Source organism: Microcebus murinus, chromosome 5, assembly GCF_040939455.1.
Source record: "Microcebus murinus isolate Inina chromosome 5, M.murinus_Inina_mat1.0, whole genome shotgun sequence".
Classification (NCBI taxonomy): Eukaryota; Metazoa; Chordata; class Mammalia; order Primates; family Cheirogaleidae; genus Microcebus; species Microcebus murinus.
Window position 1 is genome coordinate 100,530,548 of NC_134108.1, and position 118,788 is coordinate 100,649,335.

The following is a 118,788-nucleotide window of genomic DNA, read 5'->3' on the forward strand; positions in this document are numbered from 1 at the left end:
TTCATCTCTGCATCCTACTGCATATTCACCGAGGAGACAGATGCATGAAGATGAGCACTCCCTTGCGTTCCCAGCCCTACAGCCACTGACCTTGACCTCCTTCTCTTATTACAATGGAAGAAGTGTCCCCTCCATATGGCTATAGCCTATCTCTCTACTTTGTACTGATTTCCATCTCTGCAAATACTTAAAAACTTTGCTTCTGCAATAATCCTCTCATTCTCTTGCTTTATTAGTTTCTCCTCTGCACTAGATCACTCATATCTGCATACAAACAAGCCTTAATGTTGCTTTTCTTTTCTTTTTTTTTTTTTTTTTTGAGACAGAGTCTCACTTTGTTGCCCATGCTAGAGTGAGTGCCGTGGCGTCAGCCTGGCTCACAGCAACCTCAATCTCCGGGGCTCAGCGATCCTACTGCCTCAGCCTCCCGAGTAGCTGGGACTACAGGCATGCGCCACCATGCCCGGCTCATTTTTTGTATATATATTTTTAGTTGGTCAATTAATTTATTTCTATTTTTTTGGTAGAGACGGGGTCTCGCTCAGGCTGGTTTCGAACTCCTGACCTTGAGCAATCCGCCCGCCTCGGCCTCCCAAAGTGCTAGGATTACAAGCGTGAGCCACCACGCCCGGCTGATGTTGCTTTTCTTAAAAATAAATAAATGTACTCTGGAGAGCCCACAGTCCCTTCCGGCCTCTACTATATTTGTTCTGCTTCTCTTCCCTGCAAAATTCCTCCAGCGTTGTCTATACGTTCTGTCTCCACCTTCTTGCCTCCCCTCCTCTCTCACTCCAAGTGGGCTTTCCTTCCCACCATCCCAGTGAAACTACTCCCACCTTGCCCGATCCATTGGTTAGGTCTCCACTCTCTTTTTGCTCAGCGCTCAGCAGCACTAGACATGACCGGCCACTCCCTCCTTCTTGAATATGGTCTTCTCAAGCCTTTGGTGTGACCACACTCTTTCCAGTTTTCCTCTTGGCCCTGACTGCCCTCTCCTGCAAGCATCTCCTACTCCAGCCCCTCAGGAAGCAGCCCAGGACCTGATCCTCCTCCCTTCTCCTCCGTCCCGCTCTTCTTCTAGATGGTTGTTTTCTCACGTAGGACCGCCAATGTGCTCGTGACCCCCAAATCTTGCCTGTGTGCGCCAGACTTTCCCATCCAGCATCAAGTGACATGGCCACATAGATGTCTAATTTGAAACTTAACATGTTCAAAGCAAACTGTTTATTTCCCTGCCGCAGACCTGCTGCTTCCCCGGGCTTTCCCAGCTCAGGGAATGGCACCACCACCTATCCCACTGCTCAGGACTTAGAAATTAGTCTTTTCCTCTATCCCTGCATCCCATCCACAAAGAGCCTGAACCTAACCACTTCTTCTTGTCTCCACTGCTGCAATCCTGTCCATCACCTCTCTCCTGGATGTCAACAACATCCTAACAGGCTTTCCTGCTTCCCCTCTTGTCCCCAGAGTCCATTTTCCCTCAATAGAAAGATGCTTCAAAAGCATAAATCAGATCATGTCATTGCCCTGCTTAGAATCCTCTAATGAAACACTTTATCTGTAAATATATATTCCCTCTATCTCTGTCCTCTATAAAAATCTAGGAACAATGACCAACCCAGTAGTAATAAGTATCCCTGGCACATAGATTGTAGCTGTGAAATACCATTTCCCACTAAAAGTAGCCAGGACTTAGTAAATAGCTGCTTCCATGTCTGGGGCAAGAAACGGACAAAACGGGCCCAAAATATCTTGTCATAACGGAAACTATCAAAGACTACTAGAGTCACGTCGAAAGGACTCAGAAGCCAAATCAAAAAGGTTCCCACGGACCAAAGATGGGGCAGTTGAAGCTTTAATGGAGATAGCGCTGTGATTGCAATGGACTGAAACCATCAAATATGCTGAAATCCATGAGTTCACAATGATACTGAAAATATGATAGTAGCTCACCTTTGAAGGGTGGTAGGAAACAAATTCATTATCTTCAACACTGATAATTAAACAGGAAAAATTAAGCATTTAGCTTTTTCTACATTAACCATTTCATTGCTTAACAAATAATAGATTGGGGGAGCATCTCTTCATAAAAAGACTCCAACTAATAAATGAAAAAGAGATGATAGAATTAGAATATCACCATGCTACAACCTCCAGTGGATTAGCAGGCATAGGCATTATGGTATCAGCGGCTGCTAAAATTACAGCAAGACAGACAACCAAACATTAATGTACCCTCTGATGAAAGACCATCTGTCGTCTTGCCAAAGGGATCCAAATTTGTGTCTAATCAAATCTCTACATCCAGATGCTAATTTGCATGAAATAGAGAAGGCAGAGGAACATGACGAATGTGACCGGAATGCTGAATATGCAGTCAGCAAAAACTTAGACTGTGGAAAACTCTACAAGTCAAACCTCCCTGGTTCTGCATTGTAAGGAAAAAAAGAGGATGAAAAGGGAACCTATAATTCAAAAGACTTAAAACACAAAGTCAATTTTTTTAAAAAACTGTGTACAACGATAATGTCTAAGGATGTCCATTTGGGTGATGTACTATAAGGAAATGCAAAGCAGTGATTCCTATGAAAGTCAGGGTAGTGGTCACCTTTGGGAGAAGGAAGGTGGTTGGGGTTGGGGCAGAGTCCATGGAGGGCTCCTGGGGGGATGCAAAGTCCTATTTCATGGCCTGGGTAGTGGATACAAGAATGTTTGCCTTCTAATAATTTTTTTTTTTTTTTGAGACAGAGTCTCACTTTGTTGCCCAGGCTAGAGTGAGTGCCGTGGCGTCAGCCTAGCTCACAGCAACCTCAAACTCCTGGGCTCAAGCGATCCTCCTGCCTCAGCCTCCCAAGTAGCTGGGACTACAGGCATGCGCCACCATGCCCGGCTAATTTTTTCTATGTATATTAGTTGGCCAATTAATTTCTTTTTTATTTATAGTAGAGACGGGGTCTCGCTCTTGCTCAGGCTGGTGGTTTCAAATTCCTGACCTTGAGCATCCACCCGCCTCGGCCTCCCAGAGTGCTAGGATTACAGGTGTGAGCCACGGCGCCCGGCCTACCTTCTAATAATTAATCCATATATTTGTTTTGCTTGATTTTCTACATCTTTGTTTTATTGTATGATTTTTTTAAGTTAAAACAACAACAATAACAAAAAAAACACCTCTAATGCAGGATTTGGCAAACTTTTTTTAAAGGGCCTGACAGTAAGTATTTTAGGTTTTGCAGGCCAAGAGGCAAAATCGAGAACGTTATGTAGGTATTTATATAACCATTTAAAGTGTGGGGTGTTTTGTTTTATTTTGTAGACAGGGTCTTGCTCTGTCGCCCAGGCTGGAGTACAGTGGTGTGCTCAGAGCTCACTGCAACCTTGAACTCCTGGGCTCAAGTGATCCTCCTCCTGCCTCAGGCTCCTGAGTAGTTGGGACTACAGGCCCGAGCCACTAGGTCCAGCTAAAATTTTTTTTAATTGTTATTATTTGTAGAGACGGGGGTCTTACACTCCTGACCTCAATTGATCCTCCCTCCTCGGCCTCCCAAAGTGCTGGGATTACAGGCGTGAGCCACTGCGCGGGTGCCACCACTACAGTATTTAAAAATGAATGCATAAGGATAAAACGCCTAGCGTTGTGACCCTCCAGGGTCCACTCATCCTTGAATTCCTCATCCTGGGCGGCTCCCACCCGGCCATAGGCGCGCCCGGATGCCTTCGCCAGGTTCCCACGAGCGCCGCTCCCTTCCCGCGCTGGCCCGCAACAACCTCCGCGTCGCTAAGCAACAGGCGGACGCAACCGCCACCCTCTCCCACCCAAGACGCCGGGAGGGGGGGAGGGGGGGTGTCAGCGAGCACGCATGCGCACCGCCAGCCCCCGGCCCCACCCAGGGCTCCGGGCGAGCGCCGCTCCTAGGAGAAAGGGAGGCATTTAAGGGCACCCAGCCCTGGGCGTTGGCAAAAGAACGATTCCTAACGCCTGTGTCCAGTCTCTCCTCCAAGTTCTCTACTACATCCCAGTCACTCAAGCTGTGGTCTAGCGGACTAGCAGCGGCGACAGCATCACCCGGGAGCCTGCTAGAAATGCACACAATTTCGACCCCACCTCAGACCTGCAGAGCCACTGTCTGCATTTTGAACAAGAACCCAGGAGATCCCTATACATATCAACCTTTGACAGGCGTTGGTTGCTTTCACAACCCACATGAGGCAATGCCACAAATAAATACATCAAACCAGGAACGCCCCTTGTAGGTAGGGTGAATTTTTAACTTAGACGCCAAAAGAGAACCTTTATGATGTATAAAGAGGAAATTCCCACCGCTGAGTTCCCTAAGTTCAGTAAGGGTGAAAATTCCTTCCTGTCTTCTCTGACCATCAGTTCAGGACAGAATGCATCATTGACCTCTAGTTCCTGCTCTCAAAGCCGACGGGGGAACCAGAAAAGACAATTTCCACTCCCAGAATAAAAGTGTTCCTTCTTTCAAACAAGGTGAAAAAGGGGTCCCAAAGAATGGGTGCCTTGGACCTGCCAAGACAAGTAGGTCAACTGGCAACATAAAGGAAATCCCAGTTCCAGGGAAGACAGAGCAGCCCTGTCTTTAACAACAGTGTGAGTGCTCGGTGCTCGCATAACCCGGCTGAATAGCTCCGGGAAAACAGACCCCATTTGCATTTGAAACGCCAAAATGAAATTCCTACAACTCCTAAGGCAGTGGATCAGTGCTCCTGAGAGAATTTCACAGGTCAGTAACTTCCCTGTCTGGTGAGTTGTCTCCACCTCCATCTATCTTGGGAAGCTGCAGAACTTAAATTTAACTTCCTCAGCAGATGACAGTGGCAGACCAGAATAGACACATCCCAGTCCTACAAGAACCACTTTGGTTCACTGGGAAACACTAAACAAAAGAGATTGACTCACCAAAGAACATCACTTGGGGTTTTTTTTGTTTGTTTTGCTTTGTTTTTAATTAGCCAGTCAAATTTACCAGTGGGGGGTTGTGTGCCAACTTTAGTGACACTAATGTTAATAAATTCTGATAGCCCACTACCATCTATTTATTTTTATTTTTTTGAGCTTTTATTTTTTCTAGCTTTGTTGCCCAGGCTAGACTGAGTGCCGTGGTGTCAGCCTAGCTCACAGCAACCTCAAGCTCCTGGGCTCAAGCAATCCTGCTGCCTCAGCCTCCCGAGTAGCTAGGATTACAGGCATGCACCACCATGCCTGGCTAATTTTTTCTATATATATATTAGTTGGCCAATTAATTTCTTTCTATTTATAGTAGAGATGGGGTCTCGCTCTTGCTCAGGCTGGTTTCGAACTCCTGACCTGAAGCAATTGCCCCCCTTGGCCTCCCAGGGGCCTCCCAATCCCTGCTAGGATTACAGGCGTGAGCCACTGCACCCGGCCCAGAACATACATTTAAAGAAAAGAAAATGATCATTTTTTTTTTATTTTTTTTTTCTTTTATTTTACATATAGACCTTGGAGAATGAAAAAATGATCATTTTTTTAATGGCAAGGACAAAATAATAAGATGGAAGGAAAACATACTTCAGACAGAAAACAACTAAAATTTTTTTTCTAAAAATCCACAGTACATGATACAACACATATGAACCCTGACATTATGTTAAGTGAAAGAAGCTAGTCACAAAGGACCACATATTATAAGATTCCATTTATATGAAATGACCAGAATATGCAACTCTGTAGAGACAGAAAATAGATTAGTGGTGGCCTGGGGCTAGAAGGGATGAGGGCATTGGGGGTTAATGGCTAAAGGATTCCAGGTTTCTTTTGGAGATAAGGAAAATGTTCTAAAAGTTATTGTGGTGATGGATGCATACCTTTATGAATATACTAAAAACCATACAAAGTATAAAATTGTGTACTTTAAATGTGTGAATTATATGGTATGTAAATTATATTTCAATAAAGCTGTTTTTTAAAAATCCATGGCTCCACACGAGATCCACATTAGTCTAAAACATGGAGTTCCTGCACAAAGACTCTCTGGGCAAAATGTGAAAAAAAGTTGATGTCAGTACTGGGTAGAGGCCCTGCTAGGTTTATATAGCAACAGACTCCCTTCTCAGTTTGGGAAAGAATTTCACAGTCTTGTCTCAAGATCATCAGTCTCACAGAAATCCCCATCTGGCTGTAGGTTCCTGTTCCAGAAACACTGGAAAAACCAGAAAAGCCAAAACAGGCAAAACACACTTTCAAAACAACACCTTTAATCTGTGTGGGCAAGGGGAGAAACAAGGCGTCATTGGACAGACATTAATAGACTCTGTCAGAATAGGAAGTTGAGAATTTACCACTGCCAAAGGAACGCAAGTCCAAAGTAGACCACACATTCCCCAAAGAAATCATGTTTCAAAAGTGCTCAAATAACATAACATCCAAAGATTGGTGGCTAAAAGAGACCACCTGGATGGCTAAGGCCTTCTCAGTGGCCACACTGACCTCAGCCAGGCTACCTCTATTGAGCTTTAACCTTGACAAATTCTCTTCTCTCTTCCCCAGTCTGTTTTTTTGTTTGTTTGGAGACAGGGTCTCACTCTGTTGCCTGGGCTGAAGTGCAGTGGTGTTGTCATAGCTCACTGCAACCTCGAATTTCTCAAGTGATCCTCCTGCCTCAACCTCCCAAGTAGCTGCAACTACAGACACACACCACCATGCTTAGGTCTCGCTATGTTGCCCAGGCTGGTCTCTAACTCCTGGCTTCAAATTCCAGCCTTAGCCTCCCAAAGTGCTGAGATTACAGGCATGAGCCACAGCACCCGGTCTTCCCAATGTGTTTAATTTCCCAAACCAAGGGTACAGAGCAGGGGTCCTCAAACTTTTTAAACAGGGGGTCAGTTCACTGTCCCTCAGACCGTTGGAGGGCCAGACTATAGTTTAAAAAAACTATGAACAAATTCCTATGCACACTGCACATATCTTATTTTGAAGTAAAACAACAAACAGGCAAAAACACCCACATGTGGCTGGAGGGCCGTAGTTTGAGGACACCTGGTACAGAGAATTAGGTGAATCCCCATGAGGATCCTGGCTGCACCTACAGGGTCTGCGTTGGCTGCAGGGTTGGTAACAGCTACAGCTGTCACCATGGAAAGACAGAAGGGGGAGGTGGGACAGGTATGTCTCTTACCTTAAAGCAAAAACACACAAAACCTTAGAGCATTGGGAGGATTAGAGAAGAGATCTCTGTAGCTGTCAGCCAACAGTTTGGTCCTGCCTGACACCCTGGATTCTTTGTAATCCTCAGGCAAATTAAAAGACAAAATGTTGGCCAGACACCGTGGCTCATGCCTGTAATCTTAGCACTTTGGGAGGCCAAGGCCGGAGGATCGCTCAAGGTCAGTAGTTCGAAACCAGCCTGAGCAAGAGCGAGACTCTGTCTCTGCTATAAAAAGAAAGAAATTAATTGGCCAACTAAAAATATATATAGAAAAAATTAGCTGGGCATGGTGGCATACGCCTATAGTCCTAGCTACTCGGGAGGCTGAGGCAGAAGGATTGCTTGAGCCCAGGAGTTTGAGGTTGCTGTCAGCTAAGCTGACACCATGGCACTCTAGCCCAGGCAACAGAGACTCTGTGTCAAAAAAAAAAAAAAGACAAAATGTTCTCAAGCAATTAGTAAAGCGGATCCGTTTGGCTTCTGTGTCTTCTATAGACTCCTGCTTTAGACCCTAAGGACAAAACGGCCATCTCTAGAACAGTGCCTAGCACATAGTAGGCATTCAATAAATATTTGTTGAATTTCTCTTGAGTGAATGCTAACATTCCCTTGGCATACTCTGCCTTCTTTCCTCAGCCTAGAAAAACACAGATGAAACATACACACACACACACACACACACTAAGCTGAACCCATACCTGTTCATTGCAACCCCATTTGTGACCTCGCAAAATCAATATGCTTAACAACAATTACTGCTAAAATATAGATTTCAGTGGGCAGGGCATTTCGTTAATTGTGTTACTGATGTGCCCTAAACGCCTAAGATAATGCCTGGCACATAGCAGGTCCTCAACGAGTATTTGTTTAAAACCGAATGAATTAAGGTCCTATGATGTGCCAGGCGCAGTGCTAGTGGTATTCCCTTCCTAATCACTTCCACCCAGGCGGCGTCGGCCTCCCTGAGTCCTCCTATCGCCAGGGGCCGCTGTAGGAAGCGCCTGGATTCCTTCCCACGTCACTCTTTGACCTCGAAGTCACTGCCCGGAGCTAAGATGGCAGCGTCGGTGGCAGCTGCAGCCGGGCGGCTGCGGCGGGCCATTCGAAGGTCGCCTCCATGGCTGGGCCCCAGCCGCCGGCCGATCTCATCCGAGCCCCCTCCAGCCCAGGCTTCAGCCGTGCGGGACGCCTTCCTGAGCTTCTTCCGGGACCGCCATGGCCACAGGCTGGTACCCTCCGCTTCCGTGCGGCCCCGCGGCGACCCCAGTTTGCTTTTCGTCAACGCAGGCATGAACCAGGTTGGGGCGGAGTCGTACTGATCGGGGGCGGGGTTTGTGAGTTTTTCCGATGAGAAAGGCGCTACGGGATTGGACAAAAGAAGCAAGGGGCGGAGCTCGTAGATTTTGGGGAAAGAGGGCGGTGCGTGGTTGGGTAAAATGATTGGGGGCGGGGCTCGGGGTATATATAGTTAGGGTTTGAGAAGGGCTTGACAAGAGCTGAATTTATGGGCTGGGATTGATTATAGGTGCAGGAATGGCGGGTGCGGAGTCCTGTGGGGGCAAACTGGTGGGGGAAATCTAGTTTCATTCTTTAAATAAAGATAACTCATTCTTTAAATAAATGTTTACAGAGCACCTACTCTGTGATAGGTACTGTTCTCTAACCACTTACTTTCTCTAGACTTCCTTGTCCTTGTTTGTAAAATGCAGGGAAAGGTGGCGGGATAAGTTAACCTCAGAGGCTGCCTGAGATCCCTACTAAATGTGGTCTCAGTTTTGTACCCTGAAGTTACTGGGTGTGTTTGAAGAAGCTGAGATGGAGGATGCCACTTTTCAATGCTCTGTTTCCAGTTACCAACACATTCCTCCTTCTTTTACCTTGCTGAATTTACTAGCAGAGGGTCTGTGATTCATGATTTATTTATCCCTTCTCTGCCCGCCACATACCAGAGGTGGCTGTCCCTAGGTTCCCAGGTTGCCCCCGTAGACCAAGACCACATTGGACTCTCAGGAACACATAGTCAGCCTTCAGTCTCAACAGCCATCTCTCTCCCCACTCCCCACCTTTCCCTTCTCTGAGGAACTGAGATATCTCTCTCTTCTTCCCCACTTCGTGTGCCTCCAGTTCAAGCCAATCTTTCTGGGCACCGTGGACCCACGAAGCGACATGGCAGGCTTCCGACGGGTGGCCAACAGCCAGAAATGTGTGAGAGCTGGAGGACGCCACAGCGACCTGGAAGATGTGGGCCGAGACCTTTCCCATCACACCTTCTTTGAGATGCTCGGCAATTGGGCCTTTGCGGGTGAATATTTTAAGGTGAGTCTGTAGGGAGCTCTGGAGTTAACAAATGGTTGAAACGGTCAGTGATCAGCCAAGAAAGGAGTCAAGGTTAGTCCTGTCTTCACTCTCCTGTCTGCTTAGGCGGGGCCCCATACCAGATACCGAAGCGATGTGCTAGTTGAGGATGTGTAAGAGAAATTGTATCTCACTTCCCTGCCTGGCTTGTAAGTCCCTTGAGGGCAGAGACCGTGCCTCCTGGGAGATGGCTGATCAAAAATTATATGGATAAATGATCAGACAGTAATGCTAACATCCTAACTGGAGTTAAGGTTACCCCAGGCTAGAGTGGGTAGAGGTTTTCATGGAGAAGGTGAGACTTGTTCTGGGACTTGAAAGAAGATAGGATTTAGAAGAGGGGGAAAGCTTTCTGGGAAGGAAAAAACTCAAGAGGCAGAAATGGTCATGGATTATTCTGGGAACAAGATGGGCAAGGGGAATGGTTTTGTCTTAAGCTGAGGACTGAATTCACATGGCCTGATTGGCACTTCAGTGGGGCCGCCCTCTCATGCACCTTCCTCTCTCCACCCCGTGCTGGTTTCTGCTGCAGGAGGAGGCTTGCAGCATGGCCTGGGAACTGCTCACTCGGGTCTATGGGATCCCTGAGAACAGGCTCTGGGTCTCCTACTTTGGTGGTGACCCCAAGGCAGGGCTGCACCCAGACCTGGAAAGCAGGGACATCTGGCTCAGCTTAGGGTAAGTCAACCCCTTCTTTATGTTCTCTGCCAGAGGACAGGAGGACTAGAAAATAGAGATACCAGCACCGGTCCTCAGAGTCTCAGCATATCCCAGGATACTATGGGGCCAGCCCTTTTCAGCCCTTGCTGAGCTGGGACTTGAAAGAGGGGCTCTCATGGCAAAAAGGGTCACAGCTTCTGGGTCTGTCCGTCTCCCACCATTCACCTGCCTTTCTCCCCAGGGTGCCTGCCAGCCGTGTGCTTTCCTTCGGCCCACAAGAGAACTTCTGGGAGATGGGGGATACTGGCCCTTGTGGGCCCTGTACCGAGATCCATTACGACCTGGCTGGTGGGGTGGGAGCCCCCCAGCTGGTCGAGCTTTGGAATCTGGTCTTCATGCAATACAACAGGTAACGGGGTGCTGAAGCAGGAGGAGAATCCCTAGCTGGAAGTGGAAAAGGTGGCAGTCAGAGGTCTCGGATCCATTTCTTACAATGACAAACACTTAAAAGGTGCTTACTATGTGCCAGGCACATTCCTAAGCACTTTTCACATAATAACTGGTTTAATCCTAGTCTTTGCCTGTGACAGTTTAAACAAGTCACTGCTACTCTCTGTCCTCTTCTCATATGATGGAGTTGAACTTGATGGTCTCTGGGATTTCTTCTCTCCTTGACATGTCTCTTCCTAAGGGCAAAGAATTCTGTCCCAGAAGGGGATGTCTGGGTTCCAGGCAAGGGCCTGAGTAAGGGATGAAGGTAGAGATAGCCCTTTATGAGAAAGGACAGGACCCAAGGCCATCATCATGTGATGTTGGGGGAGGGGACCACACTGCCTGTCTGGTTCCTCCCACTGTCAGCCCCCCTTGGGCCTCTCCTCATGCCTCTACTCCTGTCCTTGCACACCTTCCCCTGGCCAGAGAGGCAAACGGAAGCCTACAGCCCCTGCCCCAGCGGCACGTGGACACAGGAATGGGCCTGGAGAGGCTGGTTGCTGTGCTGCAAGGCAAACCCTCCACCTACGACACTGACCTCTTTTCCCCACTGCTCAACGCCATACACCAGGTGAGCCTGCCTCTTCCCTTCCAGAAGCCCCTCTGACCTCTTCGTCACCAGCACTCAGCCCCATTGCTTTCCATCTTTGTTGAGAATCCAAAGTGTTCCCAGCATCTGGGGATAGTAACCACCCAAAGATCCCAGGGTGTCAGGCACGAGACTGGGATTCATTGCTCATTACTTAACGTTGCTCCTGACTCCTTCCCTCCTTTGCTTATTCAAAAAAATATGTGTTGAGTGCCTACTTTGCGTTAAGTTCTTTGTGCTTGGTACAGAAGACACAGCAGTAAACGGAAAAGAAATCATGGAAATGATTTCTAGATGATGATTTCTAGAAAATGAAGTCATCTAGAAATCATGATTTCTAAAGATTCTAGAAATCATCTAGAAAATGATTTCTAGAATCTAGCCTATCTCTCATGCTAGATTTACATTCTAGCATGAGAGATAGGCAATAAAAAAATATGTTAAAGAACAAGATAGTAGCTTACAGATTGTGAACAGGCAGTAAACATGGGTGATAATAATTAGGAGGAATGGGGTAAGAGGAATTTTAGAAAAGGTGTTTGGGGAAGGCTCACCAAGGAGAAGACCTTTGAGCTAAGACCTGAAAGAGGAAGACTCAGCCACAGGAAGCTCATTCCAGGCAGAGGGCACAGCAGGTGCCAAGGCCTTAAGGCAGGAAAGGGTTTGACTAGGTCAAGAACAAAAAGGCAGGCAGCCAGCTAAAGTAGAATACAGGAGATGTAGTTGGAGTGTGTGCCAGTTAGCTTTTGCTGCATAACTAACCACCCTAACATTCAGTAGCTTAACCCTTTGCACTCGGATGTCGAGTGTGGATAATGTCAAGTGGATAATGAGAAAAAAGCAAGTGAGTGCAAAGGGTTAAACCAACAACCACTTATTTAGCTCCTGAGTCTGAGGATAGCAGTTTAGGCTGGGCTTAGCTGGGTCATTCTTTTGGCCTTGTGTGAACTCACTCATACATCTGTGGTCAGCTGCAAGGCAGCTCTTTTTTTTTTTTTTAAGGCTCTTCTGAGGGTTGGCTGGCTGTCAGTTTGGGAATTGGGGGTGACTGGGCATGTGTCTGTCGTCGTCTGGCTGGCTATCCTGGGCTCGCCCGTATCACAGCTGGGCAAACTTCCAAGAAGGAGAGCAGAAGCTTAGACTCAGAACAGTGTTGTTTCCACTATATTCTGTTGGCCAAAGCAAGTCACAAAACCAGCACAGATTCAGGGGATGGAGAAATAGATTCTATCCCTTGGTGGGAAGCAGCTGTAAAGTGCTTGCAAAGTGGCATGTGCACAGGAAGTGCAAAGTGGCATGTGCACAGGAAGGGACCACTTTTGCAAACAATCTACCATAGAGAGGAAGGCAGGAGTCCAATCTTAAGGGGCCTTGAAATCCAAAGTGGGGCTTTTATTCCAAGTGTGGTGAGAAGGGCTCTAAGTGGGGGAGGGGGGCATGATCTAAGGTATACTTTTAAAACCTCCTCCTATTGCTATGTGGATGATGAGCTGGAGGGACACAAGTGTAGAAGCTGAGAATCCAGTTGGGAGGCTATTATCAGTCCAGGCAAGAGGCCGTAGGGCGTGGCTTCAGCTGGTGGTTGATGAAGTAGAGAAAAGTAGATTGATTTGAGAGATCTCATGGAGGTAGAAGCAAAATAACCCACTGATAGATTGGATGGGGAGGGGAAGAAATCAAAGCCGTCTCCCAGGTTGTGGGCTTCAGCAACACATCGAATGACACGACTGCTTACTGAGATGGGGAAGCTCGGGGAAGAGACAGGTGTGGAGCTGAGCGAATCCAGCTCTCTGTTGGGAGCACTCTTATACGCAGCCTCCCACCATGCCCCCCATAAAGACGGTGGAGGCTGGAGAAGGTAGTGGGGAACTCTTGGAGTGCGACAGGCCTGGTTTAAATCTCAGATCTGCTCCTGTTGAGTGGCGTGGACTCCTCTCACTAAATTCCTCTGACCTCGGCCTCCTGCTCTTTAGAGCAAAGCTAGTAATACCTCCCAGAACCAGCTGTTTGGGGGTTGGATGTCACGTTGGGCAAGTACCTGCCCCCTTCTGATGGTAGAAATTCAGTAAATGGTCACAGGGATGGTGATTGTTAGTACCCATGGTGAGCCTGCGAGGGCCGGGACTGGTCCCCCTTCTGTGAGCCTTCTCAGCCTGCAGTCCAGACTGGCATGGCCGTTCTGGGTGCGGTTGGCTTTGGGGCTGAGGCCTTACAGGTGATAAAGAGAATCCTCCTGGGCCAGGTCAGGCAGGGCCCGCAGCGCGTCTCCTTCTCTCCTGCTTTCAGGGCTGCGGGGCTCCCCCTTACTTGGGCCGGGTAGGGGAGGCAGACAAGGGGCGCACAGACATGGCGTACCGCGTGGTGGCAGACCACATCCGCACGCTCAGCGTCTGCATCGCCGACGGAGTCCTCCCTGGGATGTCAGGCGCCCCGTGAGTCTGGAAGGGCTACGGAGAAGGGGGGGCGCTGGGCATTGCAGGGGCGAGGAGGGAAGGAAAAGCCGAGGTGTGTGGGGTTGAGCTGGTAGGAGGGATGGGGAGGAGAGAGTTTGAGGGTGCGAGCAGGCACTCTGGACTTTGTCCTCCCCACTCCCCGTTTTGCTGACCAGGGGCTGCGGGGGCTCACGTCTGGGCTCTGAACCCCTCCAGGCTGGTTCTGCGTCGGATCCTCCGTCGCGCTGTGCGGTTCTCCACGGAGGTCTTGCAGGCCCCACCCGGCTTCCTGGGCAGCCTGGTGCCTGTCGTGGTGCAGACACTGGTAAGCGCACAGCCTCCTCCCTCCTCTGGGCCTCCTGGCACTCAGGGAGCCTACTGCTGAGCCCAGACAGCGCCCCAGGCCGGGCACCAGGGCTCCGCGCTGTGAGTGTCCAGCCAGCGTCCTGCCGCAGCCTGAGAAAGCTGTACTTGCTCACAAGAAACAGGGGGTCTTCCAGAGCCTCCTTGCCCAACCTGCTGAGCCTTTGACCTTGGGACACCCTTCTGCCCATACCCCACCCCACAGGGAATCCGATTCCCCATTTGGGTCCCTCCCCCTGTCCCTCAGTGTGTCTGAGCCTCCAGGGCAGGTGTCCTGGGGGAGGCCCAGGGTGGGGAGGTGGAGAAGGGGCTGGTCGCCTTCCACACCTCCTCACCCCTCGCCACGTCCCCAGGGAGAGGCTTATCCGGAACTGCAGAAGAACTCAGCCCAGGTACTGGGTTCGGGGTGCAGGGAGGGGCTGACGGAGAGTTGTGGAGGGAGGCCCTCCCTCCAAGGAGACCCAGCTCCACTTCTGCCACTCGCGGGTTCAGATAGCCAGCCTGGTGTCGGAGGACGAGGCGGCCTTCCTGGCCTCCCTGCAACGGGGTCGGCGGATCATAGATCGGACCGTGAGGCGCCTGGGGCCTTCAGATGTGTTCCCTGGTGAGTGGGCTACCGAGCCTGTGCTCGAGGGGCTTGCCCCCACCCAGTGCTCCTCTCTCCCCATACTCCCCTGCCAACACCCAGACCCTTCTGTGGCAGGAACACCACCCTGCCTGTCCCCACTCCCACGCTGCCCAGCTAGCCCTGCCTCTGCCCCCTGTCCCTGCTTCCCCAGATTGGCTTCATGGCTAGACTGAAGCCATGTGCCCAGGGAGTACCCTGGGTAGTCTAGGCTTTGGGTCATGAAGCTTGAAAGTGATTCCACTTCTGGGACTACCGCTATGGGGAGGGGGCATTTGTGCTGGCATCTGGTGGCTTCCCTGTGGTTAGAAAAACCCTGGCCTTAATTCTCCCTCACTTTTCTCCCCTCCCCTCTGCAACATTCTTTGTCTTCCTTCCTCAAAGCTGAAGTGGCCTGGTCCTTGTCGCTGTCTGGGAACCTGGGGCTCCCCCTGGACCTGGTGGAGCTGATGCTGGAGGAGAAGGGGGTGCAGCTGGACACTGCCGGGCTGCAGCGGCTAGCCCAGGAGGAGGCCCAGGTACAGGCGGGGGCACCCCAATGCTGGGTTCTGCTGGGGCACATCAGCCCCTTCCCTAGCCCTGAGCTCCGGGGGAAGAGCTGCAGCCATTGGGAGGAATCAAGAGGCTGACACAGGGTCTGTCCCCTCGACTATGAAGGTGATAGGACAGGCTTTCCAAAACCTCAGGCCACAGCTCATAGAGAGGAACGCCAGCCGGCAATAGGCTAAATAGAAGAGCAGACACCAGCACAGCGTCCTGGAGGGGGGCCTCCTGGGGCAGCAGTGGGCAGGGAGCCCTGAGCATGAGGCACCGTCACAGTGGGTGGTTCACCAGCCGGCCCAGGCTCTCTAGCAGCCGGCCAAGCTCGGAGGTCTTCTTCCAGACAGGGCTGCAGGGTGCACACAGCTGTGTGACAGGGACAGGGCTCTGTGAGGCTCAAGTGCCGTTGCATGCTCTGTGCACTCTTCCGTACACACGCCCATCCCACAGCATCGGGCACAGCAGGCTGAGCCGGTTCAGGAGCAGGGACTGCGGCTTGACGTCCACGCGCTGGGGGATCTGCAGCGCCGAGGGGTGCCCCCAACCGACGACAGCCCCAAGTACAACTACTGTCTGGGACCCAATGGGGATTATGGTGAGAGCCTGGACTGAGGCTGTTACCCACAAGCTTGACCACGATTGGGAAAGACGTCAAACACAGTGGCTATCGATGCTTGCCCCTGTGCATTCCCCAGGGTAACCACCAGGGGTCGCTGCAGCCCTCAGCTGGAAGTGCCCCCAGCCCAGGGCCTGTTGGCTTTGAGGCACAGGCCCACGTCCCACATCCCCAGCCCTTGCCTAGCACTGATAACCATTCTGCGCCCTGGCAGAGTTTGGTACCTGTGAGGCCCAGGTGCTACAGCTGTATACAGAGGATGGGACAGCTGTGGCCTCCGTGGGAGAAGGCCAGCACTGTGGCCTCCTCTTGGACAGGACCAACTTCTATGCTGAACAGGGGGGTCAGGCTTCGGACCGTGGCTACCTGGTGCGGGCAGGGCAGCAGGTGAGTGTCCCTCCCGGCCTCCCTGGAGGCTAATCTGTGTGGGAGGCAGGCCTGAGCCTGGGTGGGAGCCCAGGGGAGAGAAAGGCCACAGGTGGTCACTCAAGCTCCTCCACGCTGTTCTTCTCCAGGACGTGCTGTTCCCAGTGGCCCGGGCCCAGGTCTGCGGGGGCTTCATCCTGCATGAGGTGGTGGCCCCCGAGTGCCTGCAGGTAGGGGACCAAGTGCAGCTGTATGTGGATAAGGTGAGGACCCTCCCCAACTGTCCTTGACACCCTGGAGCTCCCTTACCGTCCCCACCCCCTGCCCTCACCCAGGACCCCGGGTAACAAGAGTATTTCAGGCCTGGCGTCTGGGCTGCATGAAGAAGCACACAGCCACCCACCTGCTAAACTGGGCACTGCGGCAGGCCCTGGGCCCTGGCACGGAGCAGCGGGGCTCCCACCTCAATCCTGAGCGGCTGCGCTTTGACGTGGCCACCCAGGTGAGCCAGGCCCAGACAGGCTTCCTGTGAGGCGACAGCCTTCAAGAGGGACAGTCTGGTATTATTGGGGGTTGACCAGTCTGAGGGCCAGGGCTCTGGGCCCAGCACTGCTGCCCATCCACCGTGGGACCTGGGGCAAGTCCCTTCCCCTCAGGCTCCTGTGCCAGTGAGGGGTCAGGCCAGAGAGTGTCTGGGGCCTTCCCAGCTCTGCCGATGTAGGATTCTGAAGTCTTGCTGACGAATCCCCACCCCCCTGCCTACTTGCTCCTGCATCTCCACGTCCCGTCCCGTATTCCTCTTCCACCGCGCTGCCCCTGCGTGCTCCCTGCGGACAGAGCCTTCCTTTTGTTTCTTTATCAACTTTTCATACCTGGTGAAAGGTTCGCAGCTTCCAATAGGCCCAGCTCCCAGGTGGCTTTCTAAGGAAAAGAATTGTCTGCTCCACCACTAGCTACTGTGCTAGAACCTGGGGATAGTTCTGTGAACATTGGCTGCTGTTTGATGGATCAGGTGCAGGCATGGGGCTGACTGCCTGGTGGTCTGTCCATTCCCTCCCCACCCCACCAGGCCCCATTGACCCCGGAGCAGCTGCGGGCAGTGGAGTGCACCGTGCAGGAGGCCGTGGGGCTGGACCAGGCCGTGTACGTGGAGGAAGTGGCTCTGGCTCTCACCGCCCACGTCCCTGGCCTGCGCTCTCTGGATGAGGTAGGTTAGCAGAGCCCTTCTGGTGGAGATCACATGCCTGCTTCGGGCATACCCAGAAGCTTCTTCCTCTTTTTCTGGCGGTTGACGGGACTGTCCCCTCTTGACCTCAGGTATACCCAGACCCAGTGCGGGTGGTGTCAGTGGGGGTGCCCGTGGCCTGTGCGTTGGACCCGGCCTCACAAGCTGCACTGCAGACCTCCGTGGAGCTATGCTGTGGGACGTGAGTCACTCCTTGGTGCTGCCCTGGCCCTGGGGCCCTGGATCCCCACCCTTCCTTGGTCTTTGGAGCCACCAGCCCTTGGTTTAGGGTTCAGGCCTCTCCCTTCTCTCCCATCATCCCCCTGACTTCCTCCTCCCATAGGCACCTGCTACGCACAGGGGCTGTGGGGGACCTGGTCATCACCGGGGAACGCCAGCTCTCCAAGGGCACCACCCGCCTACTGGCCGTCACAGGGGAGCAGGCCCAGCAGGTCAGCACGCCACTGGGTCCGGGAGACTTCTGGGTATGGCGGGGAGCCGGGCACACACACGGCTGACACCCTCAGGCTCAGGGACGTGCAGCAGCAGAGCCAGAGCTTAACATGCTCGCCGACGTGGCCATACCAACTCCTGGCAGCTGGCATCTGCCATGATTATTTGGTGCTGGTGCCCTGATTGGTCCTGATTGTTAAATATTTCTTATTTGGCCCCAACCAGCAATGAGGTGGGAGCGCCTGTCCTGGAGAGGCGAGTGTAAGCCTGGCAGCCCCGACCATCCTGTTCCCTCCCTGCAGGCCCGAGAGGTGGGCCAGAGTCTGGCCCAGGAAGTGGAAGCGGCTGCAGAGCGGCTGAGTCGGGGCAGCCGGGATGTGGCGCAGGCGCAGCAGCTATCCAAGGACATGGGACGACTCATTGATGTGAGGGCCACCCTCACCATGGGGTTCCCCCGCCCTCCCCTGGCGCTGTTCCCTCCCCCATGCCCTCCTGAACTCTCCCCACACCCCAGTTGGATTGGGCTGCGGCTGGCCCAGGTGGCTGTCTGTGGGGGGCGTGGTCCCTCCCTCAGTGGCTGCGGCTCAGGGAAGGGCAAGGGTGATTCACTGCTTCTGGCCACAGGCTGTGGACACCACCACAATGCCCCAGTGGCAGCGGCGGGAGCTGCAGGCCACACTGAAGGCGCTGCAGCGGCGTGCCAACACTGCCCTCCGCAAGCTGGAGATGGGGCAGGTAAGGGGGTTGGCTGCCCGCACGTGCCCAGAGACCCTCCAGCACACACCCTGAGAAGCCTGAAGGCTGGGACAGGGGGGAGAGTCAGAGGCTGGGTGAGCACATGGGGACGGGGTGGGTGGCAGCTTCTTCCTTCTCCTGCCAGCTGAGAGCCGTCACCAGGCCATTCCCCTCTTCTTTTCCTGCCAAACTGTCTGTCCCCAGCTCCCAAGTCTGGTTCAGACTGTCCCTCTAGGAAGCCTGCTGACTTGATTAACACCATTCAACCCTAATTGCTCCTCGACTGTGGGTCCCCTTCCTCCCGCCTCCTCCCGGCCCATCTGTGCTCCGACCTTCCTCCTTTCACCTTCAGTGACCTGTTTGTAGGGCCCTGGAGCTATGATGCCAGGGAAGAGGCAAGGGAGGTGAGGAAGGACACAGGTGGGACCCAAAACAAAGGCCACCTGAGGCAGAGCCCCTGCCATCTCTGCTCAGAGCTGATGACTCCTGCTGGGGGCGGGGAAGAAGACAGGAGGGGGTGGCTGGGCTGGGCCCAGTTCAGAAGTGGGGGCTAACTGGAAACCTGCCTCTCAGCCTGACCCCTCTGCTGTCCTTCCTGCCCCACAGGCTGCAAAGAAAACCCAGGAGCTGCTGGGGCGGCACTCGAAGGGGCCTCTGATCGTGGACACAGTCTCCGCCGAGTCCCTCTCGGTAAGTGCCGGCAGAGGGAGGCTGCCCTAGGGTCTGGGGAGGACAAAGTCCTGACGGGGAGGTCGCTGGAGTCTGGGAAGCCACAGGGTCACCATCTGTCCTCCTTGTGCAGGTGCTGGTGAAGGTGGTACGGCAGCTCTGCGAGCAGGCTCCCAGCACATCCGTGCTCCTGCTCAGCCCCCAGCCCGTGGGGAGTGTGCTCTGTGCCTGCCAGGTGGCCCAGGTGAGGGAAGTTGGGGTGTAGCCCACCGCCCCCACCCATCCTGGTCCAGCTGTCTGATTCCATGCCTTCTATTCCTCCAGACAAGGGAGCCAGGGCTGGGTAGAGGTGAGGTATGAGGACACTCCAGGACAGGGATGGGGCTGTCTCTTGTCCCTAAACACAGTCCCTTAGCCCTAAGAAGGCACCGTGAAGCTCCCTAATTGTCACCCCCTCTCCAGCCTCACATCCTTTGCAGAAAAGTCACAGACATTTATCAACATCCACACACACCCAGCCCGACCCTCCTCCTGTCTCCTCGCCCGACTCCCCCATCCACGTGCTGGGCTGGGGACAGGGTGCCATCACCCGGGACTCCACTCTCAAGGGTACGTTGAGTGGATGCTGTGAGGGAGGGCCGCTCTGCATCACTTCCCCTTCTGATTCTGTCCCTAGGGTGCCACGCCCTCCTTCACAGCAGAGGCCTGGGCGCTGGCCGTGTGCAAGCACATGGGGGGCAAGGCCTGGGGCTCTCGAGTGGTGGCTCAGGGCACCGGAAGCGCTGCTGACCTGGACGCTGCCCTCAGCACAGCCCGAGCCTACGCCCTCAGCCAGCTCTGACCCAGGCCTAGCCAGGGACCCACGTGGACTAAAGGCAAGTGCCAGCAGCCGGAAGGAGCCAGCAGAAACTCCCTGCAGGCTGAAGCAGAGGACTAGTGGCTGCAGGCCGGGCAGCTGAGCCAAAGAGGCCCACCTGGGCTGGCCCTACATGACACAAGGAGAGGTGGGCTGGGGAAGGCAGAAATGGGCCCAGAGACACTCAACACCCCCCTTGGTGAATGTGAAGTCATGGTGATTTTAAAAAGTATTTCACAGAGGATAGGAAGCTCTAGAAGGTTCTTTTACTTAAAAAAAAAAAAAAAAAAAAAAACAACAGCTCCAGCCAGGTGTGGTGGCTCATGCCTATAATCCTAACACTCTGAGAGGCTAAGGCGGAAAGATCACTTGAGGTCAGGAGTTCAAGACCAGCCTGAACAAGAGTGAGACCCCATCTCTATAAAAAATAGAAAAATTAGCCAGGTGTAGTGGCACACACCTGTAATCCCGGCTACTTGGGAAGCTGGGGCAGGAGGATCGCTGGAGCCCAGGAGTTTGAGGTTGCTGTGACTATGATGATGATACCTCACTCTAGTCTGGGCAACAGGATAAGATCTTGTCTCAGACAAAAAACAAGCTTTTCCCCGCCCAGCAAGCTGGGATGGGCGCCCCATCACCAGCCTGACCTCTCACACTGGCTACAAGGCCACCAGGATCCAAATCAGGGCCATCCTCATTGCCATGCGTGCTCAGATAGGCTCCGTGTGCCGGGCTGCAGTGACAAAGCGCTCCCGGGCTACCCAGGTCCAGAATTGTCATGTGAAAATCGGTACAGCAGGGCAGACCCTCTCCGGTGTCACTTATTTTATTAATAATGACCTCTTGTTTTAATTAAAGCCTTGCTGTTTTGTCGATAAATTGAACGACTGAGAATATGGCAGGCGCCAGATGGACAACCGCCCTGCTGTGTGGAGCTTGCTTCTAGTGGGGAACAGGCAATGAAGAGCTAGAAGAGGGTATCAGTCAGTGATGAGGTCTGTGGTGAAGAAGCGAGAATGGGGATCAGGAGCTGGGGGTGGTGTTCCTGCCTCGCTGAGAGGCGGCATCTGAGCAGGGTGAGCGTGTGAGCCCCGTGGCAATCTGAGGGGGAGCATTCTGGGCTGAGGGAGCAGCCAGTGCAAAGGCACTGGGGTAGGGTGTGGAAGCCAGTGCTGCAGAGCAGTAACCTGGGATAGTGGCGGGTGATGAGGTCAGAGAGACAGAGCTGGGCTCAGACAAACCGTATGCTTTTTAAAACAAGTTTTATTTTAACCTCATTTTATTGATGAGCTAATGGACCATCTGAGATGTTAACTTATCCAAGGCAGCCAACCAGTAGCCCTCAGCACAGCTGAAATTAAAGCTAAGCTCTGCCTTCCAGGGAAACCTGCCACCACCCCAGCTGCCTCTCCCCTCCTAAAGGATGGTTTCTTTTTTTTTACTAGCCAATTCCCTGAAGTCTGTCACTCTTACACTCCAGTTCAGGGACATCAACCACATCCTATGATGCCGGGGCTGGAAGGGGGTTGGCACATGTCTTGTCTGTGTGCGGGAGCACTGTGGAGGCCTGGATCCGCCCTGCCTCTCGAACCAGACATCAGCCTGCAGGAAGGTGGAAGGTGACCTCCTGCAGGGTTTGGGGTCAACAGGAAGCCCCAGGGGAGTTCCAGTGACTCCTGTAGATGCCCTGGAGAAAGTCCTTCCACCTGTCTGTGTGCAGTGGCGCATGCCTGTAGTCCCAGCTACTCGGGAGGCTGAGGCAGGAAGATTACTTAAGCCCATGAGTTTCAGGTTGCAGTGAGCTATGATGATGCCACTGCACTCTACCCAGGGCGACAGAGTGAGACTCTGTCTCAAAAAGAAAAGAAAAGATACAAGTCAGACATGTCTGCAAGGAGGGAAAAATAAAAATATATTAAAAAAAAGAAAAATTAAAGAAAAGAATTTATATTAATAAAATTTAAAAAAGAAGAGAAATGCTTTTCATCCTCCTCATCTTCCACTGACACTTCCTGGACCATCTCCCAGCCCCCACCCCACCCCCTAATCACTTCCCTACAAAAGGTACCAAGAAGGTGGTGGAGCGAGGTGGCTCACACCTGCAATCCCAGCACTCTGAGAGGCCCAAGCGGGAGGATCCCTTGAAGTTGAGCCGGGAATTTGAGATCAGCCTGGGCAACATAGCGAGGCTGAAAATAGATGATGATGCTATTGCGCTCTAGCCCAGGCAACAAAGTGAGATCCTGTCTCCAAAAAAAAAAAAAGAAGGTTCCAATCCCCCACCTCCCACCACAAAAAGCCCACCCATTGCTGAATACGCCCCCAAGAAACACTAGGCAGGCCGCAGAGTTCAGCAGCCCCGCTCTCCGCGAGGCTGACTCCAAGGAAACGTCCGAGGCCGGGCCTGGCCGCCTTGCGCGCCACCGAGCCGCGTGCCCGGCGCAGCAGCGGCCGAGGGACGTCCTCAGCGCCGCGCCCGACTCCCCGAGCGGCGGGGGCGCGCGCCCCTCCCCCGCCCGCCCGGGCCCTGGCGACGCGGGGCGTCCCTAACGACCGGCGCCTGCAGCTCTGGGTTTGCGGGAAGGCGAGCGCCGGGCTCCGGGAGTGGGTGAGGCGACATCCGGGAGAGGGGACACCCGACCCCAGCTTTCCCCTACCGGGCCCCCTCACACTGGCGGGGCCGGGAGCCCCTCCAGCGCCCTCAGCCCACACAGGCCGGAAGCCCGCGGGCGGCCGTCGGCTGGGCTCCCACATTTCCTGTGGGAGGAAGGGTGGTCTGTACCGACAGGAGGCCTCCCACCTGCCATCCACTGGAAGGTGACCCGTGCCTCCTCCCCCACCACAGTCGCTGCCCGCAAACTGGCCCAGAGGCTGGGGGTCCCCGTAAGAGGAGAGGGTGCCTGGGAAGGGGGAGGGTGAAAGGAGGACTTGCATCGGGAAGGTCGTGGAGGAGAGTGGCCCTAAGCCCTGGGGCCCCAGTCTTCTCAGAAGGGCTGTCCCCATCCCCAGCTCCTGTGACTGCAATCCCTCCTGCAGGTCCAAAAGCTTCCGCTCACCCTTCCCTCCCACCGCACTGCCGGTTTCCCCTGGTTACCAAGGAGAAGCCCGAGCCTCTTCACCCCAGGTGGGATGGGGGAGGGACCGGTTGGCCTTTGGAGCTCAGCTTCCTTGCTGGGGTGTCCCAGCAGGAGGTAGGGATGAGGGGTGGGGAGCAAAGCTCCGTGGGAGTCCTTTTGGCGAAGAGAGACAGAAGTGGGCAGGAGTCGGGAGGGGGCCAGGCCCTGGGGTTGTGACAAGTGAACGACTGTTTCCCTGAGCCAGAGACCAAGTACGCTGGGCCTAGGCTCCGTCAGAAACACTTTCTGCCCCTCTTCTTGTGATGCCATAAACTGCGAATCCCCAGCTTGGGAGTGACAGGGCCCCAGGGTAAGACATGGTGGGCATGAAAGAGATCAAGGCAGGTGTGGACAAAAGCCCAGGCCCCTAAGGACAGATGGCTGAGGAGGGCTCTCCCTAGGGGACCCTGGGTTTGAGGGCAGGGTGCTGGCTAAGAAGGCAGGCGAGCAGGTGGGAAAAGTGGATGGGGGACTGGTGAGCTCTGTCAGCCAGGCCCTCGCCCTGAGACGGCTCAGGGTAGGCGTCCATGGGCACAGAGGTGCTCCTGGGCTGAAAGAAGGCGGGCACCCCTGCTTCTCCGTGAAGAGGAAGGCAGGTGAGGGCAGTTGAGAGCCAGAGCTGTGACAGCACTAAGGTGACAGCACACCTTCACAACATCTACTTTCCCTTTTGGGCAGGTGGGAGGAGCCTCTGCCCAGAGTGGTTAGATTTAACTGGGGACTTGAGGAAGGGTGGAGTTAAGGCCTGAGACCTCCTCTGTGAGGAGGGAATGCGGGAGGAAGGCCCAGCGTGAGCCACGGGGCAGGAGAGCACAACTCTGCAGCATGCCACAGCGTCTCTGTGGGGCCTCCAGTGGCCCCACTTGTGGAAGGTCCCTGTGCCTGCGGGGAGAGAGCCAGCCCCACAGTGGGTAACCCCGAGTTCCACACTGGAGACAAGAAAGCTCAAGAGCTGGAGGAAGTGGGAGGCCCACTAGGAAAGTGCTGTGAATGACCAAGTTGGCAGCAATTTATAAGCCACCCATGGAAGTAACAGCATCTCCTGGAAGTGAGAGAGGATTTAATTTGAGGATTTAATATGCTTATGTAAATAAGGCATCCCAACATCCTCCTCGTAATATCTAACACATATCTTGAGGGCTGGCTCTGGGCCCAGCACTATATGAAATGTCTCACACACATTAGCTCCTCACTCCTCTGGATGATCCTATGAAGTAGGTACTATTCATTACCACCCCCGTTTTGCAAATGAAGGAACTGAGGCTTAGTGGGGTAGATGATTTGCCCAAGGTCTCACAGACATGGGGGGGGGCAGAATAGAGATTTGACCTGAGGCAGTGCAACTTCTGAGTATCCCGCCAGCTGCTGTCCTGCCTCCTGCTCTGTACATGCTATTGAGGGCCTAGCGCACAATAAATCATAGCTATATATAGCCAAGGATATAGTTCCCAGAACACCTGCCCACCAGATACAAGCCATCAAAAACGAGGACAACCCTGGCCAAACTGGGGCATCTTGTCACTTTCTATTACCTGTGCTTAGGCATGTACAGAGCAGACCTCAACACCCAATGCTTTGAGTTATGGCCTAGTGTGAACATTGTTCCTTGAATGTGATTGCAGGACCCTGGCCCCCAGTCCTGAGAACACAGAGTAGGGGCCTGGGGCGGGGGGCGGGGAGAATTGACCTTGTGCTAGGGATTGTGGCCCTGAATTGGAGATAAGGCCATGTGAAGCCCGAGGGGCTCGTGAGGCAGGCCCCAGAGAGATAAAAGTCCACTGCACATGTCCTCACTGCCCCCCTTCCCCCTCTGAGGGCAGGGAGTGCCCTTGGATGGGGACACCAGGCAGTGGCATGGGAGGTATTCACTCCTGGTGACCCTGACCCCTCTGGAATGGTGGGATTCCTGCCCCGGAGAAGAACTAGAGTCTTGAACATGCTTCCAGTCCTCAAACTCTGAGATTCTCTAACTGGCCCACAGACTCCCCGGGGAGAGAAGGTTCCAGACAGGAAACTGAGCCCTCTGCCACTTCTGGGACTGCCCTCTGTGGGCCTTTGAGGAGTGTCAGGATGCCCCTGGGCCCCCAGCTAATGGGTATCTACTCATCCCTGCAGACTCCCAGGGAAAAAAGTGCCACGTACTGCCACCTCAGCTGCAGATGGTGGTTGCCAGGCCCCACTAAGGCCGGCCTGAGCAGTCAGTCCAGTTATCCCAGCCTCCTGCCTCCCACTCCCCTGGGCTCCCTCCCCACCAGCTCCGCTCTTAGTGGTACCTTCTCTTTGCCTCTTCCTAACTTTGCTTTTGGAATCTGAAACTCATTCACACAGAGTTGTAGAATGAAAATATGTATATATATATATATATCCCTCTTGTTATGTATAATATATAGTCATATTTATTGTATATGTAATCTCTGCATGCTTAAACTGTCTGAAAGAATAATATGACTTCTACTTTTTTTAAAGTTTGCTTCATTAGTGCCAGTATATATTTCGTAATTTACTATGCTTTTGTTTGACCTAAAGTAATGAGATGAATTTTTAAAAAGCACCTCAAGATTGACAAATGGATGTATGCACACATATATGTGACATTAAGATTTTGTTTCATTTAGAGGGAAAATGCATTTTAACATAACAGGCAGGAAAACCTTCTTAGGGCCCTGAAATTCCCCATGGAAGGATGCCAAAGGCCTGGGAGCTCTCTCAGCCCAGGGAGGTCCTCCCACTTGCTCAGGAGCAGGAACATTCTTTCTTCTCTCCTGGTGGAGGGTGGGAAAAGTGTGGGACGGGGGACACATGGAGTGACTGTGGAAGGGCCGTGTGTCGTGGTGAGAGGCAGGAGACCTGCCCTCGGGCCCTGGCCACCAGCCCTCCTAGGTATGGTAGGGCCAGTAGTCTTCTGCTCTGGTCATCAGTTTCTTCACCTGTGAAATGGGGCTAAGGAAGCCCATCTTGCCTCCACTACAGGGCAGTTGAAGACTCAAATGAGAAAATAGTGCTGAAAGGACCTTGTAACTGTCAAGTGCTGAACAGTCGTAAGTCACTGAGACTGTCCCATCCCTGGAGGGATGGGGTATGAGGCTGGAGGCTCAGTGTGGTCAGGAGACGGAGCCAGAGGCCACAGGAGTGAGATATCAGGCCCTGTGGGTAATGACTTGGGGCCTTTGGCCCTTCTCAGCTATCCCACTGAACCACTGCATCTACTGATTTAGGATTTCTCTCATATTTTCATTCACCAAACTGTGAGCCTATCAAAATGGTCAGGACCTTTTTTGGTCAAAAGGGGCAGAAACCCAACTCTTAGCTCCAGCAAAAGGGACTCGTTAGAAGACTGCCAACTTAGCTGTCAGAGCCAAAGGCACTGCCAGGAACCAGGCGGTCCTGAGGGCCTCGGGGACTAGGAAAGGGACTGAAGCTCCCAGGGTGCTTTGTCTTTCATTCTGCTGGTCTCCTCCAGGCTTCATTCCCTCCGGCTGCAAACAGGCTCTGTGTGTGTGGAGGGAAACTACTTCCAGCAACAGGGGATCCATATCCTTCAAGGACATGCGTCCTTCTGCCCACCTCCGCTTGGACAGATCCAAAGGAGGACTCTGATTGGCTTGTGTCAGGTAGCCCCACCTCGACCCAATTGCTCCGACCAATAGGATACTCCTGTTGGCCAGAGTCTATTATCAGAAGGGAGAGGGGCGGCCCCGAGCACCAGCTACCCGCCCAAGGCAGGCCTGGCACTGAGCTGACTGAGGATGAAAGATAAAGATGAGTGGGAAATGTCGCCTGCACCTCAGGGAGCTCACGGTCTAGTGTGAGCGTGGGGAGAGGGTGGGCAGTCAGATCACCGAGGTGACACAGGGACCGGAAGGGGCAGGGTCTGACAAAGGGAGGGGTTGTTTTGAGGAGTTGGGGACAAGCAGGGCTGGAAGGCCCTTCAGAGAGGAAGTGGTGCCTGAGCTCGCAGGTGGCGGGAAAGGCATTCCAGGCAGAGGGAACAGCTTGGGCAAAGGCTGGGAAGCACGAGCAGTGTCCCAGATGCAAAGAGTTAATTCCCAACCGAGCGTCTAGTCACGGGAGGACTTAGACCAAGGGGAAGCCGGGTTTTGCCCTGGCAGCGGTGGCGAGCTGGTGAAGGGCTTACACAGAGGCCTGCGCGGCAGCTCTGCGGAGCCTAAATGTAGAGGACCAGACCGCGTGCCAGAGACCAGTGCTGGACAGCTGAAGCTCAGGTCCAGACAGACAACTGAGGCCCTGGGCTAGGGCAGCGGCAGGGAAAGAGAGCAGAACTGAACTGATAAGCAGATGGCAGGGCTGGAGCAGGGGGTAGGGGGCTGAAGGAGAGAGGTGACTCCCTGGCTTCTGCGTGGATTGAGTTTGAGGGACCTGGGAGACATCCCCAGTGGACCTGAGTCTGGAAGGCAGAGAAGAGGCGAGAGCTGGAAGCCGTCAGCAGGAGTGAGGTGGGCGGGCGACCATGCAACCTCCAACTCCTGGGCTCAAGCGATCCTCCTGCCTCAGCCTCCCGAGTAGCTGGGACTACAGGCATGTGCCACCATGCCCGGCTAATTTATTAATTTTTGTAGAGACAGGATCTCACTCTTGCTCAGGCTGGAAGATTTTTTGACAAAGAATGGTCAGAAGGTAGAGGGAGGCCGGGGAGCAGTGGCTCACGCCTGTAATCCTAGCACTCTGGGAGGCCGACACGGGCGGATTGCTCAAGGTGAGGAGTTGGAAACCAGCCTGAGCGAGACCCCGTCTCTACTAAAAGTAGAAAGAAATTAATTGACCAACTAAAAATATATATACAAAAAAATTAGCTGGGCATGGTGGTGCATGCCTGTAGTCCCAGCTACTTGGAAGGCTGAGACAGAAGGATCGCTTGAGCCCAGGAGCTTGAGGTTGCTGTGAGCTAGGCTGACGCCATGGCACTCACTCTAGCCTGGGCAAAAAAGCGAGACTCTTGTCTCAAAAAAAGAAAGAAAAAAAAAAAAAGAAGGTAGGAGAAGAGCCAAGAGGGTGGCATGCCCAGGGGTGATTACCAAGGGCAGGGGTCAGAAGGGTGACCTGCTAAGGGAGGGGCCATACTTTCTGTCATCTTTATCTATAACACAGGGAGGCAAGGAGTTAGCTTAGCTCATTATCCTTTTAAATATACTTTGTTTTTTATTGCATTAGTTTTTTTTAAATAGATTTTTTAAAACATTTAGAACTAAAATCCTCCTTAGAAGAATCCTTTGCATCTGGTAATAATTTGCTTGCCAAAAATATTTTCATAATATCTATTTTTAAAAAATCAAGAGCTTATTAACTGGAAATTATCAACTCTGATTTTATTATACAGTTAATGTTTTCAATATTTGCCTTAACAATGACACAGAGGGCTGGGCACAGTGGCTCACGCCTGTAATCCCAACACTTTGGGAGGCTAAGGCAGGAGAACTGCTTGAGGCCAAGAGTTCAAGACCAGCCTGGGCAACATAGTGAGACCCTATCTCTACAAAAATTTAGAAAAATTTTTAAAAATTAGCCACGCATGGTGGTGTACACCTGTCATCCCTGCTACTCAGAGGCTGAGGCAGGAAGATCACTTGAGCCCAGCAGTTCAAGGTGGCAGTGAGCTATGATTGTGCCACTGCACTCTAGCCTGAGCACCAGACTCTGTCTCTAAAAAAAAAAGGAAAAGAAAATGACTTCGGGCTTCATGGTATAGATGTTCCTGCAAACGTTGAAAGATGGCAGGGGCTCGTTTTTCTATCAGCCATGCACATGGCAGCCATGTGATGGAGGCCCTGCCCCTTCCTCCCGAGATGGTTCAGGGCCCTGGAACATGCCCCTGGATGGGCCCCGCTGTGTCACGCCCAGAGGCAGGCTGCAGGCATAGAACAGCAGCAAGAGTAATTAAGACCAGACCTTAGGAAGAGCTGCCAGGACCTGAAAGAGGGAGAGGCACTGGCCAGTGAAACTAGGGTCACCCCATCGCAAAGGGCATGCTGCGTGGCCCCAGGTGGGGTTTCCCTAGGTGTGGCCTCCCAGGAGGAAGGAGAAGGGACTGCCTACCAGGAGGGTGCAGCTGGGTGGTGGTGTGAGTAATGCCAAAAAAGCCAACTCCAGGGCGACACCCACAAGTAACCTGGGCTCCACCTGCCAAGCCTGGTCCTGCTCTCCTGGGTGTGGCCCACAGACGTCCTGGGACATATCTGGAGCCAAGTGAAATAACAGAATGTTTTAGGCCAGAACCTTGGAAGCAGCCAGGGAGCCCAGGTGCCGGGCTGGCAGGAGCGGGCTGGCCTGTTGCTCCCTCCCATGACTCCGTACTGCTGTCTGTGCAGCCCCCAGTGCCATCACCGCCCCCTTCCCTTTCACATCCCCCCTGGAAACAGGGAAGGGCCTCAGAGCCTCGCACTCGCTCAAAGATACATCTCAGGTCTGCACTCACAGAGCAGGTGTCCAGGTCATGGCGTCCCACGCCTCGGACCCCTGCCCCCTTAGTGTCTTCATGCCCCGCGTGCCCCTCCGGTACCCTTCACAAATATTATCAGTATTGATCCAGCATATCTCAAAGGAATCTCCACAGCAGCCCACACAGGAAGATACTATTATCCCATTTTACAGATAGAGAAACTGAAGCTTGGGTAGGTTAAGTAACTTGGCCAAGTTCACACAGCAAGTAACTGGCAAAGCCGGAGATGCGGAGCCAGCTGGTGCCTCTAGGCAGCACCCACTCCCAGCCCCGCCTTCAGTCAAAACGCCATTAGTCAGAAAGCACATGGTCATCCCACAATTCTGGACACAATCTGTTTGTAAATTTGCATTTCATTTGCATAAAGGATGTCTCAATGCCAATATATCTTCCCTACACTGGCCCTCTCCCCGCAACCCCTTCTCAGCCAGGCTTTTCCTCCTTGAGATGCCTGGCGGGCTGGGGAGCACCATCTGGTCCCTCCCTCTGCCAAGGACGCCTTTGCTGGTTCAGAGTGTTCCTTCCTGCCGGCCACCGTGCAGCACACCGAGTCAGGGTGCAAATCTGGGGGGAAACTGCCTGGAAGAGGAGCCGAGTGCCGGACAGCCCCGTTTCCTCCTGCGGGTCTCAGGGCAAGGGGGGCCTACAGCCAGGGCGCAGGAAGGGGCAAATGGGGGAGGGCCCCCAGACCCAAACACATCCATCCTCTGTCTTCCGTCTTCAGCCCCAGATTTAGCTGCCTTCTCGCCTCCCACGCCTGCCGCTGCTGTCTGGAGTGGGGGAGGCTGGGAGAACTAGCAGGAAGACTAGGATGGGGAGATGGGAGGGAGGGGACCCAGAGCTTGTGCCCTCAGTGGGCAGAAGAGGAAGGAGCTGGCACCCTGGGCAGGGGTCTGCTTCCCTTCCCCTTTCTGTCTCACCCAGCACTGTCCAGAGTGGTAGCCACAGGCTCGATATGCCTATTGACCCATCGGATTTTGAAGACTCGGTATGAAAGCAGATATAAAATATCTCATTAATAATTTTACATTGATTGCATATTCAAATGATAATAGTTTGGACATACTGGGTTAAATCTAAAATTAATTTCACCAGTTTCTCTTTACTTTTTTTAATGTAGATGCTAAAAAAAAATTTTTTTTCTTTTTTGGAGGCAAGAGTCTTGCTTTGTTGCCCAGGCTAGAGTGGGTGCTGTGGTGTCAGCCCTAGCTCACAACAACCTCAATCTCCTGGGCTCAAGTTATCCTGCTGCCTCAGCCTCCCGAGTAGCTGGGACTACAGGTATGTGCCACCATGCCTGGCTAATTTTTTCTATATATATTAGTTGGCCAATTAATTTCTTTCCATTTATAGTAGAGACGGGGTCTCGCTCTTGCTCAGGCTGGTCTCGAACTCCTGACCTCGAGCGATCCTCCCGCCTCGGCCTCCCAGAGTGCTAGGATTACAGGTGTGAGCCACTGCGCTTGGCCTAGATGCTAAAAAATTTTAAATAGCTTATGTGGGCCGGGTTTGGTGGCTCACGCCTGTAATCCTAGCACTCTGGGAGGCCAAGGTGGGAGGATCACTCGAGGTCAGGAGTTTGAGACCAGCCTGAGCAAGAGCAAGACCCGTCTCTACTATAAATGGAAAGAAATTAATTGGCCAACTAAAAATATATACAAATATAGCCAAATATAGCCAGGCATGGTGGCACATGCCTGTATTCCCAGCTACTTGGGAGACTGAGACAGAAGGATCACTTGAGCCCAGGAGTTTGAGGTTGCTGTGAGCTAGGCTGACACCACGGCACTCTAGCCTGGGCAACAGAGTGAGACTCTATCTGCCTCAAAAAAAAACAAAAAAACAAAACAAAACCAATAGCTTATATGGCATGCATTTTGGCTTGCATTATATTTCTGTCGGCCAGAGCTGTTCTCAACCCTGTCCTCTGGATCAGGCAGTTGCTGTTCTATAAAATGGTGCAGGGCCCTGTTTTGAACTAAATGTTTTTTTATTGTACCTCAGTCTTTTGGCAATACACTCCCCCACTCCAGCACTCAGAGGGCAGTACAGTGTAGGGTTCAGAGCGTGAACTTGATAGACTGATTTTAAATCCATCTTTGATATTTATAAGCTGTGTGACATTGGGCAAGGCAATTAACCTCTCTGTTCTTCAGTTTCCCATCAGAAAAGTGGGAATAATACAAGTTCCAATCTTAAAAAAGGCTTCTGTGAGGACAAATGAACTAATGGGCATAAAGAACTAAACAGTGTCTAAAAATGATCTAAAATTTTGGGCTGCTCCTTGCTAGTTTCATGTGTTGGATAATATATTATGGCTTTTGGGTGCATTATTTTATTCACTCTTCTAAATAATCCCACTAGGACTGTTACCTCATATCACAGAGAGAGCATCTGAAATTCAGAGAGGTTCAGTAACTTGCCTAAGGCCACACAGCCTGTGGGATATGTACCTGGATCTGCTTCTCTCTCTAGAGATTGAGCCTTAAGCACCACTCTGCACCACCTCTCTTGGTAAATGCCCACCAAGACCCTCCAAAGTAACACCTCTACCCTCTTTCTCTTACTCCAGGTCCCCACCTGCATCAAGGACGTGCCAGTGTGAGAAGCTTCCTGTTGCAAGGTCCCCCAGGGGCTAGCTGCCCCTACACTGCCAGCCCCCAGCATGCAGGACCCCGGAACACCAGCGCCACCAATGTCGGCCCTCAGCCACTCCTCAGTGGCTCCCCAGGAAAGGCCCTCCACTGTGGGCCCCACTGCAAGCACACAGCCCTCGAAGGCCTCAGTCACACTTGTCTCCACAAAGTCAAAGAAAACAGGTTCTCTGGGCAATGTCCATCGGATGCGCCGGATCATCGCTGAGGATGCTGAGTGGTCCCTGGCCATCGTGCCCCTCCTCACAGAGCTCTGCATTCAGCACATCGTCAAGAACTTCGCGAGTGAGTCTGTCCCTGCTTCGGGTGGGGAGGAGAAGGCCGGGAGCGGGGCGGGGTGGGAGGGGACCGTCCTGAGCCGAGGCCTCAGCAGCTGGGGCCTGGGGCAGCCCCTGCCCTCCCACATGGTGTCCTCATACCGCTCAGCACTTCCCTTCCTCCCAAAGCCAAGACGATTTCTCCTGCTGTCCCCACTTGCAGGTCCCACCCGCCTCCCCGCTGCACTGTGCCCTCCATGCCTGCACCCTCCCCTGGCCTGTTCCGCTCTCTCCAGCAAAACCCAGCCTACACCGTGTATCCCCTTCCTCCCCCAGAAAGCCCTCCAGGCTAAGCGCCCTCCACTCTGATGGAGTCGTCTGTGCTGTGTATGGGCTCCTGGTTCGTTCCGTGCTCTGTGCTCCTTCCAAAGATGAGTCACCAGCCTCTCCTAGCAGATGTGGTGCTCTCTGCGGACAGGCTGTCATTTTGCCTACAGCAACTGTCACCGCCTGGATATAAAACATATTCATGTCACTTGTTTATTATCTGCGCCCCCTCACTAGGACGTAAACTCCAGGAGGGGTGGACTTCCTCTGTTTTGTCACTTGTATCTCCAACACTTAGAAGAGTGTCTTAAGCCGGGCGCGGTGGCTCACGCCTGTCATCCTAGCACTCTGGGAGGCCGAGGCGGGCAGATTGCTCGAGGTCAGGAGTTCGAGACCAGCCTGAGGAAGAGTGAGACCACATCTCTACTAAAAAAGAAAGAAAGAAATTGCCCAACTAAAAATATATAGAGAAAAAATTAGCCGGGCGTGGTGGCACATGCCTATAGCCCTAGCTACTTGGGAGGCTGAGGCAGGAGGATTGCTTGAGCCCAGGAGTTTGAGGTTGCTGTGAGCTAGGCTGACGCCATGGCACTCACTATAGCCTGGGCAACAGAGTGAGACTCTGTCTCAAGAAAAAAAAAAAAAAAGAAGAGTGTCTGGCACACAATAGGTACTCAAAAACCATGGTCCCCCAACCCCCATGGCCAAGGACCAGCACTGGTCTGTGGCCTATTGGGAACTGGGCTGCACAGCAGGAGGTGCGGGCAAGCCAGGAAAGCTTCATCTGTATTTACAGCCGCTCCCCATCCTTGCTGGCATCACCACATAAGCTCCGCCCCCTGTCGGGTCAGCGGCTGCATTAGATTCTCACAGGAGTGCGAACCCTACTGTAAACTGCGCATGCGAGGGATCTAGGTTGCGCTCCTTATGAGAGTGTAATGCCTGGTGATCTGAGGTGGAGCTGAGGCGGTGATGCTAGCGCTGGGGAGCGGCTGCAAATACAGACTGTCATGGCTGGGGGCGGTCGCTCACGCCTGTAATCCTACCACTCTGGGAGGCCGAGGCAGGAGGATCGCTCAAGGTCAGGAGTTTGAAACCAGCCTGAGCAAGAGCAAGACCCCGTCTCTACTAAAAACTAGAAAGAAATTAATTGGCCAGATAAAAATATATAGAAAAAATTAGCCAGGCAAGGTGGTGCACGCCTGTAGCCCCAGCTACTCGGGAGGCTGAGGCAGGAGGGTCGCTTGAGCCCAGGAGTCTGAGGTTGCTGTGAGCTAGGCTGACGCCACGGCACTCTAGCCAGGGCAACAACTGTCTCAAAAAACATATAGATTATCATTAGCAGAGAGGTTTGACTGTACAATAAATGCAATGCGCTTGAACCTTCCTCAAACCATCCCCCCCCAACCTCATCTGTGGAAAACCTGTCTTCCATGAAACCAGTCCCTGGTGCCAAAAAAGTTGGGGACCACTGCTCAAAACAATATTTGTTTTGAAATGAATCAATCAAATCAGATTGGGAGGCTCTGAAGTCGGGGGTTGTCTCCTCCATCAGACTAGGTGATAAACGAGGTTTGGACCTGAGATTCTTCCTCAGACCGGGAGCTCCCTGGGGCCAGATGCTGAGATGTCCACCTGCAGGCCGGAGCATCCCAAAGCCGGGGGCTATGTCTCCCCCTCAGACTGAGCCTCTGAGAGCAGAGGCTGTCTCTCCTCTCAAACTGGAACTCCCTGAGGCCAGGGGAGGCTCTTACCTCTTTCCTTAGTGCCCCCAGGCAGGCCCGGCCCAGGGCACCCAGAGTCCCCAGCACTCTGACCCCTGCTTTCCTTCCTCTGCTCCTAAAGAAAACCCAATCCTGAAGCAGCTGCTCCCAGAGCACCAGCAGAAGGTCCTGAGCCACCTGTCCACTGACCTGCCGCTGGAGGTGACCGCCAACCTGATCGAGGATGAGAACTACTGGCGCCGCTGCTGCATGCAGCGCTGGCCCGTGTGCCACGTGGCCCGGCACGACGGCAGCTGGAAGCACATGTTCTTCGAGCGGCACCTGGAGAACCTGCTAAAGCACTTCATTCCGGGCACCACGGACCCCGCTGTGATCCTCAACTTGGTGCCGCTCTGCAAGAACTACGTGCGCAGGATCCGCATGGATCAGTTCCTCCCGCCCGTGCGGCTCCCGCACACGCCCCGGACCGGGGACCAGTCGGACTCCGGCAGCGAGGGCGATATGGACGAGCCCGACACGGACCACTACCAGCTGGGTGATCTGGTGGCTGGCCTAAGCTACCTGGAGGAGCTGGACCTGGTGTACGGAGTCAAGGACTGTGGCATGAACTTCGAGTGGAACCTCTTCCTCTTCACCTTTCAGGACTGCCAGTCCTTGGCGGCCACCATCAAGGCATGCCACACCCTCAAGGTACCATTCGCCCCCAGCCTCAATGTCTGCTTCCCGCCCCGCCTTCTCAGCATCTCTCAGATTCCCTTTCCCCTCCTCTTCTTTCCCTGTCATCGTCATCTTCCTCCCATTTCTTTCTTTCATTGACCAAGTGTTTTACTGCATCCTGCGCCAAGCTACTAGGTTCTGGGGATGCAGAGCTGAGCAAGGCACTGCCCGCCCAGCTAGCTCACCACACTGTTTCTCTGAGCGAGCATCTGCACACCAGGCCCTGTCCTAGGTGCTGATGGCGAGCAAAACCTCACCACATGTGCTCTGTGGAGCTAACAGTCTGGTAGGATGAAAGGCACTAATCAGCAACCATATAAACATAAAACTGCAGCTAGAATAGGGTTGCTAGATTTAGCAAATAGAAATACAAGACATCCAATTAAATATGAATTTCAGATAGACAACGAATATTTTTTTAGTATTCGCATGCCCCAAATACTCCATGGGACATAGTTGTTTATCTGAAATTTAAATCATCCTGTATTTTTCTTTTCTGTCCACCTCAAACTGGGATGAACAGGGTATTGCTTTGTTGCCCAGGGCTGGAGTGCAGTGGCTCTAGCATATCTCACTGCAGCCTCAACCTCCTGGACTCAAGCGATCCTCCTGCCTCAGCCGCCCAAGTAGCTGGGACACACACCACCAACGCCCAACCAATTTTTCTTATTTTTTGTAGAGATGGGGTCTTGCTGTGTTGCCCAGACTGGCCTCGAACTTCTGGCCTCAAGCAATCCTCCCACCTCAGTCTCTTGAGTAGCTAGGACTACAGGTGCATAACACCACACCTGGCTAATTGTTTGTACAGACGGTCTTGCTAGGTTGCCCAGGCTGATTTTGAACTCCTGGCCCCAAGCAATCCTTCCTCCTCAGTCCCGAAGAGTGCTGGGATTGCAGGCACGAGCCACCATGCCTGCCCAAGGAGAGATAATCTTATGAGAGATTATAAAAGGGGCATTTGACCTTGCCAGGGAAGGCTTCCCTGAGCAAGTGTCACTTACATAGAGATTAGAAGCAGAAGTAGAAATTATAGTCTAAGGAAAGAGCGGGTAACATTCCAGGCAGAGGGGGCAGCACATAGGGTCCCTATGGGCAGAGTGAACGTGGTCAGCTCGAGTCGCTGAGAGAGAAGACCAGTGGCTGGAGCCGAGTGTGGGGAGCAGAGTGGGATGAAATGGACAGGCGGTCAGTGGTCAGCCTCACTGGGTGCAGGAGGCCCTTGCTAAGGAGTCTGTCTGTATCTGTATTTGCTCTGGGACCCCATCCAAAGGTTTTAGGCAAAAAAAATAAAAGTAACAATATTGGAGTTTTCCTTGTGGAAAGATCACTCTGTGAAGGAGAGTGGCCTGGGCAGGGCAACGGTGAACATGCAGGTCACCTAGGAGATCTCTGACAAATCCTGGTGAAGATGAGGGCAGTTTGAAGTGGGACGGTGTCCGTGGAGACTGAGAGAGGTGGAGAGAGGCGACGGATGTTTGGCAGCCAAGTCAACTGGCAGTCAGACCAACCTGCTGGTGTAAGGACAGTCCAGAGGAAAAGGAAGCAGAAAGAGGTGTCAAGGCTTCCGGCTCGTGAGGCCAGGTGGCTGGAGGGGCCATTTGCAGAGACAGGGGATATGGGATGAGGACCAGTTTTGAGGAGGAAGAGTGTGAGTTTCAGTTGGAGGCATCCCAAGGAAAGGGTCCTTTCATCCGCTGGGTAGAGTGCCTGAAGCTCAGACAGGAGGCGTGGATTGAGCATGGACATGTGTGCTGCTTTCATGGAGGTGGCAGCTGAAGCCCTGGGTTTGGATGGAATCTCTTAAGGAAAGCAAAAGTGAGACAAGAAGAGACCTGACGTGTGGTCTTGGCAGAAGAAGGAACGCTTGCCAGGAAACCAGAGGGAGGAAGGACAGGGGACAGGGCATTGTGTCACAGAGCCACATTTCAAGTAGAGGGAGTGACCAGGGGGGTGGAGTGGAGCTGGGGCCTGGACTTGGCAAGCCTGGAAGCCACTGGGGGGGGGGCAGCTACCTCAGCAGCGTGCCAGGAGCAGAGGCCAAACAGCAGAGGTTTATGGGGAGAGTGGGAGGTAAGGAGTGGATGGCTATGATCAGCTTGTTCAAGAACTTGGCTGTGAAGGGGGAGAGGTAGAGCAGTAGTAGATGCGAGTTTTGGGCTTTCTAAGAAGAAATGTGCATGTGTTTAAAACCAATGTAAGGCTCTCCATCTAGTTGCAAAGAAGGGGCTCTCTATAGGAGAGAGGCGCAGGGTTGCAGACCAAGGAAGGTTCCTGAGAAGAATGGAGGAGCTGGACTTAGGACCGAGTGGGGCAGTTGGTGCTGGGCAGGGGGAAGAGGGGATTGGGTGGGTTGCAACAGATCTGTGTTTGGTATCAGGAAAATGAGAGGTTCCCATTCAGTGGCCGGGAAGGCAGGAAGAGAAGTCACCTGCTGAAAGGGGGCTCAGCAGGGAGGCTCCCTGAAGCCGAAGGAGGCTGAAAACAGTTGACATAGTTGTAGATTATAAGAGGATATTTTGGCCAGAGAAACACAGTTGGGTGGGCACGCGGCATTGCGGGCCTATTGGTGGTTCCAGTGATAGCAACCAGTCCAGTCCCGTCAGGTGACATTCTCCATCATGTCAGTTGTTTGTGCACAGACATGCAAAAAACAGAGAGTGTTGTTGATCCAGGGCTGGGGGTTGGCCAGATAGATGCAGTGAAAAGAGAAGAGAGACAAAATCTCTAAGCTGGCTACAAGGGATGGAAAAAAGGAGTGAACTGAAGAATGAGGGAGAGAGGCCAGGCACTCAGAGGTCTCAGGGAGAGAGAGCGGGGAACAAGCCAGTGGGAAGCAGAGTGGAGGGCTTCCATGTACAATATTCATACTGCAGCACCACCCCTTTCTTTCATTCCTTCACCCCATCCTTTTCCTGCTTTTCACCTTCCCCACTTTCTCGCTAGTTCTTTCCCTGACAACTTCCTCCAATGAGTTCCTCTCCTTGCCATGGTGGACCTTAGCCAGCTGAGGATAGCGCAGTGAGGGGCTGGGGCGCCAGACAGACCTGGATTCCAAACCTGCCTCTGCCACCCACTCACTGTGTCACTCTGGACAAGTAATGTAACCACCCTACACCTCCATTTTCTCTCCATCAGAGAGAACCCACTCTTCTTTATCAGGATGCTGAGAGTTAGAGATAATGGCTATGAAATAAATATTCGAGCAACATACCCAGCACGCAGTGATTGCTCAATAAGCGGTAGACTTTCCCCCTGCTACCTGCCACCAATTCTGTAGCACCCTGTCATGCTGGCTAGGCCTGCCCATCCCAAGGCCAGCACCAGGTGAGCAGAGCCCTAGGCTTCCCTGAGGCTTCCTCTACCTACAAAAGTAGGTCGGTCGGCAGGCAGTTCTCCCTGGCCGGCAGGTGCTGAAAATCCTGTACCTGCCTACAGGTATTCAGACTGACCCGAAGCAAGGTGGACGATGACAAGGCCCGTATCCTAATTCGAAGCCTCCTGGACCACCCAGCTCTGGAGGAGCTGGACCTGTCACATAACCTCATTGGGGACCGTGGTGCACGAGGTGCTGCCAAGCTGCTGAGCCACAGCCGCCTGCGTGTGCTCAACCTGGCCAACAACCAGGTGCGTGCGCCCGGCGCCCAGTCGCTGGCTCATGCTCTGGCACACAACACCAACCTCATCTCCCTCAACCTACGCCTCAACTGCATCGAGGACGAGGGTGGCCAGGCTCTCGCCCACGCCTTGCAGACCAACAAGTGCCTCACCACGCTGCACCTCGGTGGCAATGAGCTGTCGGAGCCCACCGCCACACTGCTCTCCCAGGTGCTGGCCTTCAACACCACGCTCACCAGCATCAACCTATCCTGCAACCACATCGGGCTGGTGAGCCGCTGCTTCTGGGGGCCTTGAGGGCTGAGTGTGCAATCCACCTGCCATGGGGTACCTGCAGGATAAGTGTGAAGCTCTCAGGCTTCACATACTACATACTGCGCCAAGTGTGCATACATGCTCTGCTAATGTATGTACCCCGATATCCACTATTTCTCCTTTAATCCTCACAGTTACCTAATTAAGATGAATATTCTTAACTCCACTTTCCAGATGGAAAATTGAGTCCCAGAGAGGTTAGTGAATTGCCCAAGAGCATCAAGTCTGTAGGCAATGGCAAAACTGTGATTCAAACGCAAGAATGATTCAAAGCCAGAGTCCTTTCTAATAGACAGTGTCTCCCAAACTTTCTTCACCAAGTCTGGGAGTAAGAAATGCAATTTACATGAACACCTCGCGAACATATACATAAATACAATATCATTGAAATTTACTTACTGCTTGTGATATATGCCAATGTTTGCCTTTGTAGTCTACTCAATTTCATGTTTCAAAGTGCTTCTTTGACCCACTAAATTGACTTTGCTACACACTGTTGGGCCACAAAAATGGAATGGCAGCATTCTGCCTCATGACATGAAACTCTTTTAACACTGGGCCTGGCCCACCCAACCTAGAAGGGGCTGGAGCTTTGAGGACTATTGGGGGGGGCTTTGTGTGCTCTAATTTGCTCCTGAACCCTCTACTAAACCTCCCCGTGAGAACAGCCCTGCTTTCACTCATGCACACGCACGCACACGCACACACACGCGTGCACACACACTGGCTCCAGAGGGGGTGCTCTTGGCTACAAAGTAATAGAAAGCTTAACCAGGCAATGGCTTAAATGGGAGGAATATTCAGTATCACCTATACCCAGAGCCCCGTGGCTCAGTGCCACCCTCTGCTCTGCCCACCCCAGCCACGCGGCAGTGGCCTTCTCTGGCGCTTCTCTCAGGGTCCCAAGACAGCTGCTGCAGTTCTGACACGTCACATAGGGGACATACCCAGAGGCAGAAAAAAGGGAGAACAACCCCCCTCTTTTGTTCTCTTTTCAGAGCGAGGAGAACCTTCGCAGAAGCCACCCCCTCTACACTTCCCCCTCACATCTTACTAGATTTGTCCCACATGCCCATGGTTGAACCAAGGAGTGGAATCCCCATCGTTGTCAGAGATCCATGTTTTCCAAACCACTGGGGTTGAGAAATCAGTTTAGTGGGTCTTGCTCGCCATTTTCCAAGCGGGAGTGGAGTAGAATATGTCAATGTGCTGCACAAATAGGTTAGGTATCCTTTTGCGGAACGTTTGTTTTAGTGGCATGTCTGCATATAAGCGTGTGTGTGTGTGGGATCCTGGCTCGGGACGTGAAGTGACCCCTTCCCTCTCGCTCCTGTCCCAGGACGGCGGGAAGCAGCTCCTAGAAGGCATGACAGACAACAAGACCCTCCTGGAGTTTGACTTGCGCCTGTCAGATGTGGCCCAGGAGAGCGAGTACCTCATCGGCCAGGCCCTCTGTGCCAACCGAGAGGCAGCCCGCCAGCGGGCCTTGAATCCCAGCCACTTCATGTCGTCGATGACTGCCAACGTCCTGGAGAACTCTGCAGGATAAGGTGGGGGCCAGGGCCAAGGCAGTGCCCCAGCCCCATCTCTCATTTCATGCCCTTGTCTTGCCTGCTGCAGAGTCACACCGGTTCAGAGGGAGGGGGAAAGGAGCCCACGCATATCCTTGGAGAGAGTGATCAGGGCTGTATGGGTAAACATGTGAAGCAGAGGGAGGGGGCCTGGGACAGGGGAAGAAGAGGTATGAAGTAGGACCCAGCCCCTGTGCCCAGGGACCCCCCCCCCATGACCAACTTCTTTCCGGGATAGGGAAGTCAGAGAGGATTCTTAGAAACTATCCCTGCCCAGACTTTCCCATGGGGCTACCCATTTCCCTAACCCCCTGTCCCCTCCCCAACATTTTCCTCTGCACTGAACAGATCCTTGACCTTCAAACACTCACATACACTCTCCTCTGGCTACAGCAGAGCTATGCCTGGCTCTCTCTGCCACCCTCACCCCTGCAGATGCTACCTCCCTGTTGCTTTACTCTGCTTCAAGTGATCCAGTTCTACAGGCCATGCCATCCCCTAATCCCTCAACCTGGGAAGAGGACAAGGGAGGTGACACAAGGGCCTCAGACCCAGTGGCTTCCCCTGGGGAAGCAACTGCAGATGACAACAGCTAGAGAAGGATGGCACTATCCCTGCCATCCATCCCAAAGAGCTTCTCACAAGAGGGAGGAGATAGGGAAAGAAGTGCCACGCTGGGCAGGAAAGTCAGTGAGTCATCCACATCTTTATTATCCACCAGTTTGATTTGTACAATCTTTGCGCTTGGAAATCCACAACAGAAAGGCCACAGTGTGATGCACCCAGTTGACAGAGACCTGTCTTCTCCCCAGCCAGGCCCAGCCCAGCCCACAAGCCCTTACCCCCAGGACACATGGAGCCTTCCAGGAGCCCTCCATGAGTCCCCATCGCTGTGTGGCTGCCCACCCTGGGCGCACACCCACAGGAACCACATCAGCCTACGGGGCACAGGAGGACCTGATGGATTCAGGCTGAGCCCCATCCCCACCCTCCCTGGGCTGAGTGGCCCAGAACCTCCAGACCTGTGTCCCCAAAGGGTGGATCAAGGAGTGTCTGTTCTCCAGGGACTCCTTCCAACAAGCAGGCGCTGAGCAGAGCACCAAAGGGGACTTGGGAGTGACTGCATGTGTGTGCCTGTCTGGGCAACCTAGAGTCTGTCTGTGCCTGACACCCTCTGACAGTTCCAGAGTGCAAACGTGTAGGTGTGAGGGTGTGTGTGAGTGTGTGTATGTAGCCACAGCTGCTAGCAGAGGTTCTAATTAGAGAAACAAGAACATTCAGTGTAAAGTTTAATTTTAGAGATTAATTAATTTTCTGGTTTTCATTTTCCCTGGCAATCAATAAAGCTACCAAGAAAATAGACCAAAGAATTGGTTTCTCTCTAAGTCTGTGCGTGTGTGGGAGCTGAGGCTGTTTGTGTGAGAAGACCTAGGCAGAAATGGTCAATACAGGCAAAAATAATAACAGGGGCCCCCCCTTCCCCACTTCCGAAGCCAGGCTGTTGCAGGAACAGGCCTGCAGCAGCCAAGTCCCTCCGTCCTTGGAGCCATGAGGTGGTGGGGCTGCCCCCACACTGGACATGACATCCAGGTGCCAGCTGGCCAAGGACTGGGGCCTGAAGCCACAGCTCGCCACCTGCACCTCACAGATGTCTGTTCAGAGGAAAGAGGGGTGCTCCAACTGCTGGGCCCGGAGCACAGACCCAGGGTCCAGGCTCAGTGCTGGCAGGCAGGTAGGCACTGCTGCCCAGGAAAACCTGGTGGGCAGCTGTTCCTCCTTCCCAAGCCTCCTCTCCCTCCTCACTCAGCCATCTCTCTAGGTGGAAGTAAAGCTCAACTCCCTGATGAGCCATAGGCCGTGGTGTCCCTCCAATCTGGGCCCTCACATTCCCCCTGGGGAGGAGGGGAGGGGAGCCAGAGGCCATGTTGCATAGGTGGAGGCCACGCCCACTGGCCTGGCTGGGCTGGAGGAAGATGGGAGGGGCTGAAGGGAAGGAAAGAGTTCTGATGGCTCAGGGGACAAAAGAAGCAACAGGGGTGAATGGCCCAAGGGTTATCCTCTCTAGCCTGAAATGTGAGCTCAATCCCTGGGTGCTAAATCTGCTGGGGAAACTTTAGCTAGGGGAGTTGACAGGGCACGGGGGTTGTTCACAGACATGCACACCAAAGCACAGCAGGGTGGAGTTGGTGGGGGTGGGCATGGGGAGAGAAGGCGGTGTCAAGAGCTTTTGGGGAAACAGAACATAAGGCCAGCTCCCTGGGGTGCTGGCAGGATTCCCCTTTGAAGACCCTGGGACACACAGCAGGGCTTCAGCTCATGGGATACGGAAAGATGGAGGGACCAGGCAAGATTTTGAGAATTCCTGCCATTGGAATTGAGTATTTCTCCAGCTGGGGTTTGTGATGTCCCCAGCCCTGCAGAGGTGTATGCGAGGGACAAGCACACCCCATTCCTCCCCACAGGTCCGGGGAAGGCAAAGGCCCCTCCCGACAGACACCCCACCTGTACAGGGCCTTTCACTCTACCCTCCATGGCCCTTGACTCTCTTGCTGCCTCCCTGCTTCCAGAGTTTCCCATTGTCACCCAGGTCTATCTCATGCTCTCTCCACTTAATCACCCACCCTGGCCAGTTTTAATGCCACCTTCATGGCATGTCACTCTCTAAAGGGAGTACCTGCCCAGAACCCAGGTGAGCAGGCTGCTGGGAGGCTGCAGGGTTTAGAGAAAGGACTGAGGGACTCAGCCCGCCACACTTCACCTGCCCCTCCCCCTGCACCCTGGCAACTGGCTCTTCCCAGCCAGGGAGCCTGCAGCGAGCCAGGTCTGCATGGTGAGCGCAGTCCCTCCAGGACCCGGGCTCCTGGGGCCCAGTGAGATAAACAACACTGGAGGGAGTGGCAGAAAGGAAACCCCAATCTTTGGGGTCAGCGCCAAGAAGAGGACGGCAATATTTCCACGGTGTTGGGATGGAGTATTGGGGCTGACACGCGGGCCCCGGCCTCAGACCCACTGAACTCATTAGCTGGTTGGAAGCCAGCCTGCTGGTCACCAAACCACCACCCCCTCGACAGAGAGAGACCCCAGGGGGTGAGGCAAAGGGGGAAGGACAGCCCCAAGTTCCCTTCCCCACGGCCTCTAAACCTCCTGGCTGCATGCACAGCGAGGGCCGCTCACCAGAGGTGAGGCCCAACGGGGGTGCCACAGCACAGTTGCCAAATAACAGTCAGAAGATCCATTGAGAGGCCGGACAGGACATCTCGAGTGTGCGTGTAGGGAAGGGTGGTGTCCCCTTAGAAACTAAGGGGTGGGGGGCTGGAGGAGAGGACTCTAACAGGGTCGGTTTCTCGGGCAGCTGCGGATCCCCTCCCACCTGTCTCTTTATGTACAGGGACGGCGGGGGTCTCAGCCCCATCGAGGTGCACCCTTCCCTCCCCTGTCCCCTCCCCCCAGCACAGCCCCAGTCACCATCGTGACTCGCCCGCTTCACGCAGTGAGCACAGTCCGGTGAGGAGCCGCAGGGAGGGAGGGCGGCGCGGGCCTCTCCAGCGGCTGGAGGTCACAGTGAGGTCTCTACGCAGGAGCCGTGGCGGTGCAGCGGCCGGTGGCTGTGGCCCAGACACCCCTCCTGCCGGTGGACGATGAGGACCGGGAAGTAGAGGGCGTCGTGGTAGGGCGGCGGCGGCCCGGCCTCCTCCTCGTCATCGTCCTCGTCGTCCCCCATGCTGGCCTGGCTGGACAGCCGCGTCTGCTCCGTGGGGCAGCTCGCCTCGTTGACGCTCCCGCTCCGGCTGCGCCACAGGCAGCTGCGCCGGGAGCCGTAGAGGCGGCCGAGCGAGAAGCGGCTGCCCCCGCAGCCCGCGCCCCCTCCGGGCCCCGGGCCGGCCCGCGGGCTGGCGCAGATGCTGAGCGCGCTGCGCGAGAAGATGGACGAGCTGCTGACCGCGCGCTGGCAGTGCTCGCAGCTGCGCCGGTACGGGGCCACGCCCGCCGCGCCCGGGCCGCCCACCCCGCCGTAGCGGCACGACGGCGCGTAGCCGCCGCCCGCCGCGCCGCCGCAGCGCGCCCCCAGCCCCGCCAGGTCCATGAGCACCGCCTCGGAGTAGCTGGGCACCAGCTGCTGGTTGGAGCGGATGTGCCACTCGAGCTCCGTGCTGTCCACCGTGTTGACCCGCGGCAGGCGGTGGGTGAGCGGCGGCAGCAGCTCGTCGCTGGGGCTCAGGCCGCCGCCCGCGCTGCTCGCCGAGCCCGGGCCCTCCAGGCCGAAGAGCTTCTCCACGTGGTAGTGCGCGTAGGCCGTGCGGTACTCGGCCAGCACGCGCAGCGGCCACGACAGCGTGAGCAGCGCCGCGGCCCAGAAGGCCGACGAGCAGGCGTACCACGGCGGCCTGGCCGGGTCCGGGAAGGCCACCATGAACTCGCGGAAGTCCACGTTCTTGAGGTGCATGCCCTCGCGCGCCTCCATGTAGTCGTCCAGGCCTTCGTTCTCCGCGAAGAAGCGCGCGCGCTGGCACAGGTACGCGTTCTCGGCCTCCACGCTGGCGAAGCTGAAGCACTTGGTGAAGCGCAGCCGCGTGGCCGGCGCGCCCTCCAGCCCCACCAGCGCCTTGGACACGTCCCGGACGCCGCAGCGCGCGTAGTCGAACTCGGCCTCCGCCACGTGCGTGTTAACGCGCTCATGGTACACCTGGGGTGGGCGCGGGGGAGGCGGCCGGAGTCGCGAGGAGCCCGCGCCGCGGCGCCAGCTCCGTCCTCGCCCGCCCTATCGCTGGTCTTGTTGCTCCGTCAAACCCTAAGCCTGCCCTGGTCTAGGTCCCGCCCGGAGCAGGGCAGGATCTTTACCTCTGATTTCTAGAGCAACTGAGGCCCTCAGCTTAATCGGTGAGTTAGAGATGAGGACGGGACCGGAACGTAGTCCTCTATGTGCATTTACATTTTAATTAAGCGCTGCTTCCTCTGGAGTCAGGCCCTGGCCGTGAACTGCCCCTCTGGCTTGCCTGATCCTTTGCCGCTGCCTCCACTGCCCCGTGCTGCCCGCTCATAACCACAGCCTCCCTTCTTCCCTTTTACAGGTGTGTTTCTGCGTGGGCTTCCCAGAGGAGCCGCCTGAGGAACCCCTCTGCCTCCAGTCTCCCCGTCCAGCCTTAGCGAACACTCAGTCGCCGCCTTGCTGCTCGCAGGCGCCAGGCTTCCGTCTGCTGCTCCCTACACTGAGACAGATCGCCTGCCTGCATCTGGGAACATCTCCTCCAACAGGACCCCAATTTGTCTAAACTTGGCCGCTCCAGGAGCTGCTGATTGACCTGCCCACCTCCCCTGAGAGCCTTGGACTTGGGATCCAGGGATCTGGGTTTCAGTTTAGCGCTGCCATTTAGGAGCCGCAGACCCTGGGCAAGTCACTGATTTTAGGTGTCTGTGTCTGTGAAAGAGAACTCGGTAGCAGTCACCTCACTGAACAGGTGAGAGCATGTCGTGAGACTGAGCTTGTGAAGCCATCTCCAACCATTAAGCACTAAACAGGGTAGACCCTGGAGCCAGAGTGCTTGGGTTCAAGTCCCGTCTCCAACACATACCAGCTATTTGACCTTGAACAAGTTACTTAACCTATCCAAGCCTCAGTTTCCTCATCTGTAAAATGGAGGTAATACCTACCTCATAGGGTTGTTATGAGGGTTAAATAAATGATTTTAATATTAGTAAAGTACTTAGAGCAGGACCTGGCTCCCAGTCAGTGCTTGCTGCTGTTATCATGGTTGTAGTTATTGCTCTCCCTTTGCAGTGCCGGGTGGGAGCTTACTGCTGCCTTGTGCTCCTCCCATGGGGTGTGGGGGACTGGGACAGGTCCAAGCACCACTTCCCATCCCGAATGGCCTGCACTCCCCTCCAGCTCCTCACCTGGGTGGTAGTGTAGGCGTCTCCGTTGCGGTACCGGGTGACCTGGCGGGTGCGGCGGACATAGTGGTAGCTGATGGCCTTCCACCAGATGCAGGGTGTGGCCTGCTGCATGCGGCCCACACGCTCCCGCACGCTGCTCACGTCCACGCGGTGCTGCAGCTCATGGCGGGCTTGGCAGTGCCAACACTCCACCAGGTAGACGGCGTACAACATGAGCAGGAAGGCCAGGGGGATGTAGACGTAGCCGTTGGAGCAGGGGCTGTCATGGTACATGAGGCTGTTGCCCTGGTAGGCGCTGCTGAAGGTGAGGCGCGTCACCGTGGTGACGTGGCACCAGGCCACTGCCCCCAGGCAGCCGTACATGAGCAGCGAGAGCAGGAGGCACTTCCAGTGGGATTCACGGCAGAGGGACTTGGTGAAAGAGGGCTGGATGGGACGCTGCTGCTCAGATGGGCAGGGAGAGGGGCCAAGATGAGTGGGAAGTGAGACAGTGGGCAGGACCAGGCACAGAGATGGATGCAGGGATGGAGGGGCAGAGGCCAGCACCAGAGATGACAGGCAGAGACACAGGGATATGGAGAGAAAAGGAAAGACCACAATGGGAGCAGGAGACCAGAGATAAAAACAGAAAGTGACACAGCCATGAGGACAGGAAAGAGGACCAGAGTGCCAATGCAGGAAAGTACAGAGAAAGAGAGACACCCCAAGAGACAGAGAAGGATCAGAGCCAGAGATACAGGCCCAGGCGGCAAAGAAGACACAGATGGATGGCATGGCACCCAGAGAGGCAGAGTCCAAAGACAGACACAAAGATGGCAATGACACAGGAGAAAGTGTGGATGGGGAAGACGGGAGGACAGACAGGCATCAGTGAAGGCAGGTCCCCAGCCTAGAACTCTTCCAGATGTTCCAGGGAAGAAGGAGGGACCCACTGACATCACCTCCCCACTTAACAAGTGAGGCCCTCACTTATTCCAGATTTTTTTCAGTCCTAGGTTTTAAAGAAGCTATTCCCTTTGACCCATCCACCTCCCTGACCCTCACAATTAGCCTAATACACCTCCTTTGGAGGAGGGCCCCCAGGGAACCCCAAGCCCTCTCTCAGTCCCCATATTCTGGACCTCAGTTCCCTTGTGAGTCTCCCTCCTGCACCCTGACATCCTTCCTTCTGTTCTAGGATGGAGGGGAGGGGGCTGGGGTCCCTTGAGCAGAAGACAGTCCAGGAGAAGGTATCCAAAAGGGCAGAGGCACCTGGCTGGGGAGAGGATGGGGATAGCAGAGGTGGGGTGGGCATAGGTAGGAAGACGTTCCAAGTCCAGCCATTTGTCAAGAGAAAAACGATTTTTGGTACTCTCCTGGGGCCTGTCTGTTAGAGTACTTGGCACATTCTGTCTCAGAGTTGGCCCAGTGAGTTGTTTACATGTCTGGCTCCCCGCTAGACTGGGTGCTCTTAGGGCAGGGCCCAAGCCTCATTCCTAGTGCCCACCATGGTGCCGGCACCTAACACGTAATAAATGAATATTGAGTTTGATTTCTCATGGTGGTCTCTGTTTTCCCACCTCTCCTCCCTCCTGACTAGCTTAAGGAACCTCCCCCCACTCCTATACACAACCTTCTGCTGGGATCCTGACTTTTCACCTCAATTCCTCAGGCTTTACCTGGAGGCCAGCCAGGGAAGGCAAAAAAGAGTGGAAAGGCAGGGCACAGTAAAAGGCAGGGGGGCCTGGATCTGGAAGTAGGGGTAGGTAGGTGAGCTCTAGGAAATAGCACACAGGATATGTGGACAAGGAGATTAGGGTACATGTGCTTTTGGGGAGCCTTGTCCTTGGGAGGTGTGTACGTATGTGCACCTTTACGTGCCCAGCTGGTGTGTGCTTGTCCGAATGTGAGCACATCTGAAAGGGGCACTTCTACCTGCAGGTCCGACTCTGCCCTAGTGCAGTGTGCGTGTGTGCAAAGTGTGCATGTGTGTGCACAGTGTGCGTGGAGGACCGAAGAGTAGGGCCCCCAACTAGGGCTATGGGGAAGCAGCAGGAGTTGGGAGAGAGGGGCGCACACCCTAACACACACTCCCAGTGACTCGGGGGGAATCCCCCTGTAAACGTCTGACCTCCCTTAGGGCCCCAGCTCAGGTGACACCACCACTTCCCCACGGTACCCTCCTGACTCTGTAGCCCCTACAAGTCGCCCTTCTTGGCCTTCAAGGTGGCAACCCCCTCCATGCGATAGGATCCCCGCCACCATCCTCACCCCACCTTCTCTCCTCCGCCCGGGGTCCGCGAGGCTCCGCCCCTAGGCCCCTCCCCCTGCCCAGGACCCCCCTGAGCCCCGCCCCCGACGCGGCCCCTTCCCCGCCACCGCGGACAGCTCCGGCCGCCGGTGGGGGCGGCGGCGCGGACTGCGGCTGCGGCGGCCGGCTCGGGGTGCGGGGCGCCCGCCGCGCTGCGGCGGAACCGGCGGGGGCCGCGCGCTGTGGGGGATGGGGGCCAGGCTGCGGCCGCGCCGAGGGAAGGGGCGCTGCCGGCTCTCACCTCCTCTCGGGCGGGGCCCTCGTCCGCCGCCGCCGCCGCCGCCGTGGGCTCCTCCGGGACCCCGGGGCCGCCGCCGCCGCCGCCACCGCCGGCGCTCTCTCCCGCGGCCGAGCCAGGGGGGGACATGGCGTAGAGGGGGTGCGTCGAGCTCAGGACCTCCCGGGGGGCTGCCGGGGGCCCGGGGCATCCTGCGCGGGCCCTGGGGAGGGAACGGGAGGGGGCGGGGCCCTCGCTGCTCCCCACCCCCCGCCGGGGGGAGGGGGCCTGGAAAGGGCACCGGGGGTAAGGGGCTGGGGGCTGGGTGGGAGGCAGGCTGGAGGGGCCGGGCAGGGGGGCCGGGGCCGGGGGCGGGTGTCACCTTGAGGCCCTCGCGGCGCCGCTCCGCCTCCCGCCCGCTCCCGCCGCCGCCTTTTGTCTGAGCCGAGCTGGAGCCAGCGCGCCCCCCCTTCCTCCCAACGCAGCCGAGCCCCGCCCCCGGCCCCCCAAACTCCGCCTTCCCCAAGCCTACCTAATAACCACCCCCCAAAGGGGAAAAGCAACAGGGGCTTCCCACACCCCTGCCCTGCTCGCGGCCCTGCTCGCAGCGCCTCCCTCCCTGCCACCCACCCTGGGAAGAGGCCGCAACTCCTCTCCATCTATTTCCCGTGGAGAGGGCGCCCAAGGTCCAACAAACAGCCCCCCTAAATCCCTGGTTCCCGCAAGTTCCTGGGGCTGAGAGGTGGGAGAAGGAAATTGAGTCTTGGAACCCTAGGGAAGAACCTTGCTCCCAGTTGCGTGGCAAAGGGTTAAAGCAGGAGCCGGAGTTCAAGAGAGATGCAATAGGGTGAAAGGGAAGAGACTGAAGGTAGATAGGAGAAAGGACTAACAGAGGGCAGAGGGGCGGACATTGGAACCGCCCTTCACTGAACCATCTTCTTTCCCTAGAAGAACAGCCCTGTGAAGTGTGTCCTATGCCCTGGGCTGGAGGTCAGGAAACTTGAATTCTAATTCTTTAAATCTGGTTCTGCTATTAATTAGTTGTGTGACCTTGGACAAGTGCCTTCCCCTCTCTGAGCCTTACTCTCCTCATCTTTGCAGTGAGGAAGTTGACTGGACAGTCTCTAAGGTTCTGCACTTTGGGTGTATGAGGCAAAGTCACAGACCACAGGCCAGGCTGAGGGACTGTAGGTAGCCTACCCCCTCATGCCATGCGCCCACACTGCTTTCCCAGGCATGCTCTAGGACAGACAGGAAGGAAACTGACATTCATTCATTCCTGGCTGCATCCATTCAATAAACAGGTATTAGGTAACTACCATGTGCCCCCACATACAAAACCAAAACACAGCTTCCTACCCTCAAGGAGCACAAAGTCCAATGGGAAGGGAAGGATATGGAAACCAGTCATTATGACAGAATGTGACAAATGCCATGCATGATCAATCTGTGTGTACACAGTCACTGTGGAATCCTACCCTGTGTCATTAGGGTCTTTGACATATGGTAACTGTTCTCCCCATTTATTCACAAGGAACCAAGGCAGAGGGAGAGTGAGTGACTTACTCAAGGTCATGTGCTAGCACTCACAGTCCTAGTCCTAGAATTCAGGTCTTTCCCATTCCAGAGTTCACAGAGGATACTTAGGGGTAGGAAGTTAGCTTGGGGCAAAGCCTGGATATCTGATCTTTGGGGTACGGTACAATAACACTGATCTGCCTGGGATGTTCCTTCCCCTTACCGGGGGCAAGAGAGCCACTGCCTCCACCCTCTATTCCCACTCCTGCTTCTGCTTCCGTTTTCCTACTCTTCCCTTTCCAGGTGAAGTGAAGGTGACTCTCTGTCCACCTATCTCCAGCTGTCGCTTCAGAACTATCCAGCCTGCATGGCCCTCTCCAGGTCAGTGAGTCCGTTCTCCTGGCCCAACAGTGGAAGGGGGCAGTGCTGGTAGAGGAGGAATCTTACTTGGTGGCTCATTCCAGTGTCTCCCAGCCATGATCTTGGGAAGTCTGCCTCACAGCCAGCTCCATCCCCTCTTGTTCTGGTTTCAGTCTGTCCACCAAGTTCAGTCCTCACTGCAGGCAGAGAGCTGAGGTCCTAACCCTGGCCTTTCCTAACCCACACAGGATCCTCTCACGCTCCCCATTTTGTTGTTATAATCTTCCTCCTGACACTCCTTCCTGCTGCCTTCCTGTCTCCACTTGAGGGGACTTTGGAGGAGGGACAGCCCAACTCTTCTGGCCAAACCTGGGGCTCCCAACACACAAAAGACCAACCCTGCCTTCTCCACTCACATACATCACCCTTCCCTGGAAGCTCCAGGAAGAGAGGTGAAGGGAGAGGGCGCTGGAAGGAGCCAGCTGACCAGCTGGTCACCATGGAAACCAGGCCTGTTTCCTGAAGATGAGCCTGGCTGGGGTGGGCGGAGGGGGGAGTGGGGCCACAACAACGGGAACCAGAAAACACAGAGAAAGCAGAAAAAGACCGGAGGGATCTCAAAGAAGACTGGAGGAGGCAAAGTAAGGGCCCTAACAATGCTGTGGCTTGAGTCAAAGTCCCTAGCTCATCCTTCCAGATAATGCAGGTCCCTCTCCCCATTCCTGGAGTGACATGAGGACTTCGTGTCAGAGTGCAGGCTCTGGCACTAGAGACAGTGGGTGACTCAATGCTGCCCTCAAGTGGCCATAAAAGGTGCTGCCACACACCTGCTGTGGCTCAAGGCCAGACACCTGGCTGGGTTGGGGTGCATTTTTCCTTAAATTCAGCCTCTGAATTAATTAGGACACTCTCAGCACACTTCTGAGTTCTTGTGTCCTTGCAGAGTGCTCTTTTGCAGGTGGTTTAGATCTTGATAAAGGAAAGGAGGTTTCACTGAAAAAAATGTAAGAGGTTTGGATTGTCAGGAGAAGCCAGCTCTGCACTTTCTAACTGACCTTTGGCAAGTCAACTCTCTTGGCCTCAGCTTCCCCACATTGAAATGGGGATGATAACCCATTTTAGTGGCTTCGCCTATGAAGAAAAAACAATAAGTAAAAAAGAAAATAAATTTATTTATGAAAAATTTAAAAAATATAAAAGAAATAAAAATAAAAAATAAAAGAAAAAGAAATGGGGATGATAGCACCTTATTTTGAACCCAACGGATCTGGGTCTGGAGTTTATGACTGTACTTTTGCTCTAGCTTTTGAGGATGGAAGAGGAACATGTCAGGGTAGGAGACTGAAAACATCTGAAATCACACTGACCCCGAGGGAAGGAGATGCCTCAATTTCCTTGGGCTTTCCCCTCATGGCTCCTCCTACCTCATGCTCAACACATTCTTCCTACTCTGCCCTTCCATGGGGATGGAGAACAGGGGCCATCTTCTCCCCTCAGCCCTCCCCCACTCTTCTCTCTCCAATCACCCCCAGAGATGAGGACCTTCTCTTCTTCTCGTCCTTCTTCCCTTCCCATTCCCAGTTCAAATGGAACCTTCCCTGCCCTCACCCCACAGAGCAGTTGGCCCCACTGTGTGATCCCACAACACCCTGCTCTCACTCCTGTTTTAGTCCAACCACTCTGAGTTGTAATTGTCGGGGAGCTTTTTGAGGGCTGGGACTATGGGATTATTTTCTTGGTTGTGGTGGTGGTTATCATTGTTACTATGGGAGTCGATTTTGCTTCCAGTAGACAGAACAATGTCAGACATATAGGAGAGGCTCCATGCATGTTTGTCTAATGAGTGAATGATGGATGCATAAAAGGTTGCAGGAGAGACAGCAGTGGGAAAGCTGATGAGTAGCCATCTATGTTCACCCTACCTTCCTTTCCCCAGGCCAGACCTGGAAAAGACAGATATTCCCTTCAGGATGACCATTGCTGACCTTAGTATGATGGCGCTTGGAGTAGAGGGAAGGAAAAGGGAGGAACAAATCATGGGGCCCCAGTTGGGGGTTCACCCATGGATGGGGTTCTCCCACAGCCGCAGTAGGCCCAGGGAAAGCAGAGACAGGAAGGAGAAAGATGTTTCGAGGCTGTGGCTGTGGCAGGGACCTCAGCACAGTGCAACCCAGCATGTCTGGGGCCTCCCCATCCCGGCCCCACCATGAGGAACTAACCTTCCCCCTGACTGCTGGGGGTGACCAGATACTGTAACCACCCGAGGCCAGTGTTTCACCCCTTGAGGAAGAGGAAACCCCAGGACTACTCTGCTCCTTAAACAACAGATGCTTGAGGTAATTCACTTTCCAAAAACATATTCTTACGTCCTATTGTATGTGATATGGGGATTTGACACAGGATACCCTATATCCAGGACCCCAAAGGAGAACTGTTCCTTTAAAAACAATGGGCGTCCCCTTTCCCTATACATACTCTTGGGCACCAATAGGGAAAGATGAGACATTAAGAGAAATGGGCAGGGGATGGGAAGCCATGCTTTCTGGTCCCGCCACCCACGTGCCCTCCCTATAAGACGTCCAGCTCGTGCAGGCAGTAAATACTCCTTTAAACAAAAAGAATGAAAAGATGAATGAAGAAATAGAAGAAGTGAAAAAAGAAAAGAAGAAATGCATGGAACTAAATGAATGGAATGAAAAGGGAAGGGGGAAAGAGTGAATGAATGCATGCAGGAATGAGTGGCCGAATGAATGCATGAACGCCTGGTTGAATGAATCAAGGAAGGAGTGAGTCAGGACTCGGTAACCATAGACTCCGAGCCTACGCAAGGGCCGGGAGAAGGGGGATTCCGGAGGGGCGTGGCCTCCGTCCGGAAGCGCCCGTCGGGGGCGGGGCGGGGCGGGGCGGGGCCAGCGGGCGCGCGTTACTCGGCTGGGCCGAGGGGCGGGGCGCCAGGCAGGACGGGATCTGGCCGCCCAGCTGCGGCGAGTACCCGCTGCGGAGGACCCGGCCGGCGCTGCGACCCTCGCCCGCGCTTCTCGCCCACCCCTTGGAGCCCCACAGCCCGGCGAGGAGGCCGCTCCGGGCCGGCCGTCCGCTCTGCCAGGGCGACCTGCAACCCGGAAAGGCGGCGCGCCGGAGCCCGGAGCCGGATCCTGCTCGGACCGGGCCCCCGCGGGCCGGTGCTGCGGGCATGTCGGAGGCGCGGAAGGGGCCCGACGAGGCGGACGAGGGCCAGTGTGACTCCGGCATAGAGTCTCTGCGCTCCCTGCGCTCCCTACCCGAGCCCACCCCAGCCCCAGCCCCCGGGCCCTCGGACGGCGGCGGCCCCCAGACCTGGACCCATCCTCCGGGGACCGCCGAGGAGCCGCAGGGGAAGGAAGACGCGGATGGGGAGCGGGCTGATTCCACGTATGGCTCGTCTTCCCTCACCGAGCCCCTGTCCTTGCTGGGGGGCCTCGACGCTGAGGACCCGGCCCCACGCTCGCCGCTCCCTCCCACGGGGGCGCTGAGCCCTCAGCAACTGGAAGCCCTCACTTACATCTCTGAGGACGGAGACACGTAAGTATGGGGGGGCTAGGCTGAGAGGAGATGCTAACTCTGGGTCTCCCCAGCAACCGCAACAGCCTGGGCACCCCAACTCCCCCACGAGGATCCCTTAGGGCGCCCGCCTTGGAAAGCAGTAGTCCCGGCTCTCTCTTCCAAACTCCAAACTTAACTCCCAGCCCACTTTTGAGGTCAAGCCAGGCCCAGATTAGAAGACCTGGCATTGTCGATTTGCTCTCACTTTTGGGGGTGGGCAGAGCTGGCAGGGCCCTTACCCAGGCACCTGGAACCCCAGCTAGCATCTTGGAAATCTACCAATAAACCACCCCTAGGAACAGAAAAATTCCCCTGACCAGTCCAGTTTTGTTTTCTTACTGGAGGAGGGGGCATCCTTGTTTGCTCAATATCTGGGATTCCCAGCCCCTGACCTCAGAAATTCCTGTCTCAAGGAACAAGAGGTGCCAGTTACAGGTTGCCAGTTGAGGCCAGGAAGCTAGGGGTGGAGGTGCCACCAAGGTGCAGGGTTGGGGCTGGCCCTGAGGAAGAGGGGGTGAGCGGGGCTAGGGCACTTTTGCCCCAACAGACAGGCGGCTGGCTGCCTCAGCTTACTTCCTCCTTTGCTGAGAAAGGGGAAGTGAGGGCTGGAGTCAGCCTGAACCCTACACCTTCCAAGCTCCCTAAGTCCCCTTCTCTGTCCTGTCTGACCCCCTCATTTGACCCTTCCTCTCCCAGGCCCAGGTGGAGTTTGGTGGGGACTGGGCCAGAGGGCAGTTGAACTAAGAAGCAGGTGTGTGGGATGGGGTGGCCAAATGAAGACTTAGCCCCCAAGAAAAGAAAACACTGACAGGTGGGAGTGGCTGGGATTCTGGGGTAAGAAACAAGAATTTGGGATGGGGGGAGAGGTTGCTGGAGTCCAAGATCAGGGATACTGGAATAAACAGGGGTAGGGGAGGCAGGAGGTGTCTGTCCTGACCCACTTTTTGGAGATGTAGGGGTCCTAATCCTGGGTGGCCATTGACTGACCCAGCGGATGGGAGAGGAATGAGCTCAGTTCTTTCTATACTCTGTGTCTGGATCACCAGCCCTCAGGCCCAGAACTCCAAGATTTTAGGGGCTTCATGCAAGATACCTGTGGTGACCTTTGATCCAGGGAGTGGGGACTTCTGACACTACCCTCTTTTGTTAGCTTCTTGGCCCCAGCCTTTTCCATCTCTAGTTAGACAGGTGTTGTGTCTGGACTGGATGTGTGTGTGCACGCGCACACGTGTGCACGCGTGGAGGGGAGAAAGGTCAGGACTCCCCAGCAGTTCCCTGGAGAGGAGGGGGGCCCTTTCCTCCTTTGGAGGTGTCTGGGCTGTGGGAGGTATGGAAGTGGGAAGAGGAAGTGGGAGGAGGGGAGACTGGAGGAGAGAGGGAGGTGGCTGCAAGAATGTGACCCAGAGAGCAGGCCCTGGCCGAGGGGATTTCCAGAGCGGTTCCTCCCTCCCTCCGTCACTCTCTCCTGGGCCTCTCTTGCTGCTGCCGCTAAAGCCTACCCGCCTCCTGCCTGCGCAGCCCCTTCCCCAGCCCAGGCAGGCCTCTTAGCCAAGGTACCCACGCCACCACCAATGCCCCAAGGCAGCTGTCCCAGCCTAGCCCCTCCAGCCCTGGCTTTCGGTTTATCCACCTGATGTGGGGAAACCCCCCCCAAGACTGGAACTTCCCCTCCTAGCTGTCCCCTTTACCTCTAGATTAAGGCTCTTGGCCGCCCAACAAACACACATTTTCTGCACTGCACAGACCCCCACACACACACTTGGAGGTGCACACAGGAGTGGAGGGCCTCAGCTCGGGCCCCACCTGGTCTGTGCTGTCTGAGGACCAGCCCCACTGGACTCCCCTGGGAAGGGAAGCGGGATGCCACGCTGTCTCCTTGATCCTCTTATGGGAACTTCTGTTTCTCTCTCTTAGAATGTGTAACACTGAGTTGCTGGTGGAGGGATGACCCTACATGTTCCTCCTTCTGTCCTCCCTGTTGGGGTCAGGGAAGTGGGGAGCCCAGCCCTGGAAACCCCCTCTAGACTACTTCGGCAGCTTTCAGTTTGGCTTTGAGCTGCAGCTGGCCTGGCAGGGCCCTGGGGGCATAGGGGAGCAGGTGTGGGCAAGCTGGACAGGAAGGCCCTTGCTCTGTCATCACCCTGCCCACATGCCCACCCGGCCAAGGCCCTCCTGAAGACCAGTGAACTTGGAGCTCCCAGTCTCAGGATCCTGGCTTCCCACACCAACCCCTCACTTCCTGGCCCATACATACTCTCACTTCCTGTACCTACCCTGTGGGTAGCTAGAGGTTGTTCCTTTTAACCCTAAGACCCCAGCCCACCTTCTCTGGCCTGGGCCCTGACTCCAAGCCCTGCCTCTGTTCCCTAGGCTAGTCCACCTGGCAGTGATTCATGAGGCCCCAGCGGTCCTGCTCTGTTGTCTGGCTTTGCTGCCCCAGGAGGTCCTGGATATTCAGAACAACCTTTACCAGGTGGGTGGAGAGATCGGGCTGTGCCTTTCTGCCCTGGCAGCCATCCCCAGCAGCCACACCAGAGTCCAGTCTGCTAACTCAGGAAACCATATGCCAGACACTTGGCTAGAAGCTGAGGATGCAGACATGAGTAAGACACAGCCTCTGCCCACAAGGCGCTTGCAGTCTGGGCTGGGGGACTCGTGTTAAATATCTAAATACACATCACAGTGACAAGAGTTGTAATAGAGACACACACCAGCTGCTGTGGGGTCCAGTGTCTTTGTGGAGCAGCCAGGGAAGGCTTTGTACAGGGGGTAACATCTGAATGTCACCTCAAAGGAGGGGTTTTCCAAGTGGAGACTACTAGGTGCCTCTGTCTTTCCTCCTCCAACTGAACCCCTGCAGTGTAACCCCTGGGGATGGATAACAGAGGTCTCCCCACAGGGTGAGGGGCTAGAATCTGCTCCCACATGTCCTTTCTCTGGGGGCTAAGGGAACCTACAAGAAGAGCAGGGGCCACTTTCTTCACCCTGCTTCCAGAACTGGGGTCCCAAGAGCTTGGTGGGACGATGACAGGAGGAAAGGCTTGGGAGTACCTCCTTGGAAGACCAGGACTGTGGTTCTTATAAGCTGCTTCCAAAGAACATGCTGGCAGCTGGTGACTCCTTTGCTCACTCTAGCATGTTCCCAGAGGTGGGAGCATGCTCCAGTGGCTCTGTGACCCTCTATTTGCGCCTACAGACAGCACTCCATCTGGCAGTACATCTGGACCAGCCGGGTGCAGTTCGGGCACTGGTGATGAAGGGGGCCAGCCGGGTGCTACAGGACCGACATGGTGACACGGCCCTGCATGTGGCCTGCCAACGCCAGCACCTGGCCTGTGCCCGCTGCCTGCTGGAGGGGCAGCCAGAGCCGGGCAGAGGACCGTCTCACTCCCTGGACCTCCAACTGCAAAACTGGCAAGGTGCAGGCAGCCTCAGGGCCTGTGGGATGAAGAGGGCATAGGAGACAGGGACCCCACTCTCAGGAAAGGGAGGGTCCCAGCATTGATGCCCCTCCAGCTCTAGGCATGTAGATACTCAGTACATCTTTGCTAAATGAATCAGTGACTGATTTGATCTAGAATTTACCCAGCACCTCCTCTGTGCTGAACAAAAACTAAACCTTGCCTGTGGGATATTCAGTTTAATAGAGAGTAGATGAACTCATTCATTCATTCAACCGAACTGTACTGAGGGTTTTCTATGTGCCAGATACCATCCTAGGAGCTAGGCTTGCATCTGTGAACAAAACAGAGAAAGATTGAGATGGACAGTAAATACAAGAGGTAAATTATGTAGTAAGTTAAAAGGAAGTTAAGTGCTATGGTAAAAAGAGCAGAGTGAGGGGAGTGAGAGAGTTAATGTGATTTTTAAGTCAGGTGGTCAGGGAAGCCCGTGTGGAGCCAAGGACATTTGAACAGAGACTTGAAGGAGGTGAAGAATGTAAATTTTTCACGCCCATAATCCTAGCACTCTGGGAGGCCGAGGCGGGTGGATAGCTCAAGGTCAGGAGTTGAAACCAGCCTGAGCAAGAGTGAGACCCCGTCTCTACTATAAATACAAAGAAATTAATTGGCCAACTAAAAATATATAGAAAAAAATTAGCCAGGCATGGTGGCGCATGCCTGTAGTCCCAGCTACTCGGGAGGCTGAGACAGGAGGATTGCTTGAGCCCAGGAGTGTGAGGTTGCTGTGAGCTAAGCTGACGCCACGCCACTCTAGCCCGGGCAACAGAGTTAGACTCAAAGAAAAAACAAAAAAAAAAAAAACAAAGAATGTAAATTTGAATCTAAATCTCTGTTACTAAGCAAGAGGGGTAGGGGGTGGCATTCAGACCAGAAAGGTAGCAAAAAGCCCAGGGGAGCACACCAGAGGAAGTAGGCTCTGGGGAAGGGCTGGGGGCATGAGGATCCCACATGGCTTTTCTGAAAAGGTGGCTTTTGGACTGGGCTAGATGGCAAGAGCTTTAGATTCTGTGTATGTGTGTGTGGAAGGTATGTATATTGGAGTCGGGTGTGTTTTGGGGGTTGTCACTCAGCAACCTGGTCCCTGAAGCATGAAAGTTTCAATAACATGACTCTGAAAAGGTGGAAACTTTGAGTTCCTTTCCTCTTAGACTTTTGAGGGGGTTTTTGGGTATGCATTTTAACAGCCTTGTGACTAGAGACATTGAGTGGGCAGTGAGTCCCTTGGGGCTTAGGGGTAAGGAGGTCCCTGAAGAGAGGAAGAGAGGGAGTTGGTGAATGCAGATCAGCAGCACGCACACTCACCCCATCCCAGGTCTGACCTGTCTCCACATCGCCACCCTGCAGAGGAACCAGCCACTCATGGAACTACTGCTTCAGAATGGAGCTGACATTGACATGCAGGTGAGGCAGCCAATCAAGGAACTGCCCCACCCAGGGCGGCCCCTCACCTGGTCCAGCCCCAGGTCCCTTGCCCAGCAGTCAGAAGTGGTGGTGCTCACTTTCTTATCCAGAGTTAAGGCCTAGCACACTGCCTCTTGAGGGCCTTGGTGACATCCTTCTTCCTCTCCAGGAGGGCACCAGTGGGAAGACAGCATTGCACCTGGCCGTGGAAACCCAGGAGCAGGGCCTGGTGCAGTTCCTGATCCAGTCTGGTGCCCGGGTAGATGCCCGCATGCTGAACGGGTGCACGCCCCTGCACCTGGCGGCTGGCCGGGGCCTCATGGGCATCTCATCCACTCTATGTCAGGCGGGTGCTGACTCCCTGCTGCGGAACGTGGAAGATGAGACACCCCAGGACCTGGCTGAGGAAGTAAGAGGCATATGCTCTGCTCTCCAGGGCCTCCCACACCCATAGCAGAGACAGGTGCTGTCATTGGCTGAAAGGGCCAAGGAGTTGGGAGTCCGGGGGTGTAACCAGCACTCTGCCACTTACCAACTGTGAGACCTTGGGCTAGCCCCTGCCCTTCTCTGAGTCTGTTTCCTTAGTTGGTCAAAACCAGGGAGCCCAAACTTAGACCCCTGCAGGGACCCTGCAGCTAAAGTGAATCAGAGAAGCTGGCCAGGTGTGAGACAATGGGTGGCGAGGCCTGTGAGCCATGCCCATAATGTTTTGTGAGTACCCTTTCCCATCCCCTCCCAACAAAAAAATCCCAGATTCATGGGCTGGATCACCTCTAAGGTCCCTCCTAGCTTAGGTATTCTGGCATTGCCTTAGAAAAGGACAGCTTGCTTAAGGCCTCAGGGCTTGCAGAGGGGCCCCTATTCTGGGGATTAGTATGAAGAGTTGTTACCTAATGGTCTTTAACTGTCATTTGATGGGGAGGGTGTGGCCCAACAGATTTCCTTAGTCCCCTCTCCCAAGTTGCATTTTCCCATGGCCTCTGATCTTGTCTCTCTCTATTCTCTTTCTCAGTCCCTTGTTCTTTTGCCCTTTGATGACCTGAAGATCTCTGGGAAGCCACTGATGTGTGCCAACTGAATCCAGGGCGGGGTCTGGGGCCCTGGCGGCTCCACCTCTTACCATCTGGAATCTGGGATCATAACTGCTGCAGTTTGGATCCAGGCAATATGCCCTACTGGTGTCCTAGAGACTGCTGAGGCCACAGCCGGGAGCCAGTACAGTCCTGAGCTGAGAGGAGGGATTGCAAGTGAGAGAGAGCCAGTCTGGAAGGAAGAGCTTCCCAGGTGGATGGAGATTCTTGGAAGACCCCCAAAGCCCCACATGCCCCGGGTGAAGCCTATTTGCCTCTCTTGAATGTGGCAGGGGTTCTTGTTTCTACCCATGTTGGGTCAGCCTGAAACTGTCCACCAATGGGAAAACCAGCAGACTCTCTGACAAGAGACTGAAACAGGAGCAAGCAGGGCTGTGACGGGTCCCATCTTACTCCCACTGAGGGCCCTAAAACACTGTTGTTTAAAGACTTCACACAGAAGCCTCTGAACTAAGCCTTTGGAGAGGGGGAGACTCAGTAACATGACACTAAAATGACAGAGACTTGAAAAGAAAAGATTTTCCCTTCCAGAGTTGTTTTGCGTACATGCACATCAGTATGCGTTGGGGACTTTTAGACAGGGCTGCTCTGTGACGTTGTGGTAGAGGCAGAGAGAAGGAAATTGTCCCCTGAGCCCAGTAGGGACTTCATGGGGGAGGGGAGTAAATAGTCCTCAGGTCAGAAACTGTGTCCAGCGCAGACCCTTGCCTTTTCTGTGCAACAGAGGGAGGGGAGGAGGAATGAGAAGATGCAGGCCCTGGACGCCTCATCACTGCCTTGGAGGCTGCCATCTGGAGGAGCGGGGAGAAGGGTAGCCTAGGGAGTCTGGGCACAAGGTTAGCTGTGACTTTTTACATTTTTCCTTCCATTCTGCACCTTTGAGGGCCCTGCTAGGTTAGACCTATCCTGGCATGAAGAACATGGGGGAATAAACCAACACGGTCACTGACCACTTGGAGCTTCTAGCGTAGTGAGACAGCCAGCCAGTAAAGTCATAAACATCCAAATAAATATGTAATTACAAGTTGCTGTGGTACTGTGAAGGGAAAGAATAGTGGGAAGGAGAACAATGGAGTGGGTGGAGGGCCATATTTTGGGTGGTCCAGGGACCCCTGTCTGAGGAATGTCATCTCACCTGGACCATAAGGACAAGTAAGCGATGGGGACAGAGCATTTGGGGGAAGGCCTTTGGTGCATTAGAGGAACTGAGAGGCCAGAGGGCCTCTACAGGGGGGTGGGTGAGTGGGCAAGGAAGACTAGCCAGGCCATGCAGAGCCTCGAAAGTCACAGGGAGTTGGGGTCAGAATTGTTGGCCCAGCTGAGAAAGGAAGGGGACATATCCTGTCAGACAGGAAAACTATAACAAGAAGGAAGTGCTTGGGACACAGAGCCTCATGTCCCATCCCTAAGATGGCAATGGTCACCTCTGGGATGCCTATGAGGGTCGAGGGTGATGACAAAGCAGAAGGGACGCACGGGACTGGCGCCCCTCCATGCTTGGGGGCTCTTTGCTCTCTGCTGCGGGAGCAGCCCAGCTCCCCGGAACTGGGCCGCGTCTGCCTCCGGGCCGCGCGGGGGCGCTGTGGCCCGGCGACTGTCCGGGGCGCTGCGTGGTCGCGGCGGGGGGCGGAGGGGCGGCCGCGGGGAGGGAGGCGGGAAGAGCGCGGCACTTCCGCTAGCCGCTTGCTCACCGGCTGCTCCCGGAGGCGGCGGCGGGAGCGGAGGGCGCGCGCGGCCCGGGGACTCGCATTCCCCGGCCCCCCCTCCGCCCCACGCGGCCTGGACCATGGACGCCAGGTGGGGGGCTAGGGCAGCGAGCCCACGTGACCGAGCCCCCGGGCCACGTGACTGCCCTGCCTCGGCTTGGGGGGCCGGGTGGGGTCCCAGCTGCCGGCTGTCGGCCGGAATAGCCCTGCCTGGAACCGGCGGGGATGGGGGCCGCGGCGTGGGCTGTGCTCCTTGGAGGGCTTCGGGAGTGTCCGGCGGAGGGGCTAGGGACCTTGGCGCTCCGGGAACGTGGAGGGCGGTGCGGGGGGAGGGGGCGCGCGTCTGGCCTGAGCTGCCGGCCAGCGCTGGAGGGAACAGAGGGGACCTGTGTGGCCCAAGGCGCGGGTCCGCCCCCGGGGAAGGAGGAAGCCCTGCCTGGCCAACGCCGGCTTCCCCCAGAGAGAGAGAGGCTCTTTGTCCGGGCTAGGCTGCCGCGGAGGGGGCGGGGAGGAGCCTGGGCCCTTCTCCAGTGTGGTCCCCTCTGGCGGGCTGAGGGGATGAGGAACTGCACCTTGATCCTTATGTCCGCTGCCCCTGCAGGTGGTGGGCAGTGGTGGTGTTGGCTGCGCTCCCCGCCTTGGGTGCAGGCGGTGAGACTCCCGAAGCCCCTCCGGAGTCATGGACCCAGCTATGGTTTTTCCGGTTTTTGGTGAATGCGGCCGGCTATGCCAGCTTTATGGTACCTGGCTACTTTTTGGTACAATACTTTAGGAGGAAGAACTACCTGGAGACAGGTGTGTGACGAAGGGCCGGGGAATGGGCTAGGTCGGAATTGGGGGTACAGTCCAAACGGGATGTAACTTGGAAAGGGAGGAGGGAGGCCCGTAGGTGGGACAACAGGGCAGGCTCGTTGCTCTGGGGAAGATGAGGTGCTGTGTAGAAGATTTGGAGCTTGACTTTGTGTGCCTTCTCAGGCAGGGGTCTCTGTTTTCCCCTGGTGAAAGCCTGTGTGTTTGGCAATGAGCCCAAGGCCTCTGAGGAGGTTCCTCTGGCTCCTCGGACAGAGACATCAGAGACCACCCCCCTGTGGCAGGCCCTGAAGCTGGTCTTCTGTGCCATGGGGCTCCAGGTAGGTAGGCCAGTTCTGCTTCTCTTCCTGGGTCGGGTCCTGGTGGGCAAGGACTTTGTGAAGCCAACGTTTCCATCATACGGGGGAAATGCTGTCTTTTCTGTCTTCCTTTTCCCCTCTCCAGCACTGGTACCGAAAGTTAACTGTATGCTATTACTTCCTGATGTCTAGTGTATAAGAAGGGCTTTCTCTTGCTCTCTTTTCTGTGATTTCTACTGTGCCATTATTATACTTCCCCCCTTCACTTTTGTGTCCCGTGTACTGTAAGCCCACTGATAAAAGTTTGGGGGGGGGGAATTCAGCCTTCTCCCAGTACTGCATGCGAGAGGGGTGCTGACACACTGACCACAAATACTTTGGATGGAGTCAGCTGTAACATACCCATACTGTGGGGACAGACAAGATCTGGGCAGTCCCAAAGCATTTGTTATTTTTTCACCTAGGCTTGATTCCCTACAAGGTGGATCCACACTGGGGAGGGGAGAGGAAACTACTACAGAGGAACCAAAAAATGTATGCTGTCCTTTAAGGCATTTAGACATCATGCTGAGGAAGAGGGTGAGGTCTATTTCTGTCTCTTGCTTATTGTCTTCTGTCTCCACCCTCCCCCACCCAGGTGTCTTACCTGACTTGGGGTGTGCTACAGGAGAGAGTGATGACCCGCAGTTATGGGGCCACAGCCACATCGCAGGGTGAGCGCTTCACAGACTCACAGTTCCTGGTGCTAATGAACCGAGTGCTGGCACTGATTGTGGCTGGCTTCTCCTGCATCCTCTGCAAGCAGCCCCGGCATGGGGCACCCATGTACCGGTACTCGTTTGCCAGCCTGTCAAATGTGCTTAGCAGCTGGTGCCAATATGAAGCTCTCAAGTTTGTCAGCTTCCCCACCCAGGTGCTGGCCAAGGCCTCTAAGGTGATCCCTGTCATGCTGATGGGAAAGCTGGTGTCTCGACGCAGCTATGAACACTGGGAATATCTGACAGCTGGCCTCATCTCTATTGGGGTCAGCATGTTTCTGCTGTCCAGCGGACCAGAGCCACGCAGCTCCCCGGCCACCACACTATCAGGCCTCATATTACTCGCAGGCTACATTGCTTTTGACAGCTTCACCTCAAACTGGCAGGATGCCCTGTTTGCCTATAAGATGTCATCAGTGCAAATGATGTTTGGGGTCAATTTCTTCTCCTGCCTTTTCACAATAGGCTCACTGCTAGAGCAGGGGGCCCTGCTGGAGGGGACCCGCTTCATGGGACGACACAGTGAGTTTGCTGCCCATGCCTTGCTTCTCTCAGTCTGTTCCGCATGTGGTCAGCTCTTCATCTTCTACACCATTGGGCAGTTTGGGGCCGCTGTCTTCACCATCATCATGACCCTTCGCCAGGCCTTTGCCATCCTTCTCTCCTGCCTCCTCTATGGCCACACCGTCACTGTGGTTGGAGGAATGGGGGTAGCTGTGGTCTTTGCTGCCCTCCTGCTCCGAGTTTACGCCCGGGGCCGTCTGAAGCAACGGGGGAAGAAAGCTGTGCCTGTTGAGTCCCCTGTACAGAAGGTGTGAGTGGGGTGGAGGGTCCCAAAGGGATGAAGTAAAATAGGACCCTCTTACCATGCTGGTAATTCCTCTTCTACTGTTACTCATCAGAGGCCCTGGTTCTAGGGCAAAATGCAGGTGTTTTCTCAGTATCAAACCAGCTCTTCAGCTGGAGGTGGAGAGCCCAGGAGGCAGCTCTCCCATTTGCCTTAATAGTCACCCATCCTCCCCTAGGCAGGTTCTTCCAAGCCCCAGGGTAGACAGTCCTCAGTATAGGGGGTTGGGGGGTAAAGGCTCCAGGGGGCAGAGGTACCTTGCACAGCTCCTCCCTCCTCATGTTCCCCGGAAGTCTTGCCCTGGCTGTTGGCTCTACCACCTTTCAAGACTCCCCCTCCTCCACAGATACCTGTATTTCTTACTCCAGTGAGAAAAGCACAAATGGTGTAGGCTCCAAATGCTTTCCCAGTAGGGTAAAAGATGGTGCTGTGCTGAGGAAGGGGGAATAGAGAGCCCAGCAACACCACCTGGTGTTCCTGGATCCCTAGGCTCTGCTCAAGGTTTTGGTACTTCAGAAATGTAACTTTTTGCTCTTATAATTTTATTTTATTAAATTAAATTGCTGCAACAGACTTGCTGTGTTTCCGTTGACTCGGGGCATACATGGTAGTTCTAAACTACTTTTTGCTTCAGGGTGAATTCTAAGCTACATTACTGATGACCCTTAGTACAACATACATAAATAACCCAGAAAAAACAACTTGCAAGGTAAAAGCTGAGGGATTTAGAAGCTAGCATCATATCCACTTTACAAGGGAGAGCATGACTGTATAAAACTGCATTTTCTTTATTCCGCATACTTTAATCTCAGAACAAAATAAACAAAAACACAATGCACAACGTTCAATCCCCTTGTCAAATTAGGAAGGGAATGGGGCTTTGAGGGCCTTATTTCCTGCCTTAGACACAAGGACAGGAGAGAAAAGAAAAAACTAGACATCACCAGAGGACGCCAAGTGGGACAGGGCCACTCCAGGCTGTGGGGACCAAAGGGACACTATACAGAGGGCACAAGGTTTCCAAGTATAAACTCCTAATCTACTTCTTCCATGCGAGATGCATCTTCATCACCCTCAAGGGGTGGGATCTCATCGGGAACAGCAGCACTGGGTTCCTCTGCCGTCACTTCATCTTCATCAATGCCTAAAGGAAAGAGAGCCATGTGAGACTTGACCCAACGTCATTAAGTCAAATCTGTCCTGGACACCAGTTCCACAACTCCTTGTCACACTAATAACAAGTATCAAGGCTACTTACCTAGGCCTAGCTTGATCATGCGGTAGATGCGGTTGGAGTGGGTCTGTGGATCCTCAAGGGAGAAGCCAGAGGAGAGCAGCGCGGTTTCAAATAGCAGCACCACCAGGTCCTTGACAGCCTTGTCGTTTTTGTCTGCCTCAGCCTTCTGTCGAAGTGTTTCCACAATGGGGTGGTCGGGGTTTATCTCCAGGTGTTTTTTGGCCATCATGTAGCCCATTGTAGAGTTGTCCCGAAGCGCCTGGGCTTTCATGATCCGCTCCATGTTGGCTGTCCAGCCGTAGGTACTGGTCACAATGCAGCAGGGTGAAGACACAAGCCTATTGGAGATTGTCACCTATGGACAGTCAAAAGAACATGGGATTTGCACTGATCAGTTAACATTTTAATGTAAAAACGATGGTATTTAGTTCCTACTCTGTTAAGTACCTAAAAGCAGGCATGGTACAGAGGCTCACAACTATAATCCCAACACTTTGGAAGGTCAAAGTGGAAGAACCCCTCGAGCCTGGTAATTTAAGACTAGCCTGGGCAACATAGCAAGACCTCATCTCCACAAAAAAATGTAAAACTTAGCTGGACATGGTGACTCCCACCTATGGAGTCCCAATTAATCAAGAGGCTGAGACAAAAGGATTGCTTAAATCCAGGAGTTTGAGACTGTAGTGAGCTATTATAATGCCACCTGCACTCTAGCCTGGACAGACCAAGATGCTGTCTCAAAGAAAAAGGGTAGCTGAAGCAATACCTAATCTTGGCCAAATTTTATAGAAATAACCATAAACCTGGCTAGCAGGCTGTAAACAGAATAGGATGCCTAAACCACTAATTGTGTAGTAGCAACATGGGATTCTGAGGGAGGGTGCCCTCGAAGTATTCAAAATATATCCTAGTCCCAGAGCTACTTACCTTCTCAACCTTCTTATCCAAGATTTCTTTCATGAGCTTGCAGAGGTTCTCAAACTTTGCCTTGCTCTCCTCCATCTTCTTCTTCTCCTCCTCATCTTCAGGTAGCTCCAGGCCCTCCTTGGTAACTGAGACCAGGCTCTTCCCATCAAACTCCTTGAGCTGCTGCACGCAGTACTCATCAATGGGCTCAGTCATATATACCACCTCAAAGCCCCGCTTCCGCACTCGCTCCACAAAAGCAGAATTGGCCACCTGCTCTTTGCTCTCGCCTGTTGAGATTATTAAATGCAACTCAGAGGGACCAAAATGCCTCATATTGCCAGTTCCCAGAAAGCCCTGAACATGCCCCCACCCAGAACATGGCTTTGATCAGACCAAGGCTCCAACGCACCAGTGATATAATAGATGGACTTCTGTGTTTCCTTCATTCGAGAGACATATTCTGACAGAGAAGTCATCTCATCTCCAGATTGGGACGTATGATAGCGCAGCAGCTCAGACAGGCGTCGCCGGTTAGTAGAGTCCTCATGTATTCCAAGCTATTCCAAGAGTAGGAAGAGAAAAAACAAACTTAATTGGAAATAACCTAACTCTCTGTATGAAAACTTTATCATAATTAAAGAAATAATCAATGGAATAATAAGCATTTGCCTCCTCACCTTCAGGTTCTTAGAGAATGCCTCATAGAATTTCTTGTAGTTTTCCTTGTCTTCTGCCAACTCAGAGAAGAGCTCAAGGCACTTCTTAACAATGTTTTTGCGAATGACTTTTAAGATTTTGCTCTGCTGAAGCATTTCTCGGGAGATGTTCAGAGGAAGATCCTCCGAGTCAACCACACCACGGATAAAGTCTGCCGTCAATCAAGGTAGAAAGCTTAGTAAAAACAGCCAGACCATACCTGGCCACCCAGATCTGAACAGAATGCTCTATTGCTCCCAGAATTCCCTATTACTATGTTGCAGAGAACTGTTAATTATCTAGGACAAAGACATTAGTTCCAATAGAATGCTGAAGGCCTAACTCTTCCCCAACTAAATTAGGCCAAGGAGATACTCACTGAGATACTCTGGTATCAACTCATCACAGCTGTCCATGATGAATACACGACGGACGTAGAGTTTGATGTTGTTCTTTTTCTTCTTGTTCTCAAAGAGGTCAAAGGGTGCCCGACGAGGGATGAATAGCAATGCCCTGAATTCCAACTGACCTTCTACAGAGAAGTGCTGAAGGGAAGAAACCCAAGATAAGCCAATAGTGTATTTCAGGACAAGAGCATAGCCCCCCAATCAAATTATCTGAAACTCAAACAATTAATTCTAGTACTTAGGGAGAATCAAGCAATTACAGGTAGAAGACCACAATGTCCTAATCTACAATGGTAATAGCTGTAGCATTTCTCCACCACGGCAGTCATCAGTAAGTAAACTCACAGGGCTCCATGGCTTTCGGAGTTCTCAACTGCCAACTAGTTGGACAAGTTCCTTATGTCTACTACCTGGCAACACCCTTCTACCTACTCCTCTACAGTGGAGCCAACACAACACACGAGGCTTCTCACCTTGACTGCTAAGTGGTCTTCCCAGTCATTAGTGAGGCTCTTGTAAAATTCTCCATACTCCTCCTGGGTGATGTCGTCAGGGTTTCTGGTCCAAATGGGCTTGGTCTTGTTTAGCTCTTCCTGATCAATGTATTTCTCCTTAATCTTCTTAGTTTTCTTTTTCTTATCCTTACTGCCATCATCCTCCTCATCTGAGCCCACATCTTCAATCTTGGGCTTCTCTTCATCATCTTTATCTTCCTCTTCTTTTTCACCTTTCTCCTCTTCTGCTTCATCATCACTGATTTCCTTCTCTCGTTCCTTCTCCAACTAAATTACCAAAAACAGTTTGGGGATACAAATTACCAGGGAAAGCAAAAGCCTGAGATCATGAGAGTTTCCAGAGCAGGAGACATCCTGCATGTAAAACAAAAAGGGTTATAAAGTCCATACTCACATAAAGGGTGATGGGATAGCCTATGAACTGTGAGTGCTTCTTCACTACTTCTTTGACCCGCCTCTCCTCTAAGTACTCTGTCTGGTCTTCTTTAAGGTGGAGGATCACTTTGGTACCCCTGCCAATGGGCTCACCTAAAAAGAATCGATCATAACAGAGTATAAATAAACGAAAATAAAAACAAAACTACCTTACAGATAAGATAGGATGTTCATAATTTCTACCATTGGTTCTTCCAGAAAATTCTCAATCAGTGATCTTATAAACACCTAAAGCCAACTCACCATGGTCAGCACGTACAGTGAAGGAACCCCCAGCAGAAGATTCCCAGGCATACTGTTCATCATCGTTGTGCTTTGTGATCACAACCACTTTCTCAGCCACCAGGTAGGCAGAATAAAAGCCGACGCCAAACTGCCCAATCATGGAGATATCTGCACCAGCCTACCAACAAGTTTTTTTAAAAAGTCAAGCACAAGTTTTGAAGCAGGAACAAGCCAAAAAACATCGATAAATGTGAATCATGTGTGTAGCAAAACTGCCACATACCTGCAGAGCCTCCATAAATGCTTTAGTACCAGACTTGGCAATGGTTCCCAAATTATTTATGAGATCAGCCTTGGTCATGCCAATGCCTGTGTCCACCAATGTCAGAGTGCGTTCCTGAGGGTTGGGGATGATGTCAATTTTCAACTCTTTACCGCTGTCCAACTTGGAAGGGTCTGTCAGGCTCTCATAACGAATTTTGTCCAAGGCCTGAAAATAATACAAACAGTAAGTTATTTTTGCTCCCTCAAAGCCCATCTCTTCTCCCAAAGGAAATCTTTGGTATTACTCAAATAGGCCTAATACTGACTGCCCTTAACTTGAAGCTGAAGAACTACAGTTACTCGATTTGTCCTGAACCTAGTCCAGGTCTTTCCCTTTCAAGCTCAAGATGGCCACAGAGAGTAAGGTGTATCTTTCCAGAATAGCTGCTAGTTTATTCCCTTCAACAGGAGCCCCCACTGAGCATCAAACCACTCCTTGCCCTTCTAGATCACTCAAAAATAAATACAACAAGGGACAAAACCGGAGTACTCACATCAGAAGCATTAGAGATCAATTCCCGAAGGAAAATCTCCTTGTTCGAATAGAAGGTGTTAATGATGAGAGACATGAGCTGGGCAATTTCTGCCTGAAAGGCAAAAGTCTCCACCTCCTCCTCTCCATGGTGCACTTCCTCAGGCATCTAAAATTAAAATGGTGAACCATTACAAAAGAACACGATGGCCCCATACTTCAGAATCCCAAGGTTCATCTTTGTTTTAATCCAAAGATTAAAAGGATTCAGGATTCAAATTGCTTTACGGTGAACACCACCCCTTCCCAAGAGACTGAAAGAGCATTTTCTTCAAAGACCTCAGGCCACACCTTAAGTGTGAAGCCAATTCAGACGGAGAAAAAAATTAAAACACTCTTCAATCCTCGGTTAAGCTAAATTTTTTGGAAGGTACCCTGGAGCCCAGGTACTTAAAGAGTGGTGACTAACAGCTTCAACATCACCCGCTAACTCACTAGAAACTCAGAGTGCTGGCCCCAACTCAAGTATCCAGGTTTAAGAATACTAAGTAATCCCTACACACTTTTACTTATAAACAGCACTAACTACAAGTTTTTTAATTTGGGGGGAGTATAAAATAACCAGTGTGACAGAAAAACGGCAGTGTTTTAAACTACTCCTCCTTAAGGATCTCCTAAATCCAGTGAATGTGCAGGATTGCTGTCCCACAAGGCAAGGAAAAATAAAGTCCCAGATCCATGCGGTATGCCGCCCAAAGGTCACTAGATCAGGACAAAGAATCGATGAGGCAAGAGCTCCACCGAAACTCCTCACTGCGTAGACAACTACAGTAATAGCACTAAACCCAACACGAGTAAGATGGTGGCCACGGCCGCTGGGCCGACCCTCGTCACTGCCGGACATGCGCCAGCCGAGGCCACACGAGGAGGGGGCGTCGCCGCGCACCCTCCGTCCGCCCCAGCATCCGGGCACTTGGGGCGGGGCGCCAGGATCCAGAAGCTTCCAGAACAATCGCAGTTCCCAGCGAGAGGCGGGGGAGGGAGCGCATGAATCTCCCAGAACCTGCCTCCTCCCCGCCCCTCCTCCTCCACTGTGACAACAGGAAAGATCTGGAAAGAAGCAGCACTAGGGCCCTTGGGAACGAAAACGGTCCTCCCTCGCCATGGACCTCCGTAGAAAGAAAGTGACCAAAAACGCTTGTAAGAACGCGACCAGTCAGAAAGGTGGGTCCCGCTGGGCTGTGCTGAGTCACTCAAGCGTGCACCCCCCGCCACCACCCTGCGGACCCTCCGGCGCCCCGTACTGCGTCCGGAAGTGGAGGGACAAATATGGCAGCGTCCCGAGCGGGCGCGGCCACCACGTGCAGCTGCCCACTGCCCCAGCCCGCTCCGCCGCCCACCTCCCCAGGGCTGGTCGCCGCCCGGCGGAAATCCCGCCGCCCGGGCACACTGGAGAAGAAAAAAGGCTCAAGAGCCCTCACCTGCCACCCCCACCATCCCCGAGGAAAATTAGCAGGGTTACCCCACTAGGCCGCCCTAACGCGGCATCTGCGCCTTCGAAAGGACAAAAAGGACGAGAGCATCACGAAAGCGCACTCGAGGGAGAGGAGCGAGGAAGAGAAGCCCGCGGCCTTACCTTGGAAGAAAAGGTCTGCAAGTACCAGAGAGACCAAGGTGGGTCGGGGCCGGCCGCCTCGCACGCCGCTCCAAGGCTACGCGGGGGTGACTCAAGAGAGCTACCGTGCGCGCCCAGTTGCCCTATATAAGGCGGAGCACCACACAGCCGCACTCCGCCGAATCCCTCCGCCTTAAAGGAGGATGCCCGTCAACCTTGCACCGCCTGCGGCCCGCCCCCTGACGTCATGGTCCGAAATAGGGGCGAGGGCGGGGAGGAGCGCAAGCGTGAGGCCTGGCTTTGCCGCAAGACCCGTTAGAGGTTCTTTCCCATAACGTTTGCTTGTGTTCACAGCCCCCTATCTGCACGTCCAGGCCATGACCCCACCAGGACTAGGGATTGGGAGTGCTCACGGGGCATAAGCGGTGGATCTTAGGACGAGGACGCCCACTAACCTCCCCGAAAGCTTAAGAGGCAGGCGCCCCCACACCCAAGAGACCGGGGCTCCGGGGACACCCAAAAAGAGCGGGGGCGGCTAGGCATCGGGACCCGAGGCCCGATCTTCTCCCTGGAGTCTGTACCACACATCTCGCGTCCCGGCGGGGGACGGTGCAGCACTGGGGACCCAACTCTGGGCGGCCGCAGATGCCGACTCACGGGAGCACGGAAAGAGTGGGCGGTTCGCCGCAGGCCGCGGCTCCACCTGCGGGGAGGGGCGCCGGCCTCCGCAGCCGGAGAACTCTTTGCCGGCCTGCGGCGGAAGGAGCGCAGGCGGCGGTACTGCGATACTTCCAGCAGTTTCCAGGACTATCTCGGCGGTCCCGCCCTCGCCCTCCTCCTCCTCCTCTCCCGGCTCCGCCTCTCCAGGTGCCGCCTGGGGAGTATCTTTATGGCTGCCTCGGCCAGCGCGGGTGTCGCCCGGGTCCAAGGCGAAGCTGGGTGGAGGCTGCCTCCTCCCGTTTACTGTGAGCGGCCGCGGGCGGGACCTGCGTGCCCCGCACTGCTTTGGGGATGACATGAAGCGTAGAGGGAGGAATAGGCTGGCCTCTCCTTTCCCCCATCAATCACACGACACACGGGCGGCTGGGGCGGCTCTGCTGGCGCCTCCTGCAAACAGGGCGGGGACAGGGACGCTACCAGAGGTACAGTCCCTGTATACAAAGCACAGGGACATGCGCCCTCCTTAGACCGCTGTTCAAGCTGTTTCTTAAGCTGGTTCTCCTGCGCTCGCCCCTCCTGCAGCTGCTTGGTCTTGGAGAGAGAGGGTCTCCAGGAACCGCTGCAGGGTGGCAGGAGCTGTCACGGCGCATGCAGACGGTGGCGGATGTGCGACTTCCTCTAGGCCGCTAGAACGAGGTTGTTCTCCTTCGGCCCTGGCGCCAAGCTCCTAGGCCATGCTTCTGGCCAGCGAGCTGCAGACAACGATGTCTGGCCTGACTCTGCCCCTTTGCTTGCCTTCTGGCTGGCACAAAACTACTCCCAGGAAAGGGAAAAGCATGGAAGGCACAAAGCCTCGCTCGAAAGAGGGACCATGGCTTAGGAACCCCAGAGGATGGCGCCAGGAGTTGAAAGTGGGCCTGAGGACAGGGGTTAGGTCACAGAGGGCTGCAAATGCCATGTTAGTTAAGTTCTGACATTAAGGGGTAGGGAAGCCACGAAGGTTATCAGAGACAGGCTTAGAACCTAAGTCTTCAGGATCCTTATTTTCAGCGGCACTTGCAACCACTGGTATTCCCAGGATACCGTTTGTTACTGATGAGGCCTCATAGGCCCAGCCCCACCTCTGGCATTGGAGGGTAGCCCGCCGAAGCAGGGATTAACAAACCTGGGCCTACAGCTGGTGCGCCTGTGGCTCGTTTTCAAATGGCCTGTGGTCTAGGAATGGTTTTTACACTTTTTATTAATAATAGTTGGGAAAAATATCAAGATAAAGATACTATTTTTACATGTGAAAATTATATGAAATTTGAATTTCAATGTGCATGGAGTTTTGTTGAAATCACTCATAGTTGTTTGTTTACATCTTGTCTTTGGCTGCTTCTCTGTCATATACCACGGCAGAGTTAATGATTGTGACAGAAACCATATAGCTTGCAAGCTCTAAAATATTCACTCTTCTACCTTTTACAGAAAAAGTTTGCAGACCCCTGAGCTAGATAAAGCTAAGTGAAGTGTTGCAGGGAGCTCAGAGACTCAGTCTGGGCAGAGCCCTTTGAAGGGGTTCATGGAGGGGAGCGGCTGAGGGGAGTTAGAAAAGGCCCAATGGATAAATAAAACAACTGGACATTGGGGATGTTATGAGCATGTGGAATAGCTGTAGACCAGAACAAGCAGCCTCTCCCAAGCTCAGTGCCTGCCAGGTGTGTCCTGTCACTTTCTGGACCTTCCCAGTTCCTTGAGGCTTAGATCTCTGAATTCCACAGGGAATACCCTTAACTGACGCCCTCCTGTGCCAAGGGGCCTCACTTTCAGACACACTGGACAGTTGGGCAGGTCTGCGCAGCCAGCATGGACTCCATCTCTTTGCCTGTGTTTTCATATTCCGCTGGGACACAAGATAAGTCATATACAACTTGTGAACTATAATAAAAAATATTCCAAGCCTCTAGACAAAGCTTCAGGTCTTTAACCAATTATAAAGTCAAACAGTCAAAGAATTTTTTTTTTTTTTTTTTTTGAGACAGAGTCTCGCTTTGTTGTCCAGGCTAGAGTGAGTGCCGTGGCGTCAGGCTAGCTCACAGCAACCTCAAACTCCTGGGCTCGAGCGATCCTTCTGCCTCAGCCTCCCGAGTAGCTGGGACTACAGGCATGCGCCACCATGCCCGGCTAATTTTTTATATACATATCAGTTGGCCAATTAATTTCTTTCTATTTATAGTAGAGACGGGTCTCGCTCTTGCTCAGGCTGGTTTTGAACTCCTGACCTTGAGCAATCTGCCCGCCTCGGCCTCCCAGAGAGCTAGGATTACAGGCGTGAGCCACCACGCCCAGCCCAGTCAAAGAATTTTTAAACCCACCTATAACCTGTAAGGCCTCCCCCCAGCCCCCGCCCGCTTCAAGATGGCCCACACCTTTTAGGGCCAAACCAATGTATGCCTCCCACATATTGATTGATGACGTTACCTGTCCCCTGTCTCCTTGAAATGTATAAAACCAAACTGTAACCCAGCCACAGCCAATCCATTTGCTCAAGGCTTCTTGGGAGTGGCTCCAGGTCATGGTCCTCAAATTTGGCTCAGAGTAAATCTCTTTAAATTTAAATCTCTCTAATTATTTTACAGAGTTTTTCTGTTGACAAACTGCTCACTTTATTGTTAGTTTATTTATTTGTTTGTTTTTGAGACAGGGTCTTACTCTGTTGCCCAGGATGGAGTGCAGTGGCATCATAGCAAACTGCAACCTCAAACTCCTGGGTTTAAACAATCCTCCCACCTCAGCCTCCTGAGTAGTAGCTGGGACTACAGGCACGTACCACCACTCCCGGCTAGTTTTTCCATTTTGTTTAAAGATGAGGTCTCTTGCTCAGGCTAGTCTTGAACTCCTGACCTTAAGCAATCCTCCCACCTCGGCCTCTCAAAGTGCTAGGATTACAGGTATGAGCCACTGCACCCAGCCTATTTTTTGATGCCATGGCAAATGGAAGTGTTTTTTCATTTTCTGTTTTCCAGAGAGTTAGAAAAGCAACTGATATTTGCTTATTGATCTAGCAACTTGGTAAACTACCTTATTAATCTTAATTTTTCTGTCAATTTTTTTGGTGTTTTCTAGGTACAAGCACATCATCTGAACAATGACAGTTTGGTTTCTCCTTTTTCTAATTTTTGTATCTTTTATTGTATTTTTATTTCGTGTTTTACTATACCAGCTAGGACCTGCAGAACAATGATGAGTGGAAACTGATTCTGGGCATCCTTACCTCATTCCTGATCCGAAAAGAAAGCTTGTAACACTTTACCATTAAAAAATGATATTTACTCTTTTTTTTTTTTTTTTTTTGACACAGTCTCTGTTGCCTGGGCTAGAATGCCATGGCTTCAGCCTAGCTCACAGCAACCTCAAACTCTTGGGCTCAGGAGATCCTTCTGCCTCAGCCTCCCAAGTAGCTGGGACTACAGGCATGTGCCACCATGCCCAGCTAATTTTTTCTATATATTTTAAGTTGTCCAGCTAATTACTTTTGTTTTTTTAGTAGAGATGGGGTCTCACTCTTGCTCAGGCTGGTCTCAAACTCCTGAGCTCAAACAATCCACCTCGGCCTCCCAGAGTGGTAGGATTACAGGCGTGAGCCACCTCGCCTGTCCTAAACCATTCTTGAATTATAAATTGGGCATCTTTAGTAACCTACTCTATTAATACACAAATGACTGTCTTGCTTTTCATACCACTGGCCTAAGTGGGGTGACTGAGTCCTGCCTGCTATTGTCAGCCCAGTCCAAAATGTCTATCTTCATCCCATCATCACACCCACCAGGCATCCCTTTTTGTCTTGGGCATAGTTCAGTGTTCAAGGTCCCCTTTGACTAAGAGGGTAAAACTTAACCCCAAATCGATTCAGCCCAGAGCAGATCATAGTCGGAGGAAGTACAAGGGCAGGTGGCACCACAAACAACCCTGACCTACTTAACTGTTTTGCCTGCCACCTGTCCTGTCTCAGGCACAAGTCACTGTTTTTCAGTGTGCAGGTCCCAACTGGCTGGATTTCTGGGCCATGTACTGGGCCCAGTGCCTGCCTGGCCCACCCCCACCCAGATTGGTAGGGCTGTGACAGGGCTGCTGGGTGGTGAGGAAATCACACAGGAGGAGCCGGGGTTAGACCCCAGGAAGGGCTTCGCTGGTTTCACCTGGGCAGGATGGGATGAGAGTTCAGTATCCTGGGAGGCTTAGGCCCCCTGGAGATGTGAAAAGAGGAGATGACAGTCAGAGGAATGTTTCAGTGACCAGGGAGGAAGGACGACCACCTTGCCTTATGGTGCTACATGATGCCTGTAACTTTCTGTCCCCTTCACTGCTTGGTAACTCTGTGTGAGTGTGTGTGTGTGTGTGTGTGTGTGTGTGTGTGAGAGAGAGAGAGAGAGAGAGAGAGAGAGAGAGAGAGAGAGAGAGAGAGAGAGAGAGAGAGAGAGAGAGAGAGATTGCTTTATATTTACCTGGTACTTTGCAGGTTACAGAATATTTTTCCACCATTTAGCCTTTCAGCCTCAGTTTTCTGGAGTCAAATGAGCATAGCAAGTCAGCACTTTAGAGGGTTACTGGGACCCGGATGAGACCATATAGGTAAGACAGTGAACATAGAGCGGAGATTCAAGACCCGCGCGGGGGGCAGGACCAATGTTACTGTCCTTGCTTTACAGAGGAGCGACCTTGAGGCTGAGTGCCTTGTTCAAGGTCACTGGGACACAGGGAGCGGTGGACTTGGTCTGACGCGCAGTCTGGGCCCCCACCCACCACGGCTGCGATGCGGAGTGGGGCGGTGCTTCCGCCAGGGGGCGCGCGAGCCGGGTGACGTCATCCTCCCCTCCTCGCCGCGGGGCGGGGCGGGGGCTCGGCTCCTCCCGGGCTCCATCCGCCAGGGCTTGCAGCGCCGCGTTCTCGCGGTTCTCGGCTGTCCCCGGGGGGGGGGGGCAGGGACCCGCAGTGGAAATAGCTGGGATGGGAGAAATGAAACTTGATTCTCGAAGCTTCCAGGGTCTGGAGGAGTGGGAGAGGCGAATAAACAAGGGCGGGAAGGGGCAACGAATCGCCCAGGTTAAGGGGGGATGCCACCATGCTGAGGCTCGTCCTAGGAATGCCACGTGATTCCCCAATCCAGGCTCTCCCACACTGACTGACGCCCTAAATTTCAAGTCTATACATATATTGTCCTCCTGTATTAAGGAAGAGGAGTTGAGGCCACAAAGGGTGAATGACTTGTCCAGGGTCACATAGCTGGTATATGGAGGCCCAAGATGGAATACACGACTCTGAATCCAAACTGGTTGTCTCTTCCCCACCAAAAGGTCTGGGAGAGGGCAGAGGCCTTAGTGGGGGTCCTGCTGACTCACACTTAGCACTCATCTTGCAGTCTGGAACCAGACTGTCAACCTGCTTGTTTCCAGGGAGCACTAGGCCTGCCAGGGCAGGGCCTGAGGGAGCACATTCCCAGCGCCCAGCACCTACCAGGAAGCCAGATCATACTGAGATTGGCTGGAGGAGCCCAGCTAGGACAGAAGGCCATTGATGAGTTGCAGGTTGGGGGGATCTGCCCATCTCCACACTCTGCCAACTTGTCCCAGGAACCAGATGAGCCTCAGGGTGTGGGTGGACACTGACAACCTGGTCTCAAGGCAGATCTGCTGGCTGACATCCCTGCAGACAGCCACTCTTCCACTTCCTCTGTGTGTGTGTGTGTGTGTGTGTAAAGACTCAGGTTTCAGGCTGGGCCTGCTGGCCAGAGGATAGGGCTATTTCTTTAAAATGATTCTGCATTTCTCTGCTTACATCCATTTTGAATTATCATAGTTTAAACTCAGAACAATTTATTCCAATTCCTAGATTACACCTGAGCTTTCATTTCTATTTTCCACGAAAGCTGCTGATTTTACTGGGACTCTTAGCTTTTTAAGAGTGTTTAAGCCCCAACATTTCACCATAAAAGATTGAACAACACAGATATTCCTGCATTGCAATGGCAGCCACCTTAGGGACAGCAGCTATTTTGAGCAGAAATGTCACAGGGAAAGGAGGTGATGACCATCGGCAAGTCAAAGCAGTCAGGAATACCTGGCAGATTCTCATGCTCAGACCTCCCTACCTTATAGGAAGCAAAGTGCTAGGAGGCAAGTGGGGAGGTCCTATAGGTGAGGCCGCTGCCCCCAAAGGTGGTGTTGCTCAGAGAGCGCCCACTTGTGGTTGAGAGCCACCACTGCAGTTAGGCAGGCCTGGGAGGGGCTTTTCCTACCCACCTCTCAAGTTTATAGGTGAAAACAGAGGTCAGGAGAATGGAAATGAAGTAAGGAGACCAATTTTGGGGGCATTTGCCATTTGAGGCGAAAAATATTCTAGTAATTTTCTTTGACATTAATTTAAGTGCAGAAACGGAGAAAGTGACTGTAGCATAAATTTTTTTTTCCTCCTTCAAATCAGTGCTGGGTTTGAGAGGAACCTACTTAACCTCTCATCTCTCTCCCATGGGCACAGGTAATGAGTGCCACCACCCCACTGGAGTCAGGCATGTGAAGACTGTGAGGAGGGATGAGTTCCACCCTGGGACAAACAGATGCAGTAAAGCAAACATTTTCTGAGTACATCTGGGAGCCAGCTATAACATAGCTTGAAAAGGCAAAAAGTGCATAAAAAATAGACCCTAACCTCAAAATCATGACAGTCTGATAGCTGGAGTAAGATAAGAATATGGGCTGGGCATGATGGTTCACACCTGTAATCCCAGCACTTTGGGAAACTGAGGAAGGAGGATCACTTAAAGGCCAGCAGTTTGAAACTAGCCTGGGCAACATAGTGAGACCCCATCTCTACAAAAAAGTAGTCGAGCATGGTGGCGTTCACCTGTAATCCGAGCTACTTGGGAGGCTGAAGTAGGAGGATCGCCTGAGCCCAGGAGTTCAAGGCTGCAGTGAGCTTTGATCACACCACTGTACTCCAGACTGGGCAACAGAGTGAGACCCTGTCTCTAAAAAAAAAAGATAAGTCACAATGTTATGAAAGCTCTGAGGGGCAGAGAAGAAATGTACAAACTGGCTGGTGTAGGATGGGGAAATGCTTAGAGAGACAGACGCATGCTTCAGGGACAGGGACCAGCATCTCTCTAAATTTGTTTTCAGATTATTCTGGTGCCCATGTATGTGACAGATTGGAAGACCTGGGAAGAAGTCCTAAAAGGCCAGGCAGGAAGTGGTAGGGACCTGAGGAAGAAATACAGGATCTCTGAGGGGCATCTGGCGCTGAGGAAGGACACCAATAGGGCTCTCAGGGTTTGGGTACAATGTGGACCTCAGGGAGGACTGTGGGCCAGAGGAGGAGAAAGAGCCCTCAGGCTGTGTTTTCAGCTTGATTCACTGCCAAAGGGCACTGCTAACTGGAGGGAGGGTCCTCAGGGAACAGAACCTGATAGGAAAGGAATACCTTGTTTTCTACCACCTCAGATACACACTCTGGTCTGACAAATTAGCACATGGACTTGTTCCCAGCACAATGGTATACTTAGCTCAGAGCTCATCAAAGAGCCTTAAACATGTGCTAACAGCCCTTAATGAGGCCTGAAGCCCTCAATTAAGTTGAACTCCTGTGAGAAAGGAAGCCCTGATGAAGGTGCCGACTCAGTAGCACTCTGCCGGTCAGGGATCAGTGAGCAGCCCCTGCTGAGCCTTCTGCCTGGCTGAGAGGAGTCTTCCCCTGGGAGGGGGGGCAGAACTCTGCTCCCACCTCCAGTCAGGAAGGCATGCTGAGAAGTGGGTCCCAATGTAGGGACCCCCCACTGAGAAACTCCCATAGTCCCACATGACCTGCACCCTCCCTAAGTCAGAGTTTGGGGTTGAAAAGGGGAAGGTCTGACTCCACCATGAGGACACATAGGCCCCTTGTTCCCCGGGAAGTCTGGCAAGCTGAGCTTTGGTGTCAGGGCAGAGTGCCAGGTAGGGGAGAACCCTCAGGCTCAGTCCCTTCCTGCCCAGTGGTGTGGGAGTACGGCCAGGCGCTGGCCAGTTCTGCAGCGCTCACTCCTGAGCTGAGGACAGAGTGGAGGGGCTGGCAGTGAAGACAAAGGAAAAACGGGGAGCTGTCTCCATCCCCACTCCTGTGAAAGAAGGAATGAAGCAGCAAAGAAAAACTTGGCCTTTCCCAGTCTGGGCCAACAGTCCCCACGTCCTGGTTCCAGGCCTGCCCCTCCCCTGTGGCCCCAGCAGGGGGCACTGCAGCCCCTCTGAGGTCAAGAGGCCTCCCAGGCCCCAACCTGCCCTCAGCCCAGGCCCGGGTCTGGCCAAGGCCCAGCTGGGTCATGCTCATGCCCCCAGACTCAGGCTGCCAAGCCCTCTGCCCTCTCTGGGGCATGAAACTATGGCTAGAGGACACGGGGAGCCGTGGAGAAAAAAAAAAGCATTTAATTAGAGAGCCTCTGAAGGCACCTGGTTTCTGTCAAATATAAAAAAAAGGCAGTAAAATAGCAACTGTACAGGGTGCATGATGGGTAGGAACTGGGCAGGGGGAGCTGGGAGGGGCACATGAAGAGAACGGGGGTAGGGAGGGGGTGGGGGAAGGAGGCACGTGGGGAGAAAGGGGAGAGGGGAAACACCAGATCAGACCACACAACGGTCAGTCCTGACCCCTAGTCACCCCTGGTACAAGCAGCAGACAGACAGACAGACAGACACACACACACACACACACACACTCACTCACTCACTCTCTCTGTCTCTCTCAGCCCAAGAACCTCTGCTGCCCCGCTCAAGCAGGGATCAGAGCCAAGTGTGGAGAAACCCAAGCAGATGCACTGTGCCCCTCCCTTGACTCTGACCCTCGAGCCTACAATGTCCCCACTGTCCATCCGCAGAGGCTGCCTCTCCAGGGCCTGGACATCCAGGCCCAGCACAGGCCATGAGAAAGAAAACCTCCAGACCACCCCTGCCCATGCGCGGCAGGAGAAAGAAGGGGGAGGAGGCAGGCAGGCAGTGCAGTCCTTCTGTCCATCCCTGGTCACACAATCTTCCGGAACAAGAAGGAGACGACAGCCCCCAGCGCCAGGCCCAAACAGAGAAAGAAGGCCATGATAGTTCCTGCTGTCTCTGCCTCAGCTGGCTTCACTTTCCTAAAAGAGGAAGGGCAGAGCTAGCTTAGGATGGCCCCTGCCCCACAGCCCAGAGTGGGGAAGTGTGCCTGAGTACCTATTCTGCTGACCAGCCCATCCCACCTTCCTACCCCAGCCTGGCTTTTCCCTCCTGGGGGAGCATGTACTGGGGGCCGTCTTTCAACCTCCCCTGAGAGCCCCCCTCCCACATCTCCACCTCGGTAAGCTTGGGCACCCACTCCTCCACTACCTACCCCTGCCCTCAGCCGAGGGGCCCCTCTCCAGCTCCAGAATCAGGGACTTTCCTTTTGCCCTCTCCTTCAAATGAGTCCCCCACTAGAGAGAGCTCTAGAACCTGCCCGATGCCACCAAGTTCCCCAGCCCAGCCCCACTCACTTGGGCCCAAAGCACATGCAGAGGCTGGCGAGGTAGCCATTGGAGAAGGCAAAGGCGGCCATGAAAAAGATGAACCAGGCGTCGTGCTCAAAGACCACAGCGAGGTAGTGGCGGGGCTGGACGTTGCACAGCAGCAGCAGGGGCACGAACACCACCCGGGCCAGCACCAGGCCTGGCAGCCAACGGCTGTCCTTCCCAGGCTGTGGGTATCAGGCAGTGTTTCAGCCCCGGCTGGTCCCCAGGGCACAGCCAGGCCCCCAGGGCTCCATCTGGGGCCCCTCGGGACCCGAAAGAAACCTCAAAGCCTGGTTGGTTACTCCTACAGGAGTCCTGACTGCAGGGGGGCACAGTGAAGCCTTCTGGAATGCTGGAAATATTCTACATCTTGAACTGGGTGTGCATGCAAATACATATATTCATTACATTGTATACCTAAGACTTGTACACCTAACTATACATAAGTCATGTCTCAACTTGGCAAAAAATGGTGCGCTTACCACCATACTTTCTGGGTCTCAGGCTGGACTCTCCCCTCCCCCAGGGACCTAGTGAGCCCTTCCTCCACTTACCCACATGAATACAGTGGTGAGGCTCCGGCCCAGCCAGTCAAAGATATTGAAAGTCAAGAAGCAGGACACAGGAATGAAGTAGTTTTCTGGGAGAGGAGGAGATTAGATTAGGGGATGGTTATCCAGCCCCAAGAGACAGATCTAGCAACCCTGACCCTCACTGGGCCTCAGCTTCCCCAATAGTAAAATGGAGAAGATGCTTCCAGCCCAGGGAAGGGCAAATGGACCCAGGAAAGTCTAGCTAGGGAGAAGGTAACCCAGGCTCCCTCTCACCCCTACTCCCAGCCCGGCTCAAGATCCTGTCTGTCTCCATCCTGGGAACCTGTGGCATCCTCACCCCAGGCGCTGGTGCCCGCGATGCTGGACTTGACCTCAACAGTCACAGCGGGAAACATCCCAATGGTGATAGTGAAGATGAAGCAGACAGAGAAGGCCAGGACTGAGATCTGGAGAGAAGGGGAAGGGGATTCACCCAGGTCCCTGTGTTTTCACGGTGGCTGGACATCAAAGAACCAAGAATCCCCGCCCCTGTCTCTCTCACACACACACACATACACGCACACACACACATGAAAGAATGCAGGAGAGTGACTGTCTCAAGTCTGAAAGGGAGGAGATGGGTGGCAGGGGGGAAAGAACAAAAGGAGACCAAGAGGGTGTGGGGTAGAGGGTAGGACACCCTGCTCTACGTACATTTTTGAGGATGGCTCTGATACAGTGGCTATTGTTGGTGGGCCCAGTGTTGGAGGCTGAAACCCCGGACTCCTCTTTGCCTGTTCTTGGCTCCTCTCCCGGGGGGTGGCAGGTTGTGGAAGAACCTTCAAGTTGTGGGGAAGACAAAGCAACAGGAGATGACACAAACATTCCCAAAAAGGGCTGGGATTAGTTGGAGGTGGACACCTCCTTTGCCAGTCCATACCCTAATGCTCCCCTTCAAGTCCCCACACCTAGAGACCCGTTTGCCTGACCTCTCCCAAGAGCCTCAGGTCATGTTGCTTCCTGCCCAAGAATCTGAACTTGCCTCCCACCACCTTCAGTCCAAATGCCTCTAATATTCAAGGTCATCCAGGATCTACCCCCATTTTACCTTACCCAGTACTTATTTCCTGTTGCCCCTTTACCCCATCCCTGGTCCCCCTGTCCTCTGGCTCAGGGCTGCCAGGTAAAACAGTACACTTGTTCTTGTCCTTTTCGCTCACACTGCCCCCCCTCCTGGCGTGCTGTCCCCACCACAGCTTCCTCAGGCTCTGCAGACCTTTGCTAATGAGGTCCAGCTTGGTTTCCTGCTCCCCAGGCCCTTCGAGCTTGAGCTGCTGGTAGTAGCGGTAGAATTCCTATCAAGTAAGGGAGATGGGAGGTGGATTCAGAGGCAGAATCTTCAGAATTCCTGCCTCCCCCAGGTTTCAGCCTCTGAACACCCTTGGTCTGGAACCCCAGACCTCTGGGACCCCAAACCCCAGCTCCCCCAATTTGCTCACCAGCCGGGGCAGGCCCAGGTAACAGATGATGGTCAAAATGATAACGACACAGGCTGTGATAAAGTAGCCGAAGGCACTTTCTGACAGCTCCGAGCCACCTGGGGTGGTGTCAGTGATCAGAGACAGGCCCCATCCCCTCCCCCACCACCACCAGGGCACTGGCAGATGGACAGCAGGACTTACTGGCAATGGCGCAGATCATGGCCACCGAGGCGAAGAAGCCTGCTAGGCCCTGGCCACTCATGATGGGGGCCGTGTAGCTGGCAGGCAGGAGGCCAGCCAGTCCGAACAGGCTGCCCTGCAGGATGGCACCAAATGCTGGGGGAACATGGTGGGCATCAGCAGGGAGTTGGGGCCAGAAATCGGGGGTCCCTGTAACTCCTGCTTCATTCCCAGTGAGTCTTGACACTGAGCTGCCCCTTCTTCTATACCTCCCAACCCTGGTCCAGGCCTGCTCAGACCTCTGAATCCCAAGTGCCCCCCTCCCCCCAGCATCCACTCCCTTGGACGGGGGAGGGATGAGCACCCCCCCAGGCTGATGGCAGGTCTGAAAGAAGGGCAGGGGTGTGTGGGAGTCTCAGCCTACAGGCCCCCTCCTGGCTTACAGTTAATGAGCATGATCTTGACCATGGTGACGATGAAGAATGGCAGCGCATCCATCTGCACCTTCACCAGGATGGCAGTGATCAGGAACACCAGCAGGATGGCCACCAGGCTGCCCAGGATCCGCACCGACTGGGGGATCCTGCCAGGAAAGGCCGAGAGGTGTGGGCAAACCCGGGGCCCAGCCCAGGAGGTGCAGGAGGCAGCGAGGGTCAGGCTGGGCTGGGGCCAGGTGCTCACCTCTGATGTAGGAAGGAGTTGAGGCAGGTGAAGAGCAGCAGGGGCAGCATGGCACATATGGTCATGACATTGTTGAAGAGGGCACTGAGGGAGTTCCGGGCTGGCGAGGCTGTTGTGGGGGCAGCCGAGGCCTGGATGTCTTTGCTCAGTCTGGCAGTGACCAAGGACACATTCTGGGACATGTCCAGGCGGTTTGTGAAATACTGTGTGGATTGCAGACAGGAGTGTTAAAATCTCTCTCCCTGGGCCTGCAGGTACACACTCAGGGACCGGAATGCCCAGTGGACAAGGACCCCCCGGAGCCCTGTCCCTCCAGTCTCACCTGAGTGGCCGTCATGAAAAAATTCCAAGGGAGCAGCGTCCCCAGACCCAGCATGAAGAAGATAAGCCAGACAGCTTTGTATCTGGGAGAGGAAAGAGGGGCCAAGTGACAGTGACCCACCATCCCACCCCCTTCCCAGATTGGTCCTGGGGAAGCTCCGTCCCTCCCTGGCTGTCAGTCTCTCCCGCTGTCCCAGGGCACAAGGCATCTGTGTTTGTGTCCATGTGCCTGCGTCTCTTAGGGGGTGAGTGGGGTGGGGGGCTGTCCTGGGATAGGGGAAAGGGCACACAGACCACAAAGGGTCAGCTGAAACTCAGGCAGGGGGCTGGGGTCACAGAATGGCATGGCTAACAGGACCCTGGTTCTCAGTCCTGGAAGGCCCTTGGGGACCCTGCAGGCTGGGAACCAGTGTGACCCACACATCCGGAGATGGTTCTGGAAACCCTGCTAATGGGCTGGGGGTGGGCGGCTTTGTGAAAAAACAGACAACAAGTAACTTCCACCCCCACTCGGCAGGCTGGAAGTGATTATGCAGTCTGGGCAGGGACTCTGTGGTTCCCTGAGGAGGACTCTGAGGTTGAACTCTCAGACCATTCTGGATCTAGAAGGGGCAGGCAGGCAGGCAGGGTGCCTCAGGGCAGCTGGGAAGTGAGGGACCTAAAGCTATTTTCTCCTGGCCCACAGAGAACTGGTTTTGTAGGTCATACCACCCAGGGCAGGCCAGGAGGTATGGGGCCACTGGACGCCATCTGAGCCCCAGAGCGGTAAACAAGGGCTGCCCAGCTTTGGCCAGGGCGATGGCCAGTCCCTACACCTCAAGACCTGTCTGGGACAGGCCAGCTTCCCCCAGGAAGGCCTTGCCTGCAAGCTTAGGAACCCCAGCCTCCCATCAAGATCTCCAGATGTGTCTGCCATGCCCCCCTCACAGCCAGCACCAGCTTCCTTCAGAGAAGGCAGGAGAAAGCCCCAGGCGGTGAGGAGACAGGTCCGGACAGAGTGGGGGGCCTGGACCACTAGCAGGCCTCACACGGGGAGGGCCTGGCGGGCACCCCAGGCGGGCAGGTCTGAGCTGTTACGACCGCAGCCCCACGTTCTGCACATGCACACTCCCCCTGAAGTAGAGAAGCTAAAGTCTTGGTTCAGAGGCCCAGATGGAGGGAAAAACTCCCAGCCAAGGGCACACAGGACAGATGCTTGGGGGGGTGGGGGCTGGGGAGTGAGCAAGCAGTATGACCGGGTGGATGGAGATGGGAGGGCTTCAGGGAGCTGCCTAGGAGAGGCGAGGCTGGGACGGGCGGCCTGGGATCAGGAGAGGGGAGGCAGTGAACCACCTGGGTCAGCACTTACTGGGCCTCCTAAATTCTCTCCCCCTGCAGATAAACCCCTGTGAATGGATACTCTTACCTCTATTTCACAGGTGGGGAAATGGTCCCAGGGAGATGGAGCAAAGTGCTCCTGGCCTCACAGGCAGGAGTGGCCTAGTCTCACAGCCTTTGGCACAGGAGGGAGGTGGGGTGGGCAGAGGGGATGTGAGGGGTTGGGGGCCCGCGTTGGAGGGAAGGACAGAGTCTGACACACGGAAGGCATTTTGGAACTTCCAGGCATAATCTCCTCAACTCTCTTGGGTCCCAGACCCCTAGGAGAAATTTAAATCATGCTACCGCCTCTTTTTCCAAAACACACATTCACGATCATAACTGCAAGTCTAACTTGAGGGTGTTCTGGCTCCAGAGGTGGGGAAGTGAGAGGAAGGTTAGATCAAGGACCAGGGTGGGCCGAGGTCATCTAAGGTAGAGGCCCCCGGGCAGTTCTGCCAGATGTGCTCTGGAATGAGAGGTGCTGCCAAGTGTCTCCCCACAGTGGTGGCGAGAGAGCCAGAAGCTGCTGACTGGCTGGAGAGCAACAGTGGAAACACTGACAGGCCAGGGAAGGGCTGCTGCCCACCCACCTGGCCCTCCCCACAAACGCCCGAGCCAGCACCCAGCGGAGGCATGCACGGTCACACCCCAGATGCAGACCTCACTCACAGTAACTCCAAATTCCAAGGGACACCACACCCAGCCCCTGGAAACCCATTCCCTGAATCCACAGCCCAGGCCCCCTCCCTTACCTGTCCTGAGGCTGGTGACTGGTTGTCATGGCGATGGTGTTCTCAGCTTTGCCTGGTTGATAGCTCTCTCCCTCTGGTACCTGCTGGGGGCAGAAGCAGTGTGAGGCTCCGTCTTGGCCCTGTGTCCCCACAGGCCTCCTTTGACTCTTGGGGGGTAGAGGGGGCAGGGCAGGCAGAGCAGGCAAGCTGAAGAGTCCAGCAGGACCCCCTCTAGACCCTGCCCCTCAGGACCACTCAACTTGATCCCCCCGCCGGCCCCCTGGCCCTGCAGACCTGTCCCGCTGGGCCCCCCTGCCTGCTCAGGCTCTACCTGGCTCCCGGCCTGGCCGCTGCCACTGCTATTTTTATCCAGCAGCCGAAGCAGTTTATAAGCTGGGAAACAGGCGGGTGGAGAGCGGGAGGGAAGGAGGAGGAAGCATGATTGAGAGGGAGGGAAAGACAGTCAAAGGCGGCAGGGAAGAGGATGACAGCGGTCAGGGACAGTGATGACAATGGAAGGAGAGAAACAAAGTGGAGACAGAGCAGAGGGTAAGAGGGAGCAGAGGAAGAAGGAACCAAACAGACCTGCAGGAGCAGGCACTACAGGGATGATGACTGAGGCCAAGGCAGACAGGCCTCTCCACCCTCCCTGGGGAGCCCCTAGATTCATGGCTTGGGTGGGCTCTGGAAAGCATGTCCCTTCCTAGGGGCACACACACCCCAGCCTCTCTGCCAGTGGCACTTAACCTTTCTTCCCAGCCACTGCCCAGTGGCTTCCTAGTTGCAAGCCAGTTTTCTAGGCAAGTATTTCACAATGGGAGTGGGGAAATAGCCCCTGCCACAGTCCAGCGTGGTCACTGCCCCCAGTCCTGGCCCCAGGGTCACCCGGTTCCCCCTTTGCTCCTCTCTGTGTCAGCCCCAGGTCCCTGTCCTCTTCCCCTTTCTGAGAGTGACCTTGAGGGGAGGATTGGAGGAGTGGAGGACACAGGCTCTAACTGCGTAGTCTCAGAGCTCCTAGCCTGCAGCCTCAGCGTCCCTCTCTGCTCCCCACCTGTGTTGGGGGAGGCTCCCTGGCACCAGCAGATTGAATAGCTTTCCCGGTGGCTGGCACGGGAAGCCAGGCAGACATGCACTGGCACATTCCCCACACGAGGGTCTAGCTCTGGGACCAGGTCTCGCTGTCTGGGCCATGAGAACAGGCTTCCCCGCCCTCCTGTAGGCACTCACCGGACCCCCAGACTCGCCCACAGAAGGGTCAGAGCAGAGGGGGCCTGGGCAGTCTCTAGGAGGTGCTCCTAGTCCAGGTTCAGGCAGCAAGACTTGTGTGCGGGCTCCTGGGTGAGGGTCCAGAATGAAAATGGTGGCACAGGGTACATCAGGAGAGAGTCCCTTAGTTTCTTGGGGCCCCATTCTGAGAACCTCACAAGTGAAGAAGCAGAAGTACAGCCAGCCAGGAGATAAAAGGCCACCCGTAGGTAGCCTGCTCTGGGAGATAAGAGAACAAGGAGGCTCAGCAGGGGAGCTGAGGCAATAGCCTCCAGGTGCTGTCCAGGCACCAGGCCCTGCCCTGAGACAAACAAATGCAGCTGGCCACCCTGCAGACCCTCAATGGACTTTTCCACTCCTCCCAGGGTAAAGTCCAGACTCTCCAAACATCTTCCTCAGCCCCCCAGCCCACACCTGGGTTGTAGGGCAGAGAGGGGAGGAACAGACCCACACACCTCCAGATGGAGGCATAGGATCCTTCCAATCATCCTCTCAACAAATACTTGCTGAGGACCTCTGCATGACAGCTAGGCACTGTTCTAGGCAACAGGACCCAGTGATAAACAACAGTATTTATATTTTCTAGAGGGGTGGAGGCGATAGGGCCCCACTGGGGTGGGGAGTGGGGGAGAAAAGGCCCAGGTCTCAGGTTTTCTAGTAGGTAGTAGGGAGGGCATCCCCCCACCAGCTTCTCACCTCAGCACACCCTGTGCCCTGCCCCCCAGCCCCAGGCAAGGTTCCTGGCAGTTAAGAGCAGGTGCAGCTTCAAACCAGATGGGAGACTGGCGTGGGGGTATAGCTCCCCTTCCCCTGGGTAAAACTGCCTTAGCCTTATTTAGAGAAGAAGAATTTATTTCTGCCCTCCTCCCAGCTACACCCCTGCTTTCTGCTCTCAGCACTCCCTACCCCAGTCCTGAGCACACTTTAACTCCATAGGCAGCCCCGTCCTCCTGCCCACATCCTAACACTTGGCTGGCCAGCCTAGATGTTTTGTTCCTGTCTGCCTTTGCCCAGCAGCACCCAGGGATCTGATAGCAGCTCAGAGAATCTAGTATCCCTCCAGGCACACCCTGGCCTGCCAAGGTGGGGCCCTGAAAGCAGCCACCAAATTGAGCACCACCCTATTCCCAGGTTCCCAACACCTCTCATGCAACCCAGCTTCTGGACACCCTTGTGGTAGCATCAAATTCTCCACTCCCCAGGATTCCATATGAGGCCAGCCACTACCTGCAGATCCTCCTCTTTTCCTCACAACTAGTACTAGATCGCTGCCACTGAACAGATAGGGCTGGCTGAGGTTCAGAGAGGTTGACTCACGTGCCTAAGGTCATAGAGCCTAGTGAGTGAGGGAGCCAGGATTCAAAGTCAACATACAGCTCACTCTAGGCTCCTTCTAGGTTGGGCAGGGAGGTATAAAGGCTGCTTCTCCCAGCTAGCCCTGGAAACTGGGAGGTGGGGGTGGAGGGACTCTGCTCCAACTAAAGGGGAAAAAATGTGGTGGGGGCCAACATCATTCCTAGTCTGTGTTACCTGTAAGATAAACTTGTAATTCATGATTGGTGTGGAATTTGATAGGCTTTAGTTTTAGGTGCTAGATATAGGTACAATTTGCATATCCTTGTTTATGGGAGGTTAGCAAGGAATTTCCTTAAAGGATGAGCTGTGGGGCCAGTTCTTCCCAAGTGTCTGAGGCTTTTACCTTCCCTTTTGTATAAGGAGTTAGGGGAGGGGGGGGACTGAGACTTTGATTTTCTTTTAATATTTTTATACCTGGCATGACTGTCCTGCATAAGACACCCCACCTCCTCCCCATCACACACTTGCTAGCACAGAGAGCTTACACAGGCAGGACAAGCTGGGCGGTCTGGAGGTTAGTGAGAGGAGTAGGCAAAGGCCACAGGGTTGGAGAGAGAGCCCGGACAGGGGTAAGGGACAGAGGTGTAACCAGCCTTCACCCCCTACTGCTCTCCTCTGGTAAGAAAACCTGGGTTTATGTGTCTTTCTCCTTTCACTCACTCACAATCATAGTAAATGAGTAAATTAGGACGCGCCCAGGGAGGAGAAGCCAGCGACACGAGTGTGGCCAGTAACAGCCGGGGGTTAAAAGAGACAGCTCCTCCACCTCCATTCGCGTCCCTCCATCCTCACCCCTCACCCCATCCCCCTCACCCAGCGCGGTCGGCGGCGCAGCCCCTCCCCTGTACCAACAACTAGATCGATCGGGATTAACCGTCCACTCGCCAGCCTCCTGCGGAGGTTAGCGTGACTACAGCGGGTTTCAGGCGGGGAAGCAGGCTGCCTACGCCCTGCTCGGGTCCTGTCCGCGCAGGGTCCCCAGGCCCCCCCAGCCGGTGCACGCCACGTGCTGTGCGGCGCCGCACGCTCCGCGCGCGCGGGAAGCCAGTGACCCACCTGGCGTCCTCTCTCAAGGCCGCGGAGCTGTCAGGCCCGGCCTCCCTTCCCTCGTGGCAAGCAGGGAGTGGCGTCTTCTGCCCAGGCCGTCCCCACCTCCCCAGGCCCCCAACCCCCCAGCCTCCCTGCCCTGGGCACCTGCTGGAGAAGGACTCCTTCGCCGAGATTGGCGCGCTCTGCCGGCAGCTTTCCGCGCCCGCCTGAGCACATTCAAACCCACCCTCGGCTGGGCCCTCCCGGGCCCAGCGCCCGCCACCATTTCCCCCAACGCCGGCCCGCCCCCAGCCCCGCCCCCGGCCCGCCCCTGCCACTCGCACAGCGCTCTGTGCTCTGGGGCTCACCCGCCGAGACCCTGCGCCCCTAGGGGCCGCCAGTTCGCGTTCCTATTTCTGTAGACAGCACGTCTTTGCACGCTGACACCCCAGAGCCTGTCCGTCATGTGGGGCACATGGGGCTAAAGAGGCACAGACCCACAGTGGGTACCCCTAGTCTCCTGCGCGCCGGGTTACGCACACTGATACAGAATGCGTCTCGGGACTCTCGCGTCCACAAACCCTCTGCTCAGACAGGCCCGGACGTCCCCTATCCACACTCCATCTCAGATGTTCCGTTATCCTTCCCAAACCCCGCCCACTCCACTTCCTTCACACTGCGCCTATTTTTCCAGCGCCCTCCTTTCAATGCCACCTTCTTCCTTCAGACCCCCTCCTTTTCTTTTACTTCAACACTGCCTCTGTCCCCCTCCCCAGCCCCCCAACCGCATTTCCTGTTGGGATCCCTCCAACTTAACCGTTCTGTGACCTGCATGGTGGGCTTCCCACCTCTGACACATACAAACCTGGCCACAGACACACAAGCGCTACACCACCCACAACTCTGACTTGGAAGGCATGTGTGGCCGGCGGTGTGTGTGTGAAGAGGGCGTAGAGGCACAGCCCTGTAGCCTCCTCATGAGTCACCCTTTCTAAATCCAGCACTTTGGAAAACTGAGGCACAGTTGGGAATAGGAAGAGAAACAGCCAGGAACAGACTTGCATCCTGAGTGAATCCCATTGTCCCAGCCAGAAGGTACTCCTCAGAGGCGGAAGCCTCAAAGAGCGCTACATCCTCCACTAGCTGAGGAGGAAGCGGGTGGGCGTGCTGAGGAGGTGGTCTGTCATGTACCTCCAAGGGACCAGGAAGGACTCTCGTTTTTGTTGGGCAGTAAATGGGGTGGGGTGGGGGTCACTCACTGCCCCTACAGCAGCACCCAGTGCCAGAGGACGATTTGAAGGCTAGTGATTCTCTCTCTGAAGAGAGAAAATCCAGTCCAGGCTGCCCACCTCACCCCAAACTACCCAGAGGCCTGTCCCCTCCAGAAGCTATAGACACTGATTAACAATTAGCAATAGACACTGATTAACAATTAGCCCCATAGGCATAAGTAGAGTCACACCCTCTCCCCAGAGAAACAGACTGGGCCCTGAGGGGAGAAATAACCTTTCACTTAGGGTACCTGGGCTCTCCCTAAGCTGCTTCAGAGAGGCAGAGAGGGTGTCCCCAGCCTTCTGGCTCCATGTTCCACAGAAATGACAAACATCTAACTCCCCAGCCCTAAACCAGACAGAGGGCAGGAAGACAATATTTTTCTAGGAGCTGCCCCATGGTTTGAGAGTGGTTTCATGTCTGTCCACAACCCCCTGATTCCTGCCCTCATGTTTGTCCAGTCTCTCTCTCTTCCTCTCCAAGCCCTCCTCTCCCCTCTTCCTTGGCCCCTGCTTCTCTTCCCACCTTCCTTTCCCCCTCTCTGAGCCTGTGGGGGTGGCAGGCATAGTTGTCAGACAGATCTGCCAGACATGGCCAGGCTGGTGGTCAGTGGCTACAGTTGTGTGCAGACAGGGCTGGAAATGGAAGGAAACCGGAGGGAAGTGGTGAGGGTCCCAGGCCAGAATGGAGAAAGTTGGTTCCTCCCCCGCCTCCCCTGCTGGGGCCTGGCGGGGCTCAGCAGATGGCAACAGCCAGGGCCATTATTGTTGGAGAGAAGCCCATCTGGCGCACACCCTGCCTGGGCCCCCAGCCAGAACCCACACCCCTCCGGAGCTGCCTCCCTAGGCAGAGGCGGTTGCTGGGTGCCAGGGCCCTCTGCTGGACAGCCCCCAGAGCCCCAACTCAGCCTTGCCCAGAGTTTTTCTAGCTAAACCCTGCCAGTCCTCTTCACCCTCTGCCCAGTCTTAGGGCACTCTCTCTCCCTGGGCTCCCTCAGGTCCCTGTCACAGGAGTGGGGTGGGGTGGGGAAGGCTGGTCCAGCTGCACCCCTACTCTCTACCCTATTTGGGTTTGTGGCTTGCCCTCCCTCCTCTCCTTTGCAGACCCCACGCATGCCTCACACGCAGTCTTATCCCTCTTCAGGCCTGTGTCTTTTCAGCTGTCACCAACAAGCCATGTGTTTGCTCAAGTGTTTGCTGGCCTGGAGGTCTGTCACCAGCACCGTCTATGTTCTCAGTTGTGTTTGTGACTATATTGCCATGGCTCCAGGGCAGGGCTGGGACTAGGGAAGAGGCCAGTGAGGCACTGGTTGAGGCTCAAAATTTAAAGAGGTGCAAAATTTAAGGGGGCGCCAAAAAATGCAGTAACCAAGATAAATTTTAATGCAATGTCTAAAAATCAAAGTTAATGAGAAGAATCTATGATGAACAAAACATCAAAATTTTAAATAAAGGCAAGTGTGTACACAGGGTAGGTACAGGATCAAGGTTCAAGAAGATTTAAATCTTTGTTCACTAGGTCTGGGCTTGGTCGTCTAGCTTAATTTCCCAGACGTCTGCCCACTACCCCCAGCCTCTGCTCTCGGCAGGTCTCTAATCTTGGGGACATCTGTAAGGTGGTGTTGGGCTGGAGGGGGTTGGGGGAGAGGGGAGGCAGTTATCTAACTGCAGGCTTTCAAAGTCCCAGAAAACTATCCCCTCCTCCAGAAACCGCAGACTCCGGCCCCACTGATAAACTCTACCCGAGTAAGTCCCCCTACACGGCCAGCGGGCCCCGCCGGGCAGCGTGAGAACCGCGCAGGCCCCGCCCCCACCCCGCCAGGCCCTTCCCCGGGGCCCCAGCCCCGCGCACCTGCTGAGACTTTGGAGCCGGCATCCGGACTGGGGCGGGGGATGGGGCAATTCCCGGGCTGGCCTCTCTCCCTCCTCACCTCCGGGCTGGGGCCGTAGCCATGGCCGGAGAGCGCAGCCCGCGCCGGGCCTGACCGGTCCCTGCCGCCGGGCGGGAGAATGGCCGCAACGGGCGATCCCGGGCCCTCCCCGCGCTCCGCGGCCGGCTCTGTCCGGCCAGGCGCCGCTCGCGACTCGGGGGCGGGGAGCGCTCCAGGCAGCGGGCGGGAAGCGAGGCCAGGGCAGGCCCAGTGGGAGGGGCCCGTCGGGCCTGGGCAGGGCGGCCGGCGCGGCAGGTGCCTTTGGGCACCCGAGACCACGGAGTGGGTCGCAGTTAGGGGCCCAGGGACTCAGAACCCCTTCATTTCGCCTCCGCTCTCAGGTCGCCTTCCCGAGAAGGGCGAGCACGTGCACTGGCTTTTGAGGACTCCAGAAGGAAGCAGATAGGAGGTGGGTTGCGGGGTGTCACACAAGGCTGGGATGGGGGCGCAGAGCTCTGGTCTCACTTCTTAGCCCAGCCCTGGCTTCTGACAGGTGTGGGGAGGAGATGGGGTCCGGACAGGTCTCTATATTCCTCACTATTTTCCCCTGACCCTAGATCGATAAAGGCCAGGACTCAATCTAGGAGGGAGCATTAATGCCCGGGAACAATAAGCAAATTACCCGGAGGCTGGGATGCAAATGTGTCTAACGACGCTTATTTAACCCCTGAGGTACCTCCCTTTGGGCAAGAGGAAATGATGACAGGAATCCTTTGGGTGACTCACCCACCTCAGACCTCTTCTAGGGTGGAATGTCTCTTGGGGCACTGCCTCCCAGAGGGGCTGCCCACAGAGTCCCTTGGCAAACAAATCTCCCTCTTCCCACCACCACTAGCTGAGAAGTCTCCAAACTGACTCCAGGACCTTTTCCCCCCTACTGCCTACTTCCTACTCCCTCCCTACTTCCTCCCTATTGCCAGCCAATCTTTCTTGGAGACAGACTCAAGACCTTACTGGGTCACAGCGTGACATACAGACTGAAGCAAAGCACTAGAAACAACTTCCAGGCTGTGAGAACAGACCTACAATGGAATTGGTAGCAAAAGAAAGGCTTGAAGTTGTCGTCTCCTCCCGGCCCACCCCCCACCAGCTTCCTCAGACCAAAACAAACAGACCGTCTTGCGAGGCAGGAATCTGAGTGATTAGACTTTCAAAAGCTTCCAGAGAACTCAAATTAACAAATATTTATTGAGCACTTGCTGAGTGCAGAACTCTGGGGACAGGTCTGCCTCCATAGGGAACCAAGGTCTTATTTTAAGGTAGGTCCTGAGTCTGGAAGACCCTCTCTGGATTCAATTTTCATCTCTCAGCTAAATTGTCACTTGTCCCTAGGTTAAGCATTGTCCTTCACTGGACCTTGATGTCACCATTAGCAGGGGTTGGGGAGAGGTCAGGTCCCCTCCCCCTGAGGCCAGAGGTGATTAGAAGAGGTCTTGGGGGAAAGAGGGAGGAGCAATGATCAGTTTTCTGCTAGGTGCTCGGCATCCTTCCAGAAAGACATTTCTGCTGGGAGCGGGGAGACATTCTGGGTCAGTCCCCTCTCATGCACAGCCCCACAGCCCCCACTATATCTTCTGCCCACTGGGCAGGCTGAGGTCAGTGCTGGTGCCAGGACTGTCCTGCTCCAGAAAGCATTTTGATGGATGCTGGCAGGACTCATGGCCTCACTTTTGGGGGCCTAACCTCTCCTTCCTCTCCAGGCGGTCCACTCTGGAGGCCTCCCCAGCGTCCGGCGGGTGTCGCTGGCTGAGAATGAACAGCAGACAGCCCAGCAAAGCCTCTCGCATGTCCTGGGAGCCCAGGCGGCGGGCCAATCGGCGCAGCAGGGGCAGGAGGTACTGGCGGGCCAGGCGGGCAGCGGGCAGCAGCAGGCGGGACAGCAGCACTCGCAGCAGCAGCGGGAGCAGCGGCGCGGGCATGGTGGGGTCAGTGGGTCAGTGCCTGTGTAGGCGACCCAGGCTTTAGGCTTGCACTTCCTGTTCCCGCCTCACCTGGCAAAGACACGAGTTGGGCAGGAATTCCCCCTCCCATCAGTTCACAACTTCATACTCCCCAGAACTCAATTCATGGGTCATTTTTGCTTTCGTGAATCCTTTTCTCTTGGCAAGGTAGCTGGAGCAGGAGGGTTCTCAGCACAGCACAGATGGGGAGGCTGAGAAGGCAAGAGTAAAGCAGGAGGGGGGACCACCTGCAGCCTGACATTCCCAGCTTCCTCAGCTGCTCCTGTGCCCTGGACTTTCTCATCCTCTAATCCTCCCCTCCTCTTGCCTCCTTGTCCTCCTCTGTCCACCTAGGATTCCCTAACCCTTCTCCCTCAATCTGGCAGGAGTTCTTCCCCACGCAATTTGAATTTTTCTTCTGGGGGTTCTTTTCTTTTTTTCTTGTTTTGAGACAGAGTGTCACTCTGTTGCCCAGGATAGAGTGCCATGGTGTCAGCCTAGCTCACAGCAACCTCAAACTCCTGGGCTCAAGCAATCCTCCTGCCTCAGCCTCCCAAGTAGCTGGGACTACAGGCATGCGCCACCATGCCCGGCTAACTTTTTCTATATATTTTTAGTTGGCCAATTAATTTCTTTCCATTTTTAGTAGAGACGGTGTCTCGATCTTGCTCAGGATGGTCTTGAACTCCTGATCTCGAGCAATCCCCCTGTCTTGGCCTCCCAGAGGGCTAGGATTACAGGTGTGAGCCACCGCGCCTGGCCTTCTGGGGGTTCTTGATCCCTCCTGACCTGACTCTCCCTGCCCTCCCCTCACCCGACCCATCATCTCTCACCCGTCAGAATCAACCGCTGCTCAGAATCAATCTCTGGCTGAATTTGCCTGTAGTGAAGATAGCCTCACTGCATACAGCACAGGGTAGCCCCACCCAGCTCAGCCCACCAATTGCAGCTTGCCCGGGTCTGGTTGGGGGAACAATGAAGAGACAGCTGCATTCTGGCACCTGGTATATTGAGGGCAGGGGGCAGCTGGGCTGGCTCCCTCTTCTAGTCTGGGAGGGGGGATGGAACATATGCCAGGTTTCCCTTGCTGGGTACAGACCTCAGAGTTGGAACCCAGACTGCACTTTCTTTCTTTTTTTTTTTTTTTTGGAGACAGAGTCTCTCTTTGTTGCCCAGGCTAGAGTGAGTGCCATGGTGTCAGCCTAGCTCACAGCAACCTCAAACTCCTGGGCTCAAGCAATCCTGCTACCTCAGCCTCCCGAGTAGCTGGGACTACAGGCATGCGCCACCATGCCCAGCTGATTTTTTCTATATATATGTTAGTTGGCCAATTAATTTCTTTCTATTTATAGTAGAGACGGGGTCTCGCTCTTGCTCAGGCTGGTTTCGAACTCCTGACCTTGAGCAATCCGCCCACCTCGGCCTCCCAGAGAGCTACAGACTGCACTTTCTAATTAACTGTGTTGCCTTAAGCATATTGACTCTTCTAGGCCCCCTTCCCTCCTCCGTTAACTCAAAAACTGGGAGTAAATGGAAGGAGTGATTGGAATGCGACAGTGTATGAGACCCACTTGCCCAAACCTCGGAAGCAGCCCACACACACATCTGAGCACCAGGCATGCTCAGAGCGGCTGATGCAGGGAGACCAGGACCCAGGCAGGCCCTTGTGGGCCCTCTCTGAGGACAGAGACATGGAGGCACAGTCTGCAGTTGGACACAGCTGGGTGGCATTCTCATTCCAGCAGGAAGAGGGGTGCACACTTCAGGATCTTCCTTACCTACTTCTCCCTCCTCAGATGAAATGAAATTCTGTGAGGTAGCCAGGTTTATCTAGGTTTCCAGCCTGGGTTTTATTTTGTTTTTTTAAATACTGCATTCTCCTACTTCACAAAATGGGTATAATTCCTTGCTGGACTCAGATGAGAAAATGACTATGAAGTGTTTTGTAAACTTCAAAGCCTTGGGGCTGGGTGTGGTGGCTCACACCTGTAATCCTAGCACTCTGGGAAGCTGAGGCGGGAGGATCGCTCAAGGTCAGGAGTTTGAAACCAGTCTGAGCAAGAGCGAGACTATCTCTACTAAAAAATAGAAAGAAATTAATTGGCCAGATAAAAATATATAGAAAATAATTAGCTGGGCATGGTGGCACATGCCTGTTGTCCCAGCTACTTGGGAGGCTGAGGCAGAAGGATTGCTTGAGCCTAGGAGTTTGAGGTTGCTGTGAGCTAGGCTGACACCACAGCACTCTAGCCCGGGCAATAGAGTGAGACACTGTCTCAAAAAAAAAAAAAAAAAAAAAAAATTCAAAGCCTTGGGAACATGATCATTTTTTCCACCATCCCCACCTCCAGTTGCCATTAACATCATCATCAGTACCATCAGCAAAGACCTTAAAGAAAGAAAACTTACAAGATCAAAAAGGCCTGTCCCACTTCTACCCAGAGGAAGCAGGGAAGAGGAGCTGGAGAGTATAGATTTATAGTCATAGTCTTCCTCTCTTTCCAGTAGTTTCCTGAGGAGGTGAGATGGCCATGTGCCAGCCCAGGGCTGTGTGTGAGACATCTATGGAGTTCACACATATGCCAAGCCTCCGAGTTCATGATCTCATTCAGTTCTCACCACCACCCTATAGGGTACAATTGTTATAACCAAATGAGGAAACTGAGGTTCAGGGTGATTAAGGAATTCATCCAAGTCACACAGCAGATAAATGGCCTCATCTTCCCCCTGACCTGCTCCTTCCCTGGGCTTCCCCATCTCTGTAAGTGGCAATTGCATCTTTCTAATTAGTTACTCTGGCCAAAAAATCTTGGAAGTTTTTCTTTCTTTTTTTTTTTTTTTAGAGACAAGGTCTTGCTCTGTTGCCCAGGCTGGAGTGCAGTGGTATGATCATATCATAGCTCACTGCAACCTCGAACTCCTGGGCTTAAGCAATCCTCCTGCCTCAGCAAAGTGCTAGGACTACAGGCATGAGCAACTGTGCCTGGCAGAAGTTATACTTGACTGCTCTCTACCTATCACAGACCACCACCTGTTACATTAGCAAATCCTGGTGGCTCTACTATCAAAATATTCAGAATCTCACCACTTGTCACTGATGCTACCCTGACTACCCTCATCTGAGCATTCAACATCCTTTGCCAGATTTATTGCAGTAGCCACCTGACTGGTGTTCGTTTCCCTTCTCTACAAGGTGGCCAGAAAGATCCTTATAAAACATGATTTGCTGTCCTTTTTCTGCTCAAACGGTCCAATGGCTCCCATCTCACTCAGAGTTAAAGCCAAAGCCTCTACCTGAGACCCACAAGGCCCTGGGTGACCTGACCTGCCTTGGCTTCCTGATCAACTTCTAGTTCTTGCCTCGCTCACTCTGCCTTGGCCACACTGGCCTCCTTGGTGTTCTTTAACTCTGCCTCAGTACACAGTTAATGTTGCCTGGGGCCTTTGAATTGTAAAGAAGGAAGAATATTGCTTCCTTCTACTTTACTAGGTTCTTTGGCTGGTCTACAAATTAAATTGACGTAAGAGAGATTAACAAGAGAAAAATAATTTTAATTACATGTGTATGCATGGGAGTCCCATGAAAATAAGAGAGTCTCAACTAGAGGCCAGATGATTGAGGTTTCTATACCATCCTGAGCTACAGAAAGGAGTAGGAGCTTGGGGCTTCTGGAGGGGGATGGAGACAAATTCTGCAAGAGTGAGAGGAAGAAATGTGTGGTGAATAAAAGTTACCTTGTTATTCAGATAAAAGTTCCTGCAGCTATCTTCCTAATACAGATATCTTTACTAATGAGAATTTCCTTTATGTAAATTTACTTTCTAAAAGGGCAGCTTTTCAGAACTACTCCTGTGTCTGTAGTTTCTCAAAATAACCAGTTTGAAATAATATACCAAAGAGGTATATTTTGGGGTGGCATACTCTGGTCTCCTACCGTCATTCTTTGGGGTTGTGTGCCCTGAGCCCCAATATTCCCGCATCTAAAACTTCCCCAAGAAGTTTCACAATCTAGAAACTGGGTTGGTAGATTGTCTTATAACCCATTAAAGAGACATTTCTGGGCTGGGCGTTCTGGTGGCTCACGCCTGTAATCCTAGCATGTTGGGAGAACAAGGCAGAAGGATCTCTTGAGGCCAGGAGTTTGAGACCAGCCTGAGGAACATGGCAAGACCCTGTCTCTACAACAAATAAAAAATTAGCCGGGCATGGTGACACACACTTGTTGTCCCTGCTACTCTGGAGGCTGAGGCAGGAGTATCACTTATGCCCAGGAATTTGAGGTTGCAGTGAGTGAGCTGTGATGAAGCCACTGCACTCTATGCACTCTACTAGCCTGGGCAAGAGGGAGACCCTGTGAAAAAAAAAAAAAAAAGGCCTTTCCATAGAAATTAAAGAAAAATAAAAGTTAAAGGTAGTGATTAGAGCAGACTTTAAACTAGTATCTTTTTTTTTTTTTTTTTTTAAGATAGAGTCTTGCTCTGTCACCAGGGCTAGAGTGCCGTGGCATCAGCCTAGCTCACAGCAACCTCAAACTCCTGGCCTCAAGTGATCCTCCTGCCTCAGCCTCCCAAAATGCTGGGATTACAGGTATGAGCCACCACACCTGGCTATTTTATTTTATTTTATTTTGGGTGTCAGAGAGAGATGCAGCTTCTGATATAAACCAAAAATGTTTTCCTCTGAAACAACCTTTAAATATCCTCCAAACTATACAAAATCAATCTTTTTCTTTACCAAAAAAAAAATATATATATATATATATCCTTATAATTTTCCTTACCAAAAATATTCCTTAGTTTCCTTGTGTACTTTGCATACAGAGCTGTTTCCCTAATTCATTCTAGTAGTTTTCATTTTATATATTAATTAGAATTCTTAACCTTCAGTAACCATAATTTCTAGTGACAAACTAAGAAATAAGCAATTGTGAACTGTCATGCCAGAGCATTCTAGATTGGCAAATCTATAAATATACCATTTCATAATTCCTAGAAGAAATATGTACTTTCTCATAGTACAGTTTTTTTTGTTTTTTGTTTTTCTAAGACGGAGTCTCACTCTGTTGCCTGGACTAGAGTGCCCTGCTGTCAGCCTAGCTCACAGCAACCTCGAACTCCTGGACTCAAGTGATCCTCCTGTCTCAGCCTCCCAAGCAGCTGGGACTACAGGCATGCGCCACCATGCCCAGCTAATTTTTTCTGTATATTTTTAGCTGTCCAATTAACTTCTTTCTATTTTCGGTAGAGAGGGGTCTCGCTCTTGCTCAGGCTGGTCTCAAACTTCTGAGCTCAAACGATCCACCCACCTTGGCCTCCCAGAGTGCTAGTATTGCAGATGTTAGCTACCGGGCCTGGCCTCAGTATAGATGTGGCAAAGGACATATTTACTGCCAGACACAAATATCTTAGTTCCTTTGTAATAAGAAGCCAAAAGTAGATAAACTTATGTTCAATAATTAATGTTTCAGTATTTTATCTTGTTTGAAATGATTTAGATATTCAATGAACATCCATTGTTTCATTTAACTTCATGTAACTTTAAGGGAGTATATTACCAAAGAGATTTGGGAAACTATTTTTAAGCAGACGTGTTAGAAAACATAATTATTGTTAAAAGGTGCATCTGTAAACTTTTATCCTGCTTATATCTATTTAATTCACTTGTTCTTAACAATTATGCTTGGATTACTCATGAAAATTTTATGAAGCATTAGACAAAGGTAGTCATCATCAAGTTATTTCCCTGTTAACTATTTTTACTGCACATGCATGTTGGGCAAGTATCATGAAAGAAAAACCTAAAAGCTAAATACATGGGATTTTGTTTTATGGCTGGGCTTAATAGGTAAGAAGTAATGGATACTACACTTATACTTACATATTTATTCTAAGATTGAACTCATAATTAATTTTTATGATCTTAAACATCTAGTACAGATACCATAAACACATTTGACTAGTAAAGCCAGCAGAATGAAAGTTGTGTGTCCACACTATATTTAATACTGACAACTCTGAACCAACAACATTTACTAAAGATTACTTAAGACATGTGAACTTGAAAAGCATTAAGTTAGTTTCTGTACTTCTGAGAGAATACTTAATTTATATAAGTGCATACTTTTAAGCCAATTAAATAGAGCTCCTTTACAAATTAATTTTGGTAACATCATTTAGAGGTATTAATAGAAAAATACATCATGTATATACACACATAAACATACGGACAAAAGGAAATCTAACAGCTTTTATTCTAAAACTTTAGCCACATGCCAGGTAGGATAATATAAAACTCACTAGTTGGCCGGGCGCGGTGGCTCACGCCTGTAATCCTAGCTCTTGGGAGGCCGAGGCGGGCGGATTGCTCAAGGTCAGGAGTTCAAAACCAGCCTGAGCAAGAGCGAGACCCCGTCTCTACTATAAATAGAAAGAAATTAATTGGCCAACTGATATATATATAAAAAATTAGCGGGGCATGGTGGCGCATGCCTGTAGTCCCAGCTACTCGGGAGGCTGAGGCAGGAGGATCGCTCGAGCCCAGGAGTTTGAGGTTGCTGTGAGCTAGGCTGATGCCACAGCACTCACTCTAGCCTGGACAACAAAGTGAGACTCTGTCTCAAAAAAAAAAAAAAAAAAAAAAAAACTCACTAGTTTATAAAAGAATAGCTGGGTCTAAGCCAGGCGCGGTGGCTCACGCCTGTAATCCTAGCACTCTGGGAGGCTGAGGCGGGCGGATTGCTCAAGGTCAGGAGTTCGAAACCAGCCTGAGCAAGAGCGAGACCCCGTCTCTACTATAAATAGAAAGAAATTAATTGGCCAACTAATATATATATAAAATTAGCCGGGCATGGTGGCGCATGCCTGTAGTCCCAGCTACTCGGGAGGCTGAGGCAGAAGGATCGCTTGAGCCCAGGAGTTTGAGGTTGCTGTGAGCTAGGCTGATGCCACGGCACTCACTCTAGCCTGGGCAACAAGCGAGACTCGGTCTCAAAAAAAAAAAAGAATAGCTGGGTCTAAATTGTGTTTCTGGCAAAGTGGACAAGTTAAGGTTAACTACTCAGATGGCTAAAGCTTTTTACTGATATTTGTGAAAAAGACTTAAGAATTTTCACTTGCCCAATTTCCAAATAGTTCTCTCCTCTCCCTCCCCTTCTCTTTGTCTCAACCAATGGTATTCATCAAGTGACTCAACAGCAAAAGTAATAATTCTTTTATAACTCACAACCAATAAATCTTTTATGGCTTAATTACAGATGCATGAGGTATCTCCAGATAGGCTACAGTAAGATGCAGTCCTTCCAAGATCCAGAGCCGCTCCCAAGGATAGCTGAAAGAAAGACACAGATAACCCCTTGAGGGTTGGTAACAATCAGCAGAACACTAACTGCAAGTGGGTGCAATGCATATTTCTGTCTGGCCATATTTGGGGGTGGGGAGCTCTAATCTTTCTTTCTTTTTAACTTTTTTTTCTTTCTACAACCTAGAATTTACAGATAATCTTTTGGTTGGTTGCCTGCACATGCAGGCCCAATAACCCACGCACCCCAGACAGGCAGAAAGCAAAGCCTAGTTCTCAGGACATTCGAGCACTTTGGAGGCCAAGGCAGAAGGATCACTTAAGCCTAAGAGTTCGAGACCAGCCTAGGCAACATAGAGAGATCCTGTTTCTACAAAAAAATAAGTAAAATTATCCAGGTATAGTGGCATATCACCTGTAGTCCCTGCTACTTGAGAGGCTAAGGTGGGAGGATACCTTGAGCCCAGGAGTTTGAAGTTGCAGTGAGCTATGATGACGCCACTGCATTCTAGCTTGGGCAATGGAGCAAGACCATGTCTCAAAAACAAAACAAAACTGAGACAAACAGGAAAGCAATGGCTGTCCATGGGAAGGAAAAGATCAATGACAAATAGGTACCCCAGGACCAAGAGTTACAATTCAAACTAATTCTTACAAATGTTTTTCTCCTGCTAATTATTACTAAATCTGCTCTGTGTGCACAGCCGTCCCATGAGACTCCTCTCTCTGAACAGGGATGGCCTCAGGTCAGAGGTGTTAGAGAAAGGAGGCAGGTTTTCTCTAAGAATGAGTTTTGAGGCATGTTTGCCTATTATCAAAGGTCAATCTTTTGGGGGTCCCGAGTCCCTTGAGAGCAGGGGAGCCTGAAGTTTAAGCAACTGAGGGGCTAGAATGGGAAGAGGTATTGGTTCATAGGGCCTGTCCATAGTTGGTCTGCCACTGTGTAGAGAGGTGCTGTGTCCCATGACCTTGTGAAAGAACAGGCACAGCACGCAGAACATAAGGGGAATGGGGGAGCTGCCTGAGGCTGGCAGAGCTTGATTACACAGCCCTGGAAGTGGGAGTTTTAAGGAGCAGCAAAGCCAGCCTTACTGCCAGTCTTTGAGGCTTCTGCCAAAGTAACTTAACTCCATGCCCCGGGCCTGGAGATCAGGCCAGAGCCTTCTCTGTCATTCTTTCAGGAAAAGGGAAGTTAAAACAGGCACTTGCGTGTTTAAGGGATTTTCTGGGGAAGCTGGAGGAGTTTGGGGAGCTTAAGGAACTTGCTGAGGGCTGGGCTTGGTGGCTCATGCTGGTAATCCTAGCACTCTGGGAGGCCGAGGCAGGCAGATTGCTTGAGGTCAGGAGTTCGAAACCAGCTGAGAGCTAAGGGACAAAGAATGCTGCTTGCCACTTTTTGTCTCAGATTCCTGGCCTGGGTTAGACTGGTGGCTTGATGCAAGCCAACACTTACTTGCACCCTCTGGCTGGCAGAGGCCAGAGAGAATATTCTCACGGGTCACTAAGCCAAGTTCTCAAGACATAAAACAAGACAAAAGACTTTGGGAGTATGAGGTGGGAGAATCCCTTGAGGTAAGGAGTCTCAGACCAGCCTGACCAACAGCGAGACCCTGTCTCTGCAAAAAATGGAAAAAATTAGCCGGGTGTGGTGGTGGGTGCTTGTAGTCTCAGCTGCTCAGGAGGCTGAGGCAGGAGGATCACTTGAGCCCAGGAGTTTGAAGTCTCAAAAAACAAAAAAAAAAACAAAAAAGGAGAACCTCATTTTATGATTCTCCTCTTTAGAAGGAAGTACACAAATGACAGAGACACTCCCCCCCCCAAAAAAAAAAAAAAAAAAAAAACCACAACAAAACAGCAACCATCCCTGGGAGAAAGGGATCAGAAAATAAGAGTACTCAGACCAAAAAAAAAAAAAAAAAAAAAAACTTCCCAAAACACCAGAGTCACTGTACAAAAACTAGCTCATACACAAATATTTTTCTCCTGCTAATCTGAATTAAGAAAAGGAAAACACAGGCCACCACTCTCACTTTGACCCCACCCTGCAGGCAGAGACTGGGCCCCTAAGGTAGGAAGAATAGTACCCTCAGCCAGCTCTCTGTCAAGGGCCGCAAAATCCTGCGTCCACAGCAGTCCTAGAGCCAGCAGGTCTCAGTGAGTCCCTTTGCGGGACTAGCTCACAGCAGCCTAGCTCACAGCAACCTCAGACTCCTGGGCTCAGTGAGTCCCTTTGCGGGACTAGCTCACAGCAGCCTAGCTCACAGCAACCTCAGACTCCTGGGCTCAGTGAGTCCCTTTGCGATGGCCAAACTGTAGGGCAGGAGAAATATTGCTTCTCTTTACCTTTCTTTGGCTGGTCTACAAATTAAATTGACATAAGACAGATTAACAGGAGAAAAACAATTTTGATTACGTATGTACCTGTGGGAGTTCCACAAAAACATGAGACTCCAACGAGTGGCCAGGTGATCGAAGCTTCTATACCATCCTGAGCTACAGAAAGGACTAGGAGCTTGGGACTTCTGGAGGGGGGATGGGGACAAATTCTGAGAGGGTGAGAGAAAGGAATCAGTGGTGAATACAAGTTGCCTTGTTATGCAGTTAGAAGTTTCTCAGGTGCTTAAGGGTGGGTTAGAGCAGCTCTCTACTATTACCAGTGAAAATGTCCTTTATAGATGCAAATTTCCTTTATAAAAGGGTAGCTTTTCTGAGCAACTTCTGTGTCTGCCATTTCTAAAAATAACCAGCTTGACATAATCAATATACCTAAGAGATATATTCTGGGGTGCCATATTTCTAGTCACCTACAGTCATATTTTGGGGTGGTGTGTCCTGAGCCCCCAAAGCACCTACTGTAGCTCCTGCCTACAAAGCCCTTCATCCAGGTTCCACATGCTTCCACGTCTCACCTCCTTCAAATCTTTGCCCAGATGTCACCCAACCACCCTATTTAAATGTACACTCCCTCCACCCCACCTCCTGCTGCCCCTCCCAGACCCTCCTCTGCTTCCTTCATGTGTCTACAGCGAATCATTTTCAGACAGGCTATATATTTCACTTCCTTATCTTGTTGATTGTCTACCTCCCACACTAAAATGTAAGTTCCACAAGAGTAGGAGCTATTTTTTCTGCTTTTGTCCCTTATAAGAACAAATAAATGAAGGTTCTGCGGAGGCATCCCAAGGTGGGCCTGTTTGCCCCAGCGTCTGTGCTACTGAGCCCCAGGGCCCCCTTGGCCCAAACACACTGCCAGGATGTGACAACAGCTGGGGAGGGGCTTGGCAGGGAGGGACAGAACCCTACTGAGGCCAAGGGAAGGAAAGGCCAACAATTGCTGGCCCAGATCTCTGGTTGCTGTGACCCTGAGGAAGTCACACCCTCACCCCAGCCTCAGTTTCCACAGCTGTGGCATCTTGCAGGTATGAGATCCTTGGACCCTGGGCCTGGGCCCCATCAGTGCCTCTTATAAACAGGGTGAAGGGGCCCCAGAGCTTGGGGTGGTCAGGCAGGTAAAGGAAACGCTATTGTCTCTGGGAACAATTGGAAACGCCACTGGGGTTGGGAAAGGAGGTGGAGGAGGGGCTAGACTTTATCTTGTTTACTCCGCGTATCTTCCTACACCCCTCCTGGTATTAACTCCCCTCTCCACCTTCTTCCTATCTTCACCTCCATTAACCCCATCGTCCCCCCTGGGCCTGCCCCGGACATTTTCTCTGAGGCAGGGAAAACTAAGGGCTCTGCTGCAGGTGTCCTCAGCTCCCAGCTCAGCCTTGTGTAGTGGGTCCTTCCAGTGCTTCCCTGATCGCCCCGTGCTCTGTTGGCAGCAGGCAGGCAACTTTGAGGAAACTGACCTGTCCGGTTTCCTCAAGGTCAATTAAATAAAAAAGGATCTGGGTACTAACCTGTGAAATTGAGGACTGAGAACTGAACTCTGATCTTTTTTTCCTCTTGTCTAAATCCCTTTCTAAGAGGCCTGGTGAGTCATGCCTACAAACAATAAAATCCCATTAAAACAAGTTTTATTAACCGGGGATAATGTGGTTTTCTTTCCGGCCTGATTCTGGGATAGCATCACATGACAGATAGAAGACCCCCTTATCTCAACTCAAGCATTCTAGCAGACCCCTTATCTTAGCGTAAGCATCCTAGCACACCCTCTGTCTTAGCTCAAATATTCCTTTCTACTGACCCCAGGTCTTTAGACAAAGCTTAACTCTTTCAACCAACTGCCAACTAAGGAATCTTTAAAACCCACCTATGATTTGTCAGCCTCCGCTTTGAGATATCCCACCTTTTTGGGCTAAATCAATGTGTGCCGTCCAGGTATTGATTTACCTGTAATTCCTGTCTCCATGAATGTATAAAACCAAACTATACTGGGAGGCCGAGGCGGGCGGATTGCTCGAGGTCAGGAGTTCAAAACCAGCCTGAGGAAGAGCAAGACCCCATCTCTACTATAAATAGAAAGAAATTAATTGGCCAACTAATATATATATAGAAAAAATTAGCCGGGCATGGTGGCGCATGCCTGTAGTCCCAGCTACTTGGGAGGCTGAGGCAGGAGGATCACTTGAGTCCAGGAGTTTGAGGTTGCTGTGAGCTAGGCTGACACCACGGCACTCACTCTAGCCTGGGCAACAAAACGAGACTCTATCTCAAAAAAAAAAAATAAAAAAAACCCCACCAAACTATAAGCCCACTGCCTTGGGCACATTTTCTCAAGGCCTCTTGAGAGCTTGTTCCCCAGGCTGTGGTGGCACATGTTCAGCTTGGAATAAACCTCTTTAAATGATTTTATAGAGTTTGGGTTTTTCTGGGCTAGGACTGTGGGCTGGCACTAAGTAGACCCTGGGACCCACCTCGCTGGTCCCCTCAGGCCACCCATATGCACTCCGGGGACCCCCAACAGACCCATACACTGGTATCGGATAGTCCGGTCATTCATGTCAACAACAAGAGTTGGGTGCCTACTGTGTGCCAGGGCTGTGCAAGGCAGTGGGGACAGTGGTGAGGACAGGCACACCAAGAGTCAAGAGGGTGACAGAGGGCAGGCGGGTAAAGCAGGGATGGGGTGGCGAGAGTTGCAGTGCGGCTAGTGAGTTCCTCCCAGACCTAGAGCCCTGGGCCTCCTGCTCCTCCCACCCCTTCATGCGTGTCTCCACGCAGGGGCTCCAGAGCGCTCTACACGCGGCCCCTGCTGCTGTTACGACCTGCATCAAAAAAACGTATCTGGGGACCAACTTGCGAAGTTGGCTGAAAGCACCTCTGTGTTGATCACAGAAGCTCTGGATGCACACACTGGCTCTGGGACCCTCCCTCAGGGCCACTCTTTTTTTTTTGGGACAGAGTCTCACTCTGTTTCCCAGGCTAGAGTGCCGTTGCGTCAGCCTAGCTCACAGCAACCTCAAACTCCTTGGTTCAAGTGATCCTCCTGCCTCAGCCTCCCAAGTAGCTGGGACTGTAGGCATGCGCCATCATGCCCGGCTAATTTATATATATATATATATTTTTTTTTTTTTTTAAGTTGTCCAGCTAATTTCTTTCGATATTTTTTAGTAGAGAGGGGGTCTTGCTCTTGCTCAGACTGGTCTCGAACTCCTGACCTCAAACAATCCCCAGGCTTGGCATCCCAGAGTGCTAGGATTACAGGTGTGAGCCACCACGCCCAGCCTTCAGGGTCACTCTTGATGCCTGAGCAGGCTGTCCCCTGCACAACTGGGGGCAGGAGTTGTGCTATGCCGGGCCCTCCTCCCTAGAGGAATTGTAGTAATACCTACCTGTGACCAGATTAAGAGGTAGGGAGAATATGAAGCTCAGAGCTTGGCTCCTGCAAGGTATCCAATAAATGTTAGTTTCCTTTCTTCCATCTTTTTGGGTTTTACCTCCCACTACACCTCTGAATATGAGGCCAGCTCGAGGGCAGGGGTGTCAAGGGGTGACGCTGACAAAGTTCCTTCTAGGCACCAGAGCTGGCCAGGTATAGGGGGTGTGGGCGGGAAAAGGCAGAGTACTAGCCCCAGAATTGGGAGCTCAGCCCTGTCATTTATCACAGCACCTGCCTGGGACAATAGACCTGAAACCATCTACTTGAGTAGATGCTCCATTGTGAGGACTGGGCCGAATATCCCAACCGAGAGAACTTTGTGAACCTTAGCTCCCGGGGTCAAGAGATGGTGCGCTTTGGAGGGACAGTCCTCTCCCCATGAGCGCCATTCCTCTGCCTCCCAGTTCCAGGCAGCAGTTGACCCGTGCACAGGCAGCTGGACAGTGGGACACACACTTACAAGACGTGCTTGTAAAATGTGAATAAAAAATGGGTCCGGGAGTTGGATGTTTCCAGAAAGAATAACTAGAGGTGACAGGTGGGGCCCTGCCCTATGCAGAGAACAGCTGCTCTGGCCAGGGAGGAGGAGGTGGCCCAGGAGAGGAGCCTGTATAGAATGCAGCCCACTGTCCCCACCGGAACAGCTGTCACTGTCTCCGGACTCAGCAGACAGGACCATGAGGGTGGGAGGTGTGAGCCTCTGGCAGTGCCTCTCAGGGGACAGTCAGCTGCTAAGGCAGGAGGACAGCTGCTCCCTGGACAGTGGGGTGGACGGGGTGGGCAGAGGGACTGGGGAGGTTGTAAGGAAGAACATGCCTGGCATATTTCATGTAGGAAGGAGAGTAGCAAAAAACACAAGGCCCCAGGAAAAAAATCTAACAAAGACTGGGTAATAGAGAAAAGAGGGACCAAAAAAGATCTAAATATATGGAAAAATGTACTAAGGTAATGGTCAGGAAAGTGTCATGTTACAAATGTTATAAAGATGTTAATTCTCCCTCCAATTTAACTAGAAATTCAATGCAACTCCAATTTTTTTTTCTCTCTGGAATTGGGTAACCTGATCATAAAATTTATTTTGAAAAAAAAAAAAGAGCCAAGCCAATACTGAAGAAGAAAAAGAAAAGGGAATTGGCCCTACAGATACCAACTGGCCAATCTGGTAATATGGGAATTAAAACAGTGTGGCAAGATGCAAGAATAGACATGGTGACTAAGGAATAGAACAGAGAGCATCCTCCTTTCTGTTCCTTAGTCCTTCCTCGGATGTCCGTAGCTGGCCCCTTCCTGCCCTCCCTCTCCTCTCTGGGCCCCATAGGCAGGAGTTGGTTCTCTGTGCCATGGATGAGGATGCCTGCTGGAGATGGGGCTGGCATTGGGAGAACAAGGACAGGGTGGACAAAGGAGGGAGACTGGGGGAGCCTGCTTCTGTGGGGGTGACCTTGCCGTGCCACCCTCATGGCAATTCCGGGGGCATAGCCTGCTCCCTGAGCCATGGCCCAGAAGGACTGTGGGCACCTGCCAGACCTCTCCTTATCACTTTTCTCCTGCCCCTTGTGAACCCAGTGACTTCCTCCCTCCCTCCTCACCCCATCTCTCTCTCGGTGAGATAATCCTGAAAATATGAGGGATTGGAAACCTCATTCTAAAAGTGATGAGGACCTAGAATGGTGGGTTTGGGGGAAATACATTTGTCAATACCACTGAAGGTGAGTCCACACCAAGGATGACAGCAGCTGTCATTAAGCTCCTCTGTCTTTCCTTCAACTGATGAGTATTTATTCTATTTGGATCTGATAATATGAATGTTAAAGAATAGAAAACACGGGCATAGTCCTTTTTAAAGAGCTATGTTTTGAACATACCTGCATTTTTTGGAAGAGAAAGTGGGTATCCACACAAAAATCTACCCCCACCAATTATTATTAGAGTCAGAATCACGCTGGGACACAGTGGTTGTGTGATTGGGTCAGTATAAGTCAGAGAGGACGGCTCTTGAGACCAAATAACACTAACAGTGTTATTCATAGAAAGACAACACGGGGGTAGAGGTTAAGCAAATGGACTTTGGAGCTATGCCACCCATGTTCAAATTCTAGTCCCTTTATTGCCCGTGTGGAATCTTAGACAAATAAGTCACAAACCACTCTGTGCCTCAGTTTACTTTCTGTGAAATGGAGCTGATTTGTTAGGATTGAGGGCATAAATACAGGATAATGTTAGAATGGTGCCTGGCATAGAAAACATTCCAGTGTAAACATTCAATGCATAGCAGCATTTTTAAAAAATAATATACCCATTAACTCATATTCATTTATCACATCATCATTTACAAGTATATGGCTCATTTGCCCCTTACAAGTTTCCCCTGAGTATTCTCTTCTTAGACAGATGAATAAACTGAGGTTCAGAGAGGGCTTCAGTGACATTCAGAAAAGGTTGGCAGGAGGACCGTCAAGGTAAAGGAGTTTGCACTCAGATCCCACAGGGTTCCAATTCCAGCCAAGACACCTGTATGTTATTTACACAGAAAGAGAGTCTTCAGTCTAGACAAAAATGTCACCAAGAGGCTACATGTCACCAGGAAGAGTAAGGAACCAGAGAGGCTTTGGGATGTGGCTCTGGGAGGGGACAGGTGACCTGGGGAGAGCAGTTCTACTGGAGGGAAGGGGTAGAATCCATGTGGCAGGCATTAAAATCTAGTAGAGGCCAGGTGCGGTGGCTCACACCTGTAATCCTAGCTCTCTGGAGGCCAAGTCTGGAGGATCGCTTGAGCTCAGGAATTTGAGACTAGCCTGAGCAAGAGTGAGACCCCATTTCTACCAAAAAGAAATAAAAACAAAAAACAAAAAACAAAAACAGCCAAACATTGCAGCACACGCCTGTATTCCCAGCTACCTGGGAGGCTAAGGTAGAAGGTTCCCTTGAGCCCAGGAGTTGGAGGTTGCATTGAGCTACAGCGATGCCACTGCAGTCTACCCAGGGTGGCAGAGTGAGACTCTGTCTCAACAAACACAAACAAGGAAACTGAGTACCCCTTCTCATAAACCCCCTTTACAAAAAAAAACGACCTAGTGGAATGACAAAGGGAAATATTCATCCTGGATGAATAGCTTTGGAGGTTCAAATGGAGGGTGGTCACATTAGCTGGGACAGCTGTTGGTTTCTTTAGTCAACAAACTCATTTAGTTTTCACTGTGTGCAGACTAGAAATACGTCAATGAAAGATATTCCTGCTCTCCACGTGTGGTCAACAGGAGAGCGGGGAGTAAACAGGAAATGACAATGTGGAGAGAGAAATGCTCTGGCTGGGGCAGTGCCCGGTGCCTCCCTCAGGAGTCCAGGGCACCCAGCCTGCGTGGGGCACGGGTTGAGTCTGTGCAGAACATCAGAGAAGGCTTCCCGCAGGAGCCTCAAGCTAAGGCCTGGAGGAGGAGCGGCCAGGCAGGGAGGAAGGCTTCCCAGAGGGACCCCAGGAGAAAAGGGGGGTGCTCTGGGGATGAGGATGGGCAGAAGGTGACAATCAGCCTCCCTACCCATGCCGCAGGGAGGGGGCAGAGGCCAGGTGAGGAAGAGCGGGAGCGAAGACAGGAGGCCAGAGAGCAGGTGAATTCTGGGAATGCTTAGTGGACCCATGTGTGGGCCATGAACAACGCTTAGATGAGTCCTGAACGTTCCTCCTGGCTGGTGCCACCAACAGAAACAGGGAAACCAGGGTGGGGGGTGGGTTGGAAAACTCAGCTTCTCAGCAGGGTGATTCTGAAGCCCCAGGAGACCTAGAGTGCGCTGGCTCTGTGCGGGGCTGCGGGGAGGGAGGGCAGTGGCGGAGGGAGAAGGAGGCTGCTGTGGGGATGGGCACAGGGGTCGCTGCAGGTTCCCACGTCAGCACCTCGAGGTCACCTGCTTTGGGAGGTAGAGTAAGCACAAAGAGCAATCCAAGAGGTGGAAAAGCACAGTCATAGACTCACACAGGGACTGAGCAAACTGAAGCCATTTATTTTGTTAATAAACACACACACCCCACACACAGAGGCATTAATAAAGAACAGGAAATAATCACCCTGGGAGGTGGAATCAAAGGTACGTTTTGGTTTACTTCTGTGTCGTTTTCTGTATTTTCTATGTTCTAATGGGAATTTGTAATCCCTAAAATCAGAAGGACACAATAAATTGTTATTTACATACAAGTAGAGTCTTCAGTCTAGACTCAAATGTTACCAAGAGGTCAAAATGTCACCAGGAAAAGTAAGGCACCAGAGAAGCTTTGGGATGTGGCTTTGGGAGGGGACAGGTGGCCTAGGGAGAGCAGTTCTAATGGAGAGAAGGGGTAGAGTCCATGTGGCAGGCATTAAAACCTAGTGGAAAGACAAATGACAAATGACAAATGGAAATACTTGCAATCCCTTTGGCAGACAAAGGTCTATTCTTCCTAAAATATAAATAGCTCCTGGAATTTTGTAAGGGAAACGCAAAATGCCCAGTACAAAAATGGGTAAAGATGAGAGGCTGAGGCAGGAGGATTGCTTGAGCCCAGGAGTTTGAGGCTGCCGTGCACTATGATCCAACCTATTGATAGCCACTGCACTCCAGCCTGGGCTAACAGAGGCAGACCTCATCTCTAAAAAAAAGAAAAAGAAAAGAGCAAGGACTATAAAGACATAGTTCACAGAAAACGAAATGAAAGCAAAAACAAAATATGAATATTTGCTGAATCTCATTTGTAATAAGAGAAATGTAAATTACAACTATGCTGAAATACGATTTTTCTTCTACTTGATTAGACCTATACAAAAATGTGCTCACACACTGTGTTTTTGAGGCTGTGGGGAAATAGTCTCTTATCTTGCTGGTGGGAATACAAATTGGTTCTACTCTTATGGAGGAGAATTCAGTATTTATCAGAATTACTCTTTAGCCCTATAATCCTACTTTTAGAAATTTATCCTATAGAAATATTTACAGTGGGATAAAATGACATATGTATAGTGTTATTCATTGTAGTATTATTTATAATAATGAAAGATTATAAACTTTGTCAATAAAGAACTGCTAAATAAATGCTTAGACTTTAATATAGTACAATGCTATGCAGTTATAAAAAATAAGGAAGCTAGCTGGGTGTGGTGGCTCACGCCCATAATCCTAGCATTTTGGGGAGGCCAAGGAGGGAGGATTGCTTGAGGCCAGAAATTTGAGACCAGCATGGGCATTTTGATAGCAAGACCCAGTCTCTATCAAAATAAAACTTAAAAAGAAATTATCAGGGCACAGTGCCACACTCCTATAGTCCTAGCTACTTGCGAGGCTCAGGCAGGAGGATCGTTTGAGTCCAGGAGTTTGAGGCTGCAGTGAGCTACAACTGTCTTTAAAAAATAAATAAATAAATAAGGAAGCTCTCTCTATACCAATAAAAAATATTTCCAAGATATATATTTTAATTGCTTTTAAAAATAAATTTTTAATTTTAGAATGGTTTTAGAGTTACAAAAAAATTATGAAGATGGTACAGAGTTTTTGTATATCCCACACCAAATTTCTCCTATTTCTTGGACAACAGTATTAGAAACCAAGTACTGGGCACTAGGTAGACTCATTGCTACTGGAATATTGTTGCTTTTAGGGCCTCTCAGCTGAAAGATTAAGGAAATATGTGTGTGTATATTAACTTACATCCTGTATATTCATAGATCTATAATTACATAATCATTTATATCTATATTAAGCTAAACATGAATTCATATTGTTATCTCCAGGTCTAATCAGTTACCAGATGGAGATCATTCTAGCCTTTACCACATGGATCATTCTAGCCTCCTCCCCTTGCTAATCTGTAATCTTCTCAAGATATATATATATATATATATATATATTTTTTTTTTTTTTTTTTTTTTTGAGACAGAGTCTCGCTTTGTTGCCCAGGCTAGAGTGAGTGCCGTGGCATCAGCCTAGCTCACAGCAACCTCACACTCCTGAGCTCAAGCGATCCTCCTGCCTCAGCCTCCCGAGTAGCTGGGACTACAGGCATGCGCCACCATGCCCGGCTAATTTTTTCTATATATATTAGTTGGCCAATTAATTTCTTTCTGTTTATAGTAGAGACGGGGTCTCACTCTTGCTCAGGCTGGTTTCGAACTCCTGACCTTGAGCAATCCGCCCGTCTCGGCCTTCCAGAGTGCTAGGATTACAGGCGTGAGCCACCGCGCCCGGCCTATATATTTTTTTTAAATCAAAAAAAGGAGAGTGTAGACTGGTGTGTATAACATGCTACTTTTTGTGCAAAGAGGGTAGAGAAGTAAGAATATGTATTTATATATTTGTATTTGCATAGATGAACTCTGGAAAGATGTATAAGAATCTACGAAGAGAATTGAAAATAATGCCATTGAATTGTACACTTGAAAATGGTTAAGATGGGAATCTTTTTTTTTTTTTTGAGACAGAGTCTCATTCTGTTGCCTGAGATACAGTGCCGTGGCATCAGCCTGGCTCACAGCAACTTCAAACTCTTGAGTTCAAGGGATCCTCCTGCCTCAGCCTCCCAAGTAGCTGGGACTACAGGCATGTGCCGCCATGGCCGGCTAATTTTTTTCTATATATTTTTAGTTGTTTGGCTAATTTCTTTCTATTTTTAGTAGAGACGGGGTCTCGCTCAGGCTGGTTTCAAACTCCTGACCTTGAGCGATCCGCCCACCTCAGCCTCCCAGGATTACAGGCATGAGGATTACAGGCATGAGCCACCATGCCTGGCATGGTGGGAATCTTTTTTTAAGAGAAGGTCTTGCGCTGTTGCCCAGTTTGGAGTGCAGTGGTGTGATCCTAATTCTTGGCAGCCTTGAACTCCTGGGCTCAAGTGATCCTCTTGCCTCAGCTTCCCAAGTAGCTGGGACTACAGGTGCTCACCACCATAGCCGACTAATTTTTAAAAACATTTTTTAGAGGGAGGGGTCTTGCTATGTTGCCCAGGCTGATCTCAAACTCCTGGCCTCAAGCAATCCTCCTAACTCAGCTTCCCAAAGTGCTCAGATTACAGGTGTGAGCCACTGCACTGGGCCTTAAGCTGGCAAATTTAATCTTTTATGTATTTTACTATAATTTTTTTAAAAAACTGGTTTTAAAAAAGCTAATGAGCTCATCCGGCTTGACTTTATCTTGCCATTCAGCATGTTGTCAGGCTCTGCAGCTGTCGCTGTGTGGCATCTAATCTGTTGCTTGGTACTCTTACAGTTTTCAAGCACAAGATCCCGCTTTCTCAGAGACCAGAGGACAAAGCTGTGAAGGCGTTCTGAGGGAGGGGAGACGTGGACTTGAGGCTGTTCTCATGTGGCCTTAGTCTTTACGGTAAACTTGGAGGCTGTGGAGAAAGTTCTGGGGGAACGGGGGGCAGTGGTCGTGGAGAATGACACTTAGTCATCAGGAAGTGAAATCTAGATTGTCCTGTGGCCTCAGTCGAGGTTAACCCACATGAGCTGGGGAGGATGTGGGCAGCATGGTTTGGTGCCCTTCCCCAGCACAACTCAGCGACCTGGTGCTGTGAGCAGAGGACAGGACAGAAAGAGCAGAGAGTGTGGGACTGCCTGCCCATGGTTACGGGTCCTTGGGAGACAGCAAGGACATAGTGGGAATGGCCTCCAGAGGCATCCAGACATGGGTAAGAGGGCAAGTGAAGTTGAACTGGGATGGAATCAGAGGGGTAGAAGAATGATGTGTCTCATTTCCCATGATTTAGATAATATTGTATTATTACTATATAGCCATTGCTGATATTTAATGCCAGGAAACACTTATTAATGCCAAGGACTATTTCTTGCTTATTTCACCTTATATCATAAGTGTCATGTCATTTGTGTTTGTTTGTTTATTTATTTTAGAGACGGAATTTTGCTCTGCTGTGGCCCTGGCTGGAATACAGTAGCACGATCATAGCTCACTGCAACCTTGAACTCCTGGGCTCAAGCGATCCTCCTGCCTCAGCCTCCCAAAGTGCTAGGGCTACAGGTGTGAGCCACCACCGTGCCCAGCCCGTTTGTGTTATTTAGTTCAATCACTTGATATTTTATTGGGTGTAGTATCTAATGTGTTTACAACTGAGCACTTGCTTTTTCTTTCCTTTTTATTTTTTACTATTATAGATAATATTGCAGTGGAAAAAGAAACAATGTGCGTAAGTGCTTCACTTTCATTATGTTAGTTGTCGGTGCAGCACCCCTCTGTGATAGGTTGTCACCCCTAATTGACAGATGAGAAAAAGGAGACTGTTAAGGGAGCAAAACAAGTTGCCCAAGGACGCCCAGCCAGACAATGTGCTCCTGGAGCCACTATGCTAGGTGTGCTCATAAGTCACTCCAGTTTTGTTACAAATGTAGGTGACAGTCCTGGCTTGGGAGGTTTTCTGCTTCCTTCCATCCTGGCTTGATGTGGGTGGCATCTCGCTGTAGGAAGGAGCAAGGGCTGGGTCAGCACCTTCGTGACCCCTCCCTGCCTGCCCCAGGGCCCTCCGCTCCTCACCGAGAGCAGCTCTGCGGAGGACAGTTGGGGCCAGTCACCAGCTCTCTGAGAGGGAAGATGGGCCACAGGAGCCAGTCTCTTAAAAGGCTCCTTAAGAGGGTCTGACCTACTCTCTCAGGCCAGACTGGAGGTGGAGAAGGAGGGGAGGGCTGCCAGGACAGAAGATTCCTGTGGGGGCTGGGCATGGGCGGTGACAATGGGGGAAGAGGCAGCTTTGTGTCCAGGCTGATGGGTTTAGTCTTTGAAACCAGGAGTGGGGGATGGGGAGTCACTGCTCGTGCCCAGACTCAATCACCTCAATCGGCAGATCAAGGAAGGTGGGACAGGCCAGTCCCCTGCCGAGCATAAGAGGGGTGGGCTCAGCACACACAGGAGGAAGCCAGTTACCCCGGGAAGCTGGGTGCTACACTTGGACAGGAAGGATTTAGACCTGTCTGGGGATGACAGTTCTCCCATCTAAGGGAAGTTGGGGGCTGTCTCTGCCCTAGAGGCTGAAAAGCTCACGTGTCCAGCCCCATTGTCCCTGCCGGAGACAGAGGGGAAGCCAGGGAGCTTTCCGGAAGGACGGGAGAAGTGCAGCTGAGGGGGCTGCTGCAGGTGCCTGGGTCTCCTCGCTGCTGCAGCAGGCTGGGCGGGGTGGAGACCCCAGGGACAAGAACAGGTGGAACGAGGACCCCTTCCTCCGTCCCTCCTGTGGGGGCATGAGCCTGATGGGCAGCAGATTCCTCACAAGAATAACAAAGATTTGGATCTGAGCACCACAGTCCTCGCCCCTCCCTGTCTCACACCTGCTGGCTGCTGCAGACATTGCAGTTTGACTTTTTTTTTTTTTTTTTTTTTTTTTTTTTGAGACAGAGTCTCACTTTGTTGCCCAGGCTAGAGAGTGAGTGCCATGGCATCAGCCTAGCTCACAG

The 118,788-nt window shown here is 52.9% G+C and overlaps 8 protein-coding genes across 12 annotated transcripts; 4 read left to right on the forward strand and 4 right to left on the reverse strand.

Annotated features, from left to right (window-relative positions):
* The first annotated feature begins 8,235 nt into the window (after positions 1–8,235).
* AARS2 (alanyl-tRNA synthetase 2, mitochondrial) lies at positions 8,236–21,042 on the forward strand. The gene is made up of 22 exons (XM_012743383.3): positions 8,236–8,485; positions 9,312–9,503; positions 10,075–10,220; positions 10,444–10,611; positions 11,121–11,265; positions 13,570–13,715; positions 13,932–14,040; positions 14,432–14,470; positions 14,571–14,682; positions 15,088–15,221; positions 15,694–15,838; positions 16,074–16,246; positions 16,375–16,488; positions 16,587–16,727; positions 17,295–17,432; positions 17,543–17,652; positions 17,794–17,902; positions 18,206–18,328; positions 18,528–18,638; positions 19,245–19,328; positions 19,441–19,551; positions 19,984–21,042. The coding sequence occupies exons 1-22, from the start codon at positions 8,243–8,245 to the stop codon at positions 20,146–20,148; spliced, it is 2,958 nt and encodes a 985-aa protein (XP_012598837.2). The 5' UTR covers positions 8,236–8,242; the 3' UTR covers positions 20,149–21,042.
* Positions 21,043–22,659: 1,617 nt separating this feature from the next.
* Positions 22,660–41,812, forward strand: DRC5 (dynein regulatory complex subunit 5). Its single transcript, XM_076003318.1, has 6 exons — positions 22,660–22,771; positions 32,306–32,672; positions 34,817–35,385; positions 38,848–39,297; positions 40,682–40,892; positions 41,726–41,812. The coding sequence occupies exons 2-5, from the start codon at positions 32,399–32,401 to the stop codon at positions 40,889–40,891; spliced, it is 1,503 nt and encodes a 500-aa protein (XP_075859433.1). The 5' UTR covers positions 22,660–22,771; positions 32,306–32,398; the 3' UTR covers position 40,892; positions 41,726–41,812.
* Positions 41,603–49,753, reverse strand: TMEM151B (transmembrane protein 151B). The gene is made up of 3 exons (XM_012743385.3): positions 49,337–49,753; positions 46,806–47,246; positions 41,603–45,597 (listed from the first exon to the last, which is right to left on the reverse strand). Exons 1-3 carry the CDS (start codon positions 49,460–49,462, stop codon positions 44,470–44,472), a joined length of 1,695 nt encoding a protein of 564 aa, XP_012598839.1. The 5' UTR covers positions 49,463–49,753; the 3' UTR covers positions 41,603–44,469.
* Positions 49,754–54,116: 4,363 nt separating this feature from the next.
* On the forward strand, positions 54,117–61,752 carry NFKBIE (NFKB inhibitor epsilon). The gene is made up of 6 exons (XM_012743381.3): positions 54,117–54,751; positions 57,143–57,245; positions 57,969–58,191; positions 59,549–59,637; positions 59,807–60,046; positions 60,650–61,752. Exons 1-6 carry the CDS (start codon positions 54,384–54,386, stop codon positions 60,713–60,715), a joined length of 1,089 nt encoding a protein of 362 aa, XP_012598835.3. The 5' UTR covers positions 54,117–54,383; the 3' UTR covers positions 60,716–61,752.
* Positions 61,753–62,364: 612 nt separating this feature from the next.
* On the forward strand, positions 62,365–65,721 carry SLC35B2 (solute carrier family 35 member B2). 2 transcript variants are annotated; one of them, XM_012743378.3, is made up of 4 exons: positions 62,365–62,525; positions 63,036–63,229; positions 63,410–63,564; positions 64,181–65,721. In XM_012743378.3, the coding sequence occupies exons 1-4, from the start codon at positions 62,515–62,517 to the stop codon at positions 65,117–65,119; spliced, it is 1,299 nt and encodes a 432-aa protein (XP_012598832.1). In that variant the 5' UTR covers positions 62,365–62,514; the 3' UTR covers positions 65,120–65,721. The 2 variants fall into 2 exon arrangements, with proteins under 2 accessions (XP_012598832.1, XP_012598833.1); XM_012743379.3 differs by lacking the exons at positions 62,365–62,525; positions 63,036–63,229; positions 63,410–63,564 and adding an exon at positions 64,008–64,077.
* A 195-nt stretch (positions 65,722–65,916) lies between these two features.
* HSP90AB1 (heat shock protein 90 alpha family class B member 1) lies at positions 65,917–72,160 on the reverse strand. The gene is made up of 12 exons (XM_076003319.1): positions 72,005–72,160; positions 70,391–70,537; positions 69,856–70,062; positions 69,591–69,750; positions 69,307–69,440; positions 68,871–69,179; positions 68,370–68,535; positions 67,972–68,162; positions 67,704–67,851; positions 67,313–67,581; positions 66,407–66,740; positions 65,917–66,292 (listed from the first exon to the last, which is right to left on the reverse strand). The coding sequence occupies exons 2-12, from the start codon at positions 70,535–70,537 to the stop codon at positions 66,183–66,185; spliced, it is 2,175 nt and encodes a 724-aa protein (XP_075859434.1). The 5' UTR covers positions 72,005–72,160; the 3' UTR covers positions 65,917–66,182.
* A 6,321-nt stretch (positions 72,161–78,481) lies between these two features.
* SLC29A1 (solute carrier family 29 member 1 (Augustine blood group)) lies at positions 78,482–94,426 on the reverse strand. Of its 4 annotated transcripts, none has more exons than XM_012743366.3 (13): positions 94,230–94,426; positions 87,477–87,556; positions 85,367–85,448; positions 85,045–85,247; positions 84,807–84,946; positions 84,385–84,519; positions 84,202–84,299; positions 83,979–84,057; positions 83,417–83,541; positions 83,061–83,169; positions 82,724–82,809; positions 82,155–82,354; positions 78,482–81,779 (listed from the first exon to the last, which is right to left on the reverse strand). In XM_012743366.3, exons 1-13 carry the CDS (start codon positions 94,251–94,253, stop codon positions 81,668–81,670), a joined length of 1,473 nt encoding a protein of 490 aa, XP_012598820.1. In that variant the 5' UTR covers positions 94,254–94,426; the 3' UTR covers positions 78,482–81,667. The 4 variants fall into 4 exon arrangements, with proteins under 4 accessions (XP_012598820.1, XP_012598818.1, XP_012598824.1 ...); XM_012743364.3 differs by lacking the exon at positions 94,230–94,426 and adding an exon at positions 91,272–91,398; XM_012743370.3 differs by lacking the exon at positions 94,230–94,426 and adding an exon at positions 91,134–91,219.
* A 1,526-nt stretch (positions 94,427–95,952) lies between these two features.
* On the reverse strand, positions 95,953–96,227 carry MYMX (myomixer, myoblast fusion factor). The gene has a single exon (XM_020287005.2). It carries the CDS (start codon positions 96,225–96,227, stop codon positions 95,973–95,975), a length of 255 nt encoding a protein of 84 aa, XP_020142594.1. The 3' UTR covers positions 95,953–95,972.
* Between the last annotated feature and the right edge of the window lie 22,561 nt (positions 96,228–118,788).

Coding starts and splice junctions, on each gene's coding strand:
- HSP90AB1 (XM_076003319.1), bottom strand. CDS start 70,537: ATGCCTGAGGAAGTGCACCATGGAGAGGAGGAGGTGGAGACTTTTGCC. Junction 68,163..68,369: donor GTTGATACCAGAGTATCTCA/GTGAGTATCTCC, acceptor GATTGACGGCAG/ACTTTATCCGTGGTGTGGTT. Junction 67,582..67,703: donor GTCCATCTATTATATCACTG/GTGCGTTGGAGC, acceptor TAATCTCAACAG/GCGAGAGCAAAGAGCAGGTG.
- MYMX (XM_020287005.2), bottom strand. CDS start 96,227: ATGCCCGCGCCGCTGCTCCCGCTGCTGCTGCGAGTGCTGCTGTCCCGC.
- TMEM151B (XM_012743385.3), bottom strand. CDS start 49,462: ATGTCCCCCCCTGGCTCGGCCGCGGGAGAGAGCGCCGGCGGTGGCGGC. Junction 47,247..49,336: donor AGGGCCCCGCCCGAGAGGAG/GTGAGAGCCGGC, acceptor CCATCTGAGCAG/CAGCGTCCCATCCAGCCCTC. Junction 45,598..46,805: donor ACGCCTACACTACCACCCAG/GTGAGGAGCTGG, acceptor CGCCCACCCCAG/GTGTACCATGAGCGCGTTAA.
- DRC5 (XM_076003318.1), top strand. CDS start 32,399: ATGCAGGACCCCGGAACACCAGCGCCACCAATGTCGGCCCTCAGCCAC. Junction 35,386..38,847: donor AGGCATGCCACACCCTCAAG/GTACCATTCGCC, acceptor ACCTGCCTACAG/GTATTCAGACTGACCCGAAG. Junction 39,298..40,681: donor CCTGCAACCACATCGGGCTG/GTGAGCCGCTGC, acceptor CTCCTGTCCCAG/GACGGCGGGAAGCAGCTCCT.
- NFKBIE (XM_012743381.3), top strand. CDS start 54,384: ATGTCGGAGGCGCGGAAGGGGCCCGACGAGGCGGACGAGGGCCAGTGT. Junction 58,192..59,548: donor CCAACTGCAAAACTGGCAAG/GTGCAGGCAGCC, acceptor ACCCCATCCCAG/GTCTGACCTGTCTCCACATC. Junction 59,638..59,806: donor GAGCTGACATTGACATGCAG/GTGAGGCAGCCA, acceptor CTTCCTCTCCAG/GAGGGCACCAGTGGGAAGAC.
- SLC29A1 (XM_076003320.1), bottom strand. CDS start 88,865: ATGGGGCCCCAAGAAACTAAGGGACTCTCTCCTGATGTACCCTGTGCC. Junction 84,947..85,044: donor AACTCCTTCCTACATCAGAG/GTGAGCACCTGG, acceptor CTTTCCTGGCAG/GATCCCCCAGTCGGTGCGGA. Junction 82,355..82,723: donor TCACCACTGTATTCATGTGG/GTAAGTGGAGGA, acceptor TGATACCCACAG/CCTGGGAAGGACAGCCGTTG.
- SLC35B2 (XM_012743378.3), top strand. Junction 63,230..63,409: donor GAAGAACTACCTGGAGACAG/GTGTGTGACGAA, acceptor GTGCCTTCTCAG/GCAGGGGTCTCTGTTTTCCC. Junction 63,565..64,180: donor TCTGTGCCATGGGGCTCCAG/GTAGGTAGGCCA, acceptor TCCCCCACCCAG/GTGTCTTACCTGACTTGGGG.
- AARS2 (XM_012743383.3), top strand. CDS start 8,243: ATGGCAGCGTCGGTGGCAGCTGCAGCCGGGCGGCTGCGGCGGGCCATT. Junction 10,612..11,120: donor GTCTTCATGCAATACAACAG/GTAACGGGGTGC, acceptor TCCCCTGGCCAG/AGAGGCAAACGGAAGCCTAC. Junction 17,653..17,793: donor GTGGAGCTATGCTGTGGGAC/GTGAGTCACTCC, acceptor CTCCTCCCATAG/GCACCTGCTACGCACAGGGG.